Source organism: Notamacropus eugenii, chromosome 2 (genome assembly GCF_028372415.1).
Source record: "Notamacropus eugenii isolate mMacEug1 chromosome 2, mMacEug1.pri_v2, whole genome shotgun sequence".
Lineage (NCBI taxonomy): Eukaryota > Metazoa > Chordata > Mammalia > Diprotodontia > Macropodidae > Notamacropus > Notamacropus eugenii.
Window position 1 is genome coordinate 252,866,117 of NC_092873.1, and position 144,179 is coordinate 253,010,295.

Here is a 144,179-nt window from a genome sequence, read left to right on the forward strand (position 1 = left end):
GCTATTATCACCATTTTTTCAGATGAGGTAGATAGAGGTTAAGTGACATGCCCAGGGTCACATAGTAATAAGGCAGAACTTGATCTCAGTTCTTCCTGATGCTAGGTCTAGTTCTGTTTTAGACATGTTGAGTCTGAGGTGCCTATAGAAGCTCCACTTCAAAATGCCCAATAGGCATTTTGGCATCAGGAAAATTCAAAAAAGAGGGAGATAAAGGAAGCCTGCTGTAGGATTATAGACTCATAAGGCCACAGGTTCAGAGCTGGGAGGATCTCAAAGGCCAACTAGTCCAATCCTTTCCTGAGAGGCTAAGTGACTTGTCTAAGGTCACCAGGGAAGAGTTCCTGAAAGGAGAAGTATTTGAGCTGTATTCTAATCTGGTCATGTTACTAAAGTATTAAGGTAGAAATTGTATGTTTTATTTACTTTTTTGTGATTTAACCTCTAGATTTTTAGGTTTGCTGAAATACCCCCAAGAAGACTGGTTGAAGGTTGGATAATAGAAGAAACATGTGTGTGTGTGTGTGTGGGTGTGTGTGTGTGTATATATATATCTATATATCTATATATAGATATATATATCTTACTTGATTCTCATCACAACCCTGTGAAGGAAGTGGTATATTAACCCCATTATACAGATGAAGAAACTGAGGCTTCAAAACAGCTAGGTGACCCAGTGGATAGAGCCATGGGATTTGGAATGAGGAAGACCTGAATTAAAATTCTTATACACTTAATAACTGTGTAACCCTGGGGCAAGTCATGTAACCTCTGTCTGCCTCAGTTTCCTCAATTGTAAAATAGGGATGATAAGCCCCACCAGGGTTGTTGTGAGGACTAAATGAGCTAACATATGTAGTGTTTTGCAAATCTTCTAGTGTTATATAAATGCTAGCTATTTAGAAAAATTAGAGAAAGCAAATGACTTTCCCAAGGTCATATGGATACCTATATCATATAGATACACTACTGGAAGAGAGATAGATATATAGTATCTCAAGCGTTTTTTTCTTCCCTATAGTCTATAAAGTATTTTGGAGACTAGGTCTGGACGCAGTTCCTCCTTATATCTGCCCCTTCAAATCCTCTTACTTCAAGGTTCAGTTCAGGGATCAACTTCACCATGCTGATCTCCCCATCACAGGGTAATTCCTCTCCCTTTTCAAAGTTCCTGGTGCCCTTTGTTAAGATCTGTCTTTTGCAATTCTATTTCATTCTACCTTGTACCACTCTTGCCCCTTTACTGTATTCCCTTTTTAGACTGTAAGTTCCTTGAGGTTAGGGATTCGGTCATTTTTCCCTTTATCTTTATTTGCCCAGATGCTGACACTGCTTTGTACTGGGTAGGTTTGTTGAATGGACATGACACTAGTGATACAGAGTACCTGTAACACTATAAAAATGAGAGCAGTTGGAAGAATCAAGATCAAATAAGTCTATTCCTTAGGCAGACTTATAGGCAGGGCCGTTTAAAATCAGCATATGATACCAAGAAAAAAGATGGTCAGGCATAACAAAATGCATAAGGAAAAACAAATGATTGACTCAGTTATGCGTAGCAAGGATGGGACAAGCCACAAAACGGAGAGAGATCTGGAAACGGATGTTAAGCATTTTGGATAAGGTTCATTTCTGTATTATGTGGAGGTATTTATTTAAGAGGACAAAGTGGATTCCTTGGTTTGGAAGTTAAAAGGCTTTTTTAGAGCCAAAGAACAAGGGAGGCTAGAGGAGGGAAGGAATTTCCTTGGCTCGTTCCCTTTACTCATAAATCATTACCTCTGCAGAAACACCAACCCAGGTTTCAAACCACGTCGCTCAGTCACCCTCCACCCACTTGGTCTCTCCCTTGCTCCGCCTTTCTGGGCACCCCATCCCTCAGTGCCCCCTGCGCTGTCCGCGCGACCCGGTAGGGGGAGGCAGAGGGACACATAGAAAGAGCATCAACCCCGGCAAAAGCCTCCTCAGTGATGAAGCGCGGTGCTGGGGTGTGAAGGACGCACGGACAGCACAGGCGGGCGCTGCTCACTGCTCCTGGGAGGGTGCAGCTGGGTGGGAGCTGGGAGCTGGGTTGCATTACAGCTAGCACTTTTGGGGACTGCCCGGGGACCTGTCCTTGGGAGTCCTCTTCCTGCCCTCCTGTCTGGGGTCCCACAGAAGCAACGAGTCACTCTGCAAGGGCTGGTAATAACCCCGGGCTCCATGACTCTCACGGGAGGCGCATCCCGGCTCCCGGGGCTCCCGTTGCTCTTCCTGGCCGCGCTAGTCTACTTCGCCTCCGCGGAAGCACCAGGTACAGTTCCCCAGTTCCAGGGGAGCAGGTTGTCCTTTCCTTACTCTTGTCCCCTGACACGTCTTCCTTTCCATTCTTCTTTTCCATCTCTCCTTCTCCCACCGCTGCATGCCACCGTTCTGTCGCTTCGTGGAGGGGCCGGTTCCAGCCCCACTGTGCTTGACAGTGTGTCACTAACCTGTGCGTCCTCACTCACTCCAGCCAGGAAAAGGGGTGGCAGATGGAGAGGGTGGCTGGTCGGTGCATCTTCTCAGGACGGTAGCCGGACATGGCTTGGTCGCCACCAGAGTCCCCCCTGACTCAGGATTCACTTTGACCCGGAATCCTCGGAGATAGTTCCCCAGGGACTGCTGGAAGGGGAGGCGCACTTTGCGCGTGGGATTCGCGCCTTTGCGCGCGGAACCCCAGGAGGACTTGGGTGTCCTATCCTATATTTTAACATTCTCTCTTCTCTGCTTCACCTGTTAGCAAGGATGGCGACAGCTGCGGGAAGAGAAGGGGAAAGGGGAGGCGGAATTTTCTTAGAGAAACTTCGACGGAAAAGCTGGGGGCTCCTACGGGACCATCCTAAATCTGAGTTTGAGAAGGAGCAAAACTTGTTCTCGGGGTAGCCCGTGTCAGGCTTCAGGCACTCTTGCACTGAGCAGCCAACCACTGTGACTTTGCGTGGGAAGTTTCTAATCAGGATAAAGAGTTGTTGTGGAATCCCCCCCCTCAACTCCCCTCCCCACACTCCTTTGTGGGAAATGAGGTGGGAAAGAAAGGGGAAGGGAATTGATGTTGGGGGATGGGGGGAAGGAGGGATTGGGGCAGAAAGGAAAAACTTCTCTCCTGAGGGCTTTTCTGAAAGTAGAGGCTTTAAACAGAGATGGATGCTGTGGGTGCTGAAATGTTGGAAAGGCAGTTAAAAAATGTCAATGCTTCTGTAAGTTTCTGGGAGGGAAAAAAACCCCACATTTCTCAGAGGCTAGAAGTCATGCCTGTCGTGGTTTGTTTCCTTCATCCTAAAGCATTTGGTGGCTTCTGTTCCCACCTCCTTTCTTGCAGGCCTTTTCGCTTTTTGAAAATGTGTGGGTTTTATTTATGTCATCAGTTTGTAGGAGTCCAAAAAACTGAAATATTTGTTGATAGGAGTCACTCTCAGGCAGGAGAAGAAAGCCCATTTTGATCAGGGGTTCTTGTTTGATGATATGTAGTACAAATCCTTTGCTTTCTGATTGTCATTAAAATGCCAAAGTGCTATAATAGAGGGGAAAACCCCTCCAGGGAATGGGAGTGGGGTTGGGTTCTTTGCCTTGTCGACTTTTTTTCTCGATGGCATAATCACAGGAGTGTATAGATCATTAGAGTTGAAAGGTCAACTTAGAATTCATCTCGTAAAAGTTTAAAGCTTTGCTAAATAAGTCTCAAAGTGTAGTATTCAAACACATCCTTTAGAGAGTTTAGGAAATTTTTTTTTAAAAAGATCATGTACTCAAAAAAAATTTTTTTGAATCCTCCCTGAATCTGAACCTGAATAGGAATTCCTACCCACATTAGCTATATATGGGTACCTACACATATGTATATATTCATATATTTAACCACAATAACTTTGAATTAATGAAAGTTTATTGTTCCAGAAAGTTGACTATATTGGACTTTTTGCTAAAATGCCTTTATTACTGCTATACCTTTCAAGCATCTGAGTCAGGTAACAGTATTGGAATTTGGAAGCCATGTCAGGAATTTGGGAACCAGGGTTTGTTTCTAGTAGTCTACTGACTTCCATCATATTTCCTCCTCCTTTTCCTACTCCTTTTCTTTCCATAAATCACAGCAAAGCTGTGGAATGCTAAAGCTGGGATATTTTCTGGCATTCCACTTCACAGTGTTGACATGGGTTTATAATTAAATGATCTCCAGCCAAGAAGTGGACAACATAGGACAAACATACTTTGACTGACAATCAAGCTTAAATTAAATAATGCTACAAAACAGAAAAAAGTCCACAGAAACGTGCAGAGCATGCCATATAACTATGGAAGAAATGACAGGATATGCAATTTATTTCATCTGCTATTGAGGGACAGTTTCCTGTTTATACTCCATTATTAAAAAGTTAAAGTATCATCCTTCACAGGACTTAGATGTTTCATCTATACATCATAAAAGGAAGTGGAGTGGGGATTTGACAAATGGGTGCTTAATTTGATTAGTTTAGATAGTCAAGTGGTATAAGCCAAGCCAAAAAAGAAATTACCCCCCCCACCCCCGCCCCCTGCCACCCCACATTCTCAGGTCTGAATCTGTTGTATCTATGGTCCATTTGATGCTTGCAGATGTAGCTGTAGTTTGACGGCGACAGAGGATCACAATTCTAAAGATGAATTTCAGGGCAAAGTGAAGTTTGTAAATTACTAAAGCCTTGAACAGATTTTTAAAGTCCTTACTTTCTACTAACTTTATCTTCTTTGTTTTGTTAAAATGTTTTTACTAAGTCAAGAGCAAACTTTTTAAAGGTGAGAAATATTATAGATTTAGAGTTGAAAAGGTCATCAGAGTTATCTAAAGTCTTCATTTTATAGTTGAGGAAACTGAGACCCAGAGAGAAGTGATTTGTTCAAAGCCACATAGGTAGTAGAATCTGGATTTAAATCCTAATGTATCCAATGCGGTCTTACTGAACCACAAATTCAGATGACTAGATTCTTTTTCTGCTTTTTCTGTGGTCTTTATAAACAGAAAATCTGATCTTTTCTTCCCAAGGGCAGAATGGGTGGTACTATTCCAGAACAGATGAGAAAGAAGTGGTATTCTGTTATTTGGCAGCTAGATGGCGTAGTGGGTAGAGCACTGCAGACTGAAATCAGCAAGACTTCAAACCCAGTTCAAACTCAGCCTTAGATATTAGCTATATGAGCCTGGACAAATCCCTTAACCCTGTTCACCTCAGTTTCCCCATCTGTCAAATGAGCTGAAGAAGGAATTGGCAAGCCATTCCTTCAGTATCTTTGCCAAGAAAACCCCGAACGGGGTCATGAAGAGTCAGACACTACTAAAATTACTAAACAACAACAACAATTTTGTTTGTTTACTTTGCTGGGTCCCTGTCCTTTTCGTGTTTTATGACATAGAAAGACAGGTCTTGTATATCAGTGTGACAGATGGCTACTTTTTGGATGGAATTCAAAGACGACAAGGAAGGCACTTTTTATTCTAAAATATATTTGGAACTCTATGGCCATACATTGTCTAAAATTCTACCAAGAGATTAATTTCTTTGGAATTAACCAGTCCTTAGCCCAGTTTGTACTGTGCATATGCAGATACCAAGAGGAAACAAGTTAGAGGATAGTCAGCCTTAGAATCAGGAAGACCTGGGTTCCGGTCCTGCCTCTGATACATATTGTCTCTCCAAGTCACTTACCTCTTAATGCCCTATGACAATTCTCTTAAGACTCTAAGTTGAAGAATAGGTACTAACTTGTGTTGGTACCAGAGGTTCCCTATGTCAATGAGATTATATGTTCAAAAAAGAAAGTAAAAAAATGTAGATGCTACTTGGAGGGTGGAACATTTTAAGATGTTATCAGTCATTAAGACCTTACTCTAATTTGTCAATCTAATTGCTTTTTGTAATTAGACATATAAGTTGGGATTACAGCCCTAATGGGAGTGTGGAAATGGGAGTGTGGAGGGAGAAATAATTAAGGAGCATGGGTTTTGGTTAAGGGGCACTGGACTAGGTAAGGACTCTGACAGATGCTTAAGATATGTAGCATAAAGGAACAAGGCCCTTGTTGTACGATAGATTGGAATCCTGGCACTGGGGGGAAGCAGAATAATCAAAGTGGGAGGATATCCAAGACAAACTTTGTATGATCTGAAGTTTTACATAGGGAAGGAAGGCTCTGTGATTGAATCAGCCCAAAGAAACAATGGCAGAGAGTAGAAAGGGCTGCTACAATGTTGTCTCTCACTGAGAAGTTCCATGAACCTTTCTTCTTTCCATCGAACCTTGTAAGAGGTTTCTTATGAAGGGAAACAGAAGAGAGACCATGAAATCATGAGGTCTAGGGCTGAAAGGGATCTAAGAGGTGTTTTAGTTCAATTCTCTCATTGCACAGATGTGGAAACTGAGGCTTAGGGAGAAATGATTTGTTCAAGATTATATAAGTTGTAAGTAGCAAGAAGCAGTATTCAGACTCAGACCTTCTGACTCAAAGTCAGTGTGCTTTCCACCACACTGGGCTCTCATCTCCTTTATTTACTATCTGATGATGTCAAAATTTTGCTGTTGATATGATTATGGTTATATTTTTCATGTGATCAAGTAGGAGACTGTTCTCATTTATTCATGATTCTCAATATTGCTGCTCATATAATTTTCACTACTGAAAATCTACTTCTCTAGAGGTTGTCACTCTCAAGGAACTTGTATTCCTTATATTCCATTTGGAATGACATGTACATATTTATACATAAATATGACTAGGCTTTAAATGCTTAAAACTACATGAAAATCTTTGTAGAATTATATAGGGAAAAGATACAAGTTGGTTAGGGAGGGAGGGCATGAGCAGTTGTGGGGATTACAGGCCAAAGTACAAGAAGGCCCAAGTATCCCCTATACCTACTTTCATATGGGTAAGGCTTTACATAAGAGGGCACCTTACACCACCCCTATGGACAACTTAGACCTTGGTATCCTTTATATAACATCAGCCCCTGCTGTCTTTCAGTCTTGCAGAGGGGATTATCTCCCCTCACCAAGAGCTGTGTACATACTATGCTGATTTAATGATAACTGTGAACCAGATGACATTGTAAAAGGTGTATTCCCTGACTGATAAGAACTGGAGAAATTTAAATCTTGAGACTAAAAATAAAAATTAAAAAAAAAAACAACCTTTCAGCATTTGTTGATAGGGAAGGTAGGACAGTTCTCTCTTCATTCCGTCAACAATTCAGGATTTCTTGGATGGTATTCCTTAGTCATGTCTTACTCTTCATGGCCACATTTGGGGTTTTCTTGGCAAAGATACTGGAGTCATTTGCCATTTCCTTCTCCAGGTCATTTTACAGATGAGGAAACTGAGGTTAACAAGGTTAAGTGACTTGCTTCGTGTCACATAGCTAGTGTCTGAAGCCAGATTTGAATTCAGAAAGATGAGTCTTCCTTACTCCAAGCCTGATGTTCCATCCAGAAGTAGATAGAATCTTGGCTCTGGAGTAAGAAGGAGTTAAGTTCAAACCTGGCCTCAGACACTTACTAGCTGTGTTACCCTGGCAAGCCATTTAACCCTGTCTCCTACTTACTGCCTATCATCTTGGACAGGTCACTGAACCTCTCTGGGACTGTTTCATGAAAGTGTAAAGTGATAGGGTTGTGCAAAATAAATGGGAGAGTGGTGGGTAAAAAATGAAATCACTGAGGAAACAGAGATTAGATCATCTCTGAGCATATGGATTTATTAAGCAATGCATGGCAATTGCCCAACAAACCAGGATCAGACCTCCTCAACTTAGGCCCGGACTCGAAATACAGGGGGAGACAGACTTTTATACGTTAAAAACAATTAAATAAAGTCAATTAATTAAAAGGAAACAACACAACATTAGGTAATCTGATTTCTAATTGGATGAAAGATTAGGGACTTTCCAAGTTGGGAAGTAACAGTTACAATTCCCTGAATTCAGAAGAGGTGTCCCATTCCTTCCAAGTGTCTGTAAACAATCAAAGGAACATGGAAACAATATTTGATTGATCAGTATGGGGCCAGTTTTCAGATAAGACATGGGTTTCTTGAGGTGTATAATTGTGACAAAAATTCTTGCATCAAACTTTAGATCTGATTGAGTTTCTGGTCAGCATAACCTAGATCTTTAGGTAAGAGATTCTAAGCAGCAGGTAGAATGGTCCAGCTTCTCAGCCACACAGGGCAGGGTTCAAATAATGCAGTAAGGTTTTCTCCCAGTTCCCACAATTGAATGAAATTTTCTCACAGGACAGAATTTGGACTAGACCCATAACTGAATAGAAAGGGACCTGAGCTAGCTCCAGAATTGAGTCACGAGATGGAGACAGTGTGGTTCAGTCAATTCCCAAATTAACTACTTGCTCTCTTAATCCCCTCAATTTCCTCAGGAGATTGATCCTTTCTAGTTCTGAATTCATGATCCTATGACCATAATTCATTGGTCACACTGCCACTGCATTGACATCAAACATTATGGAGTACCTGTTCCACAACAAGATGTGGTCTTTACCCTTTAAGGACTTATGAACAAGTTATTGAGGCAGATATAGCACCCACCTCACAGGGTCCTTGTGAGGATCAAATGATATCACATGTGTACAGTGCTTTGTGAACCTTAAAGCCCTACATAAATTCCAAACCCCACCCCCCACCCCCATCATCTAACAATGATGGCCAATCATCTTTTTTCTTTTTCAGCACGTTCCTTCCCTTCCTCCTGGAAGTTTTATTCCAGTAGTCGTTATCATGGATCTGAATTAATTTATGTTGTGCTCCATGGAGAATGGGACCACAGGAAGGATGTCTACTAAAAGCAAAAACAAAAACCGCTTCACACAGCTAAGAGTTTTCAAGAATTGTTCTTAGAATTTTCTTTTTCTCAAGAAATGCTTTTCATTCCATGAGAGAGGGAAGGTTCCCTTTCCTCCTTCCTCCCCCTCCAAGAAACCCAAGTAAAATTGCAGTTCCTAAATCCTTTAGTCATCAGAGGGCGCTCCTGGCATGCCAGTGGCATAGCAATTCACTCATACACATTCTTTTCCTGCATATGAAGGAATCCATACATCATCCCAACAAGAGGAATCAGCAGCAGTAACTGTGGTTTGTTGCTGGGCTGTGCGCAAGTTATTACATATTCATGTCTAATTCCTGTTGACACTTTAATTTGGTTTAGGGTCAAGAATTTTTTTCTATGATTTCTGCTTTGTAGTGCTGACAATTCTGGAGGTCTGGGTGAATTATGTAACAAAGAAAAAAATTAGGGTCAACTTTCATTTACCTAGAAGTAAACTCTCTAATATGCAGCTGCTTCTTTAGCTTCACCCCCCTTCCCTCTTTCATTAGTTGCAGGAAATTTCATCACAGAATAAGTCAAGAAGGAAACATTCTCTTAATTAGCCAATTTGGCCACTCATTAGTAGGTTACAGAGTAGTTTGAAGACCTCTACCCCATCTTCACCCCCACCATATGCAGAAAAGATTTGAAATTTTTTTGGTTCTAAGTGTAGACAGTAAGGCACAGCAGAAGATGATAAATAGGAAAGAAAAGAAAAAGGAAGAGGAAAAATAAAGGGTGTTTGAAGAGAGAGGAAGAAGGAGCTCTGATTCCATGCCAATAGATCTGGTTCTGAGTCCCTACTCAAACCTACAATTCCTGTAGTAACATTAAAAGAGTATAACACTTTTGTTAAACAAATAGATCAAAAGATAAAGTGTATCCCATCATGAAAAGGCAGATAAATGATCTTTCAAATGTCAACCACGTCAGACATAGGATGTTCTTCCAAAACAGATACAGTCACTCAATAAGTATTTATTAATACTTACTGTGTGCCAGGCATTGTGCTACATTCTGGGGATACAAAGAAAGACCTTTCTTCAAGGAGCTCTAAGGAGCTCACATTCTAATGGGGAGACAACATTTGAACAATTATGTACAGACAAGCTGTACATGTGTATACATATATGTACATATATACACACAAAGGGTTATTGTTAAGTCAATATAAATCATTTTTCAGTTGTGTCTAGCTCTCCGTAACCCCAATTGGGGTTTTCTTGGCAGAGTACAATAGTGGTTCTTTTCTAGCCCATTTTATAGGTGATGAACTGAGGCAAGCAGGGTTAAGTGACTCACCCAGGGTCACACAGCTAGTGAGTATCAGGCCATATTTGAGTTCTTGAAGATGAGTCTTCTTGATTCCAAGTCCAGTGCTCTATCCACTGTGCTACCTAGCTGCCCCATGTACACAGGATAAAGAGGAAATAATCATCAGAGGAAAATTTTTAGAATTAAGAGAGGTTAAGAAAGGCTTCCTGTAGAAAGTAGGATTTTAGTTGGAACTTGAAGGAAGCTAGGGAAGCCAGGTGGTGGAGACAAGGAAGGAGAGTATTTCAGGCATGAGTGATGATGGGTGAAAATTCCAGGAGCTGATTAATAAGTACCTTGTTTGAAGAACATCAAGGAGGCGAGTAGTGTTCCTCAGATTCCAAATCTAGATTTCTTCCCACTACACCATGCTGATTATCAGTTCATTATCTGGTTATTTGGGTCATGTAATAGTTAGATATGATAGGATACTATTTAGTCATGGTTCATAATTTACAATAATTTAATATTACTCCCCTTTACTCCCCATTCCAGCTAAATAAGGCTACTAGATGTTCCCCAGATGCTTCATTCCACTTTCTGTCTCTGAACCTGTACCCAGTATCTTCCCTTGCCTCTAATGCATTCCCTTCTCTGCCCCTTACAATCCCTAACTTCAAGATTCATCCTTTATACTACCTCCTACTGCAGGAGTCCTTAACCTAGGGTCCGTGAACTTATATTTTGATCATTTTATTTCAGTATAATTTGTTTCTTTTGTAAGTCAAAGTACTTTATTTTGTTTATTTAAAAACATTATTCTGAGAAAGGGTTCGTAGGCTTCCCCAGACGGCCAAAGGGATCCCGGACACTCTAAAAAGTTAAGAATCTCTGTTTTAAGGTTAGTTTCCTATCTACAAAAGACTTCTTCCTTCCTCACCCTCTAGTTCCAAAGGCTTCTTTTACGGTAAAGCAAATTCTGTGAATCTGTGATTTCTCGTCACACACTAAGATATTGGCCCCATAAACCTGGAGCTGCAACTAACTACTATGTTAGGGGAGGAGAAGAAAAAAACACCACCGTGTTTAGCTAAGGACTGTGATATAAATTATAAAACCCTTTGTTTTCCTCTTAGTTGAGAGGGATACTAAGCTAATTTGGGGTGAAAGGTATACCTTTCTAAGATGACTAACTGCCATTGAAATTTTCTCTGGGAATCCCTATTCCCAAAATGCTGGGCTTCTAGGTTCCATGTTAAAATGCTGGGATATAGTAAGAAAAATGTTTCCTTATTTATTCAAGTTTGAAAACAACTTTCATTTCCTCTAAACACCTGTGACCTTGTCAATAATGCTTTTCCTGAACATTGCACATCTCCCTTTCCACACAGGAAATGGAAAACTGAAGTTCTTCTTTCACATGGAAGTAGTCTGTTAATATAATTATGGATCAGTTTAGCTTCAAAGAATGCTTTGAAGAATAGTTTTATTTCTGTAGTTTGTGAAGACACCTGTGGATCAGATGTGTTGAGGGTGAGAGAGAAAGGGACTTTTAAATAAATATTCTTCTTTCTACCTTTCCTAGTGTATGTAACTGGTCCTATTGCAAAATCCCACACACAGGCTACGTTAGCATTTTGCTGAAGCATCTTGTTACATGATGCCACTTGGCAGGGGGTGGCTCCAAATTCATGCAAGATGGCAAGCAGAGATAGGAGACTCCCTTAAAGCAAAGGATCCAGACAGACCCAAGGTGGAGGGGCATATTGGCAGATAATACTAGTGATTCCATCACTATCTTTGTCTTTATTTCTTCAGAAGGAAGAAGGCCAGAAGGAATTTGTTAATTTTTTAAAGGCACACCCACTGACACAGCAATCATCCCTTTATGAAATAATGTAAGGCATTAGATCACTAAACAATAACCTTTGTTAAAATATTATAATAAAAATGCACTATTGTACGGCAGCACAACTAACAAAACTTGCTGAATAATGATATATGTTGAGATTAATATTAGTGTATAAAAGAGGATAGCAATTCATCAGTCTTTTCCTCTAAGCTTTCATCAGGATATTTTGTCAACAAGTATTTATTAAGTAATGGGCAGGTGGATGGTATAGTAGATAGAGTACTGGGCCTGGAGCCTTCCCGAGTTCAAATCTGGCCTCAGACACTTACTAACTGTGTGACCCTGGGCAAGTCACTTAACCCTGATTGCCTCAATTTCCTCATCTGTCAAATGAGCTGGAGAAGGAAATGACAAACCTCTCCAATATCTTTGCCAAGAAAACCCCAAAAAGGGTCACAAAGAGTTGAACACAACAGAACAACAACAATTTATTAAACAACTACTGTGTACCAGGCATCTTACTAAGCATTGGAAATACAAAGAAAGTCAATAGAACGGTCCTTGCTCTCAGGGATCTCACAGTCTAACTGTCCATTCAATCTTATTTACTTCTCCTTTCACAGATATCTTCTGTTAGTGTACATTCCTTTCTATTGGTTCTGATTTTATACCTTACATTATTTCATAAAGGTGTGTTTGAATTCCTTTGCATTCCTCATGCTTTCTATCTTAATGGCATTACTGTATTCTACTTCAATTAATGTAGCACAATTTAGAGCAAATGAGATAATGTTTGTGAAGGTTTGTTTTTTTTTTTTTAACAACCCTCAAAGTGCTATATATAAATGTGAACTGTCATTCTTCTTAGTTAACTATTCCTTGCAGGATAATTAAGTGATAGTTTTGTCTTTAGGAACCAAAAGACCAATAATGAGAATTTGGTGGCAGTTTTACAGCTCTAAGAGACTTTAAAAGACATCTGAGACTTGCAAAATCAAGCATGAAATAGGAGTCTCCTGGTGCTTACGTTAGTCCTAATGAATAAAAAAGCAGGTTAGATGCTAAATTAATTATTTTTATCATTAATTGTTCTTACCAGTCCAGAAGTGATACTTTAAGGAATTATTCATATGGTAATTTTGACCTAATTATTCCCAAATCATCATAGAACTTTAGTAGTGGATTGTAAGCTTAGTAGGAATCATCTGTGACCTCCTACTCCCAATCTAATGTAATCTTTTGTGTCATGGAGAGGCATAGTTTACATGGATAGAGGGAGATGATAGACCCACTCTCTTTTGCCATGGTCATACTACATCCAAAGTATTGCATTCAATTCTGGGCACTACATTTTATTTATTTATTTATTTTAAATTTTAAAAATTATTTTGTTTTCAGTGTTCTACAATCACTTCCATATATTCTAGATTTTTTCCCCTCCCTCCTCTTCCTTCCCCCTTACCTCCCCACTCCCTCCTTGAGAAGGCATACAATTTTATATAGGTTCAACACATACATTTCTATTAAATACATTTTCACCTTAGTCATGTTGCATAGAGGAATTAAAATGAATGGGAGGAATCATAAAACAAAACATAATACAAAAGAAAATGATCTGCTTCATTCTGCAATCCAATTCCATAGTTCTTTCTCTGGATGTGGAAGGCATTTTGCCTCGAGTCCATTGGGAATTTTTTAAGTCTTTGCATTGCAATGAAGTACTAAGTCTACCAGAAAAATTCCTCACACACTGTGGTTGTTGCTGTGTACAAAGTTCTCCTGGTTCTGCTCCTTTTACTCAGCATCAGTTCATATAAGTCTTTCCAGGTCTCTCTGAAGTCTTCCTGTTCATCATTTCTTAGAGCACAATAGTATTTCATTACATTCATATACCACAGTTTATTCAATTATTCCCCAGTTGATGGGCATCCCTTGATTTCCAGTTTTTGGCCACCACAAAGAGACCTGCTATAAATATTTTTGTACAAGTGGGACCCTTCCCCATTTTTATGATCTCTTGGGGATACAGTCCTAGAAGTGGTATTGCTGGGTCAAAAGGTATGCACATTTTTGTAGCCCTGTGGGCATAGCTCCAAATTGGGCGCTACATTTTAGGAATGTTGTTGATAAGGTGGAGATTACCTAGGTCTTCCAAAGAAAGGCAAACAGGATAGTGAAGGGTCTTGAGTCTGTGTAATATAAGAATAAAGTGAAGAAACAGGAGATGTTTAGCACAGAGAAAAGTAGACTTGGGGTGCACTACAGTTGCCTTCAAAAGTTTGAAGATGGATTAGATTGTTCTGCTTGAAACTAGAGAGCAGAAATGGGGACAATGGCTGGATGTTGTAGAGATGAAAGTGAAATAGACTACCTTGGGAGGTCATAGGTTGTCTTTTATTGGAAATTTTCTTGCAAAACTTAGACAATTGTTGGGTATGTTGTAGAGAAGTTTCTTTTTTCAGATATGGATTGGACTATATGGTCACTGAAATCCTTTTTAACCCTGAAGTTCTCTTATTGCTAGCACTGAAGTATAAACATATGCCTCATTGAATTCCGCATTACTTTTTTTCTGGCCACCAGTGAATATACTACAAAAGTTCAGGCAATCAACATATGAGTGACCCATAGTTTGACCTGCCTGAGATTTTTTATCTAGCTACAATACCTAAATATAGAAAAACATCATATGCGATGTATAGAGGGTTATTCTTAATAACCAATGCACATGTGATGCTTTACAGATATTATCCTACTTGATCCTTTACAAATATTATCTCTTTGATCTTTCACAATCCTGTGAAGTAGGTGCTATTATTATCTGAACTTTTTGGATAAGGAACCTGAGGCTAAGAGTCTAAGTGACTTGTCTAGGGCCCGAAGGCTGCTACTAAGTGTCTGAGATAGGATTTGAACTCAGGGCTTTATGATTCCATGTCCAGCACTCTATTTGCTGGGGTTAGGAAGATCTGCATTTAGTTTTGCCTTTGACACATACAAGCAGTATGACCCTGGATCTGACATTTCTGGTGAGGAAGTCTATTGGCACACCTGCTTGGTTTGGAAAGCCACGGATGCATTCTCTTGACTTAAATTTTGCCACCATAGTAAAGGGGGCTATATTAATAAGTCACATTTTGTTTCTTTATTCATTTAATTACATTCTTCTTTAAGAGGTTATTTTTTCATGTCTGTTCTGCATTGATAAGTGTTTTCCTCTGATATTTTCAAAGAATGGTTTCCCAGTCCATTCTCCATGCTTCTCTGTGTTGCAGTCTGTTTCCCATCATGCTTCATATAGTGTTGGATCTATTCCTGTTGCAAAGTATTTGCTTGACCTCCCTTTCTTCTGGTTACTATTTGTCAAAGAACTTTCCTAGTAAGACAAGTGCTAACTTAGGGAATGGTAATGCTCATTCGGGTGCTCAGCATAGCTAGACAATGACTGTAACATTTCAAGAAAGAATGAATATTTCAAAGAGATTATTGGCTGGTTTGTTAAGTCATTTACAGTAGGCTGGATTTTAAGCCAGACCAACAACAGTAGTGCTTTTAAGAAACTATTTCTCAATTATAGAATGAATGTAAGGAATGTTAAGAAAGTCCCACAAAAAAAAACAGAAAGAAACCCACTTCAGGCTTGCTATCTGATACCACAGAGAAGGAGGCACGATCCTTGCATATTCTTCTTACTTTCCCCTTAAATTGTATTCTTTGGTGGAATTCCTTTAGTTTGATTTTCCCAAATTGTTCTTGAGAGACTAGTTGTTTAGCTTTTTAGTTGAAGAGTGTGGTTTTTGATGCATTACATTTTGTTTTGGCTGATCCTAGTACAAAGTGGCAAACTGTGAGAGACCAAAAAACCTCAGGGATGAGGGACAGAGGGAGGCTGTCCATCCTTGATATGGGCTACTTTTGATCATGGCATGCCTGTTCTTTCTACCTTTAACTTTTCTCCTACCCCCTTACTGGACTATCTCCTTCCCTCCCTCCCTGCTTTGGGTCCATATCTGTAATTTTTCTCAGTGGAGGCTTTGAACTTTCTACCTAATTTGCACCTACCTTTTGTGTCATCAAAATCTTTAAGATGTGCCTGAGTGAGACCTGGATCCCCCCTGGATCCCCCTGGCTTTCCTCTGGCTATGAATATGTAAGTAGCTTAATTGTGTGGTATTAGAATATTAGCTCTTTAAGGCAAGAGACTGGTTTTGTTTTTGTACTTCCAGCACCTAGCATTTAATAAATGTTTGCTGACTTACTGACTGATTGATATAACCCAAGTGAATCTCAAAAGAGGTGAATTTTCTGAGTGATAGCCATAAAGGAAAAGTTTGAAGATGGCATTGAGGAGCAAAGAGTATTTTGATTTCCCTACTGAGACCTGTGAAGTGGGAAGCTGTGAAGGAAAGTGCAACTAATACTGGTAAAGAATGACCAGAGATTCAGTGTCATCATGGGGAGCCACGTCTCAGTGAGCGCCAGAAGCCTTCTAGGGGCAAGAGAAGACGTTTGTTAATTTCAGAGTGGGCATTCTAGAGGACACAATGGCAGGAATGGATAGATCCACTGGAAGAATAGGGTTAGAGTGTATGGGAATGAGAGAGCACAGAGCTAGAGTTAAGCTAGGGGATTTTGTTGGCAGTTAACAGCTCAGTATCACCAAGGTCAAGAGAATAAGAGGGGACAGGAATTGACTAACTGAGTTTGGGAAATAAATGTAGCAGCTCTTGGCACAGCCATGAAGTGTTTGATCTTGTACAGCTGTTGTTGCTGTGTCCCTGGGACATACCTAGCCTCATAGGCAAGCACAAATAGGACTTGATAAGTAAATAGTCTGAAGATCTTTGCTTCAGAAATCAAAATTCCCAACTACTTCATTTTTAACCTGCTCTTTTATTTTTTAAAGAGAGAGGGAGAGGGAGGGAAGGGAAGAGAGAGAAAAATAGAGAGGGAGGAAGAGAGGGAGAGAGAAAGAGAAGAGAGAAAGAGAGAGAGAACATATGGTGAAATAAAGGGGGACTTCTAGGAACCTAGTAAGGCATCAGAAGGTGCTGCTGTGACCTGTGATGGGGTGGGGTGGGTGCAGCTTGATGATTCTAGTGACAAGAAGGTGAAATGATCAAAGAACACTTACTATTTTACTTCTTCTGTGGAGATCTCTGAGTCTCTCCCAAGAGCTGCAATTGACTGGGACCTGAACAAAGAGCTTTAAATCCTTAACCCAATAGACCAGCTGGGGTTTGGGTTGTTATTGTTTAAAATCAATTTTAATCTTTTATTACTTTGTGATGTACTTCCTTAAATCACCAGCTCCTTTGACCTCTCCTTTACACTTAATTATTTCCTAATATGTAGCAATCATTTGAGCCCCTTTACCAGACTATAGATTTCTAGAAAGTGAAAAAGCTATCACTTTTCATGTTCATATCCTCAACAGGTAGTACAATGGTTTATATATAATCAATGCTTAACAAATGTTTAGGTAGCTAGGTGTCATAGTGGATAGAGCACTGGGACTGAAGTCAGGAAGACTTGAATTGTGGTGACCCTGGGCAAGTCACTTAAAACTGTTTGCCTCAGTTCTTCATCTGTAAATGAGCAGGAGAAGGAGATGGCTAATCAGTCCAGTATGTTTGCCAAGAAAACCTCAAATGGGATCACAAAGAGTCAGATATGACCGAAAAACAACTAAACAGCAACAATGATCAAATGTCCAATGTCAAGATTACTGGATGGGTTGAAGAGAAGAATGTTAGGGTTTTTTTTAAAACACCTGTGAAATAGCCTCCTAATTTTTTCCTGAATGTTTCAAATGGTGACTCTAGTTTAATTTGGCACAAGCTATTGAAATGTTACACTATAGTTGGGGATAGAATGTAGAACTTGGCCAATAAAATTACAACTCAAAATATCTCAAGGTTAGAACTTATCAGCAGGTGTCTTAATGGGATGGCTAATTCACCTGGTTAAGGAGGGGATGACATCTAGGAGAGTACAGTCAATAACTAGGATATGAAGATTTAGATTTCACTCATCTACTTAGTGATAGTCTGAGGATCTTTACTTCAGAAATCAAAATTCTCAGATATTTCAGTTTTAGACTGTAAGACACACACACACATACACACACAGACAGAACATGGTGAAATAAACATGATGAGATGATGGAAGGGGAATAGTGCGATATAAAAAGTGTGCCAGTAAATGGATATTTCTTCTCTCCCCATTCCTGTCAGGGGAAAAAAGAAAAAAATCCACCCCAACAAGTCAGAAGTAATCTTGAACATATCCAACATGCTATCCAACATATCCAATATACTATGTACAAATTCGACCAATGGCAAGGTGGCTGAATCAAACATCGTTTCTTAAGCTGTGCTTCAAAGAACCCTGCAATATCCCTTTTTTAAAAAATAAGTTTTATTATTATCTTTTGCTTTTTACCTCTTCATAGTTTTCTCCAGTATCTCTCCTAGAGAACCTTCTCATATAGCAAATAATATTTTTTAAAGTGTTTAATTTTAATGAACCTTATGTTTTAATAAATATTAAGTATAATAATTTTAGAAGGCTACTGCAGAGGTTCTGCCAAAGTTTTATTTAAACTGAAGGGCTCTTATCATTGGAAAAGTTTGAAGACCACTGGACCAGAAAATATGGGTCAAAGTATCTACTAATATTTTGAAAGGTGTGTGTGTGTGCTTTCATCCTTTGTTGCTGAAGAAGACCATGCTATCAGAGAAATGATGACGACTTGCACTTGACTTTGTTTTGAGTGAGGGAGGGCTGTGCAGGTCACCAGCCTCACTTCTCCTCCAGAGCCATCTGAATCCAGTGACCAGATATTCCTCTGAATGACTAGAGATGACCCAGGATGAAGCAATTAGGGTTAAGTGACTTGCCCAAGGTCACACAGCTAGTGAGTGTCAAGTATCTGAGGTGAGATTTGAACTCAGTTCCTCTTGACTCCTGTACTGGTGCCTTATCCACTGCACCACCTAGCTGCCCATCTTGAAAGAGAAGTAGGAAGGAAAGAATTATCATTTCCTTTCTTTCATCCTACAGACCCCTAATCTGTAGTTTAAGATGCGGTTAGAGAAGGTAACTCTCAGATCAGATTAGACATTGCTTCTTTTTTAAAAAAATCCACAGTTAGGAAAGGTTCAGTCCACCTCACAGAATCATGTTAGTTGAAATCTTAGATATTGTCTCTTCTAGTTCAACATTCTCATTTTACAGATGAGGCAACAAACTGAGAGATTAAGTGATTTGTTTATGATCACCCACTTAGGAGGCAGAGCTGGGATCTTAAGCCAGGTCTCCTATCTTTAAGATTATTACTTTTTTTTTTTTAACCACACCACAGGCTACAGAAAAATACTGAACTCCATTGCAATATATATGTATGGAAGGGTAATTGACTCGAACTGGAACCTGGGGAATAAGAAATTAAATCCCATGAAATTTCTCACTTCCAATTTTCTAGAGCCTGAGGAAGAAACATGACTAATGGGATAATATCTATGAATTGGTGGACATTAGGATTGAAGGTCAAAAAATCCCTTGATGCTTTGGTGGATCTCTATAAGTACTCATCCCATTGAAACAGATCCTTCCACATTATCTCATCCTGTCCAATTATTGCCTGTGTTTTCTCATAAATTCTCCATATGTTGTCTACACCACAACAGACTTTGGAGTTCTGCCTTTTGCCCTTTTCATATTTAAGGGGTACAAAAGTATCACTTTGGTTATGTGTCTTTTATGCCTCATTCTTGCTGTATGATTTCATCTTCCTCCTCCTCTTTTTCTATCTTCTTCTCTTCCTGCTCCTCCTCTTTTTCTTCCTCCTCCTTCTCCTCTCAAGATTTTCCTCCTTGTTTGCTTGTCTGCTATTTTCCCCAAGAAGCTAAGTAGAGTTGTTAACTCCATGCCTCTTGTTTGTTCTTGGGGCCTATTCCTGCTAAGGGGTTTGACTCTAAGTACACAATATGCATATGTATTTGTATATGTTGAATAACATATCTCTTTGATACTGAATCCTTGTAAAGGACAAAAACTCAACCCAGACACTAAGCCTGAGCTTGTTCCATCTTCAGGATTGACTAAAGTATATTGTGTTAGACTTTGATTATAATAAATTAACAAGGTTATTTACAGAAAACTCCTTAGTGGGCCAACTTTGTGGGTTACACTCATACAGATAACAAACAAATGCTTTGTAATATTGGTTGGTTCCTTTGCATTTTGAAATTTTAGATTTTTTTTTTTTACTCGTACATGTATCCTCAGTAAAGAGTATGCTCAAGGTGTATTCTCTTGATACTATCATGATGGAACAAATCACTTTCAAAAAAGTTTTCAAGTGATTATAAGCATACCTCAGTAGATATTTCGGATTTGGTTCCAGACCACCACAATAAAGTGAATAACACAATAAAGCAATTTTTTGGTTTTCCAGTGCATATAAGTTATGTTTATACTATTAAGTATGCAATAATATTATGTCTAAAGAACCAACATACATGCCTTAATTAAAAAACTATTGCTAAAAAATGCTAACCATCATCTGAGCCTTCAGTGAGTTGGAATCTTTTTACCGGTGGAGGGCTATACCTCCATGTTGATGGTTGCTAATTGATCAAGGTGGTGGTTGCTGAAGATTGGGGTGGCTGTGGCCATTTCTTTAAATAAGACAACAATGAAATTTGCCCCATCTTGACTCTTCCTTTCACCTGAATACTTAGTGTCCATTGTAGGGTTATTAATTGGCCTAATTTCAATATTGTTGTGTCTCAGTGAACAGGGTGATCCAAGGAGACAGAGAGAGATATATGGGAACCACTGGTGGGTGGAGCAGTCGGAACACACACAACTTTTATTTATTAAGTTTGCCATTTTATATGGGTACCATTTGTGGCACCTCAAAACAATTACAAGAGTAACATCAAATTTCCTTGATCACAGATGACTATAACAGATATTGTCGCTGCTGGTCAGTTGTGTCCAACTCTTCATGACCCCATTTGGGATTTTCTTGGCAAAAATACTGGAGTGCTTTACCATTTCCTTGTTTAACTCATTTTATAGATGAGGAAATGGAGGTAAACTGGGTTAAGTGACTTGCCCAAGGTCTCATAGCTATTAAGTATCTAAAGCCAGATTTGAACTCAGGAAGATGAGTCTTCTGGACTCCAGGCCTAATCATCTATTCACTATGCCACCTAATTGCCTTATAACAGATATAGTAATAATGAAAAAGTTTAAAATATTGAGAGAATTACCAAAATGTGACATAGAGATACAATGTGAGCGCATGCTGTTGGCAAAATGGCGCCTCTTAGAGTTGCTTGACACAGGGGTGCCACAATCCTTCGATCTGTCAAATATACAATATCTGCAAAGTACAGTAAAGCAAAGTGCAATAAAATGAGGTATGCCTATATAGTGCATCACAGGCTACTTGGAACTTAGCTACTTCCTACTTCCTCTTCAGTCTGGTTGGAAGGAAGGTCAAAGGTTGAGGGACTTTTAAGACAGAAGAATTTATTTGGCCTTCTGCTCTCTGGTTAGGAAAGAACAATTCTTTACATTTAGATGATAAAATTACAGATTAATGTGTCTAGCTTCAGCTCTTGGGTTCCTCTTGTATATTCCATTCTATTCTAGCCCTGTTCTCCCATAGATCCCCTTATCCGCCCCCCAAAATATACCAAACTCCTACAAACAAAAATTGTGACATTAAAGATGTGGCCTTTTACTTATTCCACAAAAGCTTCTAAAAATCTCCTGACTCTCAGCCTTAACCTTAGGGGTTAGTTATAGTTATGGGATAGATGCTGGGGAAGAGATTTAGTAAGAATGAGGTACATCAGAGGAAAGCTGCTGCTGGTTTCCTCCTCATTTCTCTCTCTTAGATTTTCCATGGAGTAAGAGGGGCCTACATCTGGATGTCTGGCCCATGGGATGTACAGACACAGTCAACAAATGTTTCCAGGTCTCAAAAAGTTAGACCCACCTTTCTGTTTGGGGTGTGACATATGGAGGAATGCCAGTCAAGATGGTGAGAAATACTTGTCACAGGGGACTGCAGTAGTGAATGATGGTAACAATGACAGCTTAGAAAGGTTATAAATGAACTCTGATGATCTCTATTTAAAGATTAGCAAATTGTTCACATTCAAAGATTTGGATGGTTCCACATGGCTCCTTTGAGCTGGTACACAAAAAATGTGATTCACTATTGTGTTCAGTGACTTTTGAAGATCCATTGTAAGCACATTGGCATTTATTGTGTGAATTGAGCCTTTCAGCCTAAATAAAATGATGCTTTGTGGTTAATGGAGGTCTGGGAAATGTTAGAGGTACTATGGGCAATTTGCAGTGAAGTCAGGTTTCCTGAAGGGCCTGACATAATGGGGCAGTGATAGAGGTGTGCCAACACACACGTGTTAAATCTGAATGCCAAGTTTGGGGAAGGAAGGGTAAATGAGTTAAGGTCATTTCCGAGTAGACAGTAATCACTTGTGGTTCATGCTTCTGAAAATTTTTCTAGTGTGTTTTCATTCCTCTTAATTTCACACCCAGTTTTTCACAAACATAGCTACTAGTGACATTTTCAGATGTGTAATTGTTCTTGTTGTTGGATTGTTTCAGTCATGGTTGACTCTCCATAATCCCTTTTGGAGTTTTCTTGGCAAAGATACTGGAGTGGTTTGTCATTTCTTTCTCCAGATCATTTTAAAGATGAGGAAACTGAGGCAAGCAGGCTTAAGTGACTTGCCCAGGGTCACACAGTTAATAAATGTCTGAGGCCAGATTGGAACTCAGGAAGAGTCTTCCTGATTCTAAGCTCAGTGCACTGTCCGCTGTGCCACACCTAGCTTGTCCCAATGTGTAATTGGAAGTCATTAAAAAAACTTTCCTGAGGAAGCTGACCCATCCTTAAGGATGGTGTCTAAGGCTAGGAATTAGGAGATTTTGGTGTTCTGAGTGTCTCTGTATAGCTTTTGTGGAATTAGGAAAAGGGTCACTTCTTTCCTTTCCTGAAGCAATGTCAGAATTTTTGCTTGTAAGGTGTTTTTTTCATCTGCGAAATGCCATAGAATGAGCAAATAATAGTGAAAGTAATAGTAACAAGATAGCATTGCTATAGCCCTTTAAGATTTACAAGGCTCTTTACATAGGACTTCATGGGATCCTAACAGTCCTGGGAGCTAAGTGCTATTATTACCTTCATTTAATAGGTAAGGAAACTGAGATGGAGAAAGGTGAGGTTAAGTGCCTTAACCCAGGCTCATATGGTTATTGTCTGACGCAGGATTTGAACTCCGAATCCAGCATTATTTCTGTGCAACCTTGCTGCTGAACAATGAACAATTTTAAAGAAGTTAGCATATCATTTTGTTTATCATACTAAAAGTTTATCCATAATGAAACTAAAAAAGTTGGTGTAGCCCTGAAATTGTCTGCATTAAACTCTGTTTTTGTTTTGTTTTGTTTTGTTTTCAGCAGACCAGGCATTGTATTTTCTTATACTCAATACTCATGGGAAATAGTGACTTCCATTGGATTTTACTCTGATGGCTTACCATGGTGTGGAGGTGATCCTAAGTTTTCAGAAACTGTATTGGTGGATTATAAACTCTGGTAGAGTCTACCAAGTTGGGCTTGGCCATGGACAGTTTATTGATGGAGGATTTTGGTGAGCCAATCACCAAAAGCATGACCACTTGGTAAAGTTTATTTTTGGTTTGACCTCCACTCATGAAAACTGTCGACATACTTCTGGAGATCTTAAAGATCACAAAATCCACTGAATGCCATTGAGTATGAGAGAAGTTAAGTGTCTTATCTGAGGTTCCACACAGAATATATAGTAGAGTAGAATTTAAAGCTTAGATGTTTTTGTATATAAATCTGGAGATATCTCCACTATACCATACTACAAATCAAAGTAACACTAAATAATAGTGCTAACCATAGCTAGCCTTTATAGAGTGTCTTAAAATTTTCAAAGCACTGTATATGTTATCTTATTTGATCCTCAAAACAATCCTGTGAGGTAGGTGTTATTAGTATCCCCATTTTACAGATGAGGAAACTGAGACTGAGTGAGGTTAAATGATTTCTCCAGGGTCAGATGGCTTGTAATTCTAGGAGGCAGGATTTTAGGTCTCCCTGACTTCGTCTGGAACTATTCATTATGTCACCTAGCTGCCTCTAGGCAAATGAAATGAAGGAAGGAAATCCTCTTAGGACCATGTTCTAAGTATGCAGTGAAGTTTCTGAAGAGGGCTCAGCCTGTTAAAGATTCAATATTCTTTCATTCAACCGCTATTTTCTTAAGTATCAATGATTTGCAAAGAAGTTGTGTTAGTTTTATTAAGGAGATACCTAGATTAGTGATTTTCAAAGTGTGGTCTGGGGATCCCTCAGGGTTTCAAAGTTACTTTTAGGAGATCTGTGAGATTAAAAGAGGGACAGGGCCTGGAGTCAGACTACTCATCTTCCTGGGTTCAAATCTGATCTCAGATATTTACTAACTGTGTGACCCTGGGCAAGTCACTTAACCTTTGCCTCAGTTTCCTCACCTGTAAAATGAGCCAGAGAAGGAAATGCAAATCACTCCAGTATCTCTGCCAAGAAAACCCCGACATGGGGTCACAAAGATTTGGTCGTGACCGAACAACAAAAATTAGGTTAAAATAATTTTCATAATAATACTAATATGTTTTCCTTTCTGGTGTAGTAAACATCCATATCTATATATATCTATCTAAAACACACATAAACAAAGCTCTTTGGGATCCTCAGTCATTTTAGGGGTGTAAAGCAATCCTGAGATCAAAGAAAACTTGAGACCATTGACCTATATAGAAATGACATGATCTCTGACCTTTGGGAGTTTATAGTATATCAGTGTTGGTTGGGGTGAGCAGGGAAGGGATAGATACATTCAAAAGCTCAGTAATGTTCAATAAATATTTGTTGAAAGAATGAATGTTTGCAGAACATCAAACTTCTGGGTGAAAAATTATCTTATACTTTTGTATATTTTCAGTACTTTAGCTGGCTGCCTGTGTTTGCAGTCCCATAACCTTTGATTTCAGGAATAACTTGCATAGTTGCATGACCAGGGAGCTTGCTGATACCAAGTAAAGATCAAGGTTGTATCTACAAAATGACAAAACATTTAGCAAGATGAACTTTGTGAAAAACATCAGTCAATCATTCTGTGTTTTGGCCTCATTGTGCCAAACATCTGAGTATTTCCAAATTCTTAAAGGTGTGGTATCTTGCAAACAGCTATCAGATGAGTTATTCTCTTTCTTTCTGTGTCTTTAGCATTCATTTTGAATTACATTTAAGGATTTCTTTTTTCTCTTAGTAATAATGGACTTAGAGTTCAGAGGAGCCTTTTCTGACTGGCCTATTGATTTTCTTTGTCGAAAAAGTGTGATTATGCTGGAATCCATGTTTTCTCCATTTCACAGTCTGGGAAGTTTTTGGCCGGTTGTAGTGGAAAGTTAAACTTGCACTTTGAGTGGAGATGAAATAGAAAGTCTTTATATAAACACAGAGACCTTTCTTTGTTGCATTAAAAAATAATCCCTTATACATATAAAGGAGCTATTTGAACTTGGACTTTTTAAAAGAAAAATTTATGGCAAAAGTATCTTACATTCCTTTAGTTATTTTCATAATTGAGAAATTAACAATTGCAAGTAATATATTTGCTGTTGAGTTAGAATGATTGCAGTTAAAACTTCAGATACATAAGAGAGGATTTGAAGGCATGATTTTAAAAAAATGAAGCTTTCTTCTGGTGTCCACCCTACGTGTTTTGTGTAGATGGGCGTGCCTGTGTTGGCAAACTTCTTAAAATCCAGTGAGTTAGAATCTCTAGAGAATTAAGTTTGAACTCTTTGGAAGAACCCCATTACATTTCAGATTTGAGCTGAAAAGCTGGTCAGAGATCTAGAATCACCCTCAATGCCTGGAGCTAAAGGCTGAAAGTGCAGGAATGAGGCATTGTCTAGTGAATCTAATTTAGAAAGGTAATACAGGATAGAGTCAGTCTTTGAATTGCATTTCTTTCTTCAGGGAAGGAAGAGAAAAGACCTGGTTTGGCCTTGGCTGGAGACCCAGCTCTGCAACTCATTAAGCTGTGTGATATTATGAAAATCATTAATGTCTCTGTAGCTCAGTTTCTTCATTTGTAAAACAACTGGATTCTATGAACTCTAAGGTCCCTTCTGTGCATCTAAATTAACATCAAGAAGGATGAGATTCAGAAAAAAAATTACCAGGGACTTGTTTTATACATTTTCAATAGTTTCCAATAATCTCCAGAAGAATATTTAAAAACATTGTTTTCACTGTAATAGAAGCACTCCCTTTTTTTTATCACTTCCTTATAAATAATCTATTTGCTATTTTTTTTATATGACTGTGTTGGGCTATTAGAATTGAATAGTGTGAAGTACAAGAAAGTACTTTGAGATTCATGAAAGTATAAAATTAAAATGGATAATAACCAACTTTTACAATCTATTTTTAAAAAGCTAATCAGATTTTCCATTTGAAGTTGGTATTAGGCAGCAACATGGCAGGTACCAGATTTATAGTCAAGTGATTGTCAAGTTCTGGTTTTGAGACTTGCTGATTCCTGTCTGACTTTGGACAAGTAATAACCTCTCTGAGTCTCAGTTTCCCCCTGATTTATAAAACAGAGATAATAATACTTTCATTACCAACCTCATAGAGTTGCTTTGAGGAAAGAAATTACTTTGCAGACTTTCCGGTCATATAAAAATCAGTTATTACTGTATTTGACAAAATTTATTAATAAGAAATAGATACTGGATCATAGTAAGAAGAGTACTAGATTAGCAGTGAGAAGATCTGTATTCTAATCTTAAACTCTGCCACTAACTAGCTTTTTGTCCCTAGGCAAGTCATCTTACTTTTAAGAGCCTCACTGCCTCATCTGAAAGATGAGGGATCAGTGTATGAGGGGAATGCTATGGATATCATTTTCCTAGATTTTTAGCAAAGCTTTAGAAAAGAAAATATCTTATACTATTTTGTGGAGAAGACAAAGAGATGTGGGCCAAATGATAACACAATTCAGTACATTTGAAATTGATTGGATGGATTGACTCAAAAGTCTCTAAGAAAGAAATGGTTTGAATATTAGGTTCATGAAAATTATTTGTGGCATACCTGTCTAACAGACAGGTTTTGGCATAACCTATCTAAGTATTGGTATTAATATTTTTTTTTGACAATGGGAAAAGATCTGGGCATTTTAGTGGATTACAAGCTTGGTATAAGTTAAAAAATGTCACATTAAACAGGCCAAAAAGTTAATGCCTTCTTAGACTGCATCATACTGTCTAGGAGATGGGTGTGATATTTTCCCCAGTAGACTTCCCTATAACATTGTAGGCAGTTCTAGGCATCAAATTTAAGATAGACATTGACAAACTGGAACAAGGTAAAAGGTCAGTGAGCAGGATATGATACTCTAGAAGGATCACTTGAAAGAAGTAGGATGTTTATGTTGGAGAAAGGAAGATTTAGGGGGGGAATGATAGGGATGTGACTTAAAACATTTGAAAGATACCTTGTGGAAGAGAGTTATTTTGTTTGGGCTCAGAGGTCAAATTAGGAGCAGTGAATATAAGTTGCCAAGTGCCAGATTTTGGTTAATTGTAAAGGGAGAAACGTCTTATTAGGGCTTTCAAAAAATGGAAAGGGTTAATTTAAGAACTTTATGGGCTTGCCACCATATGCAGCCTGCATGATCACAGTAGAAGGGACTCATTTTCAGGTATAGCTTGGCTTAGATCACCTCTAAAGTTGCTTTCAACTCTCTACGGTAAGGAGCCTCTAAGGTTCCTTCAGACTCTCAGGGTCAATGTTGTTGTTGTTTTTTTTTTTTGGTTTGAAGATTCAGTTTAATAAACATTTATTAAACACCTCTGACCTGAAAGTCACCATGCTAGGTACTTAGATTATAAAGGTAAAAAATGGTAGTCCCTGCCCTTGAAGGATTTATAATGTAATGAATGGGAGAGGGGTATTTCAGTCATATCTGACTCTTCGTGACCCCATTGGGATTATCATGGCAAAGATACTGGAGAGTTACCATTGCCATTTCCTTTTCCAGTTCATTTAAGAGATGAGGAAATTGAGGCAAGTAGATTAAGAACTTGCCCAAAGTCACAAAGCTAGTATGAGGCCAGATCTGAGCTCAGGAAGATGAGTCTTCCTGACTCCAGGCTTAGCACTCTATCCAATGTGTCACCTAGCTGTCTCAAGAGGGAATAGTATATATACATAATTGTAATACAGAATAAAAGTGTAGTAATATACACATATGGTATATATTTGAAGCACATAGTAAATACTATATAAATTAGTCATCATCATCATTATCATCACAGAGAGTAGGTAATTGTCCTAGGAGTCAGGAAGACTTGGATTCAGGTCCTGACTCTGATATGTAGCATATGTGTAACCCTGGGTATATCCCTTCACCTCTCTGTTCCCCAGACACCTTTCTGAGCCTATAAAATTGTAGAACAGGTGTTGTCTGCATTAATAGAGGGAGTTCCCTCATCAAGAGTTCTTTACACCAATAAAATCACAGTAAAAACAACAAACAAAAAATGAAGTTAAAATTGGGGTATAAAATAAAAGAGGTTGCTCTTATCATGAGGTAACAGGATGAAGTAGGAATAATTTTCTCTAGGATTTCTTTAGGATTAAGAATTTGCAGAGTTACTCCAGGGTGTCCCAGAATTAGAGACAGTTTAAAAAGTCAAAATGGTACCAGCTGGCACAAGATGAGGTCTAGGTAGCAGAGAAGAAACACACTGGAACATTTATGACAGAAGTAAGATTGTGGGCCCTGGTGAAGGCATAACATACCAGATTTCTGCTTTCATGATAGCCTCAAATTCTTTTCTTTAAAATGACAGTTGTGTATATGTGTTATTGTTGTTCATCTGTGTCTGACTCTTTGTGACCCCATTTGGGGTTTTCTTGGCAAAGATACTGCACTGGTTTGCCATTTCCTTCTCCAGCTCATTTTACAGATAAGGGAACTGAGTCAAACAAGTTTAAGTGATTTGCCCAAGGCTATAGAGCTACTAAGTGTCTGAGACAGGATTTGAACTGAAGTCCTGCTGATTCCACACCTAGTGTTTCCTGCACTGCTCCACTTAGCTGACAAGAGATGATCTTTTTTCTGACCTGGTCCAAAGGATCTGGCTCTGTTTTGATCTTAAGCCTTTTCACAAAGTGTTCCAGGATATGGTTTTGATGATACCTGGTCTAGTTTTGGAACAGAAGACTAATGTCCATTCCAGCACAGGTAATAAAAAAATATACACATATAAATATGTACATGTATGTATATATGTACACACATGTGTGTACACACATATGTATGTGTATGTATGTATATCTGTGTGTATATATTAAATATGTGTCTATATATAGACACATAATTTTAAGGTTTCTATGGTACTTACCTTACTCTAATCGCATGTGAGATAGGATAAGAATTATTCCATTTTGCAGATGAAGAACCTTAGCTTCAGTCAATCAGTGAGTAGTTTCCTAAGGCCACACAGGTAGTTAGTGGAAAAACTAGTGCTCAAACATAGATCTTCTGATTTGGGGACCAGAGTTTCTTCTGCTTTGCCTCTCAAGAGCTGTAGGAGTGTACATATTTACCTTGGAGAATATCCAGATCCATGCTTGGTACTTGAATTAACTTGATCTTTCAAGATTCCTCTATGCCAAATATCTCTTAGGCTGACCAGAGTGGGACTGGCCATTCTGAGTGGAGAAGTCAGCTAGCTACTTTTTTTTTGTATTCTTACTTTTTATTCCCCACTCTATATCAAGAAACATTTTTATTAAGTACCTACTATGTATAGGGCCTGAGTTCAAATCCAACCTCAGACATTTCCTAGCTGTGTGACCCTGGGCAAGTTACTAAACCCTGTTTGCCCCAGTTTCCTCATCTATAAAATGAACTGGAGAAGGAAATGGCAAACCACTCCAGTATCTTTGCCAAGAAAACTCCAAGTAGGGACCACTGAAATGACTGAACAACAAAAATTGTAGAAAGCGTTGTGGAACATCTCCTGACCTCAGGAAGCTTATTTTCTAGGGGAAGGGAGAATTGATGTGTGGATCTATACAGAGAGAATATGTACAAAGTAAATAAAAGGCACCATAGTGGATAGAGCTCTACACCTGGAGTCAGGAGGAATTGAGTTCAAATCTGGTCCCAGACACAAGCTGTGTGATCCTGAGCAAGTCACTTAACCCTGGTTGCCTCTCAACCCTGTAAAAATGAACTGAAGAAGGAAATGGCAAACCACTCCAGTATCTTTGCTAAGAAAACCCCAAATGGAGTCATGAGGAATTGGGCATGACTGAAATGACTAAACACACACACACGTAACTCTGGCAGAAACATTAGAGCTGAGGGGACCAGAAAAGTCCTTGATAGAAACAAGGGATTTTAAGGAGGGAGTGCCTCATGGGCTTGGGAGAGAACCAGTAAAAAGGCATGTAGAGGGAATTGGAGTATTCCATGCTAGTAACAAGTATGGTCTGCCTGAAGAGTGGGCATAGGAAGTATTGGAGTAATGTATAATGTCTGTAAAGGTAGGTTGAGGGAAGATCGTGAAGGATTTTAAAAGCCAACCTGTTTATATTTGATTCTAAAGGCAGTAGGGAGCCACCTGAATTTATTGCACAGGGGAGTGACATGGTCAGACGTACTTTAGGAAAACTCACTTTATCAGCTGTGGGGAGAGACATGAGGCAGGAAGACCTATCAGCAAGCCATTGCAACAGTGCAGGGAAGAACTGATGGGAGCCTGAATTACGTAGTGGACATTTGAATTAATAATATGGAACAGAGCTAAGAAAAAGTCATTAACACAGAACCAGATAGGACCTCAGAGTCTGTGATCCAACATGAGGGAACTGAAGCGGGTCAGAGTACTCTGAGATAAGTGACCCTCCAAGACCAAATATAAAATCCTCTGTTTGACATTTGAAGCCCTTCATAATAGCCTCTCCCCAATCCCTCAAATGTACACATTTTCAGTCTTCTTACACCATCCCATCCACCCTGCGGTCCAGTAGCGTTGGCCTCCTTGACACACCTGTCTTCTGATTTGACTGTCTTATATGCCTGGAATTTTCTCCTTGCTCATCTCTGCCTCCTGGTCTCCCTGGATTCCTTCAAGTCCCAGCTAAAATCCTACCCTTTTCTCAGCCTTCTTAATTAGTGCCTTCCCTTTGTTGATTATTTCCAATTTATTGTGTACATAGCTTTTTGGTACATAGTTGGTTGGATGTTGCTTCCCTCCCATTAGACTGTGAGTTCTTTGAGTACAGGGATTGTCTTTTATCTTTCTCTGTATCCCAAGCACTTAGCATAGTGCCTGGCATACAGTAGATGCTCATAAATGTTTATTGACCAACTGACTATAAGAGGGAGCTCTTGACAAGTTACCTTTATTTTCTTAGCAAGTAAGAGGTAAGGTCCTAAGCCATGAGAGTGGGAGCAAGAGGTGGTGTGGGAGGCTTAGAAAATTCTTTTTCTAAGAAAAAGCTGTTAATAATAGCTTCTAGAGCAGAGGTGGGAAACCTGCAGCCTCGAGGCCACATGTGGCCTTCTAGGTCCTTGGGTTCAGCCTTTTGATGGAGTCCAAGTTTCACAGAACAAATCCTTTTATTGAGGGGGTATGTTTTGTGAAGTTTGGATTCAGTCAAAGGGCTGCAATTGAGGACCTAGAGGGCCACATGTGACCTTGAGGCTGCAGGTTCCCCACCCCTGTATCTGGGCTGAAGAATCAGTTATAGAGGAACAAAAGTATTGCCTTGCTACAGTGGGGGACCATTTTAGATTAGAAAATATAAGTTTGAAATAGATTCAGTCATTATAATTCCATGATGTCCTCCAGTTCTGTTCAGTAACAACAGAGTAGGATTGACGGAGGCAGATAATACTTTGGAGAAATCTAGACTTGGGATTTGGCAAGGCATGATTAGTGATAGGAGAAGTGAGGAAGGGAAGGCATTTGAGAACAGAGAATGGTGCATAAATTGAACTGGTTCACTTTAGGGGAAGTAAAAAAAAATATTAAATTGCTACAGTGAAGAAGTTCCACTTGAAGTTAGTTAACAGAAGTTTTTAGTGGAGTCAATCAGCATGGTTGTCTGGTTACCTGTAGCTCTCTTTGGTAGCATGGGGGTTATGAATCAGGAATAGGAGTGGATGGCAGGAAAGAGGTGAGATGAATTATAAGCTCCTTGAGGACAGGGACTATCTTTTACCTCTTTTTATATCCTTAGTGCTTAGCATAGTGCCTGGCACATAGAGAGGTGCTTAATAAATGTTTATTGATTGATTGACATGAGTATCAGTAGTGCAATGGGGTAAGACATTGAAGAGTAGAGGACAGTGTAGAGTTGTGTAGAGCTGAACTCCTTAACTAGAGGGTCAAGGTTGAGAAAAGAGGAAAGTGAAGTTAGAGATTCCAGATTGGGCAACCTCAAATTAGAACCCAAATTAAAATTTCCTTTTTTTTCCTCCAAAAAAAAGACTATAAAGTGACTCTTCTTTAACCTTTCTGGGTTACATATCAGTAACTAGCAGCTGGCTTCTGTGATAAAATACTGGCCACACCAGGCAAGTGATGATCTCAACGGGACTGAGCACCACCAAGGCTGGTTATTTTCATGCTTAACATTCCTTGTCTTTTTCCAGTGTATCAGCAAAATCATCAAAGGGATATGCTGGCATCCTTTTACACCATACAAGGTCTAGATAATATTGACTGTGGGGAACCACAAGTAACAAAACTGGTGATAAAGTGAAGTAGCTTGAGCCCCAACAGACTGTTTCCAGTTGCCCAGCCCTGTCTGGAGAAACTGAGCATATGTCTCTCTTAAATGGGTGGGGAAAGATCTAGAGAGGAAATTCTTTTTATTTAACCTAAATCCCTTATGCTGCAGCTTAAACCCATTTCCTCATTTTGCTTCCTCCAGAGAAAAAGAACATCTGGTAACCAAACGTTACACAGTAACCTGTCATATACTCTAATTTTATTCAGCTACCTCCCACCCTTTTCTGTATCAAGTTAAATGATTCCAGTTGCATCTCAAGATCCCCTCTTTTGTAATTCTTTTTCCTTTGGAGAGCCAACTATCAGGGTGTAAAAAGGTGCTCCCAGTAGCATTTGCTTAAGATAAGCTAATATTCAACAAGAATTTGTTATTTCAAGTGGGAACTCTATATCTAAGGGAGATCATGGTATTTGCTTTTAATTTGTATCCTCAGCATAATCCCTGTACTAAGAGGTGGATTGCTATCTGTAGCTTAGAAGATAAGTCTTAGAAAGTTGTGTGAGGTCCACAGATATTGGTGACTTGCCCATTCATGCTCAGCTAGTGTCAGAGGAATGATATGTATCCATTCTCCCTTACTCCAAGTCCAGCACTGTCCAGCACATCAAGAAGAATTAATTCTAAAGGAGATGCTGTTGTTATTCAGTTGTCTCTGACTCTTTGTGACCAGCACACCAGGCTCTTCTATCCTCCATTATCTTCCAAAGTCTCTGTCCAAGCTCATGTTTGTTGCTTCCCTGACACCATCTATCTATCTTAACCTCTGCCGTTCCCTTTTCCTTTTGCCTTAAATCTTTCCCAGCATCAGGGACTTTTACAATGAGTCTATCTTCTCATCATGTGGCTAAAGTATTTAAGCCTGGAGCTTCAGTATTTGATCTTCTAGTGAATAGTCTGAATTAATTCTTTAAGCATTGACTGATTTGATCACCTTGCTGTCCAAAGGAACTTTCAAAAATCTTCTCCAGCATCACAATCCAAAGGTGCCTGGCTTTCCTTATAGTTTTACTCTCACAACCATACATTGCTACTGGAAAAAACATAGCTTTGACTATATGATCCTTTATTGGTGAGGTGATATCTCTGCTTTTAAGTATGCTGTCCAGATTAGCCATCTGAAAAAGAAAAACAACTATAATTACATTGGGGCATTCTACCTTAAGCTTCCAGGCTTGTTCAAATCAACAAGAATTTATTAAGCACCATGTGCCAGGAATTTGTTGCCTTCTTTTCTTTGTATTATCTCCCAACAGGACACAATGCCAACCCCCCATCTGTATCAATGACTTTAATGGTGTGATTGTATTTCAAAAAAAAAAAAAAACATAACAGAACACCACCACCAGTAAAGCCATGTAAGTCTTCGAAATAAAGATGAGTAGAGGAAAATGTCATGCTTCTGGCAGTGAAAGCAAATTTTCTGTCAAACCATCTCCTATCAGGCAAATCTACACCTGCCTAAAGTAACCTTAAGTACTCATACTGGGGAGTAGTCAGTTGACAAGAGTTTGCCTCAGGCTAAACAGATTGAGAAGGGAAAAAAGGGACCACAGAGAAGGTTGGCCTTTGCCCAGTTTCTTCCCATTTCCTTTCTGGTTGGGCTGGTTGTTGATGATGTTTGGGACATCAGCTTCAAACATCAATGCTAATAAGATAGTCTAAAAAAAGGTAACTTGATAAATTTGTTTACCTGTTTGGGAAAATGTTATACAAATATGGCCACATGGGCTAACCTAGTTTGAGAAATAAGAAACTTACACTTATTTTGACTTTATGAACAGGCAGATTAGATAGAGGTCTTCATGATATGATATCAGGGGCCCAAGAAAGGCCCTGATGCTCCCAAAATACTTCCACCATCCATGTTGCTTGTGTTTCAGATCTTGTCATTAAAGATTCATCTTGATTGTTTAAGACTTTTTATACAGGTAAAATGCAAATATCTCTAGGAGAGTTGTCTTTGAAACCTCATGGATTATGCTTATCTTTGTGTGAAAGCATCTATAAGGTCTGAATGAGTTCACGGAACACTGAGTAGTTTCTAGTGTGTAGGGAAATGTGTGTGTGTGTGTGTGTGTGTGTGTGTGTGCTCGCGTGCACGAGAGAGAGAGAGAGAGAGAGAGAGAGAGAGAGAGAGAGAGAGAGAGAGTATACATGAAAGGGGAGATAGGTGATGAAAAGAAAGGATATAAGAACCAAAAGTAGACTTTGGTTTCTTCATACTTAGGCTCACGTCAGCTCTGGTCAAATTGACTTAGCTTTCCATTGATATAATAATTGGCAAGGTCACTAATGGCAAATTTCATTAAGAAGGTAATTTATGCTGTATCAAGGACATCCGTTCTGTTGTCTTTGTTTTAGAGAGAAAATAGGATTTATTTCCTTTTGTTTCCCAAGTGCTGTAAGTAAAGGCAATGACTGAGACAAATTGTCAGAACAGTTTGACATTATTTCAGACGAATCAGAACACTGATTACTTTTTAGTATTTACTTATTAGTAATATAAAGACCAAGTTATTTCTGAATTAGGATAAACAGAATCAAAATAAAACAATGAACGCTATTAGGAGGTATATGTAGGACATTCAGGCTTTGGGAATTAGGCAATCTTGAAAGGCCAAACTATTTCTTATTAGGCCCAGACTTGTTTCTTCCTTTTATTTGATCGGTACCAGTAATCCAGATGGCTTTGAATGATGCTAACTGACTCAACTTCTTGCAGGGGGGAGGATTGAGGGAGATTGTCTAAACTTTTGAGGATAGATGCATTCCTGGATACAGACTGCAGTATAACCCTGTTACAGTGAAAGATAAAGCTGGCAGCTATGAAGAGAGAAAAAAAAACAGTGAATTCATGAATTATCCCATTAACAAGGCTAATTATTTGACAAAGGTGGCTTCTGTGTTGCTTTTTACAATTATGTTTGAATTATATACTGCTTACATTTCGTAACAAAGCCAAACTCCATGAGTTTTCCTCTGCAAACTCTTCTGATCAAGGCATGTTGTTTCTCTTTCAAAACAGAATTCAAAAGTAAAGAAAAGGATTATTCATGAATTCCATTCCCCCTACCCCTTTTGCTCAACAACCCATATGCTTATATGTGATTTGATAAGTGTACTGTCCATTGAATGGACGTTATTTATCTAAAGCTTCAAATATCATTAAATCCTTCCATCACTTGGTAGTTTTTTTGATCAGTGGTCTCAAAAAGTGCTTGACTTTTAAAGACAAAGAGCTGACTTTTGAAAAGAATAACCAGAAGTTTTTAGTTTGTAATTATATTTCAGAAAGATTTACTAATTAAATTCAGTCCTCTCATTGAGTGTCAAAAATCACTTACCCTATCATGTTTTCATCCCTTAACATAATGTATGTGCCATCATATATCAATCCCTTTCCCCTTCCTCTTTTGTAAATGTTACTAATTTTAAATTTTTTTATTTAAAACTCTGTTTTATTGAGTGTGAATTTTTGCTTGATGTGAGTGCCTTATGTTTCAGAACATTAAGTGTCAGATCCAGACTGCCAGAAACTTGATGAAGTATTACTATTGAGTGTCGTCTGTTTGCATTGTTATCAATTGCTAGTCATAGACTATTTTGTTAAAATTAACTCAGTTTTAGTAACTCCTTATTAACCGCTGGGAAATGGTTTGGAGGCTCCCTACTTAAGACTAAAGCTATCTTCTGTTGTGCTTATAAATTATCCTTTTGTCTTCTTCAGAGTCAAGAGGGTTGAACCTTGAAATCAGGTATAAAATGAAGAATCAGATCACTTCCCTTGAATTGTTGGCATCTTAGTTTGTTTCTTCATAAAAAAAGAATATTTCCATGTCTTAATCCTGAATTCAGCAGTTTCTTCACTAATTATGATAGAATGACATTATTCTTTGTTTAGATTAAAAAAACTCAACATACTCCTAAACTACAAGCTTTATCACTCAAATCCTGCTATTGCCTTAAAATGTTTGCTTAGTGTCTCTATACATATATATATATTTTTGTTTGTTTGTTTGTTTGAAAAAAGAGAGGATCATCAGTGAAATGGAGAAAGTGTATAGATTTTTTGATTTGTCTTTTATTTTTAAAACTTGTACCTACAGCTGGTCAATATGTTTGTGGGCTTATTGTGTTTGTTTTCCTATTGTGGTTGTGAAGAACTCATAACTAAATGTGACTGTATTTAAAGTCCTTTGACTCCCTTGCTTTTAAAGATATTTTCAACATGGTATAATTTTAAATACAGGATGTCTCAAATGTCTTAGTGCAGCTTTAAGCTTTTAACAGCACTAAGATTTTTGGGACACATCGTAGATGGTCACTGGTTACAGTCATGGCCTCTGAAGGCAATGATTCTTGTAGCCTGATTGATAGTCATTGTGCCAAACTTCCTGTTACTCTAAGTTGATAGTTACGCTGTTTGCATAGTTGATCACCCTCTGAAGCCAAGGAATGTGAGACTGCAGTCCACTAAGAGGGGCCTGAAAGTCACGTGGGAACCACCTAAAGAGGCAACCACTAGACCTGTGGAGTATTACAACATTGCCTATGGGAAGTCACTGAAAAACCTTAGCTACATCAAGGTGAATGGTGATACGCACTCCTTCCTTATTGAGGATGTGGGTAAGTGACACAATGGTCTTGCTATGCCAAAGTCCACTCTTGGTAGTCTGAATGATTCAAACATGATGTACATATAATAACTGTTGATGTAACACATGGTGGCCTACAATCATAGAAGTGGGGACTTCAGACTCTTACAGCCCTCTTACTGGGTCCTCTTGTAAAAGCCATCTTCACATATGTACATTAGCTAATATATAAGGTAAACTTAATAACTAAGCCAAGCTTAAGCATATCTTCAGAATGCTTTATTTCAGACACATAATTGAAATATTATCAATTTTATGATGCAGACACTGAAGAATATCTATTCAGGTGTAGTAAAGATGGCATAATGAGGCATATATGATATGTAAATAATATCTATAAAAATGCAAATTCAGCTTTGTTACTGACCACCCCTCTGTATATTCTCTGCTTCCCTCACTGAAATAATGTGGTTTTATTGAACATAAATTACATATAATTACAGTGTCACTGAAGAATTATTTCATAGGGACATTTCTGAGATATAAGACAATAAAGTGCATATTAAGCCTATAAAAATTTGACAACTGAAGACATTGAATAGCCTGTTTTTGAAATTTTAATTGGAAGATTTAAAAAAACTACTTATAACTGAGAACTGCAAGAAATAACTCTGCAGAATGGCTGAAAATTCATAAAGTTTGTTCACAGTAGTTCACAGTAGGCTATTTTCCTTTCCAACTGTAATTCGTGAGATTTGGCACCCCTTCAATTTTGCCAAAATGCCTGCAGTTTAAGCTCTACAACATTCTAAACATATCTTAGATGAAGCCATAGATTCATAATTTTGAATACAACCTGTGGGAAGGCTTCTTGATTTCCTTGAATTTCTTATTGCCTTGGAAGCCATTTATTCTGAAACTCCACCCATCATTTTCGAGTAAATGCCTTATGTCACTTTAAAAGAAAAAAGCACTAATAGCTGTGAAAGTTAATCAGTCAATCAATCAACATTTATTAAACAAATGACAAATCTCCAGTAGCTTTGCCAAGAAAGCCTCAAATGGGGTCAGACACAACTGAAAAACAACCGAACAGGATGTGCCAGGAATCAAGTTCTTTGTTCTTGTCCTAGGTTTTCTTTTTCTCCCTCTACCCTTTCTTTTGAAGCTCTCCCTCAGTTAAGTTACAATCTTCCTCTAACTCTTAAGCTTTTTCTATTATTCACCTTATTTATCCCATCATCAAGTATTAGGATATTTATTCATGGGGTGATGAAGCAGGAGATCTATAATAATAATGATTCCTTACACACATATCTAAGTATACACACACATATACATCCACATTTATGAAGATTTTCCTTGCAGTTCTTCTAGGTAGTTGATAGAAGTATCATACAGCTGAGGAAACTGAGGCCCAGAGAGGTTAAGACACTTGTCTTGGGCGTCATGACCATGAGATACTAGAACAGAGATTCATCCACAGGCTCCACATCTAGTGTTTAATCTAATCTGCCATTTTGCCTCTTGGCAATGGAAAGATAAAAGGCATTAAACTGTTCTCTTCCTAATTCCAACTAGCAACAAGTACTTGTACTTATTTCAAATATATTATCCTGATGTTCTACCATGAACACACACATCTTCTCCAAGTATCTTATTTAGTATATGACCCCAATTTAATTTAATTCAAAGTTAACTTTGAATTAAATGAAATTTAATCATTGCAGAGCCTGAGTAGCATTTTCCCCCTAAAGTTTCCATTTTGTCTTACCTCTGTGGCCACTTAAGGATACTTTTTCCCCCAGTCCTTTCCCACAGGAAAATGTTGGCATTAATGAGCCCTGGAATTTTGAATTGAAAACACTACTAGACTAATAGTAGGTAAAAAGGGCAAGGCAATCATTCATTTCTTGATCATTCATTTTATTTGGAGTCCTGTGTTTTAAAACATAAAAGCAAATCTCCTTTCTCAGAGTTGTTGTGGTTTGAGATTATTGTGAGAACCCTCACTTTGGCTGATGTTTGGCCATAGTTATCTTTTCTAGGTGTAGAGAAATGGATAAACCTGTCAGTAAAGGAAGACTTCAGTATCTTCTTATATTTCAAACTTGCTCAAACCATGAGACTTCTGTATTCAGAATGGCACTGGACCTTTGGGGATTTTGAGTTTCATGGACAGCTCCCAAAATGCTCTAGAGGAGGAAATGCTTTTAAGCATGTATAAAGAGAGCTCCAAAGCTTTTAAAGCAACAAAAGGTTCTTACCAGGCAACTTTCTGATGAGTCAAGTGTAAGTCAATCAGAAACATGTGGATTAGATTTCCTTTGAAATACAAATAAATTTAAAGAGTGAAGGGAGAAAGTGCTTGACAAAGCACCATTTTGTGTTTTGTCTGAACGAAAAGCGTTTGCAAATTAGTCTGAGAAATTGTGCCAAACCCCAAATGCCACTGGGCTCTACCCTGGCGAGTCAGAAATAATATCAACCCTGGAAACACTAAACATACCAGATGATATCTACTGCATCGGTTGTTGCTATGTCCCTGACTTGTCAACTAAAAGTACTCTCAGGGGAAATGCTCCCCACGTAGAAAGAATAATTATTTTTTTTTTGACAGAGTTAAATCTACTTCTTGAACAAAACAAAACAAAATAAACCCTAAACTTTCATCTTTGCTTCAAGCCTATGATCTATACCTTTTTTAAGAAAAGCACTGATTTATTGAAATGGAAAAATAATGCTACTGGAGCCTTGCTTTTTGAAATTGGAAGTCTGGTGGAGATAGGCTTTTTGTATATTGTACTCTCAAGGGAACCTAAAGTCCTTTGCTAATGCTAGAATATCTTGAGACTCAGCCAAAACTGGACAAATAAGCGGTACCACTTAACCTTTTCCAATAAACTTAAGTCAAATAAGTGGAACCAAGTTTTTCAACATAAGCACTTCCTAAAAATCGCACATTATTTTGTCTCCTTTTTGTTGATATTTTCAAGAGAGAGTGGGCAAACATTGTTAAAGGGAACATTTCCTTTTGTAATAGAGTTCTTAGTTCAGATATTGTGATGAATGTTGCATATATTTCTAATCCTTAGAGATGTATTTCAAGTTTATTTACCTGTAGGAGTTTAATATTTTACTAAAATCTTGTGAAAATTTTCTGTTGGGGTTTCTGTGTTGGAATTTTTGACCCTGGAAATTCAATGGAGAGACTTTTTCCATTTTATAAATTTCTGTTCTTCAATTTTTGAATTCACATGAAGAAACTGCTAATGTTCTCTGTCATCTAGATACAGATTGCTGGCAACGTGTATATATTTTGGCATAAAGTAATTTATTTCTTGAGGGCTTGGAGTCAGGTACACTTTTCTTTTGTTTAGAACAAAGTAAGCCATCTCAACTTAAAATGACAATAAATATACGAGAAAGCTGTGGTTAGGCTCATCATTTAATTCAATTTTTCAAGTTTTATTATAACATTTAAACTAAATGGTTAGTAAATCCAACTGTGTTACTCCTGGAGATGTGAAACAGTGGCTTGATATAAACCATATGTTTCAGAGCCTGGGGTAGTGTACTTTGTGCTGGTTACTTCAGAGAACTACCACGGAGTGAGTCGCCCAGTGTACAGAGCTGAAAGCCCACTTGGTAAGTCTTACCAGAATTGGAGATTATATTGGGTCACTGGATTGGAAGTGGCAATCAGCCTTCCCTGCTTCCTTAGAGACATAGCAAAGACTGAATTTTTTTAGGAGGGTTAAACAAGTCAACAGTAAGCTTAGAGATTGAGAACCAAATTATAGATACTCTTCTTTCCTTTAGAATATTTGAAATAGAGAGCTGGGTTTGTTTGCTTTTTTTTCATTCCTATAACTAATATGTTAAGTGAGTGTATATTAAGTTATGTGAGTATATATTAAAATGGATATATATTAAAATAAACTATATAGCTGAGTTTATAGGGATTGAAGCTATTATCTCATTGGTGTGGGGAGCTTTCAGGCAAGAACATTCCCACTACCAATGCATGTTGATCTCTTCTCTGAACCTTAGAGCCTCAGAGGATGCGTGACCTGCTCAGGGTCACACAGCCAGGATGTGGCAGAGGCAGGGTTTGAATGTAGGTCATATTACTGCCCACTAGGTCTCTCCATTGCTGAGGGCTGTGAAATGTACATATCTCAGTATAGCCGGTTTCCCAGACCCATCCTTTGCAATCCATTTCCCAACAATAAAACTTAAACATACATTAAGGAGGGAGTGAAATGTGGAAAAGCCAAGTTTCCTTTTTTTCTCCCTAATTTTCAAGTTGCATTTTCCTAATTTAGGAGGTGAATGGATCAAGATTGATGGTTTTGCCATTAAGGGTCCAGAACCACTTAATGAGACCGTGACAGGTACTATTTGCTCATTTGGTTCATGTTTCCACTGAAGCACAATCTACTAAGAGGATTGTGCTTCCTGTCACACACATCTTCTTACAAACATTTCATTTAGTTCCCATCGCTAAACTAACACACGTGCAGCACATTTTTTTGATCAATCTGTTTTTGCGCCTGATGTATCAAACTGCAGCAAATGTTGTCAATGTGATTGTTTCATGTTCTTCTGTGTGGAAATGTCTAAGTCTCTATGTTTGTTCCAAAATTCTGGTAACCATTGACATGGTCTACTCAAATATGATGGTTGAGATGGTTCTGTGGACACAACTAGAATGTATTGACTTCTCAGGTCAGTAAGGAGTAAATAAGTAAGTGGCATTCAGAGGTAATGACTTTAAAAGGTAAATCCATTACCTCAAGGCTGCCTTTTTTTTAAAGAGGATATTCTGGAGAATGTCCTTCCATCTCCACTCCATATTTGCTCATTGCTTGTCAATGTCTACTGGTAATGATGTAATTTTTCCCTCCAGGGAGAGAAATGCTGAGATTTCTATTATGTTTCTTGAGTTTATTTTAATGATAGTGTAAGAACTGTATGAAGTACTTGCAGTTTTTTTTTCAGAATGTGGTTGGATAGTATCCTGAAGGGAATCCTGTGGAGGGCTACATTTTAGTTTTGTGTACTGTATTTCTTAATAAACTCAATGTGACATTGTTTGTGAAGAGAAGGTGAGTATGTAAAAACAAAAAAAATCAAATCAATAACATTTTCTTTTTGGCTCAGATCTTACCTTTCGGAGTAGTTTTCAAAGTCTTTTCTGAACAATAAAGCAGAGAGTAGAAAGAAGGAAGTTTTGAAAGGAAACTAGTTTGGGGTCAATGGGAATACATTCTGTTTTAAACATTTTACCTTTTGATAATGGCAGAATATCCAAGGAGAAACATCTTTTAGGCCATTCAGAAGGAGGCCGTAGAGCTAGAAGGGGGGTGAAGCATAGGACACTAGCTACGAGAGTTAGTTACTCATAGGTGATACCTGTAGCAATGGTAGTGAGTTAGTTCACTGAGGGAGAAAGTCTAGAGACAGAAGAGTAGATGACAAAGGTGGAACCTTCAGAAATATGATAGTTACGGAGAAGATGATATTTTGCAAACCTACTATTTGTAATGTGTAAGATGCTGAGAATACAAAGATAAGTTTCTATTAAGTTAAGGAGGTGATAGATCTGAAAGAGGAGCTGGTCCACAAAAAAGGGGTCCATTCCATGAGAACAACTGGAGTGGGTTGTAATGGGGAAGTATGAGGGAAAACAAAAATAGAAAATCTCTCTAGGCTGATAAGTATTTGGAATGAAATACAGAAGTTTTTTTTAAAAAAATTTCTTGATTCTAAATTCGCTTTCCAAAGAAATGGGGGAAATAAAGGAAAATTATGTAGAAAAATAATTTTAGAAGGCAAAGAAGCAAGAGTACTTGTGAGCATGCAGTATAATTCAGGAGAAGAAAGTGTGACAAAGATGGAAGGAGGCACCAAAAGGAGAGAGAAGTGGGAGCAGAAAGAAAAAAGGGAAATGTGACAGAAATGGGATAGAAAAGGGAGTCATTTAGAAACCAAGAAGTGAGGTACAGGGTTAAACTGGGTGGGCCAAAGACTTAATATATGTAAAGAAGTTTGAGACAGTCTAGTTCATTGAAATATTGCATGCTATTATTTAAGAAATTCAAGTCTAGGTCCTAGAGGACCTGAAGAGAATTATTCTCTTAACTAAGAGAATAGAAATAAACTGTACTTAACTTTAGAATTATTAGGTAGTTACAGAAAGTGTTTATTTAAGTACTTACTCTTGTGCCAGGCATTGTGCTAAGCACCAGGGATTTAAATACAAGCAAATAAGAGTCCGCATCCAAGGAGCTTATATTCAAATGGGGGAAGGGTGCTGGCAAAAGGATGGGGCAAGGATGACTCAAAAAGGGTTCTGGAAAAGGGTGAGTCAAGAGTAACCCTGAAGGGGTATGATGAAGAGACTGTAAGAAGAGGTGAAGAGCCCTGGATTCTGGATGGCAAGATAAGGCAAAAGGCTTACTGATCATCAAAGTAGAGAACAAGTTTCAGGTGGGGTGGAGATGGTTGACATCATGGTAAGCAGACTTAGGAAGTTAATAAAAGAGAGACCAAAAAGATGTACGTCTGACCTTGCTTACTTGCTGTTTGAGTTTTACATTTTGCTTTAAGGTTTCAGGTTTACTTTTCTTTTTCTTCTCATATGGCTCTCGGGGGGGAAATTATTTTTAGAAAAGCAGTTTTCTCATTTTTCTAAAACAATTAATTCCTTATGCATTCTTTAGAACAGCTAATGTGATTGCCATTTTGCTGAGTGAGCTTGGGTTACAGAAATTCTGGGAAGCAAGAATGTGACCGTCATGTCGCCTTGACTAGAACATGAGCTCACTGAGAGTAGGGTCTATTTTTTCATCTTTTTTTGTATTCCTCACAGTACTTATCCAAGTGCAACATGGGCCACAAAGTAGAGATACAAATTTGTTGAATGATAATCACTTCTTAGTCTTGCATTCACTTAGTGTGTTTTGTTGTTGAGTTGTATTCAATCAGTCATGCCTGACTCTCTGTGACCTCATTTTTGGTAAAGATACTAGAGTGGTTTGTCATTTCCTTCTCCAGCTCATTTTACAGATGAAAAAACTGGGGTAAATAGGGTTAAGTGACTTGCCTAGGGTCACACAGCTAAGTGTCTGAGGCTGGATTTTGTCCTCCTGATGCCAGGTCTGGTGCTCACTGTGCCACTGAGCTGTCCCAGAAGTGTGGAAGTCCTGGGTTCACTTAGTGTAAACCAATCCTGCTGATGCTTTAGTGGGACAGAGCATATTTGGGAGTACCCAACTATTGAAGATAACATTTTACTTGTCAGTTTTAGAGATTTTTTCCTTTCCTTAAATAAATTGACAAGAAAATGCTAGTTAAAGACATTTGCAATACATAGTATAAGGCAGACCTTAAAAGCAAGTCTAGTGTGTCCAGAATGTACTGACTGGAAGGTAATGCCTCTCTAGCCAATGTATGAACAGGACATTTTGTTTGGGGGATAATTTACTCATAATTGTCATAGTGATCATTTTCACCTAGACCTTTCTTTATGGGACTTGGAAAATATGCTGTGCTAGCATCCTGTGAATTCTGTCCATTTTAAAAAGGCATTTGAATGCCAAATATCTATATTGAGAGATTTATTAGGAATCCTGTCTCATAAATCAGATATTATTGTTGGCAACCGGTACCGTGCCCAATACTCTTGGCTCTAGTTCTTTGAATGTGCCATATTTCTCCTTGTGTTTTGTCTGAAACCAAGAGGAAAAACATTCCCTTACTATTCTAGAAGTGGTAGTGATAGAAAAAGCATTTATTAAGTGTTTCCTCTATGTAGAACACTGGGGATACAAATACAAAAGTATCAGCTAGGTGATAGGGTGGACAGAATGTTAGACTTTGGGTCTGGAAGAGCTGAGTTCAAATCTTCCTTCAGATACTTATAAATAGTATGAGCTATTATTCTAAAAAGGGGAGACAGGGGTGTGGTGTCAAAGGGGAGTGTTTTGATTTGGAAAGTTACAGGAATGGTGACAGGATCCAGGGGGGAATAGTACCCTGTCCTGTAACAATGGCAGTATTGATTAATTTATAATTCCAGAGCTGGATGGAGGGTATTCCTGCACCACTAGGCTGGGTGGAGAGAGGATAGCTCAGGTGAAGAGTGAAGCACTATTGGAACCAGCCTACTTTTAGAGAGGTTCATAGGAAAGGCATTCACCAGTCAGGACAGCACAAGACCAGGGGTTGATGTTTAAAAGCTGAAAATCCTCTAGGGCAATGGGTCAAACTCACATAGAATCAGGGATACCAAACCATACATAAGCATCTCTGTAGGTGCAAGTTGACTTAGAAACCACATTTTAATATCTATGTTTTATTGTATTTTTATTTATTTTGCTAAATATTTCCCAATTACATTGTGTGTTGACCCTACACTTCTGCTCTAGAGCATAATGTTGGGCCCACAAATGTCTTCCTTATCAGTTCTCAAGAACTATGCCATGCAGTTCAGGGGTGGTTTAGGTTATAATTACGTCCAGACTAAAAGTACAGGGAAAGTATCTCCCTGTACATTTTCTAGTGAAAGAGGGTCCTTTCTTTTTGCAAGATTATGTGGTAGAAGGCCTGTAGCCAATGGACCAGTCTTACAGGCATGGACACATGCCAGTAAGGGTCATTTCAGGTATATCAGCTGTGGGAAATGAAGGCAGAACTGATGGTAAAGTTTCACAGGTTTTACTTACTCAAGACTGGGGAAGAGCCTGGGCCTTCCAGAGTTCTGGGGTCATAGGGGAAGGACAATGGTATAGCATTATCATTTCATGGCATACAGTAGGAAAATGAGACACATTGCACCAGAATGTTTGAGAGTTAGTAGAGGAGGAAGGGGAGGGGACCAGAATCTCCAGTCCTGGATTTAGAGCCAAGAGATGTGGTTCTGCCACTGATCAGCTTTATAAATATGGTGGTAAGTCTCTGGTCCTCAGTTTTTCATCAGCAAAATGAGGAGGTAGAATTATATAATCTGCAAGGTTCTTTCCAGATTTAATAATCTGTAAGTCTGTAAATATGCATATACCTCCTTTAGTTGGCTTTTCTTTAAAGAAGCAATGATCACATTCTAGCGTAAAAGGATAAATGTGGTCATGGGTTTATTATGTGGGAGAAACCTGGCCCCTTTTTGAGAAGCGACCATTTATCAAATGTCAAAAACAAGACAAAGCAAAACAAGAAAACCCCAAACTTAATGAGTAGGAATTCGGTCTGTTAAATTAGATAATAAAAAATTATGGAAGCGCCACATTAGAAAATGCCTCCCCAAAGTCATGTTTTCTATAACCTCAAGTAAGACTGCATTCACTTAGCGCCATATTCTGAAAAAAATCTCCCAACGAAGATTCTATATCATTTCTGAGGGGTTCATCACAGTGTCTCACAACACTTAGAATATCTTCATTTTTAATCCAAATTCCTCTAATTCGGCAGTTCTTAGCATTTTTTCATGTCACAGACCCTTTTGACAGTCTGCTCAAACAAATGGACCCCTTCTCATTAAGAATAATGTTTTAAGTGCATAAACTGAAATACATAGGATTACAAATGAAATCAATCATATCTAAATATTGTCATCAAAATATTTTTAAAGGACTCCAACTTCATGGACCCCAGGTTAAGAACCCCTGCTTCAACTTAAGTCTCATTTTCTTAGCAAAGATACTAGAGTGGTTTGCCATTTCCTTCTCTATATCATTTTACAGATTTGAGGAAAATGAGGCAAGCAAGGTTAAGTGACATGCCCAGGGTCACACAACTAGTAAGTGCCTGAGGCTGGCTTCTGTAATCTATAAGATGATTCTTTCTAATTCCAAACCCAGTGCTCTATCCTCTGCACCACCTAGCTGCCCAATACACATACACAGACATATATGAGTCATTTGGACTTGTCATTTCATCTTTGTAGAGCTCTTCCAAGTGTGGAAATTTCCTCCACTGAAGCATATCCACAGTTCCTATGACTTATAGAATTAGGGAGTTTTCTGGGCACATAGAAGGGTTAAATGACTTGTCCAGTGGGCACAGCCTATATGTATCAGAGAGAGGACCTGAACCCAAGTTTTCCCAAATTGAAGACTAACCCCTATCCAATATGACATATTGTGTAATAAACACATACATTATATACCTATATGAATGTCAATATGCATATGTGTGCTCATGTTCCTATGTGTATATATAGGAGCATTTTCATACATATTACATGAAATTGAATTTCTGAATCAGGTAATAAGCCTGTAAACCAATTGATTTAAGTCAAATGATTTCTCTTATTTCTCCAATTTTAATTTCTTTCTATTTAACACTGTAAATTAAGAAAGCAGGAAAATATCTTCCTTTTTATAGCCTAGAATTTGTCTTTGTAATTTACTCTGTCTTACCTAAACAATGCTAGCTAAAATCCATATATGCCTTAATGAATATTTACAGCTTCCTTTATTAAACAGTCACTGTTTATTGCCTTGTTAGGTAATTCTTGAGGATTCCACTGATAGGGATTTACTCTCATAGGTCTTATTTCTTGTTCAACTTGAGTTCAAGATTGGCAAGGAAGACAAATACCAGCATTGTATAATAGTGATGCATTTTCTTGTTTAACTCTTGAAGATTCTCACATCAGCTGAAGAACTTTTGTACTTTGAGGAATTTCTCTTACTTCTTGCCTTCATCTAGATAATTTGGGAACTTCACTGTCTGTCACCGTAATTCCCCTTGCAATTACATGGTTCACCAGGTTCAAAAAAAGGGGAAAAGTTTTATTTATAGTAGGAAGAAAACATAACTCTCCTCAAAATACTATGTCAATGGGTGACCTTTCCTCAGGACATCACATAGCTTCAGTGACTAAATCATAGTTATGATCTGGGCAGGTGTCCAATATGTGTCTCTTCTATTGTGAACTCTCATTACGTGTCCTACTGAAGTTCTTCAAAACCCCCTACAAGTAGTACCTTTGATTGTACCTCATTATAGTGAATGGAGCGCCAACTCTAGAGTCAAGAAGACTCCTCTTCCTGAATTCAAATCTGGCTTCCGACACTTACTAGTTGTGTGACTCTGGGCAAGTCACTTAACCCTGCTTGCCTCAGTTCCCTCATCTGTCAAATGAGCTGGAGAAGGAAATGGCAAACCATTCAAGTATCTTTAACCAGAAAATCCCAAATGGGATCACAGAGAGTTGGACACAATTGAACAGCAACGACAGGACAGACTTCCATCACAATTCTATTACCTTGTTTTGCCTGTAGTTCTTTGCATCAGGTGCCCAATGCCTTTTTCTACAACTCTCAGCAAAAAGTTCATCATCATTCCAGCATTTAGCACAGTACCTGGCACATAGTAGGTGCTTAATAAATATGGATTGATTGATTTCACCTGCTCTCTACAAGTGTGCTCTACATTGCCCACTTCCGAAGCTCTCATCTATCACTGTTCTACAAGTAAAGGCTCCTCCTAGAGAACCATCCCTCAACTGAAGGGATTTCTTCAGAGTGCCACTGTCCTAGCTTGAGACACTTGTTTTCCTTGTATCCAATTCTAATACAGTTCTAAACAAGGGACCTGCACTGCATTTCTCCCTTACACTATGTAGATTCTGACAACTTTTGGCCTAACTCAAGTTTGTCCAATCATCAGAAACACGTGACCCTTCTCACATTCCAAGTGCGGTTCTCTCTTTGATACCAGTGAATTCAATCGTCTGATGTCCTCTCCTCACCTCCAGCACTTGGGTACTGTGCCTACAGCTCATATGAGCCTCTCTCACAAACCTAAGGGCTCTATTGGGCTCTCAAATCCTCTCCCAGCCTCAGCCCACTAAGTAGTCTCTCAGGTTTGTGCATTTGTCTGAGACTCAGGCTAGCATTATTCAAAATCCCCTGGGCTTCTTCTCTTGGTGGTCATGGGATGAGGGTAAGACAAGTCTTTCTCCTCATTTTTGTGACAGGGAAGAGAAATATTTACAATCCTTATTACATCTTGTGTTGGGGTATTTTAGACTTTTTTAAGTGTTTTTCACTAGGTCATATATTACAAAGTTTTTAAAATTCAATTTGAGCATTTGTAACATGAAAGTAGGAGAAAAATACGCTACAAGCATGATGCTTTCATATGGAGAGTTAAAGCACAAAATCCTGCCCTGAGATGAACCATTTCTCTTTCAGATGACCTAGTTTCTAAGGAGGGCAAAAATGCAGCCTGTGAAATGCATTTTATGAATTAGATTTAAAGCATAATCAGTTTAGAAAAACATTCATTTTACAGTGTTCAAAGGTCTTTAGCTTTGCCAAAAGTCATTATTGCTGTAGTGGGAAAGAAAAGACAAGGAGAAATAGGAGAAGCCAGAGGTTCACCAAACCATCACTGTTTTAGCTGGCCCACCTTTCATAGGAAATACCTGTGGAAGGACAAGAAATGGACACTCCCACTAAAATATTTTTGTTCTTTCCACAGGTATTTTATTGAAGTATGTAGCACATTGAGCACTGTCCTCGATGAGTATTCACTTAACAGCTTAATCATTTAAATTTGTGAAGTTTTAAAAGAAAAATGTGGCAGGTATAGGATTGGAAAACTCAGAGCCTGAGTGCCCTACACTTAGCTTTGCTCACAGAAAGGTATATCTTTTACTTAGGTATTTCAAGAAGCCATGCTTTCTATCATTGGAGCCCCCCAGCCCCCATTCACCAACATAGTTCATTACCTCCTTCATGAGTTACTAGATCATCCCGGGGAGGGACTATAACTGAAAAAATAGCATCACTGGATAACCAGTTTTTTAATCTCCTTGTATTATTTCAGTCATATCTGACTCTCTGTGGCCCCATTTGGGGTTTTCTTGGCAAAGACGCTGGAGCGTTTTGCCATTTTCTTCTCCAGATCATTTTACAGAGCAGGAAGCTGAAGCAAACAGGGTTAAGTGACTTACCCAGAGTCACACAGCTAGTAAGTGTCTGGGGCCAGATTTGAACTCAGGTCCTCCTGACTCCATACCTGGTGATCTACCAATGCACCACCTAGCTGCCCTTTCTAGTTTCAGGCCTTTCTGAATTAGTCAGGCTAGTTCCCAGACCCATAATCTAGTCAGTACTAGAACTATGCCTTTGCCCATGGTCACCTCTGAACCACAATGAGGCATCAGTGTAGGAATTTAGCAGAAGAATGTTAAAAAATTATGCTTATTTCACTGGTACCTTTTGTCATTATATCATCATTTCTCAATATATCCCTCTCTTTCCCTTCCTAGAAAACAATCCCTATGAGAACGATTAAAAAAGAGAAAAAGAAAAGGCATTTCAGTTAAACTAATCAACACATCAAACAATTTTGACCCTATATACAGTATTCCATACCTATTAGGTATTAAGACAAATTGGGGAAATGTATGGATCAAGAAATTTATTAACTATGTGGTCTTAAGCCAAGTTACTTCAGCTTACCAGTTTAACTCTATGAAAATACTGCCTAACATAAATGTGATTAGAAATGTGGTTTAGAAAAGTAAACTCTTCTTGGATCCCCCTGTATCTCTTTTTCTGGGCCAAACTTAGTCATTATAATTTCACAGCATTATTTTTTTTTGCTGCTATTCTTTCCATTTACATTTTTTAGTTATTATGTATATTATTTTTTCTGGTTCTGAGGAAGGGCATAGTTGATGTATCCATTAATATTCCTTTTTCGCTATGTATATGTATCTGAAGGACTAGAAGCAGACAATATATTGCAGTGAGGGGAGAGGGGGAAAGAGAGGGGGAGAGAGAGAGATTGGCATCACAAAAGGGATTCCTGTTTAAGTGTGGGTTGGACTCTAGATGACTATATTTATATATATTTATTATATAAATATATATTTATATGATATATATAATATAGACTATATATAAATATATATAATATACATAGTATTATATATATGTGTATATATATATATATATATATATATATATATATATATATATATATATATATATATATATATATATATATATTTATATATACCAGGGACGTGAGCCTGACTTTGCTGCTAACTGACTAGCTCTATGGGCTTGGGCAAGACACAATGTTTACGTCTTAGTTTGTTCACCTATAAAATCAAAGAACTGGACTGGATGACTGCCAAGGTATTTAAATATTTTTTAAAAAGACTATTTCAATATATAAAAAACAAAATAGATTGTATATGAAACATATATTTGTTGTGTTCATTTCTAGAAAATTAAATTTAACATGATCCTATCAAACTTGCTTTGTTTTTCTGTGTCCCCATCTGAATTTCTACTTTCTTCTCTATATTTTTATGCTTTGTTGACACACTTCTTATATTTTTTTTTTATTATCCACCCACAGCTCTCTTCTCCTTTACAATACCTTTTCTTCCTACCCCAACCAAAATAAACATTTTCCCTCATAACAAATATCTATAGTCAGCCAAAGCAAATTCATACATTGGCCATATCTGAGAGTTTCTATCTTGTTCTGAACCTCTTGTAAACCCTCTCTTTGCCAAGAAATGAAAGGAAGCATAAGTTCATCATCAGTCTTTGATGGCAATTGTATTGATCAATATTCTTTAGTTTTTCAGATTCTTTTTCCTTTATAGCTGCAAATTTTTCCTCCTCTTTCTTCTCGCTTTATGTTATTTTCCAACCCCAACATTCTATCTTTATTCTATTCTATTTGAAATTATTATACTTTTCATTATGAATGACACATATGGATCTAAGAAAAGAACAATGTGCCAACAATTATAGAAAATAGATTCAAATATAAACTCTGCTATTAAATTTTGAGTGGCATTGAATTAGACATTTAAATTTTCTGGGTCACAATTTCCTCCTTAATAAAATGTGGGAATTAGTGTAGCTGAATTTTAAGGTCTCTTTCACCTCTAAACCCTGTGATCTCCTTAGGGATGATTTTCAACTATCTATAATGTGGAAAAAATGGTTTTTTCCCTTATCCCTCTATTTCTTATTCTCTGCCTTTCCTGAGAAGGCTAGATCTCTTTATCTGAATATGAATTTCAGAAACTCCTAGTCAATTTCAATAGAACAAGCACTGAAGAATTCTGAAGTCTGTTCCTAATACATAAGTAAGTTGGTAAGAGTTTCTTTGAGAGCTCGTCCGTATTTAATTCAATATCACTGTATTGTAGCAGTAGACTTGGGAATGCTGCTTCTGGACTTTACAGAAAAGCTATATGGAAAAGATTCAGAAATGACTGAATTGCCTGAAAAAAGAAACATTTAGCAGCTTTCTCCTACAGCAGGGTTTAAACCAACATTTTGTGGTATTTCATCACTGCAAGTTTGTTATATTATACACATTTACATATGTATGTATGACTGCAGGTTTTCCTTTTTGTGAATTCCCAGAGGGTAGGCCATTGTGAAAGATTCCTTTTTTTCAGATGCCAAGCTACATGCTTACTTCAGCCAGTAATTAGCATGCCTCTCCCAAGTGGTTGAGAGGCCTAACTGTGGAATGGTGTAAGAAATGAAGGAATTGCCTCTGAACCAGATTATTCATCTCTGCTTGTGTGGCCATCAAATAAAACAGTGTACGGATGACTTTGACTTCATGCCACAATGAGACCTACAGTAGTTTAATAAAACCTGATACCTTTGACTAGGTCATCCATTGTTGGAGGCCAAAGGCTTTTTGTCTGGAGACTGTTTGAGGGTTTTGACATTTGAGAGAAGGGGAAAATCACCAGTGGCACTTCTAAATTGGAACTAGATGGGTTAACATGTCTTCTTATGCAAGGACCAAAAGAATTCAAAAAAGGGCATCTAAGAAAAAAACCTTATTTCTTAGGGTTTTTTTCATCCTTGTTTTCTGGTTTTATTAGATTTTATTTGTGGATTTATGTATGACATATGAGCTTTATATTTAGTTAGCAAGGATAAAAGACACAGGCATTGTCAATGGTTAAAATTGTGTTACTTCCTTATAGCAAGACAGAATATAATGTTACTAGGACTCCAATTACATAGAACACTTTCCACTGTCTACATCTGCCCCCTCTATTGGAGGCAGCTTAGAGGTTTACAGTCTACTGAGTGCTTAATTTGTTTGTTGATTGATTTATGCTACATGAGTTGGGGGTAGAGGTACAGCACAAAAACATAACTTGTGAGATGAAGATGAATGACTGGAAAATCAAGTGGACTTGAAATGTACATTAATAGCCCTGAGAAGCTAAAAAAACACAAGGAAGACCTAAAATGCATTGTATAGATTTAGTCTAGAGAATCTGTGGGAAAACATAGGCAAGAATTGTACGTAGGAGGAGAAGGCGTATAGGGACTACTTTGTGTTAGTGGAGAGAGTATCCTTACTGATGAAATATTTCAGAGTCTCAGTTATGGAAGGGAATTTCTTCTTTGCCTTCCCATAATGCCTCCCTCTATCAGATTACCTTTGTCCTCTCTCCCTCTCCCTCTCATGAATATATATATATGTATTTTATATACCTAGTTATTTATGTGTTGTCTCTCCCCACTTTAGAATGTATATTTTGTGAGACAGATATTGTGAGTTTATTGTTTGTTTTGCATTTCTTGGTGTCTCTAGTATTTAGCATAGTTCTTAGCACATAGTAAGTATTTAATTATGCCTGTTCACTCACTGATCTCAGAAGTCATCTAGAGTCCATCCCATTCTTGAACAGGAATCCCTTTTGTGATATACCTGGCAAGTTGTTATCTGAACCCCACTCAGATCTCCAGTGTTATGGACTTGACCGTTCAACTATTGAACAGCATGAATGGCTAGGAATTGTTTCCTTAAACCAAACTGAAATCTGTCTCTCTGTAACTCCTCCCCACTGCTCTTAGTTTTGTCCTCTGGCACCATACAAAATAATCACATTCTTCCATGTGAAAAGCTTGTAAAACCTCAAAGCAGCTGCATCTTCTTGTCCTCAACACCTGGCACACAGTAGGTGTTGAGGTCAATGTTGGTTGATTGGTAAGCTATTAAGACCTGCTTTATTCTTGCTTTCTGATCCTGACTCTTCACAAAATTTAACTTGGTATTGCAATTAAGAAAGCCACTAGTGTGGTTTCAATGTAGTAATGTGGTTGTCTTGTAAGACTGGGTAGTATAGTGGCTAGAGATCTGGCTTCAGAGTCAGGAAATTCTAGGTTCAAATTCTGCCTCTAATGCATGCTGGCGGTGTGTCATTTGCTTCTCACTGCTCTAGGAAACTCCCTAAGACATTAAAACCATGTTGCAGAAAAGATGGTGACCTATATTAGTCAAGGAAATTTCCTCATTTGGGAACTCCATAGACCAGTGAAATCACATGTCCAATGTCTATTCTTATCAGTGCCCAAGTTTGTAGACAAAATATCTGTAGTTCTTTTAAAGTAGACAAAATATCTGTAGTTCTTTTAAAGTGTTCTCCATATAACGTTTTGTGATTTTTGGTATTCTTCCACAGTTGTGACTCTCGCAGTTGAATACAACATAGTGCATCAGATCATAGAACTAGAGGAGAAAGGGACCTCAGAAGCCAGGAGGTCCAGGTAGCTTAAGTCCATGGTCACACAATAAGTGTAAGAGATAGGATTTGAACTCTGATCTTCCCGACTCCAGAACCAGTATTCTTTCTGTTGTACCACATTGCTTCAGATGTGGTCTATATGGGTCAGACTACGGTAGGACTATTGCCTAACTCATTGTGGATGCAACATTTCTGTTGACATTGGCTTTTTTAGCTACCATGTCACACTGTTGACTCACATTGACCCTGTGGTCCGCTAACCCACCTACTTCTTTTTCACATGAATTGCTTTCTAGCCATATTTCCTAAAGGGTACTTGTGAAATAGGTTTTGTTTAAAGATAAGTGTTAGACATTACACTGATTACATTTTATTTTTATTTTTCCAATCCATTATTCTCACCTACTGAAATTTTTTTGGATCCTAATTTTGTTATCTGGTATACTAGTTACTCATCCCAGTTTCCTGTCATTTGCAATTTTGACAAACATGTCATTAAATAAAGTCATGCACTAAAAATGCTGAATAGAACAGGGCTAAGCACTGAGCCCCTTAGCAAACCACTAGAAACTTCTGTCTCTGTTGACACTGATTTCTTAATCAATACCCTCAGAGTCTGGTTATTTTACCAGTTCTGAAACCACATAATTATACTCTTATTTAGTTCATTTTTTAAATCTATTTGTTCATAAGGATTCAAAGAATTTTTTCCATATTTTTTTGAATTCTTCCACATCTGCCAAATATCTCCAACATTTTCCTGACTTATCAGTTTAAAAAAACATTGTCCAAAAAAATTAGGTAAGTCTGGCATGATTTGTTCTTAAAGAACCCATGTTGACTTGCTTTTTCTAAGTACACAGAAACCATCTGTTTAATAATTCTAGCATTTTTCTATTCTAGGAATTTTCCAGGGATCAATAGTTCAAAGAATCCACTGTCTTTATTTCTGTTTAATTTTTTGTAGCTTATATTGCCTAGTGTATTAAGTGGCACAATAAATATTTGTTGATTGATTGGTTCATCTTTTTTGTAAATAATTCTGGGTTTTGTGGAGGGATATAATAATAAATAACATTTATATAGAGCTTTAAGGTCTGCAAAGCACTCTACATATATTACCTCATTTGAATCTCATAATTGCCTTGGGAGATAGATGCTATTATTTTCCTAATTTTACAGATGAGGAAACTGAGGCAGACAGAGTGATGGAATTTTCCAAGGTCAGATAAGTGTCTGAGGCTGGGTTTGAACTCAGGTCTTCCTAACTCCACTTTCTCTACAGTATCAACTAGCCACCTCCATCCTTTTGTAACAATATAAATATCAAAGCATAAAGTGTGTGTCAGAGTCCCCAAAATCCAAAAGATTTTCTTAAAAGACAACAAAGCAGTCCCTGGAAAAGTAAAGTAGTTACTTTTTTTTGTTGTGTTTAATATCCTCCAAATTCTTCCCATTATTAAGCAAAAAAAAAAATCTCCATCAAAATCCCACTTTCATTTTACATGACACTGTATACCAGGATCATGGATATAGAACTGAGACTATCTAGTGAAGGCCCTCATTTTACATAAGAACAAGTAAACTTCTCTTTGCTCACAACTACATTAGTATTAGAGAGGGAGGGAGAGGGAGAGAGGGAGAGAGGGAGGAAAGGAGAGAGGGAGAGAGGGAGAGAGAGAGAGGGAGAGAGAGAGAGAGAGAGAGAGAGAGAGAGAGAGAGAGAGAGAGAGAGAGAGAGAGAGAGAGAGAGAAAGAGAGAGAGAGAGAGAGAGAGACAGAGAGAGACAGAGAGAGACAGACAGACAGAGAGAGACAGACAGACAGAGAGAGACAGACAGACAGAGAGAGAAAGAGAGAGAGAGACAGACAGACAGACAGACAGAGAGAGAGACAGACAGAGAGGCTTGCTGGCTGTTCTGTGCTGTTACTTCTGCCTCCTATCTCCCAAAAACCTCTAGACAGTAATTTCAATGGAAAGGAATGCCACTTATTGTCAAGGTCAAACTTTGCTTGATTGGAGGTTTTCTTCCTGCCAAAGTCACCCAGGTAAGAATTCAGAAACTCAATTAAATTTGGCAGCTGAATTCTTCTTGGAGACTTTTGAATGCCTAAAACATCTGCTTGTACACAATGCTTATTATTAATATGAAACAAGAACTGTCAATATGGAAATTCATCTGATAATTCACTTGTGCAACTGGCATCTTTGATGAGTTAGAATACTAAGTACTTTCTAAATTTGTTTTCTTTTGGAAATTATATTTTTTTAAAGTATTACTTTTTGGATTTACTATTTTTCAGAGCTAGTTCTTGAAACTCTGGCTGAATACCACTGACTTTTTTATTCCAATGAGGCTATTTTGGTCAGAGGACTAAAACACAAATAAAGCAGCTTGGAAAAGCAGTGGCTACAGCTTTGGACTTGTAGTGAGGATATCCTGAGTTCAAATCCAGCTTCAGCTAGTTATTAGCTGCCTGATTCTGAGCAAGCCATTTAACCTTTTTTTGCCTCAGTTTCCTCATTCATAAAAAAAAAATGGGGATGATAATGGCAATTACAGCCCTACCTCAACCCCAGTTGTTGGAAGGGTAAAATGAGATAATATTTTTAAGGTTCTTTGAAAACCATAAAGCATTTTAAAGATGCTGTTATCCCTATTTATTCTATTTACACCACCTGGTGTTTCATGAAGATGGTATAGTTAACCATCAGACTATGTTATTTTATGAAATATTAATTAATTGCCTTCTGGGACACAGAGAAGGCATTGAGTAAGGTGCACTAAAAGACTGTTATTACTCATCCAAAAACCAGTCTAGTTCAGTGTGGAAAATCTTATGCCCAGAAGGTTGATAAATTGTTTTGGTCAAAGCAAATCTGAAAACTGCCTGTTGAAGTTTAAAGAGATCAGGACCTATGTGGGCAGAGAACATACAGAAGACTAATGAAATCACTAATCTTTTAGGGAATTAGAGTATTAAGTAATTAACATCACAGTGAAAAGATCCTGTAACTGAACAGGTAGTTATGTAACCTTCCTTTGCTAATTTGCATGCCATAGATTCTCTATGTAACCCTCTAGGAATGAGATGACACAGCCACGCTTTGGACAACATTCTCTAAAACACTCCTCTATAGTCTTCTCCATCATTTGTTGGCTGTTTGGATTTTTTAAGGGATGATTTCCATTAGATGATGTATCTGTTGTATTTTGATGGTTCGCTATGACTTATTACGTTGTTTTTATTCTCAAGGCCAAATTTCATGATGTTAACTCAGTTGAAGGTCTTTCCTCAACTTGACTTTTTCTTTTCCTTTTTTTTTTTTTTGGACTTCAGGTTTGTATTTTAATGATGGAGACAACAATGTATGCACATAAGTCTATACAAAGCAGATACAAGTTCACTTTAGAAGGGAAGGCACTAATTGCTGAGGGGATGGGCTAATTCTGAAAAGAAACAAGGGTTTCCAAGGGGCAGTGGTAAGGAGAGAGTGTGTTCCAGGAATGGGGGATTGTCAGTGCAAAGGAGTATCCTGTAAGGAACAGTAAGAAGACCCATTTTGGCTATACTGGAGAGTAATATGATTAATTAAATTACAGATATATACATTATAGAAATAATATACTTATATATTAAATATTAAATAGAATTAAAACTGCATTATGTAATACTAGATTCAGAACATGTGGAAAAAGCCTCTCAACATACCATGAATCTGAAGGAACCAGAATTTAAGGGAATCTTGAAAAAAAATAATTTATTCAGCATTTGATTTTGAGGGGGGAAACCTACTAATTTAGAATAACTTCATCCTAAATTTTTACAGAAAAAGAAATCATTTTGGACATTTCATTCCAATTTAAACCAACACTTCTGTGTAAATTGATTAGATGGGGCTAGACCTGTGATTTCCATGGACTAGAGACTTTCAGGATGAGGAAACTCCCTCTACTAATGCAGGTTGATACCTTTTCTGCAACTTATAGAATTTCTCAGGGTAGTAAAGCTGGTCAAGGTAGGAATCCAAACTCATGTCCTCCTGACCTTGAAACTGGCTTTCCATCCACTATCCAACAATTTTTTTCTCTAAATACTGCTACATTTTCCTAAACTTTCCAAGTTTATTACATCACGCAAAGCTCAAGAGGCTAGAAGAATGTGAGGAGTAGAGGGAGGGATGCCCTTGTAAATACCTGCCTCATAACCTCATTCTTAAAGTAAGGACATGTCCAAAATGGGGTAAATGTTATATGTTTGTGCCATATGCATGTCGCCAATTTGACAGTTTTGTTTAGTGTGAAACCAAAAGAACTCAGGCACTGAGTTATGGCTTCAGGGATGAATCACTCAGAAAATGCAAACAATTTAAGGGATATCTTAAGAAATATTTGTTTAGTTAAAAAAAAAAAAAGGTGATGATTTGTTAAGGGTAACATGGTTAAGGATTTGTGTTGTGTTGCCAAGAAAGTCAGAAGTTTAAGAACGTGGGCAAATATAATTAAAACAGAAACCAAGTAATAAGTCAAGAGAACCTGCTATTTTCTGTGTGTAGGGTTGGATTTCTAATGGACAGTAGTAGTATGTGGTAGGCTTGTACGGTACTTCTGCTTTGACTTTTAACTCTTCTCAAATTACACTGAATTGTCCTTATTTGGCTTAAATTTGGGGAGGGGGAGGGTGCAAAGGATAACAAGATGAAAGAGAACATTTTAGAACATCCATGGTTTCTAGCAGAAATTTTTGTTTACTCCATTCCATTTGGCATTTGTGGTGGGAAAGATAGTGACAGTGTCTTCTTGTCAAATGTATTTCCTTGATGTTTTTGATGAGTTTATCTGCAAACACAGCTCCAAAATTTTGTGACTAAACTTGCAGGGACACCATACCTGTGTGTTATCAAAACCTAAATGCTACATTTTTGTGTTCTGTCTCTTTTTTAAGAAAAGGAAGTGCCAAACAAACCTTTGCGAGTTCGAGTCCGGTCTTCAAATGACAAACTCTCTGTTCAGTGGAAAGCACCACGCGCATCAGGCATGAAGAGTCCACGTAGGTCTCAAGGTTTTCTACTGGGCTACGGAGAAAGTGGCAGGAAGATGAATTATGTTCCTCTCAAAAGGGATGAACGAGCACATGAAATTAAAAAACTAGGTGAGTCTGGTGGTAGTATGACTACACTGCTAAGTGATGATGGTGTGACGGTCTTTATTCTATTATCCAGGAAATAGTTTACTTTGAAAAATAGTCAGTCATGGGAATAAGTTAAGAAACTTTTAAACATTAAAATTATACTGAATAAAGTATGTTTTCTTATCCAATTAATTTTTTCACAGACTGTATTTGTTCACATTTCCCTCTCCAAATATATATTTACCATGTTTTGAGAACAACAACAAAAAAAACCCAAGAAAACAATTTTGACTTTATAAATTCCCTTCAGTTTCACACACATATACATACATGCACACACACACATATTATATATATATGTGTATACATATATACACACATATATACATATAATATTTTCCTTCTTTTAAATAGCAACTATCCTACCATAAGATGCTTTTCTAATAGGAATTAATTTGTCTTTAGCAGGGTGTAGCAGCAAGTACCATGATACATCCAGGATGATCTGCTAGCACAGGCTCTTAGATCTGCTTTTCTAAAAGGAAAGCAACTTTTGAGGAGTCTGCGACCTTCTTTAGTTACATATACCAACAGACACAAGCAGAGAAATAAAGACCAACAGAAAGGGCTTCTAACTGCCTGACCATAAACAATACATATATTACAGATCAACAGATAAATCCAACTGTCTGATCATTACATACATACATACATACATACATACATACATACATACATAGTTACCAGAGAGAGAAGCACCAACATCTGGGTTTTCAAAGGGGGAGGGGAGCTCCTTAGTGGCTACCCAGAGTCGCATCTTGCACATGAACCTTCTTCTAAAGAGTAAACCTCAAAGCAAAACCTCACCTCAGAGTATATATATGCCTTTCAGAGCTGGAGGGCACAAGCCTTGTCACCCAGTTCCACATTAGAAATTAACAAAAGGTGTAAGCCTTTCTACAAAACAAGCCTCCCCTAATCAAGCTTTCCTCAATGGGCTTCACCTGAGGTCTATTATTGGGTGGGTGAAGATCTTTAACTGGCATTACACAGGGCAAGTCTCTATCAGATTTTTGAGAAAGAAAATACTTTCACATTCTTACCATTCATTCATTTTATTGGCCCTTGCCTCTAATCTCTGGCTCCAACACTAGACTGAAAACCTATCTCTCAAAGGTCAAAAGCGACCTACTGCCTGATTCAGTGATCTCTTTCTTCTTATCCTTCTGCTTTGTAGCATTTCAGTCAGTTAATCAATAAACATTTAGTAAACATTTACTATATGCCAGGCACTGTGTCAAATGCTGATGTACTTGACACTATTAATCATCTTTTCTATTTTTGTTTTTCTCTCCTTTGGTTTCAGTGAGTATCTCACTTTCTTGATTTTCTTCCTCCTTCTGGAACCATTCCTTCTCTCTTCTTGTCTGATATTTATTCCTGATCCTTTAAAATTGAATTTCTTTAGGGTTTTGTCCATGGCCCTCCTCTGTTGTCTCTCTAGCCCCTCCCCTATTATCCTCATCTATTTCTGTGGCTTTAGCTATAATATCTGGGCAGATGATTTCCATCCATCCCTGAACTTTAGACTCTCAATTTTGACCATTTACTAGACATGTCCACTTGAATATATTGTTGGCATTTCAGAGTCATTGTGCTCAAAGGTAGAATTTACCATATTTTTACAAATCTGATTCTTCTAATTTTTCTAAGTCTGTTAGGAGTGCCCTCATTCATTTGTCCTCCATGTTGAAACAATGGTGTCATCTATGACCTTTTTCTGCCTCACGTCCTACAAGCAATCATTTGTCTAGTCTTGTCATACCTTCTTCTGTGATATCTATCAATAGGTAACCTTCTGACCATTCCCACTACCTTCACACTAGGATGAGCCCAAACTATTTTCTAGTTAGCCCTTGAGTCCCCCGTCTCTCCATTATTCAATTTGTTTTTCACCTCTTTGCAAGATTACTCTTCCTTATGTTCAAATCTGATCATGATGTGTAGTTGGACTAGCAGTTCACCATGTTATTTCATTCTTACATAGACCTTGGGCACACAATGAAGATGGTTAATGATTTGACCCTAGAATGCATAGAGGGAAGAGAGTTGGAAAGATTATGTTTACAAGTGGGAATACCTTCATAAAGAGGACAGTGCCTGGATCTTCATTTCATTGCCACAGGAAATTCTACAGTAGAGAACTTTTATCAGTGTAGATCTATATTTTCTCTATAACTTGTAACCTCTTTCAAATTATCCTGGATCACTGAGTAGTTAAGTGACAGCCAAAGTGACACAGTTAATATGTCATAGGCAGGACCTGTACCCAGTCTTGCTTTCTTTGTCACTATAGGATGCTTGCTTTCACACAAATAGAAACAGAGCTTGATTCTCCCTTCAAATCCCTCTATTTATGATGGGATAAGGGTTGCAGAAATGTCTTTTTGTTTTCTTGGTAGCCTCTGAGTCGGTGTATGTGGTCTCCTTGCAGTCTATGAACTCCCAGGGGCAGAGCCAGCCCGTGTATAGGGCTGCTTTGACCAAGAGAAAAACTGAAGGTAAGTTTTTGTAAATGCTTTTCCATTAACCTGCAGATCATTACATGTGATGGGTTTGGGGCTTATAAAATGGCTATGTTGTAATAAATAAAAATCAACTTCCAGAGAAACTTGAACATCTTTTAAAAATTAATATTTCTTCCCCCTTTTCATCATATATTGGCTTGGTCTTGATGGTGTATCTCATTTCCAAAATGTAGCTCATTTATATACCTCAAATGGGAAGGGGTCATTAAACAATAAATAAAGTCCAGTGTAACATATTTATTCCAACTACATAGAAACCATCTCTTGGTAACAGCAACTCTGAACAAGATGAGGGATGGATGAATAGATGTGTGAAGAGTGACTGCATGAGATAAGACCAATTCATATTGGTCTTATGCTAGTAATCACCCATTTTGTATATAGAAAATTGTTAACATAGTAAAGTATGCAAAGCAATTAATGACTCATATGGTGGCTCGTGGCCAGTAGATGTATCTGTGTTTGACTATATATACACATCTGTGTTTGCTTGAAATTTTTTTACAAAATTATTGTAAAATGTTTTAAGAAAAGCAAATTACAACTTTGATTTACAGGCAAGCCTAGACTCTCCAGATTTGAAAACTGTGCCACTTATTTTTTATATTGGGAGAGTTTTCTTCTCTCAGCCCTTCCCTTTTACTTACAAATGTTTTGATTTTTAGTTATTCCTGGAGGTAGTTTTTCCTCTTTTTTGGTACAAACCCATTATTTCATCAACATAGAGAACTCATGATGAGGAAACTCTACTAATGTAGGTCAACAATGATTTTGCAATTTATTGGGTTAGAGAACTGCTTGGGGCATTGACATTGTAAGTGAGTTGACTACGGTCACATATCTAGCATGTGTTAGAGGCAGAACTTGAACCTAGGACATCCTGAAATCAATGGCTAGCTCTCTACCCACTATGCCATGCTCTCTAATAAATTATGTGTGCTTTTCTGGGCACATTTTTCAAGAAAAAATAAGCCTTTCACATATTCTTAGAATTATTTTCCCCTTTAACTCAAAAGTATGAAAATTGGCAGCTAAGTGGCACAGTGGATAGAGCACCAGATCTAGAGTCAAGAAGACCTGAATTCAAATCTGGCCTCAGATACTTACTAGCTGTGTGACCCTGGGAAAGTCACTTAACCCTGTTTGTCTCAGTTTTTTCATCTGTAAAATGAAAAAGAAATGGCAAATGAGAAGTGGCAAACCACTCTAATATTTTTTCCAAAAAAACTCAAATGAGGTCACAAAGAGTTGGACATGTCTTGAAATGACTCAGTAACAACAGAATCTCAGTCTCTTGTAGCATCCCACAGTCTAATCTAAGGGTTAAGCAACACCAATAATAACAGCTGACATTTATATTATGCTTTAAAATTTGTGAAATATTTTACATAAAGTATCTAATTTGATCATCACAACAATCCTGTTAGGTTGGTTCTAATATTTCTCCATTCTACAGAAGGCAAAACTGAGGTTTAGAAGGGGTTAAATGACTTGCCCAGGATTGTATGGCTGATAAAGAGCAAAGGTAATATTTAGACGTCAGTCTTCCTGACTCAGTCTAGAGATCTGTCCTTTGTACGGCCCCTGAACTTCTAGTTGTTTGAACCAGAATTAGCATTTCATGCTATACTCATTGATCAATGCCATTATAACCAATTCCTAACTCTGCCCTGCCCTCCCTTAAGTGGTGCTAAGAATATTGTGCTATAAATTGATAAAATACTGAATTTTAAATAGCATCCTTGAGCAGAATGAGGTTCCTTTTATGAGGTATTTATTCTTTATTAAGTGGTCAGGAGAGTAAAATGTCCTAAAATGTCTGGGTTAAATGTTCTATATTGATTGTAATTTTAATTGCTTAAGTCTCACTTAAAATGTAAGAAGGACTCCTTCCTTCCTTCCTTCCTTTATTCCTCTTTCTTCTCCTATTTCCTTTTTTCTCTCTTTCATTCTTTCTTTTTTCTTTCTCATTCTTCCTCTTCCTTTTCTCCTCTTCCTTCCTTTAGTCTTCCTTCCTTCCTTCCTTCCTTCCTTCCTTCCTTCCTTCCTTCCTTCCTTCCTGCCTGCCTGCCTGCCTTCCTTCCTTCCTGCCTTCCTTCCTGCCTTTCTTCCTGCCTTCCTTCCTTCTTTTTGCCTTTCTCCAACCCTAGTCAATAGATTTAATAGCAGTTTCTCAGAAAACACCTAGATTTTGCTGTAACTTCTTTGTTTTGTCATTTCAGAGGAGGATGAGCTAGAAGAGCCTGAAGACATAAGTGTTCGAGTAATGTCGTCTCAGTCCGTCCTTGTTGTCTGGGTAGATCCCGTTTTGGAAAAACAGAAAAGGACAGTTGCATCTAGGTATTCTCACTTATTTTATTGGGTCTTGGTTTTATTCATTAAGAGACACTTAGTGTGATGAAAGAGACTCTACTCAAACCTTCTGATTACTTGCTTTTCAGAGCTGACTCGTCATGTTAAGTAGTGCTCAGTACTGTCCTTATGAAGAGTGCATTCTTATTTATAACTACTGGATTACTGCAGAAATACCATGGAGGGGATTGCATGGAAAATAAATGCAGTAAACTGTGTTATAAAGTTTAAGCCCTACTGGGTTGAAGCTCCCCATGCCCAAGTTTTAGGTATTTTTGTGTTGGCTTGGGGAAGGCAATTTTAAAAATTATTTTTTATTTTTATTTATTTATTTGTACTCCAACTGGTAATAAGTGTACTTTCCCATCTACTACCCTCCCTTAGTGCCTGCCTAGTATTTTTCCCATTGATTTCCAGTTCTTGTGTCAGTGTCTGCTTTTCTATCCCTTACTGCCTCACTGTTTCTGTAGGCAGCAGAACTTTTCTTCTTTCATGATGCTTCTTGATCCTCTAGCTTCAGAGCTCTTTAGAGGAACTCTTCCCCCAAGTACAAGGTCTTGTCTTTCTTGGCCATAAAATCCACAGCATTTCTACTGTGCATTTAAATTGTTTTCCTTGGCCAAATAATATAACTAAGCATTGATTTCCTTCCTATTTGATTTCCTTGCAGAGGCCACACCTACAAAGTCAGTAGATACAGAGAGGGAAGGACAGCAGGTGTTCACCCCCTCACCCCCTTCCCCCTGAGAATTTTGGTGAATAAATGCCAACACTGAACTGTTTCTCATCAACAGGCAATATACCGTGCGCTATCGAGAAAAAGGAGAATCAGCAAGGTGGGATTATAAGCAGGTTTCTGGAAGAAGGACTCTGATTGAGAATTTAATTCCAGACACCATGTATGAATTTGCAGTCCGTATTTCACAGGGTGAAAGAGATGGAAAATGGAGTACCTCAGTCTTTCAAAGAACACCAGAATCTGGTTTGTATATAAAGGGGTCTTTGAATTTTCTAGCAGGGAGATGGCCCTACAGTAGGCTTTATAGAGAATATCGTCCCAAGGCACCCAGGTTATTAGAGTCCAAACATAAGAATACATCAGAAAGGACACTCCTTTTAGAGAGGTTGGTTTTAAATTCTTTGGTAAAGTTTCCATGTGTAAACACAAAATTGTTGATTGACTATTTCCCTGGGCACATGCTTTTCCATGTGCTGAATTTTTATATTAAATTCCTATTCTTTCAACATATGGTGTCCATTAAACACCACTTGCATAAATGTACACAAATCACTCCTGTGTATTATTGTAACTACAGGAGGAAAATAACCTCTCCCAGAAGGAAGTCCCATGCTTGATTCTGAGGATTCATGTTCTAAAGTAGCATATCTTTATGACTACAGATCATAGATTATAGGATCAGATGTGTAAGGGAACATAGAAGTCAGTTTATTCACCCTTCTTATTTTATAGATAAGGAAACTGAAGGCCAGCAAGTATTGATATCATGTCCAAAATTTCTTTCTTGCCAAAGGTACAAATGTTGCCCCACAGCAGACCTTCTCTGGGCTTTTCCAATACTCTTTTTTAAAACTCCAGCTGAAGTGGTCTAGTGGATCAAATACTCAACTTGGACTCAGGACAACCTGGGTTTGACTCCTGCCTCAGACACCTAGTAGATATTTGACCCCATATAAGTCACTTCATCTCTCTGGTCCTCAGTTTCCTTATCTGTAAAATGAGGAGATTGGACATGATGACCTCTAAGTTTCCTTCCAGCTTTGAATTTGTGATCCTGTATCTCAAAAATTAAAGCCAGTCCTTTCTTATTTTCCATTACTCTGCCATAAAATTCTTTGCTCCTACCAAACTGGATCATTGATAACTCCATGAACATGCCAGGCACTGTCCTTCCCAAACCTGGCACTATTGCTCATGCTTTTACCACCACCTAGAATATCCTCTCTCATCTCCAGCAGGAGATGGAACCTTTTACTATCCTCTTCTTCCTTTAAGGACCATCTCAAATGCCTCCTTTACTAGGACTTCCTCTTTCTCCTTGAACTAGATGTAATCTCTCCCTCTTCTGTATTTCTGAGGCATTTTGTTTTTGCTGCCACTATAACATTTATCCTATTCATTATTTAATGCTATTATACATGTACAATATAATTATATGCTATGTAAATATAAGATTTATCATATTCTGCCTTGTACAACAGCTATGGGTATACTTGATTTTCCTCATGCTCCTTGTGAACTCCTTGAGGTCAGAAACTATTTCTGACTTGTCTTTGCATTGATTATAAAGCATAGCACAATGTTTTAAGCACATAGTATACTTTCAAGATGCATTCGGGTGAGGCAGTAGATAAGAGGGCTGGACCTGGAGTCAGAAAGGCCTGAATTCAAATCCAACCTCAGACGCTTACTCACTCTGTGATCATGAGTCTGAACAAAATGAGTTCAGATCCAGATAAGATGCTCACTGTGTGACTCTGGGCAAATTGCCTCAGTTTCCTCAACTGTAAAATGGGGATGACAGTACCTGCCTCCCAGGGTTGTTGTGAGAATAAGACAAGATACTATCTGTAAAGTACTTTGCAAACTTTAAACATAACTTTAACATAAATGCTAGTCATTATTATTCAATATTTGGTGAATCGAATCTCTAAAACTGCTAACCAGATGATGATGACAATTATTATATGAGGCAATTGGCATTAAGTGACTTGCTCCGTGTCACACAGCTAGTAAGTGTCAAGTGTCTGAGGCTGGATTTGAACTCAGGTCCTCTTGACTCCAGGGCTGGTGCTGTATCCACTGTTCTACCTCACTGCCCCTAGATTATCTTTAACTCATATTTTATCTGCTTCATAGATAGTGACAGTAGAAATATAAGTTGCTATGTTACATCAGCATCAGTCATGAACTTGCTTCCTACAAGTGCACTGATAATCACAGTGACATCTCTTTGAATGATGTTTGTCTACCAAGGACTGTCAGCATGTGTCATTTGCCTTTTTAGACTCTACAATGCTCCATGTAGCAACAGCATCAAGATGTATTTAAATAGTCGTTTTTTCGACATAACATTTGCTTTTTTGAGTAATTTGTTCTTTTATAGCCCCTACCGCAGCACCTGAAAACCTGGATGTCCGCCCTGTAAAAGGCAAACCTACTGCTGTAACTGCTTCTTGGGACACACTTCCAGAGACAGAGGGGAGAGTCAAAGGTAGGAGGTTTATTGTACAAAAATCCATAAGGAAGTGGAAGCGATCTATGTCATGTACTTGAAGTGCCAGATGACTGATCAATACTGGCTATTCACATTATGTGAAAAGCAGTGAGGGAGGTAGCATACTTACAGGAGATTTTAGTCGTGAGAGGAAGGACATTTGATGCAATTATTTTCTAGGTAATAAAAATGATTGCACACAAACGTTAGTTTTGTCCATTTCTCCCAGTATCCAGCTTTTTGTATTATCCTTCATGTCTTAAGCTCATGTTTGTGGCCCTGTCCTCTTAACCCATCCGAATAATAACCTGAAGTATAAAGTGTTATGGATGGACCTATTCACTGTACCGCAGAGGAACTGAAGAAGCCAGTGTTAACCACAAATATCCCTAACTAATTAGGGAAGTATGTGAGAATGCCTAGTGAAGATGGATACAAATTCTGTTTGTCTAAGTCCCTTACTGAGGAAATATGGTTTTAAAATATAATTACATTTAAAATATACAAACTGAGTAAACTATTCTCAGCTTGTCAATTCTCAAATATATTTTCTGAGAACACAGTAAACAAAGCTTGCCCTTAATAATATAGATGGTTATATATAAATATATAAAGAGATGCATATATACACATGTAAATACACATGCTATGTATGTATTTGTGTGTGGGCTGCCTGTTGGTTATGTAGAGCAGATGGTCCCTTATTGATACGGATAGAAAAGGTCTCATTTAAGAAGCCATCAATGTTATCCAGATTTTCTCTATTTTGAGATGATTTACTACTTTTGTCTAGTCTTGTCTCTCCTGTTATATGGTTTTTCATTTTTCTCATTCTGGTTCCAGTCTAAAGACTGGAAGGAATTTCTGGTTAGTGGCCAGTTAATTACATAGCCAGAGAGCACAGTCGCCACTGAGTTTCTAAAGCAAAAATTGTAACTAAATAGCTCCTTTCTGTTCACATTTCTCCTTCTTCCCTGGACTGGCATCCTTATAATTATTTTTTCAAGTTTCAAGATCTGAAATCCATAATAACTGTGGCACTTGCTGTGTATAGGAAGTGATAATATAGAATAGTAGATCTGTATGTGATTGTAGTCTTTCCCTGTCCCTCATTCAAGAGCATAATCCAATGTCCATATTTTACCAATGTTGTTTTGAGTAATGGTTTTCTCCATTTCTTAACTTTTGACCACCACAAATGATTATGTTATACAAAGTAGAAATCACTGGTTGCATTGAGAAGAAGATAAGCTTGAATTTTTGGTTGGGACTGAAAAGGATATGTTTTAGGACATAATGTACTACTTAATCATTTCTGTAGCAAAGGCACTTTATTTCATCACTATTGAATATAATCTTTACTTTCAGAGTTTTAACAACAAAATAGCATTCCAGAATTGGCATGATCTTTATAAGATTGTAATATTAGAATGAATATTTAGTGACTTATCCCACCTTTTGAATGTTATCCAAGTAATTTTATCATTGTATACCTTGATTTAAAATATGTAATTGCCACTATACATAAATGCCTTCTCAATCTGGAATTTAGCTAGATTAAATCAGCAACTTGGTAACTAAGGCACTAACACAAAGTAATCATAATTTGATAAACAAAAATATTTAAAGTTGTCACCAGCTAATTAGAATCAATCTCCAGTAGCTAGTTTCTCACTTGATTTTTTTATCACAGAGAATTATAAGGTAATAAGCAATAAGGAAAAGAACTATGTAAATGTTTTTTGGGGAAACACCATTAAGATTTGCCTCCTGGATTCCATATGCTTAACTTACTTAAAATACAAAATCGCTAGCTAATTAACTACATATCCTGTCTGTTAGCCTGAATGAATGCTAGTTCGTCTCTCATGTCTTTGTACTCCAGCTGTTGACTTGACGTGCATTGCTAGTGTTTTAATTTTAGTAATGCACGTTCTAATTCATCCTACCCATACAGTCTGTCTGCTGGACACAGGACTGTTTTCAGTTTCCTCCTTCCAACCGTCTGCCAAATCATTTCAGAATACATTCTTTCATACGCCCCGGCTCTCAAACCATTTGGAGCAAAGTCCCTCACCTATCCTGGAGAGACTACTTCTGCCATAGTGGATGGTCTGCAGCCTGGGGAACGCTATCTTTTCAAAATCCGGGCCGCAAACAGGAGAGGACAGGGTCCTCAGTCTAAAGCCTTCATTGTCGCTATGCCAACAAGTAAGCATCTTGTATTCATTTCTCTCTCTCTCTCTCTCCCTCTCTCTCTCTCTCTCTCTCTCTCTCTCTCTCTCTCTCTCTCTCTCTCTCTCTCTCTCTCCCTCCCTCCCTCCCTCCCTCCCTCCCTCCCTCCCTCCCTCTCTCTCTCTCTCTCTCTCTCTCTCTCTCTCTCTCTCTCTCTCTCTCTCTCCCTCCCTCTCTCACAGTGCCCTTGTCTTTCACATATCATTCTGGCTTTTCATCTTGTGTTAATTTAGATCGTAGTCCCGAATCAAGATGGATTAGATATGTAGATTTCATCACAAGTTTGCACTGAAATTTCTAAAAAGGGGAAAAATAATCTTAAATAGTGATTCCTTTAAAAATAGATTTTTCCTCAGCAGGTTGCATTGAATTCCCCAAGTAACATGACAACATCGTTAATTATAATTTAACTGATGTCATTCTCTAACTTTATATTGAAAATAAAAGAGAAATGAAACATTTAGATGTTAAATATAGACACTTTTGTTTATTTTGCTCCCCTTTGACCAAAATACTGGTTTTAAGTTTATTTTGTATTGTATGCACTTGAACTATGTCTGAACAAAAAATGTGAAGAAAACTGGCAATAAACCAGTTTATCCAATCAATCTTGACAGCTAGTCAAGTTAACTCAGGTCCCAAAATGTGCTGGGGTTTTTTTTTCCTCCTGTATACATAGCTGTGAATTATCTTATTTGGCCACCCACACCTAGATTAACGAGGTAATTGCCAATGCTTTATTTCACTGTGCGCTGTTTAGATCATTCATAGACATACCCAGGTCTGATCTTAAGTTAAATTTTGAAGAAATCCTTTTGCTTCTGAATCTCCCAGCATTCCTTTTGTTGTGTTATCCACAACACCAACTTACTATTAGACTACCAGCGTCCACCCTCTGTTAAAGCTTACTCTTAGGAAAGGCTCCGATATTAGCCTTCTACACCTTCGGCCTTCCAAGGTCTTGCTGCATTCAAAGCCTTCTTTCCAATTGTGAAACAAAGGTTTTGTCCCTTTTGAAAGAATGTTCAGGCATAAGAGACAAGAGGGAAGAGGACATATTTTGGAGAACAGGATATGTGAAGGCCTTTTGGTGACCTTGAAAATACACCGTACAGGTCATGCACTTTACTTCATGTGATTTTGTGTAACAATAATTCCACATCAAAATTATTCTTGTCTCTTAGCATATTTTAAGACCTATTCTAGCTCACTTATTATGACTATGGAGAAGATCTGTGTGATTTTGTCAGTGTGGGAAAAGGGAATTTTGGAAACTCCTTCCACCATGCAACTCAATGACTTTTTAGATAATCTAATGGAACTGCATGGGGCACATGGAGATTAGTTAATTTGTCTATGGTCATATAGCTCATAAATGACAGAGGCAGGATTTAAATCCAGGACTTCTTAATGCCTGGGCCACGTTACTCCATCTCACTTAGGATTCATTGAAAATTATATTTGGATAGCCTACCTTAATAAAACTGATATACAACATTTGAAATTTCAAAGCAGATAATTTGGAGTTGATTACTCACATTACATACCTTTGCTTGACTAAAGGATTCACTGCATGATTCATTTTTGAATATTCCTATTAAATATAAAGGAATAAATTTGTTATTTACTTTTTTTTTCGTCTTCAGGACCACATCTCTTACATAAAGGGAAGTACATCCCTTTTGTTATTTATATATATATATGTATATGTATACATATACATATATATATATATATATATACGTGTATATATGTAATATATTATATAAGTAGCCTTTTGGTTATTGTGACCAGGGAGAAAAAGTTATTTGTTAGTCTGTTACTTATCATGTTTTTTAGTGGTTATATCCTTTCCTTCATGCTGTCACAAATGATCATTTACTGCCTTATAGCTGTGGTTGATTTTCTTTACAACTCTATTGCAGCTGTCACCAGTGATCCAAACACTCATCAGAGAATGAATATGGAAGACAAATTGGATCCTAAAAAGCCTGAGCCTTCACACAAAATCCCTCCCTCTAAACACATTCATTCATCTCTTTCTTCCAAGGAGAGAGATGCAAAAACCCCACTTCCTGATTTAAAGAATAAACTTTTGACTAATAGTGAGGTCCTCAGTAAATCCCAGCAGCCCCCTAAAAAGAGAACAGAGTTAAGCCCTGACCTCCAGTCAACAGAAGTCACTGATGATGACTTAAATTCACATGCAGAGTCACCAACATCACAGTCTAAGATCCAAGATACCAAGAGAAATGTTAGGCCACCATTACCAAGTAGATCCTTTCATTCTGTCTTAGGGCCTGGAAGGACCCCAGTGAGAGCTCGAATTCCCATGTTTCCCCAGAAGACAAACATAGATTCTCATGATTCTTCATCTTCCTCTCAGGATTCACAGTCTGCTTCTACATCTCCATCATCCTCCTCTTTCCATGATGATGAGACCAGACATTTGAGAATGCGTAACTCTCATTATCCTTCTTCCAGAGTCACTTCTGTTAACCCATCTCATGAAAACACTAGTAATGACCCAGTTGATGATAATGATGATGATGACAAAAAAGAACGACATGTTGAAGATCCTCTGCACTCAAAATATCCTTCATCTAGAAAGCCAGTTTCTAAGACTACAGAGCGTTCTCGATCGACTGTACCATCAAATCGACAGTCTGTTACACACCCGGAGAAGAGTCCTATACGTGGTGAAGGAAAGTCACATTTGCCAGCTCATACAAATGCTCCATCAGAGAATTGGGAGGAAAAATCAAGTTTTCTAATCCCAGCAACAAGATCTTCTTCCCATGGGGGAACTCCAAGGGCACTGCCAACCAGATTTGGATCTCATCCTCGTGTGCTGAAAAATGATCAGGAGGCAAGAGCAGTAAACTCTGCCATGCCCTCACAGTCCACGGCTTCTTCTCCAGCCCATCATAGGACCACCCACTCACACCTCCCTTCAATGAAGCAGAGACCAGATGAAAGGAATGGCTCAGATGATGATGGCAATGACAGCTATGATGCAGAAGATCAAAAGAGACAGACAGATTCTACCTCTCCTACCTTTCGCTCCAGGTTGACAGCAGGTCAGCCTATCTCTGGGAACTTAAATTTTCCCAGACGTAGACCATTTTCTTCCACCAGTAGATACCCTAACAGGTTTAGCAGTAGCCAAGGTCCCCAGTCACAGCCTTCTAACTCTCCTCAATCCACAACATCATCTAGCATTCATTCTCACCGTCTTTCTGATCCTAGGGTTGGTTCACACATTGATAGAGATGAGGAAAGGGAAGAAGATGATGAAGAAAGACCACTTCCCTCTACTATTGTAAATGATCATCTACCTTCTTCTTCAAGGCAGCCTTCTTCAGAGAGTTCAGATCACATGAGAAGAACCCCTCAGAGAGTATCAAGTGCTCATCGAAAAGCACCCCTCACAGAAAATGCAAATTCTCAATCATCTTTTTCAGATACACACTCTCAGGGCAATTCACCATCCTTTCCCAATCAACTACATACACAAGATGCTCATCGAAATACGGGAACAGGGGGGGTTCCTGCCAGAGTGAGGCCCTCTACAAGAGCTCAGCACCAATCAGGGTCCAGTGCACCCACAAAGGTAATGAATGTCCAGGATTCCAGGTCTGTAGCAGTTTCTTCAGAAAGGTATCCATCTCCACATCTTTCTACTTCTAAACATCAACTTCATAACCATCAGAGTAAGGAAGCGGAAAATCCATTGTCCAAATCAAAACAATTGCATTCTATACCAGAAAATTCTTATTCCTCATCTCAAGATGTTCATTCCAACTCTCGCCCTTCCTTTAAAACAAGAGCCGGTCAGTCCACCTTTTCTGCCAACTCTAGAGGACAGCTCTCACCTCAAGCCACCCAACACAGCCATCGGGAACCAGAAAGTAGATATGATGATAGCCAGAATTATAGCACAGAACTAGAGGACCAAGATGTCAGGATAAATGTACATTCTACCCATCACAAAAGTGGATTATCTCCTACCTCTTCCCTTTCCAAACAGGAGCAAATAGGAGCTCAGTTTGGAAATGCTGATGAAAAGTCCCAAAGCAGACACACCTCTTCACCTTCTTCCAGAGGCTCAGGTTCATTTTTGCCAGCTGGTAGATCTGGTAACTCCAGAGAAACTTATGCAAAACCCACATTACCCTTTGTTCATTCCCGTGCTCGAGCTCCTAGCAGAACAGTATCCCAAGTGGAGAAAAAAGATAGTCTGCACCAATCCACACCATCAAAGATAGAGCCTCCTTCTAAGATACCTCTGTCATCTTCTCTGAAGTCTCATCAGTCAGTCTCAAATGATGATGATGATGATGATGAAGATGATGATAGGGAATATACAAGAAGAGACAAAGAGAGAGATTCTGTTTCTTCTTCAAAGTGGCCTCCTTCCTCTGGTGGTAAATACCTAAATAGAAATGTTGGTAAGGATAAGGAGAAGTCTGTAAGTTCTCTTTTTCCTCATAGAGTAAGATCTAATGAAGAAGATAACTCTACTCCTTTAAAACGTCCTATTCCTCCACCATTAGGTAATACTCCAAGAACCTCACAAATCCCTAATGCCCCTTCTAAATTTCTTCCACGGTCCCGTGATACCCAGAGTCCCATCAGCAGTACACCCTTGCATACTACCACGCATGCCCCACTTACTTATTCCTCCACCACACCCATGCTTTCACTGCGTCAACGAATGTTAAACTCAAGATTACGCAACCCACCTTCAAGATACCCTGTGAGACCTCCTTACAGACCAGGTAATTTGTTCTTTCAAACGTTTAGTCAACTTTGCTTTCATAAGATGCTTTCAGAAGTGACCTGTGTTGTAGCTCTTGCATGGTCAGAACTATATTCTCAGTCCTGTAGGTTTTGTCCAACCATATTGTCAAATTCTAGCTTCTAAGTCGGACAAAAGATTTTTACTCTTTTACACGGTAAAAAAAAATATATTCAAAGTACTTAGATATACTTGAGCTGCAACACTTTGTGCAAACACACATCTGAACACGAGCTAGTAAAAGCTCAGATGCTTTAGATAGAATTGGGTTAAGTATTTCAAGCTATTGTAGTTCACAAAATATATGCTAAAGACTGGTATAATAACAAGGAGCACTATAGACAAATGTTTTCAGGAAACAACTAGAGCCTTATTTTTCTGTAACTGAGAATAGAATCTGGTCTTCTGAGGACTGGTATTTACATCATCTCAGTGTGATATAGGAGTTTGGGTTCTGCCTTAAGCTTGCATGGGTTTATTTAGGTAGTACCTAGCATAGTAAGGGACCTGAATATAGGAGACATTCAGTACATGGTCATTGAATAAATGAATGGAAGACGTTGTCTTTATCTATTAGTTTAGCTTATCGTCTGAATAAAATGTAACCGCATACATTAATATAGTAATACCACATACATTAATAAATCCAGAGGATTTAAGACAGCCTCAACCATCTAGAAAAGAGTGAGAAGTATGAATTAAATGGAAGGAAAAAATCATTTAAACTGCATATACTTGTTAAGAAACCCATGTACTTTAGCTCAGTAGGAAAGGGGGAAATACTTAGGTCTTCATTCAGTGTACAATTAGGCAGCTGATTAAAAGTAGCAATTGTCAAGTCAATCCAATGCAATTCAACAAACATTTTAAAGTAGTTAGCATATGCAAAGTATTGTCTAGGAAAAGCCACAGGAAAAGGGAGAGACAGAATAGCTTTGGAAGCTAAATATTATGGGAGCCATTTACAATTTTACTGGCTCCTATGTCTTCCCTGTAATTTCTATATACTATACTATATTTACTATAAAAGACTTGACTTCTATAACATAATACAATAATTCCCAATGATAACCTTATCATGAAAAGGTTAGATATGCATATGTTTGCTAAACCCTATTATAGTAAAAAAGAAATATACAATATGTTGATAAAAAAGATTTATTTAAAATACAGCTATGGTATGGGAACTTAGTTATGTGAAAAATTCATTTCTATAGAATAACTGCTTCTCCAATGATGCAGAACAACCAAGCCATTATTGTGCTCTTAATATTCTTAAACATGTTAAAACTTCAACAAGCTTCAGAAGAAAATGTATAAGTCACATAAGACCATTTGCAACCTGATACCTCCAGTAGTGGTTTCCAACCCTGGTTGTCCTTCTGTATGTTGTGAAGTATTTCTTTTAAAACTTTGGTATAAAACAAGCTTTCTTGACCTATTGACTTTATTCAGCTCTGTTATTCTCTTGTACTGCATAGGTAATAATGGCAGACCAAATGTAGATGGGAAAGTACTTCCGGGTAGTAATGGACAACTAAGTGGACAGAGAATTATCAATGGCCCTCAAGGAACAAAGTGGGTAGGGTAAACTTCTTTACAAATACAAGATGTTTTGATGCTATTGAAGGAAAAGAAATGGTAGTTCTGTGGAAAAATAGATACAGTGATCTTCCTTGTTCTTAACTATAGCCAAGGCTAATGAGCACTTTTCATCAGATCTCCTTATGGCTTTCCTAATAATTACTGTGGCTAGAACCAATGGTGTGTATTGTTAATTGCTTGATGTTTAAACCAGGATTGCTTTCACTGGTTTAGGACTATGAGAAGTTACACTTTTCAAAAAAAAGAACACTTCATTAAAAAAAAAAAAACAAGCAACCTTCAGTTATAGATCCAATAGGAGAGGCAATTTAGTGTAGTAGATAGGAAACTAACTTCAAAGCCAAGAAGACTTGGGTTCAAGTCCCACCTAGTTGTGTGACCCATATATCTATCATATAACCTTTCCACGCTTTAAGCAACTCTCTAAGATTATCAGCTGTAGAGAAGGTGCAGACTTGTTTTGGTAGAAGAAACATATTTCCCCCAGGAATTTCCTATACCAATGAAATCACAGATCTAGTCTTTATTCCCTAATTTTGTGCATACTGTCTGCAATGCAAATATGAAAAATGTTATAGTCTCTTTTCTTGAGTAGCTTACATTGTAATGGAGGTAGTGATGAGATATGACTAGTTTATGAATTAGTATGATACAAGATAGAATGTGGCAATATCAAAGGAGAGCCAAACAAAATTCCATGAGAAATTCTCTTCCATTGAAGAGAATTCTCTTTTATCTGTAGTGATGGAATACTTCTTGGAAGAGGAATCATGTTCAACAGAGGAAGATGAAAGGGAAGAATTCATTCCTTCCAAGGCAGGGGGGTTGGGGGGGATTCTGTATCCAAAAAATGATTAAAGGTATGGGAATAGGACTGGAAATAATAAGAAGAGCTGATAGGGAAGAAACTAGTTTGGCCAGAAGGTAAGGTATGTGAAGGAGAGCAGTAAGAGAAGCAAGATTATTGAAGGCACTGAATGTCAAGTCCCGGTGCTTTATTATCTCTCAAAAACTCAAAGGATCAGGAATTAGGAAGAGTACATGATAACACCAAAATGCCCAGCTTTCAAAAAATAAGGATCTTTAGAAGTGTTTCAGGTATAGGCAATATGAAAGTACATCTGGTACTTTTCTAAGATAAGAACTCTTCAAAACTCATGGAAATGGAATAGATTAAATATGCCCCCAAATGAAGTATTGCATGTATGGGTGTGCACACACACACACATACACACAATTTTTATTTGGAAGCAGTGAATATAAGTAAATCTTAATTTAACTATCAATATAGCAACAAACACAATATCTTTATAACTATTATAGATTCTCCATCATTACTTGTTTATTAATGAATTGATAAGCCAAGCATAATTCTATTCATTGTAGAGAATGTCAGTCTTGTTTGTACAAAGAGTGAGCGATTTTTTCATGTATAGGGTATTAAATTGTGGGAATCTGTGCATACATGTTATAGGGCATTAAGTGACCCATTGCTTATGTTCCTTTTATTATGACCAGTGTTATTTTAGTATTAACAACACTTTTGAAAGCACTGGAATCTAGCACTCAGTTAAAATTGGCTACCTTTAATATTGATGGCAGAGAGGAGGAAGGCATATCCTAGCTTAACAAAGAAGTTTTTCTTTTCATGAGTATATCAAAGAATGAAATTCTCATTGCCTTGACTTTTAGATTTATAAAAGAAATGTGATTATCAGTATAAGGACTATTTTCACAATCTATCCTGGGCATCCCTCCACTAACATCCTTTCCCACCGCATAGATTCTAGATTCTCAGAGGTTATTTTGCCAGATCCCATAATGTACAAAAAGACTTTGATTATGGACCAGTGTGGGACCAAATATCTTTTATATGAGAACCAACTTAGCTTAGTTTGGAAAGACTACTTGCCAGTTTGCTCACCAGGTGAATGGGTTAGCCATAGAAATTCTTTAAAATCGTTTAAAATTAAGCTATAAAAGGAGCTGACTGACATCTGTATCAGTGGAGTCAGCACCTGTACTGATAGAATTAGAGATATCTGAAGTATAAAAGAATCCTGAAGGCTTAATATTTATGAAAATGTTTACAAAAGAAAAATTAGGCTTAATGATAAATTATTAGCATTGTCATGAGGGGACTTTTTGTTCCTTATATTAAATTAAAATATTAGGTTATAAAATGCTTACAGTAGTTCAGGGAATGGAAATATATGGGAAATATATGGGTAAGATTATTTTTAGTCTTCATTGAAAATAGTTTCAGAATTGTAAAGACAAGTATGCAAATATGCAATTAAAATGCAAGCTATGACGGGGAACATCTTTCCCTTCAATTTAAAGTTAAAAATGCAGAATATAAAAGATGAATATGTTTCCCCTAATTTTTTAAAATCATGAACACTAGAGACAGGAAGATTCTTGCTTGTTCACATTTGATCTTCCTTTCATGAGAGCCTCCTATGTAAATCTCTTGGACCAATGAATAAAAATCGAAGCAGAACCAACACTTTCTTTTTCCTTTCATTTTGTTGGCTAATAGACTGTGGATCTTGACCGGGGGTTGGTATTAAATTCAGAAGGAAGGCATCTCCAGGACTCTCATGGAAATCCTCTTCGGGTTAAACTAGGAGGTGATGGTCGGACAATTGTGGGTAAGTGAAACTGGACTTTTTGAAAGACCTACTTAAAAAATCTCCATTGAGAATATGATTCAATAAGAGACTATCATGGCTGAGAGCAGAGATAAAAGCTAAGAAGTGTCATATCTCTGTTCCATCTTCATCTTTTTTTTTTTTTTGGATGGGGAAAGCAAGGCAATGGGGTTAAGTGACTTGCCCAAGGTCACACAGCTAGCAAGTGTCAAGTGTTTGAGGCTGACTTTAAACTTAGATCCTCCTAACACCAGGGCCTGTGATCTGTTATTCATTTTATAACATAACTGCCTCTCTCCATACAGATACAGATAGTTAGATATGAAATTTCTCCACAGAACCCTTGGGGTAGACCACTCTCTAATGAGAGCTTAAACTCAGAAGCTACCAAAAGTGGCTTATGTTTCTGATAGTCTAGAAATAATCCTCCTAAATCATTTTGCTTTTATGGTTGTAGATTTTTTTTAGGCTCAGCCTAACCTATAAAAGATCATGACTAAATCTGCAATTTATACCCGTAGCCATGGCGTGATGTCTTTTGTTGTTGTTTCTAGATATGGGAGGGACTCCAGTGGTGAGCCCTGATGGACTCCCCTTATTTGGTCAGGGACGGCATGGCAAGCCTTTGGCTAGTCCCCAGGATAAGCCTGTATTAAGCCTTGGAGGGAAGCCATTGATGGGTTTGGAGGTTATCAAAACAACCAAAACACCCACAACTACATCAACAACTCGTCCCACTACAACTAAGGCAACTACAACTACCACCACCACCACCACCACCACAACCACCACCACTCCTGCAACCACGACCACCACCACCTCTGTGCCAACAACTCCTGAGCCAACTATTCCAGTCCCAACCTGTCCTCCAGGCACCCTTGAACAGCATGATGATTATGGTAACTTACTAATGGGAGCAGATGGCATGCCTAAATGCTACCCCGAGGAAGGTAAGCTTCTTTTATATTACTCTAATTCTCTGTATTGGGATACTTGCATTTCAGATGAGCTCTGTCATGTAAAAAGTACTGTATATTTATTTCTCTTTGTACTTATCAGAACAGATTGCAAACTCTAGAGAGTACAGGGAATGGTTTCGCACTAAGTTGACATTTGTATTAAGCCATGTGAATGAAAAAACTGAAATCTGAAATGTGCAGAGATGTTCAGTTAAATCAGGGGTTCTTAACCTTTTGCGTGTCATGGACCCCCTGCCCCTGGCACTCTAGTAAAACCTATGGACCCCTTCTTAGAATATTTTTAAATGTATAAAATAAAATACATGGGATTATGATGAAAAATAATCCTACTGAAATAAAATTATCAAAATATTTTTTAAACAAGTTCATAGACCACAGGTTAAGAACTCCTGCCTAAATATTGCCATTTTTCTCATGAGTGTGAGAACTACCAGGTTTGGAACATTCCCTGTACTCATGTGCCACCTGTTAACCCCTTGTTTCTGTTACTCCTTTGCCTATTCTACTAGGAGAATGGAAGTCAAACATTTTCCATCACAGGGAAGCTGTGGTATAGCATTTCTTGGGTAGATTGCACTGCCCAAAGAAGAAGCCATCCTGGCTTTAAGTTATGAAAATAAAGAACACGTTCAGTTTCCCAGCTTCCTATTGAAATGAAATATGGTGTCTTTGCTATGCATTTGAATTTAAGCAGAACAGCTTGAAATTTTTTAATGATCAGTCTGTCAAAGTGTTTGCCCAGCAGCCATGACCAGGGATGGGCATAAAAAAAAAATGTAACCAGAATGAGAACTGTAGAAGCCAGATATGCCTGTGGGAAAGCTCCAAATCAAAGAGAATATTTGACATCTGAGAACTTCTCCTAAGGAATCATGAGAAAACAAAATAAAATTATAGAAGTCTTCTGGGAAAAGAGGATCATTCCAAAGAAAATGTGCCTTTCATATGCATGGTGAGTATAAAGCAAAGTTTATTTTTGAATTCTTTACACAAAACATTTTGTTCAGTCACTCATATTTATGTCGTTATTCTCCATGCTCACATTTAGTGCTATGATTTAAAAAACCAAAGTAACATTAGCAATAATTATTGTTTGACAATAAATGTTTTCTAAGGGGATAGCTAGGTGGTGCAATGGATAGAGTGCTAGGTGTGGAGTTAGGAAGACCTGAGTTCAAATTTGGCCTCAGACTCTTATTAGCTGTATGATCGCTTAGCCCTGTTTGTTTCAGTTTCCTCATTGATAAAATGAGCTAGAGAAGGAAAGGGCAAACCACTCCAGTATTTTTACCAAAATAACCCCAAATGGGATCATGAAGAGTCAGACACAACTGAAAAAATGACTGCACAACAAATGCTATATTAGGGAGGTTTTGACTTTTGTTTGATTTTTTTGCAGGAGAAAGAGAGTTGGATTTGGAGTTAGAGAACCTGGGTTCAAATTCTAGCTCTGCTACTTATTCCCTGCGTGACCTTGTTCTCATTCCTCCTCATCTGTAAAATCAAAGGGTGGAATTAAGATGAGCTTTGAGGTCCCTCTCAGCTCTGAATCTTTGATCCTATCTGTGAAGGACATTTCAGTTTGATCTTCTCATACACAAGTAGTGGTAGAATAGACAGAGAGTTGGCCTTAAGGTCCTGACATTCACTAGCTGTGTGACCTTGGGCAAATCACTTAACCCTTGCAGTTCTACTACTGTATGGCTGGTAGAAGAAGTGAGGCTCCTTACACATCAGTGAGATCACAGGACCAATTGTTGTCCTTATCCCTTTTTACTTACTTAGTGGTTTTCTGAGTAATTAACTTTAAGTGGAATGTTTGTAATGAAAGTGGATACCATGAATCAGAGTCACAGAATCAAAGAAACTGAGTAAAAAGGGATTTCAGAAGCTAATTGCTACCATTCCTATGTGAATGAATAGGAATTCTTGGCTTTATACCAGATAGGAAGCTATTGAGTTTCCGCTTGAAATTCTCTGGGGAGGTAGAATCCTTCCAGGAAGCACTCTAATTATGGGGAAGCTTTTTTCTTATACTGAACCTAAATCTGCCTTTAATTTCTTTTTAAAATTTAAAAAAATTATTTAGTATTTTCTCCCAGTTACATGTAAAAACAATTTTTAACATTCGCTTTTAAAATTTTGAGTTCCAGTTTCTCTCCCTTTTCCCCAATCCACTTCCCTCATTGAGAAAGCAAGAAATTCTATATAGGTTATACATGTGTAGTCATGCAAAACATTTCTATATTATTCATGTTGTGAAAGAAAACATAGGCCAAAAAAACCTCATGAAAAATAAAGAAAGTTTGAAAAGCATACTTTAATCTGTATTCATACACTATCAGTTCTTTCTCTGGGGATGGATAAGCATTTTTCGTCATAAGTCCTTCAGAGTTGTCTTGGATCATTGTGTTGCTGAGAACAGCTAAGTCATTCACAGCTAATAATCATCTTACAATATTACTGTTACTTTGTACACAGTACATTTCACTTTGTATCAGTCCATGTAAGTCTTTCCAGGTGTTTCTGAGAGCATCCTGCTCATCATTTCTTATAGCACAATAGTGTTTGATTACAATGACATACCACAATTTATTTAGCCATTCCCCAATTGATGGGCATCCCCTCAATTTCCAAATCTTTGCCACCAGAAAAGAGCTGCTATAAATATTTTTGTACATATAGGTTGTTTTCCTTTTTTTAAATTTCTTTTTGGATACAGACCTAATAGAGGTTTTGCTAGGTCAAAGGGCATGCATAGTTTCATTGCCCTTTGTACATAGTTCCAAAATGATCTAAAGAATGGTTGAATCAGTTCACAACTCCACCAGCAGTGCATTAATGTCTCATTTTCCCCACATCTCCTCCAATATTTGTCATTTTCCTTATCTGTCCTATTAGTCAATCTAAAAGGTATGAGGTAGTACCTCAGAATTGTTTTAATTTGCATTTCTCTAATCAGTAGTGATTTAGGGCATTTTTCATACAATTATAGATAGCTTTGATTACTTCATCTGAAAACTGTCACCCCATGTACCTAATCATTTGCCAAATCTTGTCATTTCAACATCTCCCATTTGTGTGAGTCTCTCCTCACTCACACAACCACTACCCCAGACCAGACTTTCATCCCCCACTCATCTGGAATATTGCAATAACCTTTGAACAAGCCTCTATATCTTAACCCTCTCCTCCATAGCTATAAGAATAATTTTACTTAAGTGTGTATGTGACCATTTCACCCCCTTTCCTCAGTTAACCCCCTGTTACCTGTAAGATCAGGAATAGACTCCTTTGTTTGCCTTTTAAAAGTTCTTCACACCCTAGCCCCTTCCTGCTATGCTAATCTTCATACTTTCCTCGATCTACTCTTGACTCAGCCATACTGGCCTCTATGCTGTTCCTCAGACATAATCCTCTCCATCTCTGTAACTCTATGCTGGCTATGCCTCCTGCCTGGACACCCTTCCTCCTCACTTTCACCTCTTGGAATTTCTGGCTTCCTTGAAGCCCCAACCCAAATGTGACCTTTTGAGAGACACCTTTGCCAGTTCCCTCCGTGGCTCTGGAGCATCATAACAACACTGTGGGACAGGTGCTATTATTATTTCAATTTTGCATATTGGGAACCTAAGACTGAGAGAGGTTAGATTCATTCTCCCAGGGTCACAGAGCTAATGGCGGCAGAATTTGAATTCAGATTTTCCTGTATCCAAGTCCAAGAGCAATGACAATAATATTTATCATCACTGAAAAATCATCACGAAATAATAATAATAGTGACATTTGCCAAGTGCTTTCAAGTTTACAAAGTGTTTTTTTCTGACGCTATCACATTTGAGTTTCCTCCCCTCCCACTTCATAGGGTTCCCACAGATCACAGAGTCTGGCAGGGTTTAGATAGACTTTGGTGCATGTGGGGGCAGCCGAGCTAAGATCAAAGAAATTCTTACCAGAAGTTTGACCCCCAGATGATAAATATTTCTGGCAAAAGCAAATCACAAAGTAGTTTATTAAGGCATAAAGGGGTTACAATATGGATTGGGAGGGAGGGAATGATCACACTGAAGAGAGCTTGGCTCTTTGTGGGGAGGGGGAATCTACATCTATATTCATAGCCATACACACACATGCATGTGCACACAAGCACTCACACGTAACTTGTTTTATGCACATATGTGCACGTCTATAAAAATGCATGATTCATGCATATATGTAAGCACAGCTATACATATATACATGTATATACACATAAATGTATATTATGTGTATATGCCTAAACATTTATATTGTATACATAACACATTCACATAAAATATATTACAAACTTATTTTTGTATTTTTATTTGGTTGTTCTGTATCTTCAGTTTTCTTATTTTTTATTCATCTTGACTTTTCCATTAAATAATCGCCTTGTGATTAAGATGGTTTCTGTTCATTTAGAAATTCATTTTCAATAAACAAATATTAATTTACTTTACATCACACCCCTCTGCCTTGGAAAAAAATAAAAAACAAGATTCTTATAAAAAATATGCAGTTAAGTAAAACAAATTCCCAATTGACCTTATAAAAACATCTGTCTCATTCTGTACCTTGAGTCCCTCCCTCACCTCCCTTGTCAGGAAGTAGGTAGGAAGCATTTTTCATCATTGGTCCTTTAGAATCATGGTTGGTCACTGCATCAGTTGGAGTTCTGAAGTCTTTCAGATTTGTCTTTATAATTGTTCCCTGGTTCTGCTCACTTCGCACGTCATTATTTCACTCAGGTCTCTGAAACAGTCTCTTATTATTTTTCATGGCATACTAATATTCTGTTACATTCATTTGTCAAATTTTGTTCAGCCATTGCCCAAATGATTAATAGCACCTTAATTTTCAGTTCCTTGCTACTATAAAAAGAGCTGCTATAAATATATATTTTATACACGAGTTCTTTTTTTTTTTGTCTTTGATCTCCTTGAGGTTTAAGCCTGGCAGTAGCCTGGCAATGATCCTATCATTGGATCAAGGGTAGGGGTTCAGTCAATATGGTTGATTATTTTGGTCACTCTGTCAGTTAAAAAGTAATAAAATACATTTTTCCTTCATTTTCAGGATCCTTCTCTTCAGTATGTTTGATTGTGATGTATTTGGTTGGAGATGTTATGCCCAGAGCTTTGGAAATCTAAAGCACCTGTTCTTGAAACCTTCCTGGCCCTTAATTATCCTACCAGCAAAGTAGCTAAAGGAGGATTTTACTTGATCTGAGCCAGCTGTTTCTCTCCTGTTTGAAAAGACCTTGATGTCATCATAATGGAAATTCTCTCTAACAATAAGATTACAATGCTTCTATATTTCAGTAATACCTTTCATGAATTGCTGTGATCAAAAATAAATTCATGCCTCGATGGCCACCAATCTTCTAGTGATGAACTTATGCACCGAAGCTTGTTTTCTGTTGAGATAGCCTGAGAAAACTTGGAGTCCCCTTGACATCATGATCTTGGAAAAGGACTTTAGTGAATCTCAAGTATTTTTGATTCACTGGACTTCTGTCTTCCATTCAAACCTAAGTTGAAAATAATATTTTTCATGAAGTAAGTCTAGTTCAAGAGAATAAACCCCCATTATAGGAGATTAATAATTGATAACTGGCTTTTAATATCATGAAGTTAAAGACTTTGTCATTGATGATGGATGTATCTATCTTCTAAACTTTAACTTTTGAATTCTTCAAAATGTAATCGTGTGGACGTTTGACCATTCTGCTTAGAAATTTATGCCATTATTTTCTGAATATCAGATCAGGATATTGTCTCTGCTAGTGATTCTTTTCTCATAGGATCAAGATGGCACTGTTCCAGAAAAGTCATTCCAGACTCCATTAATTTTGAAGGAAAGGCTTTTCATTATTCTGCAGGGTGATTTCCGAATGACCCATTGAGTTTAAAGATTACACATCCTGTGATGATCAGTCACTGTTTGAAAACCAAAATAAAAGGATTCTGTTGGTCAAATGAACACATCTGAATATGTTATCACTCAGAGGAATCATATTTGACACCAGGAAACCACAAAGGGAATTATATGGACTTTTAACCTTCCCTCCTGTTTACTTTAGGATGTAAAAATGACTACATTTTACTTATTTGATATGACTGAGGATATTAAGTCAATGGAAGAAATCTGGCCACATGCTAAGGAAAAGCAGTATTTCTGCACCTAAAAATTCAATATATGAAAAGAAGAAAAGACCAGCTATATAAAAACCACCTAAACTCATGGTATAGTGGACCTTAAAGCTATCAGATTTGAACCATCTTGGGAACGTGCTCTCTTGGCCTGAAGAAAAATTGTGTGTGGTAGTTTACATCCTGTCCAGGGGGTGAATGATTCAGGCTTCTTGCTTCTCAACATTAGCGGAACTCATCAAGAGGCTCAGAGGATCATGTCTTACCTCAACAGCAGTATTGGCACTCTCATGGGGACTGCCAAATAGTGGTCAAATATTTCCACAGAGTAAACATCCAGCTGTTCCACATTTTAACAAGATATTCTTTATGTATAGTCAGGGTTTATTTGGGCATCAACATTACCTTAGTTCTATCCAGGCTTTGAAAAAAATCAGGTTAACATCATTAGGTGTGAAAAATTTTGGCAATTCATCCTCATTGATGTTCTAAAAATGAAAACAGTAAGAATTGTTTGTGCCATTTTCATTTTCTTTCTAGAACTAATGCATTATAATACACCAGCCCTCTATCCACACTGCCTTCAGGTCACTTGCATACACCAGTAACTTAGGAGAATGCAGTAATACATTCCTTATCCTAAAACCTGGATGTCTTTTGTTTTTCCTTTGCATACTTGGTTCTGTGTGAGTCCCACTACTCTCACAGAAAGAAAGAAAGAAAACAGAAAACATCTATATATTTGTTGGCTCACTTACTATTTTATTCTAATAAGGCAGTGGTAGAATTTGTAGCAGAAATCAAGGGTGTCTGGTGTCTAAACAACTTTCCTTAAGTCAGTATTCTTATGTCTGTGATTCCTGGCTCTGTAACTGATTTGCTTGGGGCGGGGAGGGGGTCAGCTTAATTGTTCTGTACCTCAGTTTTTCTTTTCATAAAAATAGGAAAATGATGCTGGCTGATATCCTGAAGGACAAACGACTAATTATTAATGACTGAAAGAAATACACTGGCAAAGTTGAACCACTTAACTGCAATGGACTATTCATTAACAAGGAGAGAGTTGAAAAATTCTCCAAGAATTTTGTGGAAGTAAAAATAGTTTGTTCAAGGTTTGCTAAGGCAATGGCTTTTCTTCTTTTAAAGGCTGTGCCTATCCTTTCAAATGAAGCAGTGAACTTTTATAATCACTCATTTCACATCTATATTTTATTTGCTAATTATCTTGGTTCTCCAGTTTTCTTTATAGAGGTATGCTGAGCCCAAAGGTAATCTTGGTCATTCAGATCTGTAGGGGTCACAATCTTAATTCAAGAAAAGTAATCAGTCATGGATTCATGTGTAGGATGTGGCACTTTTGCTGCTTATAGTCAGTTCAAGATTGATAAGAGCTGACCCTTTAAATATACTTATGCCAAAATGATGTTATGATAATAGACTCATTTAAACCCCAAACTATCTTTAGGAAAGATCTGTGACTTTTGGCAAAGTATGTCTGACCCTCATTAACAGCTTTAGAATTTTGCATATATAACCAAAAACTTTTTTTGGAGGGGGGCGTCCTGGAGAGAAGTGGGAAGATAAAAGAATGGGGGAACTATGAGGAACAAGGAGGAGTTTGGAAATGAATGTACTTATTGATGTGGGCAATGATTAAAGGGATGGGAAGGTCAGAGAATCCAATCCTCCTACCCAGAAAGGAAGCATTCCTAGGGCCATGGAGCCATCCATGTTGGAGGTGGGGGAGGAAAAGTAGGACAGAGAAGCACACATTTTGGGTGGCTTTGCCATAAAGCTTCCTCTTTCATCCACTGATGCCCCTTTCTTCCCACTCAGATCCCCCAAATGTACAGTTTTATGCCCTAATAATTGGAAAACAGGAGGAATTTTTGTCAGCTACCACAGAGTGGTGGGGCAGGGGGAGAGCTTGGGAACAACTCTGACAATTCTTGAAAGACTCTGTGGGGGGCCAAGTATGGTTTAGCTATGTTGGAGAATCAGAAGGGAAGGAAGGGGAAGGTTTTCCTTCCCCTTGAGCCCAGGTAGTTTTATTTGCCTCCTTCTTGGTATAAAAGATAGAGAACTTGAGAACCAGTACTTGTGATGCTGCTCTCTATTCTGGTGTAGAGTCTGAATTTAGTAGTGAGAATTTAGTCCCTTTGTCATGATTGTGAATGAATTCTTGTGTATCAAGATATAATTCTGTAGGGAGAGAGGGACTAAATAGAAGGAATAAATGTGAGCATTTGGCTACTCTTTTCCTTTGCTTCCAACAGATAATTTCTCTGGGTTGGAGACAGACACAGCAATACCCACGGAAGAAGCTTATGTTGTGTATGATGAAGGTAATAACAGATTGAAGATTTTACAAAAATGAAGTTAATTCCCATCGAAGGACTTTCTGAAATTAGGAAGCAGAGATAACATTTCACTTTCCATTTGTGATTTCATTCATATCCTTCGTCTTCTCTCCCCTCATTTATAGAAATGCTTCATGTGGTTACCTTTTTTGGATTATGCAATCTTTTTTCCATTGATCTTCCTTTCTCTCCTTATCATTTTTCATAAAGCCTTTTGTATTATAGATGTAATTGATCTTCAGCTACAGGATCATATTATTAGCACAGGGCAATTTCCATCTTTACAGGATAGGGGAGTTGTATTTATTAGAAGTAGACTTAAAAATTTAAACAGTGCACATAATAAACTTGTAAGCCTAGAAAGATGTGTGTCCATTGGCCTTTACCAATGGCCAAAAAGAGTGTCTTCCTCAAGGAAGCCTTTACAGCTTCCTTTGCCCCTCAGGTATCTGTTAACTTTTATATCAGCTTGACTCAAAACATGAAATGCTTTAGGAGTGCCATCCTTTTTTAATTTTTAACCTAGTTGTAATCAAGTTTTATATAGTGGCTCCAATCCCAGCTGTTTTAGAATAAACTTGACTAATAAAAATACACATACACATTATTTCAAACACGTTTGAAAGCAAAGAAAAATGTTTTAGCAGCAATGAAAACATTAAGTACCTTTTTAACTGTCTTCATGCAGCTGAGATAATTAAGCATGATGCCATCTTTAAATACCAACAAATTAAGACTCCCTCTCTCCTTTTAAAGAACTGCACAAACCACATGAAGAATGCAATCATATGTTCCATCATATTCCTTCATGGACTGCAGAAGGGAGACATATTTAGTGAAATGAACTAGAGGAGCATTGGAATAAGGGGCTCAAAGATTTCAGTTCCAGTTTTGGCTAGTTAGCTGTGTGACCTTAGGCAAGTCACACAACTTCTCTGGGTCTCAATTTCCTCATCTGTAATATTAGATGATCTTCAAAGCTCCATCCTACTTTTACACTCTGCTTCTCTAAAATCTTAGCACCTCCTTCTCTGTTTCTATGTAATAGAGACAGATGGGTTTGCTTCTTTTGTTGGCCATTGTTAGGGGTGGGGGATGGAAAGAAATGAACTAGAGGGAACAAGACACTATTTTATAAAAAGGTTGAACAAATTACATCTGAATAAATAGTAAGAATGACTGCTTTTATTCACTTCATATTCTATATACCTTTTGGATGAAAAGAAATTGTTTTGAAGTAGAATATTTTTAAAATAAAAACAGTGCCAGTTTACCAGACTACAAATATGGAATTCTTTTCAGGCAAATGCCCTATTACAAAACCATTGTATCATTTTTCAGATTATGAATTTGAAACCACATTGCCTCCAACCACTACCAAGTCCTCAACTACTCCTACTACTACAACAGCTGTACCAAAGGTCATCTCACCAGAGGGGTCAATCAGTTCTTTTCCAGGGGAAGAATTTGATCTGGCTGGAAAGAAACGATTTGTTGGTAAATTTGCTTTCTTTAATAGAATACATATGGTCAAATGGGGTTTTTTTTTTTTGAAGCTACACTGTTTAGTTCCTTAAGTCCCAATCATAACCCTGATTTCTCAGCTACAGCTGTGCAATTTGATGGGAGTTTTCCCCAGATAAACATTTCGCAGCTGTAATAAGTGACTCATTTCAGCTCAGGTGCCCATGAAGTCTCTCTCTAGAAGTGAGAGGAGAAGAGAATGAAGTTTAGAAATGTCTGGCTTTTTAAATCAAACTTAATTTCCCCCCTTAAGATAGCATATCTAAAATAGCAACTCTAAGAGTTCTTATATAATAAACTTTAATATGAAAACATTTCAAAAAATGACATTTTTTCCACTGAAGGTTGTCTAAATATTATTTTAGAAATGTTCTAAAAGATTTAGTAGTTTAACATTTGTAGTAATAGCATTTATATAGTGTTTAAGATTTGCAAAGCACTTCACGTGATAGCGTATTTGATCCTCATAACAACCATGTGAGGTAAGTTCTGTTATTATCTTTATTTTACAGGGAACAAATCTGGGGCAGCTAGGTGGTACGGTGGGGAGAGTACTGGGTCAGGAGGCATGAAAACACCTCCCTGAGCTCAAGTTGAGCCTCAGGCACTCACTAGCTGTGTGACATTGGGCAAGTCATTTGACCTTGTTTGCCTCAGTTTCCTCATCTGTAAAATGACCTGGAGAAAAAAAATGAAAAACCACTCCAGTATCTTGCCAGGAAAACACTAAATGGGGTCATGAAAAGTCAACCATGACTGAAATGACTGACTAACAACAAGTTTTCATGTTGGCAGATATCTGAGGCAGGATGTGAACTCAGGTCTTTGTGATTCCAAAAATCTGACATTCTATCCACGAACCACCTAACTATGTCCTCTACTGCATTTACTGCTATTTGCTGGATGGAGTCACTAGTAGTTATTGAGAATAGCAGTGCAAAATCTTAGAGTTTATAAATTCATAGGATTATAAGTTTAAAACTCGAAGTGACCCCAGCAGTACTGTGAGGAGATTGTCACCTGCCCAAAGTCATGTGACTTTGATAAACATCACCAAATTGAAGTCTAATGACTTCAGAGTCATAGCTCTTCCCATTATATCATGATATTCCTTGTTATTTCTCGACCTCTTTAGAGACTCAAAAATTGGAACCTCCCTCTCTTTGGGGAGGAAAAAACAACAGCGTGCAAAATGGAAAATTTAGACTTCCTATTGTAATGTGATTTGTTGCTGCTATCAGTCATCTTGGCTTAAATCTCCCTTAATAAACTAGTTCCTAACTACTTTACATTACTAAGGAGAGAGAGTGAAGTGCTCAGTTAAAATCATGCTTTTCTGTTTCCAAAACCAATGTTCTGTGGTGAACTGAGGACAGCTCTGGCCATCCAAGACTCTGTTACTGCAGATCAAAACCACACTTCCTTGAATAGCAAGAATCTTAATTTGACTTAACGTTCCTGAGGCAAAATTGTAATATTTTTCTCATGATTGTTCCAGCCCCACCAGATATACTGAAAAAAAGAGTAACTTCCTTTTCTCCCTAAACTTTCATAACAAAAATTGAAATCCACCATGCATTATTATCTGACTCACTGAAGTCCATAAGTACTAAAAGATTCTTTTGCCTGGATGTTTTCAGGGTAGAATGTTCCTGATTGGATTTATTATCGTTGGATTTATGAATTGTGTTTGTTTCAAAAACTGGACAATAGAAAATAATTAAAAATGGAGTCAGGGAAAGTACAAAGCTATTCAATAGAGCAAACTTTGCACTGAAGGAATCTAGTTCCAAAGAGATGAAAGAAATTAATTAGCAATTAATGTATTTGTAAATTCATAGAATGATAGATCTAGAGCTGAAAAGGACCTCAGAGGCCACCTAATCCAATCCCATTGTTTGACAGATGAGGAAACTGAAACTCAGGGAGACTTGCCCAAAGTTATATAGGTAGTAAAGGACAGAGGTGAGATTTTTAACCGGTCATCGGATTAAAAAATGGAGTGTTCTTTCCCTTACACAATGCTGTCCTCCAAGGCATTTTTAGGAATGAACTTGGCAGGGAAGACAATGGATAGACACATGACTGTGTTGTTTGACTCATTTCTTTTTCAAATTCAGGATAGAATTGACCATGTGAAAAAATATTTTGGTTTAGTCCTGCATTTGTTTTTAAATATTGAAATAGCTATGTCTGCCCAAGTGATTAAGCAAAACATTACTTAATTACTTTAGAAATCTTTGAGAAAGACCTGTCAGGTTTGGTAGAAGTCAATAGGTCTTTTGTGGTAATGATAAACTATCATGAAGGTTTTAGATAAATTGATCCATGACTGATCCATAACAGATTATTAAGCACAATTAGAAATATGTAATCCATCCTTAACTTTTGAATTTAATGACTTGGAATAAGAGGCTTCAGGAAGGGAACATTCTGTTCTGGCCAGACTCTTCAAGGGTCTTCCTCTCCCAGATTGATATTTTTTGTGATGGCAAATTAGTCCGTCTTTGTTCTCAATTCTTACCCAGCCCTTTGTCATTGAATGGGCATTGCCTCAGACAGACTGAGAAGACATTAATTTAGAAAGGTCAACGTCATCCACTACATCCTGGGCCATTTTCTTGCAACTGGACTTTCGATCACTCTGGAGGAAAGAGTGAGGCTGATGACTTAGTGCAACTCTAACCGCATTCAAATCCAATCCATGTGTAAATCAAGACATCACCCCATGGTGACGTTGGTCCTCTTTGAAAACAAAGGACAGGCTGTAAGGAACATTGATCAGAGAAAGTATGACAGTGCCTAAGTGGATTTTTGTTTTGTTTCTTGATGACCACACTAGAGATTTCATTCATACTGAGAACTTTAGTGAGAAGTTTCTTTTATCAGTGTGTAGACTCCTTCTCTTCACCTCATAATCTTAGAGTTGCTTGGGCACTAAAAGCTTAAATCACTTCCTCAGAGCCCACAGCCAGTAGATATCAGAGGCAGGATCTGCACCCAGATGTTGTTTCTAAGGCCAGCTCTTGATCTACTTTTCCATACTACCTTCCCTCTGTTTATGACAAAGGCTTTCAGTCATTGGATTGTGTATCTTTTTTTTTATTCCAGCTCCTTATGTGACTTATCTAAATAAAGATCCACTGGCTCCATGTTCTTTGACGGATGCTCTGGACCACTTCCAAGTGGAAAGTTTGGATGAAATCATTCCCAGTGACCTAACAAAGAATGACTTACCTCCTCAGCATGCTCCCCGAAACATCACAGTGGTGGCTGTGGAAGGATGCCACTCCTTTGTTATTGTTGACTGGGACAAATCCTCTCAGGGTGATGTGGTTACAGGTGAGTTGAATGAAACTTGCTTGGTGTTTCTGTACTCAGGAATAGATTCTGGATGAATGCATGAAGGCAGGAAGGGAGAAGGCTTGTATAATAACAGAATACTAGAAAGGTCACAGTCTAATACCTAAGTCATTTGAGGACGAATATGGAGCTTTTTTTTTTAGTTTCCCCTATTACAATTGTTTGTTATGAACAAATGCTTCAGGACCCCAAATTTCTTGGCTGCTCTACAGGTTTCTCTCTTTGGTTCATGAAATCTCAACCAAAATTCAATCTGAATATAAACTGGCTCATAAAACCTCTTGCCAGGACTTAATTTAAAATTATTAGTGATTTTGGCCTATGATGCTCTTTCTTTACTTTATCTGTATGTAGCTTAGGTATTAGGACTATATTTATCTCATAAAAGAGACATCATGAATTCTTTAAGAAAAGGATTGCTACTTGGGCATTTCTTCTTCTGGAGAGTTCCTTACTGGACAATTTGTTCCTTCTAATGTGTGGGTATGTGATGGGGAAAGAAAGACAAGTGAAGTCTAAAATTTTACATTTTCCTTTGTGTTAGTGCTATTGATAAAACCTTTCAAATTTTAAAATTTAAAATTTGCTGTTTATTTCTAATTTTAGCTCTCAAAAAAGAAAATAAAATTTCCAGAAGGCTCCAGGATAATAATTCCATTACGGGGTTTTATACCCTTGAATATCATTTGTGATCCTTGAAAAAAGGCCAGACTTTCTAAGGACTGCTGAGTCAGGTTAAAGAGGCTAAATCCCACAGGGATATATGGCCTAGAGAAGACTTGGCAGAGTGGGAAGGACATGGTGGCTATCTTCAAGTATTTGAAGATATGGAATAGGGACTGGAATTGTTTTACTTGGCCCTAGATGGTGGAACTTAGAGCGATGAGTGAAAGTTGCAGAAAGACAGATTTAGCATCTTTGCAAGGAACATAATAGTTATCCAACAGGGTGGTGGACTCCACTGAGATGTGATGGGTTCTGCCTCACTATATGGTCTTCCAATGAAGGCTGTATGACCACTTATTGGGGGACATTGTAGGAAGAATTCTTAATAAGGCACGTGATTTACTAATTGACCTATCTTTTAGTTCTTAGGTTCTGTGATTCTCTGGTGATAGAAAAAACATGATACATGAAACTTGATTTTTAACCCTGGTATAGTCACTAACTGTGTGATTTCAAGCATGCCCTTTTAATTCTGTGGCCCACAGGTACCTCATATCTAAAATGAACACAGGTCACAGAATCCTGAGATTATATAACTTTAATTTGTAAAGGACCTCCAAAATCATTTAGTCCAATGCATTACATTTTATAAGTGAAGGAACTGAGGTTCACAGAGGTTAATTGACTGATGATGTTCATACAGTTAATAATTAGTGTAGACAGTTATCAACAGCAGGTCTTCTGACTCTAAGCCAATGAATGGGGTTTTTCTCTCCATTATAACATGATGTCTCTCAATCATTGCCAAAGATAGAGGCATGAGGTTTGAGAAAGGCCCAAGACTGACAGGGATTTCTCTTGGAGTTTGTTAGCAAGTAAGGCAGAGTGAGTCAATGATTAAAAAAAAGAACATGTCAAGTCCTGAAGATGGCTATCAGAATCATAGCATGTTAGAGCTGGAAAGAACCTTTAGAGGCAATTTAGGTCATTCTGCAAATGAGAAAATCTAGGTCCGGGAAGTGCCTAAGGGCACATAGCTAGAACTTGAACATCATAATGTATACTCTTCATACCTTTTTAGAGGCTCTTAGTTGGGCAAGTCATCTGTACTATGGGGTTTCCTTAGAGAAAACAAGTGTAACCCTAAGTCAAATGATATCTTTATGTATCCAAAGGTGTAGATGGAATCCTGTAGTCAGGAAGATCTGGATTTAAATCCTGATTCTTATATTTTCTATCTGGATAACTCACTTAGAGACTGTTTCCTTATAGTAAAATGGGGCTAATAATGCCTGTGGTACCTCTCTCAGAAGAGGTTCTTATGAGGCTTGATGAAAGTAATACATGTGCAGTACTCTATAAACTTTAAAACACCAAATAAATGTCAATTATTATTATGGGTTATTCCTATTCCTTTGGTGGATTGGGTTTTTCATTTCCATCTATTTGTAGTATAGTCACTTATCAAAAACAGGAGATTCCAATACAAAGCAGTGATATGGGACTTAGTTTGAATTCTTAAATGTTTGCTGGCACCTATCTGCTTTGAAGTCTCCAGTTTTTGTTTTTTTACTTCCAAATAAATTCATGGATTTCTATATGCTTGGGCACTAGACAGTTCACTCTGGACTGACTATGGGCTAGAAAGCTGCAGGTTGGGAAATAGGGAATGGCACTGTGGCACCTACCAAACCATCTAAAACCATCGCTAGTGTTTTGGCCGTTGACATTTAAGATTATGGATCTAAAGGGGGAAGAGACCTCATAAGTGACATCTGGGCTGGATCAGAGAAGAGTATATATCAGAAAAGAGCATGGCTCTGGGTTCAAGTCCCAGCTGTGTGACCTCAGGGGATTTACATGAGCTGATATAGAGTGAAGCACACAGAGCAAAATATGCAATAACTACAACAATGACCCACCATATGCAAAAAATCAAGTTAATATTACATTAGATTCAACATGCCTTGAAAGAAGAGAGATGAGGAGACACCCTACCCACTCTTCTGCAGAGGTGGGAGGTTCCCAGGTGTTATATATTGAACATGCTTTGGAAGTTTTTCAATGTATCAGCCAGTTGTGCTGGTTTATTTTCCTCTTTGAAAAATATTCTTTGTTATATGGAATGGTTCTTTGGGATGATCTAGGGGAAGGATACTGGGAAGAACTATGTTAGAAGCAAGACATCAATCAAAACTTATGAAAAATAACATATAGATAGTAACGATTTGAACACAAGTCATTCATTGACTCCAGGCACTCTCCACTATACCATATAGGCCTCTGATGTTTCTTTGTCACAAAAATTTCATTTTTGTAGAAAGCCACCATCTTGAAACCAAAACAAAACAAAACTCCTGCCTGGCCTTACCGACCACTTCATGGCTGGACATAGGATCTTGGCTTCACTTAGTAAAGACCCAGATTATGATTAACATCATTGTGATTGATTGAGTTTTTATTGTTTTCTCTTCCTAGGTTACTTGGTTTATAGCGCATCTTATGAAGACTTCATCAGGAACAAGTGGTCCACCCAGAGTTCAGGGGTTACTCATTTACCTATTGAGAACCTCAAACCAAATACAAGGTATGACAATGCTGGCCACACAATACAAAAAGAGTAAGGTAATGCTGCTTGCTTTGTCAATTATCTATCACACTAATGTCACAAGCATTAGATAAAGAATCTTTTAAGTTTAGGCGCAAAATATCATACATTTAAATAGAAACTGAAGCTAATGTTGCTATTTTATTTATATTTTCAAACTTAGTTTTCCAATTGTGAGCTAACTAGTTACTATCAATTGAGTTCAGTGGATTAAAAAGAAAGAATGGGCTGTGTTTAGAATACCCATGAAATTAAGGTGGTATTGAGCAGCCATAAAAATCAACTCAGGGAAGTAGCAAGAGGCTGAGAGAGGTGGTGTCAGTTAGTTAGCAGTTAGTTAGTCACTTAGTCAATTAAGTTAGCAATTTGCTAGTCAATTAACTAGTCAGTTAAGTTAGCAGCATAGTAGTGAGTTGGGAAGTGATGAGCTTCTCTTGGGTTGTGGTTCAGTCTTTTTAGTCATGTCCTACTCTTTATGACCCCATTTGGGGTTTTCTTGGCAAAGATACTGGAGTGCTTTGCTGTTAGCTCATTTTACAGATGAGAAAACTGAGGCAAATGGGGTTAAGTGACTTACTCAGGGTCTTATAGTTAGTAAGTGTCTGAGGCCAGATTTGGACATGGAAAGATGAGTCTTTCTGACTTCAGATCCAGGGCTTTATCGCCTGTGCCATCTAGTTGCTTGTCCTGGTCAGGGCAGCTTGTTCTATGATATTGAAATCAGATAGGGCAGCAGATGCAAAGTGGAGTGAATTCTCCATTACTACCCACTGGTTGTTGTCTTTATTGTATGTTCTTTTCTCTTCCTCTATCTCTACTTTTCTGTTTCTCTCTCTCTCTCTCTCTCTCTCTCTCTCTCTCTCTCTCTCTCTCTCTCTCTCTCTGTCTCTGTCTCTCTCTCTGTTTCTGTCTGTCTCTCTCTGTCTCTGTCTCTTTCTCTCTCTCCCTCTATCTATCTCTCATCTCTCCTCTCAATCCTCCCACCACCAATGTCAGTCCATTGAGCATGTTACTCCACCAGAATTGTGGTTGTTCTTGGGCCTTGTTCCCTTCTACCAGTATATAACCTTACATTCAGGTCCACTTGCCATCTATCTTAGTTTTAGTTGGCTAGGATATAGTGAATAGAGAATCTTTCCTTGATAAAGGTGAACTAATAGTCCCTTAGTTATACATGGAGGCTATGAACCATCACACCAGCAAACCAAATCCAGAATGACAAATCTTTTAAATCCTATTTCTAAGTCTGAGATCTGAGTACTTTGTTGCATCTGACTTTGAGTTGGAAATTCCCAAGATCCTCTGTGGCTTTACACACAAATGAATTTGAGTCAGATCAAAAGGTAAGCAAAGCTCATTAGTTTGACCTACTTGGCCCTCATTCCAACCTTTATTATTTAGAGATGCCAAAACAGTAAAATTCATTTCCTTGGTGCAATATTTTGGGCAACAAAACACCTTACTATCTCCCTAATTATTTTTAGTAACACCTCCTTTTGACCCAAAATGGTGTCACATATTTTGTTCCAAATTGGTTTTGGCTTTTCCCAAAAATCAAATAAACCCTCATGAGATGATTTTTTACCATTTAGGGTATTAAGAGGAATTGCTATAGATTCATACTGGAAGATAAAACATTAATATCTCTGTTGCTGGGGAGAGGCAAAGAGTAAGCATGTGGCTGAGAACTTTATGAAATATTAGTTTTATTTTATTTTTTTGATAGAAGAAAATATGGTGCATGGTCTTTAAAATAGGAATAATACTTTTGCATCATTCCACATGGCTTTTCATCTCAGCATCTTAAATTTATGTTGCCATGTTAGGTGAAATCAGAAATGAAATATATAGTTGCTTAACTTGTATCTGGAATATATGAGCTTTGTGGTAGGCTAGAAACATGAGGTGCAAGGGGAAGGTTTATCTTGAGTTGTAACTGGGTTTCGGTGGCAAAACAATATAAAAAAAGAAGTTGGAGTGGTTTATTTTAAAATATTAGTCATCTCTTTTCACATATCCTTAGTTACACAGCATCAATCCCCTTCCACCAGGGCTAAGTGATTGTTATTAAAATGGCTTTAGCCCTGGGTTTTAAAGTCATTTCTTTAAAACTCCACATCCAATATCTGCTTTGTAAAGAAACTATTCAAGCTAAGATATCTTTAGCATCCTCCGTGTATATTTATGTGGGTTTCTTATTTTTTAAAAGTTAAAAAAATACTGTTAACATGGACTGTTATCTTTTGTGTATGCCAAATCTACAGCTCAAACTGACTGCATATTTTTGCCTTAAATAACTCCATAACCATTGAAGAAAAGTATGCATAATTTGGAAAATGCAAGCTGCTTGGATGATCCGAACCTAGGAAACCCATGTGTTCTTAATTGTGCACGTGTATGTTTCTCCTTAAGTGAATAAAAGACCTTTCTTAAATAAGATGTGAATGACTTTATTGAAGGTTTCGAAAGGACAACAATTCACTGTCAAACAGGCTTCTCTTTTCTCTCCGTTTAACCATAGCAAAAATTAAGAAATCTCTGTAGTGAACGAGTAGGGATAGACACAGTGGTCCTCAGCTATACAGAATTATAACTTGGTCCCAGAACTATTTATATTGTCTAAATACATGTGATCTGACTTTCTTTTCATTTACCAGTTTCAAGTTTGGTCTTTGGTTTGTCCAGAGTTAATTAGGAGAACTAGGTGGCATTGTGGATAGAGTGCTGACCTGGAGTCAGGAAAACTAATCTTCCTAAGTACAAATGTGACCTCAGATGCTTACTAGCTCTGTGACCCTGGGCAAGTCACCATTTGCCTCAGTTTCCTCATCTGTAAAATGAGCTGGAGAAGGAAATGGCAATTCATTCCAGCATCTTTGCCAAGAAAGCCCCAAATGGGGTCACGAAGAGTCACACACAATTGAAATGAGAGAACAATAACAAGGAGTTAAAGGATAGGCTTAGATTCAGTAGCTTTCCAAACTAACCAAAAGGAGAGTATATTCCAGTTTGGTGATGATACCAAACATGACTGAAATTTCTATGTTGTTTTACAAGATGGCAATTTATTTAGAAAGTGAAAAAAGCCACCCCCATGTCATTCTGAAATATGGTGGGGCCTCCACAATTTTCTGTGAATGTCAGAAATAAGGTTGCCCTATGAGCTTTTCAGACTGGTAAAGACTTACTACTGTCAGGGATTTTTAATACCTTTCTGCCCTCAAGGCCCAGCTCCCTCCCAGCTTCTCACAAATGGCCTGTTTGTTAGTGAGGATTTAGGGTCTGGAATGCCAGCAGAGTGAAAAAGTAGAAATGGAAAGACAGAGATAAAGTAGATTATTATTGCTATGTGATGTTCTAACCTGAGAGGCAGCATGGAGGCTGATCATGGGATCAAGAAAATCCGAATTTAATTCTTTACTCTGACATGTGTTACATGTGACCATGGGCAAGTCAGTTAACCAATCTTTGAATGCCCTGGGCAACTCTTTTAGACTTTAAGGTATGCATGAGTTGTTGGTTCTCATGTGTAGAGGGTTTCCAAAGTGCACTTTCCCAACACCATATTACAGCTCTAGACAAAAAAACCCAACAAAACAAAAATCTGAGTATTTTTAAGAACGTTATATCCTACTACATGAACGAGTAGACTTCCAGTCCTCTTAGCTGACTAGCCTCTTCCCCTATGAGGTGACTCAAAAAATGTACTTATTAACTTGCTCTAAGATCCAAGTCAGAATGTGATCCCAAAGCTTTGCTAATTTCTCCAGGCCTTTTCCATATCTCCCTTCCTGGGATTACTTGTTTTCCTTTCAGGTTCCAGAAATTTAGGCCATCCACTCTCAGACTTTCAAGCCAGCCATTCTCCCGGTGACCTCCAAACATTGCTGTAATGTTAGTTTCACTCAGGAAGCCAACTTTTGTGAATTTCCCACCCTTAGTTCTGCCTACAAATGGGTCATATGAGTTGAATTATTTCTGAGTTGAAACTCTTCTTTTCATATCAGTTTTAATAGCAGAAATTAAGATATGATTCAAATGATACATAATAGTTTTTATGAAAAGAAATTTAAGTGGCTTACAATGATGATAGCATGAATTCTTAAAATTAAATTTGTTTTCATCAATAGCTAGGCTAATTTATGAAGCAACTATAACATTTCTTAAAAATCATATCTATATACATGTACATATACATATACACATATAGGTGTGTGTATATATATTCATGCATGTGTGTATATATACATATATAAAAACACAAAGAAACTCTTGACATGTTAAGGAAGATTTGCAGAGAAGCGACCAATTTGCAAATTCAATTCAATTCACTAACATTTTTTCTGACATCTATTGTATGCCAGAAAATGTGCTGGGCACATTTAATTTTAGCAGGGTAAAAGAGCCCACCCAAGTGTTATCTGTCTCTGAGAAGGAGATAAAATTAATAAGTATTGCTTGCTTTGGTCCTAGAGAGGTACAACTTCTGCAGTGGTATTTCCTTGAAAATTGGCCACGATGTGTGTAACTCTCACAGAAATAAAAAGGAAAGTTTGTGGGTTGGAGGAAGGTAGATTTACCTCCCCTAGTATTTCTGCTAAGCAGAATTAAGCCTGAATTGACAGAAATTATTCTTTCTTAGACTCTAATTGAAGACTTGGCCAGCTATGAGAACATTAAATGAGAAAGTAAATGTAAATCAGATTAAACTTAGATTTTGTATGCCTGTTACATTTCTGCAACTGAATTAGCCCTTTCCCTTAGTCCTTTGGAGGAAGTCAAGAAGCCCATGGGAGCATTTCTGCTCCCCCTTCATCCACCTCCAACAATGGAGACATTCCTGAAAAGTGTTTTAATTCAGGACAAGTTTGCAAGACAAGTATCTTTCTGCCTCTGACACACAAATCACTCCTGAAGAAAGAAGCTTATTTGATCAATAGCATAGACTTGTTGAATCTTAGCACTAAGGAAATTTAGAGATAATCTCACCCAACCCTTCTATATTAAAGATGATTAAAGTCTAGAAAGAAGTGATGCACAATTACTTAATGGCCAAGTTGGGACAGACACAGTTTACTGGGCTTCCAGGCTATTGTCAGTCTTCCACCCAATGTCCCCCAACTATACTGTCTTCATTTTCTTCTTGACATGATCAGAGAAATTAATTATTCTTTCTCCCTCAGTAAAATATTTCAGTGTCAAGGCAACCTTTTCATACCCAATCTAAACCTCCCATTACAGTATTTTGACTATTTCCTCTATTTCTTCCCATGGCTAAAGCAAACTTCTACTGATCTTTATCCATTAAGTGGCTGCTCACATATTTGCATATATTACTAAGTTGCCCTGGAACCTTATCCTCTTCCTGCTTATCTAAGTTGGAACTAAGGGATAGACAAGAGAGACAGTTGCCTAGGGCACTGTACATGTGAGGATACAACTGGGAACATTAGTTTACAATTACACCTATTTTTAATACTAGAAAATTCCACTCTCTGTGGCACATGAGTATTTATTTTTCAAGTATGAAATTCTGTGGCAACATCGCAGGAACTTCATAAATGTTTATTGGATTGAAATAGGATACAATTTTCAAATGGTGAGGTTCAGAGCAGGGAAAGGGAAAGACAAATGATTTGTTCCAACCCTGGTGCGCATCCATCATAGGCTTTCATCACAGGCCTTCTTTTTCCACATCTTTAATCATTTTGTATCTGTCCTCTAACCTTCTCCAAGTTCTTCACATCTCTCTTTAGTTGTGGAACTCAACCGCTATTGAGTGCAAGTCAAAATTTGCTCATGGAAGGGTTGTAGTTAAGAATTTTGACTTGAGAAAGCCAACTCAACCCAGAAAATATATATCTTAAGTAACTCATGGAACATCTGACTCTGGAAATAATGTACTCTCTCCAAATAATCATAGAATCATAGAATTTTAGAGCTGGAAGTGACCTTAATATACTTATCTGTTTTTCTTCCTTCATTGCCTTCATTCGTTGACAATAATGGCATTTGTCACATTTATGTTACAAACACGTGTGTTGGAATATGTGTTAGCGGTATTATTTTTCAAAATTGTTTACAAACAGCTTTGAAAGAATCACAACATCAGTAGTATTTATTATTGGCAAGTAATGGCTATCTTTAATATAAATACATATGCAATATGTATTTATATTATAATATATATTTATCTGTATATGTAATGTATTTGGTATGTTTAGATTATAAATACTGCTCATGAAATAAAGTAAAATAAATTTCTTTCAATTTTAGATATTATTTTAAAGTGCAAGCAAAAAATCCCTATGGTTATGGACCTATTAGTCCTTCAGTCTCTTTTGTTACAGAATCAGGTATGTATTATCATATATTTTGAATTTTTCTTTCTTTTTTAAAAAATAATTTTTATTCATGTAATTTTTTAAATCACCTGCATTTCCCAAGGTAGCCTTCTATCCTCTTACCTTTTCTCCTTTTTTCTCTTCTCAGATAGCCATGCTTTATTTTTTAAAAAAGAAGGGGAGATTCATTTTTTAAAAATCTAACATTATTTTCAATGTTCTACTATCGTCCTCTACTTCTGCAAAGAAATGGCTTCTCATATCTCTTATTTAGAATCAAGTTCGATCATTTCACAGTATTCAGTTTCAATTATTTTGTTGTTATTCTTTCCATTTACATTTTTGTGGTCATTGTGTGTGTTATTTTCCTGGTCTTACTTATTTCACTTTGCGTGAGTTACTATAAACCTTTCTATGTTTCTTTGTATTTGTCATATTCATCATCATCATTTTTTCTTACAGCATAGTCATATTCCATTACATTCATTGTACCATAGCTTGATTAACTCCACACCCCCATCAATGGGTAGGATCAAATATATAATCAAATAGGCAAAATCAGTATTTTTCTACGTTAAAAAAAGAATTCCTCATAAGTTCAGTTAAGTGAGAAATCAAACAGCTATAAAGGTCCTAGCCTTAGCAAAACCACATCTGACTTTTCGCTTTTGAAAAAGTTTTTTTCATTGTACTAATGGTATTAATGTCAAGAAAAGTTTCCATATCGGTTGCCTGAGAAACAAAAAGGTTAAATTCCATAGTGGACAAATCTATTTTTCAGCAGCATGGGAATAAATTTGAAAGTATTTATGAAAGATTTAGCTACAAAGTTTAAAAATTTGTTTCTAATTCTGAACAGCTGAACAATATAAAAGTAATTTGGTTTGAGGCACCCAATACACAATGGTTTACTCAAAAGTAAATTTTATCTTCTTTACAAAAACAAAACAAAAATATAACAACTCACCAGAATTGTCCTGGATTTACTTAACATTAATAGTGCAATTAAGATATTATTTAAGCTGAAAATGTACAAAATGAGCTAATTTCTTCCAACTGGCTCATGTTACTTGGGGCAACATCCTTAATCTTTGTAGATATTGACATAGACAATAGCCATGTGCTAGTCATCCCTGTCAAAAGCACAATACTGGATAGAGCATGGCTGGCTCTAGCCCAGTAAATCAATTCTTACATTGTTTTCTTAACAAATGTTCTTCATTCTGCAATAAGATGGATTTCTAAGGCAGCTGTGGTACTCTACCACATGTGGCTGTGTGACACGCACAAGTAAAAGAATGCCAGACAACTAAATCTCCAGCAGAAATAGTACCTTCATCAGGGTGTTTTGTGTAGTTAGCTCACAACCTAATTGTAGACTCATCACAAAAGATTTGTCACTGGAAGATCATTGCTTAAAGCCAGTGAAATAAAAGTGAACTAAATCAAAACTTAAACAGGTGAAATAACTCAGGGAAGAACTTTGGCCTCAGAAATTTTTTCACATGCTTCATTTTAACAATTTTTAGTGAAATTATTTCCATTTGTAAATGGGGAAGATGAGAAGATGTTATTCATCAGAATTTTCAGAAAGTTGGCAAATTATCTGAGGATTAAATCTCTTGATATAAGGTGGAGATTTGCACTTTATTAGGTTAACTGATCTAAGGTCACCTCAAAAAACAGGCAATTCAAAATTAACAATCTAGTAAATGAAAGCCTAAAAATCTACATTGGCATTTGGGTAGTGGTACAAAGGTTAAGTTTAGGGCCCTAAAGTAAGACTTCTTTAAAAAACAGCTTCCCAAGATCACCATGATCCTTCAAGTCACTCCATCAGCTTCTGTGACAGTAGTTATACCCTAACCCCAGTCTCACAGGTCTGAATTATCTAGTTCTACTATATCCAGATCAAATTAATCCTTTTCTATCATCATATGCAATAACAAAAATTTTAGAAAATAAAAAAGTTTCTCTATTACTAACAAGGTTATGAATTTTAAAAAGACCACTACTCTCAGATACATGATTTGAATATAAATATTGTGGAAAACCTTTGAGATCTACGAAATCATCTGCATTTTCCTTGTCTGCTTCTCTCTGGAGTTTATATTCTGTGGCTTGGTTAGTCCAACCAGACTCCATGTAATGTAATGTAGCTTGAAGGACAGCAGATACATTCTGTCATGTGGACAGTAAGTAGATGAAGTAAGACAATTCAATAAATTCTATTTTTTTTTTTTTTTGCTTTCTTACAGATAATCCATTGCTTGTTGTAAGACCTCCAGGTAAGTTGTAATCCATGACAGTTGTCCCAGAGATATGCCTTTGATTAAATTGAATTTGGAAATTCTTAGATAATTTTTTATATCACTCAAACATGTGATTAATAAGATAATGTTAAATTTCCATCTAACATGTTCTAGATGATCCAATAGTTAAATTCTACCCCCCCCCCCTTTTTAACTAGAGAAGAAAAATGATACAGGAATTTCCAGTAGTGGTAGCTGCCACCATGACTCAGATCCTCATTGGAAATCAACAAAAGGTGTGGGCCTTCCTACAAAACAAGCCTCTCCTAATCAAGCAACTCTCATTAACATTACACAAAGGAACAGCAAAGAACAATGGGAGGCAAATTTCAGCTTGATGTAAGGAAATGCTTCCTTCCAGATGTTCAAAAGTAGAAAGCCTTAGGAAGTCTTAGGTTTCTCTGCAAGTCTTTAAGCAGAGGCTTAATGATCACTGTCAGGTATGATGTAGAGAGGATTCTTGTTCAGGTAGACTAGATGACCTCTAGGGGTCCCTTCCAATTAGGCATTTTGCAAAGGATTTCATAATAGGAGAGTAAGGACAACATCACAATTTTACCCAAGTCCCAAAGCTCTGCCTCCATCAAAATCATGCTCCAAAGGCTCTGGCAGAGAACAAAAGCTTTTTGGTAGACAGCCATCCAAACTAGAAAGGTTCCAAGTGTAATCACTAATGTACTGTGTATTGGTCCTTCTAGGACCAGTCTGAATAAGTGCAAAGAGAATAATTACCATAAGGCTGGTCATGGGTTTATTTGGTTACTCCAAGTCATAAAAACCACTTACTAAGTCATGGAAGAGTTGGGATCTCTGCTGGCAGAACAACACCAATAAAATAACAGATCTTTTGAAGGAAGTATTTAATTGAATCCATATGGGTCTTGTTTTAAATGAAGAGCCTCATTTTCTTTTTCTTTTTTTAATTTTTTTAATTTTTTAATGTTTAACAATCACTGCCATACAATTGTGATTTTATCCCCCCAACCTACCCCCCACTACCCCCCTCCCTCCCCACGACTGCATACAATTCTGTATAGATTCTACATATACTTTCCTATTGAGTATATTTTCACTATAGTCATGCTATGTAGTCAGACTAAGATAAATGAAAGAAATCGTATAACAAATCAGAACATGATACACAAACACATACACATACACAAACATGATCTGCTACATTATGTGAGTGACTTCCATATTTCTCTCTCTGGGTGTGGAAGGCATTTTGCCTTGAGAACCACCATTGGGATTTTTTTTTTTTTTGTAAGAAGTTCTTGTGTTATTACAAAAATCTAAGTCTACCAGAAAAAACTCTCACACACTGTGGTCGTTGCTGTGCATAAAGTTCTCCTGGTTCTGCTCCTTTCGCTCAGCATCAGGTCATATAAGTCCTTCCAGGCCTCTCTGAAGTCTTCTTGTTCATCATTTCTTATGGCACAATAGTACTCCATTACATTCATATACCATAATTTATTCAGCCATTCCCCAATTGATGGACATCCCCTTGACTTCCAGTTTTTGGCAACTACATAGAGTGCTGCTATAAATATTTTTGTACATGTGGGACCCTTTCCCATTTTTATGATCTCTTGGGGATATAGTCCTAGTAGCGATATTGCTGGGTCAAAGGGTATGCACATTTTTGTAGCCCTTTGGGCATAGTTCCAAATTGCTCTCCAGAATGGTTGGATGCGCTCGCAGCTCCACCAACAGTGAATTAGTGTTCCAACTCTCCCACATCCTCTCCAGCATTTATCATTTTCTTGTTCTGTCATGTTTGCCAATCTTATAGGTGTGATGTGGTACCTCAGAGTTGTTTTGATTTGCATCTCTCTAACCAATAGTGATTTAGAGCATTTTTTCATATGATTATAGATAAGAGCCTCATTTTCTTATTAACTTATGTCCTGGTCAATGCACAATGAAAGGAGGAAGGCATGATAGAGAGAAAAGAATGTTAAATTTGGAATCAGGTTGGAATCCTAGCTCTGTCAAGTACTACCTATGTGCCCTTGAGCAAGTCATTTTATTTGGTTGGGTCTCATTTTCTTCATTTTTAAAATGAAAGGTTTAGAGTCGATGACTTCCGAGGTTGCTTCCAGCTCTAAATCTATGACTCAATGTTGCCTAAATGGGCAAAATAAATTTCAGTCACAAATTCATAGCTACCAGTGAACAAAAGTATAAGGGATTTTTTTAAATTCAGGGAATAATTTATAACTGTAACTTACGGTTACAAAAAAGACAACAGACTATAATTTCACAAAGAATTATAAACATTTTGCACTGTTGTCCATCTTAATTTTAAGGCTAATCATTCTTTTAATGACAAATAATTTAATAGATACACAATCAGAGGGAACCACTTCAAGACAATGTAAAAGGGGAGTGGATTTTTCTTCTTGGTAAAAGAAAACAAAGGAGAAGAGTCATTTAAAATGTCTTGTAGGCCACCTATGCTATGAAATACTAAAACCGAGTCAGAATACCTTTTATCACCTTTTGTGTTATCAAGGTGGAGAGCCCATCTGGATTCCATTTACTTTCAAACGTGATCCTAGCTACACAGACTGCCATGGGAGACAATACGTGAAGAGAACTTGGTACCGAAAATTTGTGGGAGTTGTTCTTTGTAATTCACTGAGGTACAAGATTTACCTCAGTGATAACCTGAAAGGTAAGGTGTCTAGGAAGGGTTTGCTATTGGCTGACACCTAATGAAATCATGTGGATTAAAAGATGTGCTAACTCAACATTATCAATGTTATCTTGACTATACCCTGGCCCTGATTTAAATAGAGCAGTAAAGCATACGCTGCTTGTTAGGAATGTATCATACTGGGAGAATCCCCTTCCTCTTTCCACCTAAGTGGCACAATAGAAAGAACAATTGATGTAGGATTGGAAGATAAGAGTTTAGATCCAAACTCACTAACTTTACTACTAATAAATTTCAAGAACTTTGGAGATGTGCAAAAGCCTATTTTCTCAAGTTAATAAGACCTTATATTTATGACCTACTTTATACTTCAGAAAATGCTTTCATAGTAGACTTGCTGTCTGCCACCACTACCCCCTGCTTTTAATTTCTATTATCTTTGTTGTGTGATAGTAAGTACTCTAGGATTTGGAGCAAGAAAAACCCGAGTTCAAATATTTGCTCTGAACTTGGTAAAAGCTTTCCACTTAACCTCTCTGGTCTCAGTTTGTTTATTTGTAAAATGAGAGGAATGGACTCATTGGCCTTTAAGGCCTCCCCTCCCCCAGTTTTGATTGTCGATCATCCTTTTCATAACCTACAAATTCTCATAATGAAGCAATGGGGCCATGTTTTTATGTAATCTTTTCAGATACCTTCTACAGCATTGGAGATAGTTGGGGGAGAGGTGAGGACCATTGCCAGTTTGTAGATTCACACCTGGATGGAAGAACAGGTCCTCAGTCATATGTCGAAGCCCTGCCTACTGTTCAAGGTAAGATGAATTATATTCACATTTGTGTTCCCCAATTAGCACATAAGTGACTTTTTGCCTACAAACAAAGCAACACTGGGGCTGGAAGAAAGGAGTAGAAGGAGGGCCTAAGTATGGGGGTGGAGTTCTTTATGACTTGTGTTCTTAGAGTTGTCGATTCAAGTATGTGCAGTGCTGTACCATTTCAGGAATCTTGTTTGGTTAAATAAAGGGCATCTCAACCCATTGTCTAAAATCAAATCAGTGCCAAATTAAGGGCTTGCTGGATGTGCAACATTGCTACATTTTATGCAGTACGTACACATAAAATGTGGTCTCTGCCCTTAAAGACCTTTTAATCTCTCCAGAAAAACACAAAAAAACACATGAAAAGTAAAATCTCAATCAGAGAGTTAAATGACAGTTCAACACAATAATGGAAAAGATGTTACCTGCCATGATACAACTTGTGCAGATACTGACTGCTACGTAAATTGAAAGGAAGGACAGCACTGATGCTGCGGTTGTCAGAGGAGATGGGTTTTGAGATGCGTCTCTAAAGGGTGGGTGTTATGTGGATAGGCAGAAAAAGGGAGGGAAGACAATGCTTTTAGAAAGGCAGGAACATAAGCAGATGGGTGGTCACATTGTGTTACATCTCGTTAAGAATTGGAGGACTGTATAAGGCAAACTAGAGGTTTTAAACTATACTATTTCATTCATGGGAGAAGGGAAAAGAAACTCATTAAATACATGGGAATTCTGACTCATTTGTTGTATTGAGGAGGGGGTCCTGGACATAATGATCATTGGGGTAATTACTGAATATATACTTATCAGTATCCTTCTGAAAGAAGACTTCTCATTTCTTTTTTTGCCCTCAAATACTGATGTTGCATTCTTCTTTCATTTTCCTGCTTTCTCTCCTTTCATCTTATCTTTTTCCCTTTCTTAACCATCCCAGGTTATTATCGCCAATATCGTCAGGAGCCTGTGGAATTTGGCCGAATTGGTTTTGGAACACCTTACTATTATGTGGGATGGTATGAGTGTGGTGTCTCCATTCCAGGAAAATGGTAACCCTGTCACCACTGCAAGTCTAGCCCACACCTCTCAGACCTGTCTAATTACTTTTACCAGGAGACTATGAGGTCTTGGGAAGAAAATAAAGACAGCAGTAGAGAACCTCCTAAGTCCAGGTGCTCAGAAGACCTGAAGCCAAAATTCTATGCACTTCTCACACTTAAATCTGGGAATCTGCTTCATTACTTGACCTGAGACTGAAAACAGGATTTGCGTTTGATATTCAAATTCCACTTTGCTTTTCTGTTGTGTGTGTGTATGTGTGTGTGTATATGTTTTTAAAAAGTCAACACACCCCCAAAGAAATAATAAATAAGCAACTGAAATGGATTGCACTTTTCCTCAATGAGACTTTCAAACTTTACTAAGCACAAAATTTGGACATTTCATGTATCTCAAACGAATGACCTAAGCATGCTGTGCTTGCTTAATAGAATGCTAAATAATTTTCCATTATTATTAATGGAATCTTCTATAACTGGCAGAATTTTAAGCTTCAGAGTTTTATTTTATTTTCGTTTTTTTCCTATTCAGCAATGCTGAGCTACTAAAAACACCCACCCAAGGCAGCAGAGTCTACATAAGCCATGCTCTGTGAGCTTGCTCCACTGCTGACTAACGCACCAAATCACATTGTAAATTCACAAGATATATATGTGTATGTGTATGTATGTGTATATATATATGCATATATATGTGTATATATATGTCTGCAAGAATATTACTTAGAATTGCTTGTTTTTTCGTGTCTTCTAGATAAGTGTTTCTGAATTTTTGTGCGAAAGGTGCTGTTTATTAACAGGGTTTTTTTAAAATGTTTCATGGAAAATCTACTATGCATAATATAACAACTGTGGAAAGGACTGTTCCTTTTGCAAATACTGTTAACCATCACTAAGTCATCTGCATGAGTACCATATCCATTAGTGTTTCAAAGGGTCATCTTGATTTCTGGTCCCAAACTAAATGTCTCAGTCCAGTTTTGTTTTCTTATTTTTTTCACTTTGGTCACTTAGTTTGATGTTTAATTCTTGAACCTGAGGCTTTTTGTTTCTCTGTGCTACAGCATGAGTTCTTTTTAAAGATACACTAATAATTTTTAACATAAAAACCCCCATATACTTGTGAATGTGCTCATTTCAGCAGCATCTCTCATGTAGATCATGGTCAGACGGAAGCACTATCCTGGAATCCCCAAGTTCCACCTTTACATACCACAATAGTCTAAATATAATTTACACTTGCTCCTTTCCACATCTGGCTTATATAAAAGCTGAGTGTAACCTCTGATTAGTTATTTTCAATATACACCTATATATTTTCTCCTCAAAGAGATTTCACTTTAGGGGTGGAGCTCTATTTGGGGGTAGGCAATTTGGAACCAATAAGATGAACAGATAGCATAATAAACCCTGGTGCCTAAGTAAAACAATCACTGTTTTCATCATTAATGATGTGAGTTACAGGGTCTCTGTAGATGAATATAATGAGATGAAACCTGGCACAACTAGAAGGTTTTAATCTTGAAAGTAAAACTTGCTGGGGGAATTGGGGAACTCTGCAGCATCTGTGTAACAAAACTTAATAATGACAGTGAGACCCTGAAGAGTAAGGATAATAAAAAATGACTCACTTTTACACAAGGCCTCAAGGTTTACAAAATTCATTGTTTGGGTATGGTCTACTGTGAGTGGTCCATTTTTAATTGAATGACAAGGATTAAACTTTTATGTCTTATATTTTCCTGAAATACTATTTTTCTATTTCAACATGAAACAACAGTAAATAAGATATGTCTGGGAAAATAAGGGAGTACTACTGTCTTAAAAAGGATGGGCTGATACGATGTTCATATGACATTAACAATATAATTTACAAACTCAGTGGAAAGACTGTTAAAGTTGCTTTTGGATCCTTATAAACATATGGGAAGGGAGTGATTTAAAAACTAAAAGTAACTACAATGATATCTAAAAGGAACATTTCATTTAAAGAGACGAATATTTAAATACCTTCAAGTAGTTTACTTTACAATGCCAAAACAAATTATAGGATATTTAGGAAACAATAAATTTTTCATAACAAGCCTATAACATGCTTCCTTTTGGGGGAAAAGAAACTATCCAGTTTGTTGGTATCCAATAATCTGATATGACCATACTTGTGTGGGAGTGTTATCTTGCTAGAATCTCTTGAATTAGAGGAGGACTGAAGTATAGCTTTCTTGACACTATGTCCTGAGATTCAAATTACTCATTGGGATTTATACATGACAAGATGAGTTCTAGACTGACCTGAAGTTCTTGCATTGGGTTGGGGCTTCCTTTGGTGAGGAGGGAGGAGGAGCTTGTAGGGGAAATGTTCTCAGCACAAATTCAGAAATGAGGTGTAAATTCATCTCCTTGAATACTACAAGGACCTCAGATCCATAGACTTGGATCTGGAGGTAAACTATCCATTTGCTCTTACCATTCATTCATTCAACAAACACAAAGCACCTAATATATGTATGTATGTGTATATGTATGTATGTATGTATATATATATATGTGTGTATATATATATGGAGAGAGAGAGAGAGAGAGAGAGAGAGAGAGAGAGAGAGAGAGAGAGAGAGAGAGTTCTATGCTGGTGGCTGAGGATACAAAAGTAGATATTATACAAATCCTGCTCTCAAAATATTTATTAATGGGAAGAAAAATAAGTAAAAATCACTGTGTCACAAGGTAGAATGAGATAAAGCGCCAAGGAGATGTCTGGGGAAAGTGCTATGAGATGTCTGAGAAGGAAAAGGGAGAACAAACTTTTATGAAGTACCAGTTCTAAGGCTTTATAGTTATTCACACTGTGCCAGGCACCATGCTGTGTTTTAAAAGTTCTATCTCATTTGATTCTCACAACAACCCTGGGAGGGAGATATTATTAATATCCTCATTTTACAGTTGAGGAACCTGAGGCTGACAGAAGTTAAGCCCAAGGTCCCACAGTAAGAGTGTCTGAGATCATTTTTGAATCAGGTCTTCCTGACTCCAGACCTGGTATTCTATCCACTGCTTCTTCTGGCTCCCATGAGATGACCACATGGGGGTGAGTGGGTAAAAAGAGTTGTCAAAGAAGATTTAATGAAAAAGGTTTTAGGTTTTAGGTTTAGGCATGGTTTCAATACACGAAGGTAAGTGGGGGTGGGATGGGTAGAGGAGGGAGACTATCAGACAAAGCGTGTGGGAATGGTATGAAAAAAGGCTTGGAGATGGGGGTAGGCAACAGAGACTGCTTTGGGGGTCTTTTTATGCTCTTTTACCCGCATACCATTTTCTTCAGATTTGAAGTAATTTGTGTCTTGAGGAAGAAAAAATGAACAGTTGATAGATACTTAGTTTCCTGTCTTGGGTAGAATTTAAGAAAACATTTGTATAAAAGCTTTAAACTGTTGATAATCTGAGACCAAACTGAATCCAAATATACATAGACCATTTGACCAACCTTATCTTTCAAAGGAATAAAAATAATTATTCCATTACTACTGTATTATCTGAGACCTGATCAGTTTCAGGCCAAGGTGAGTCCTACAGTTGGAAAAAAATTCTTTCCTGCAAAAGAATTGGGCAAAATACTAACCTGAACCAGTGCTGACCACCTTCTTATTCTGTATGTCTTTCTTCTCCTACCTTTCTTGCCATTCTTCCCAGTCTCCTTTTCCTGATCATCATCTACCACTTATGGGTGCACCACTTTCTTAGACCCTCTTCTTTTACTTCACTTTTTCTCTTGGTGATTTCATCATTTCCTCCTGGATTTAACTATTATCTATATGCAGGTAACTTCTAGGTCTAGAAATCCAGTCCTAATTTATCTGCTGGATTTCATATTAGACGTTATTGGTGAGATATGTCATAAACATCTTATTTAGTCTGTGATCGAATATTTACTAAGCACTCATTTTGTGCTAGATTCTGTTCTAAGCACTTGTTTATCCTTAGTTTTTGTAAACACATTTTCATATTAGCCATGTTGTATAGCAGAATTAAAATGAATGGGAGAAACATGAGAAAAATCAAACCAAACTGAAACATAACACAAGAAAAAATAGTCTGCTTCGTTCTGCATTCTGATTCCATAGTTCTTTCTCTGAATGTGGATGGCGTTTTGCATGAAGGGTTCTATGGGAATGTTTTAGGTCCTTGCATTACTGTGAAGGGATAAGTCTATCAGGAACAGTCCTCACAACCTGTGGCTGTTACTGTGTATAATGTTCTCCTGGTTCTTCTTTCATTCAGCATCAGTTCATATATGTCTTTTCAGGTTTTTCTGAAGTGATCCTGTTCATCATTTCTTTTTTTTAATGTTTATTCATTTATTTTTAGTTTTCAACATTCATTTCCACAAAATTTTGAGTACCAAATTTTCTCTCCACCCCTCGCCTCTCCCCACCCCAAAACGCAGTACATTCTGATTACCCTTTCCCCCAATTTGACCTCCCTTCTATCAGACCCTTCCTTTCCCTTCCCTTATCCCCATCTTCTCTCTTTTCTTGTAGGGCAAGATAGATTTCTACACCCCATTACCTGTATTTTTTGCATGCAAAAACAATTCTCAACATTCATGCCTAAAACTTTGAATTCCTCCCTCCCCACCCATTCCCACTGAGAAGGCAAGCAATTCCATATAGGCTGTATATGTGTAGTTTTGCAAAAGACTTCCATAATAGTCATGCTGTGTAAGATTAACTATATTTCCCTCCATTCTATCCTACCCCCCATTTCTTCTATTCTCTCTTTTGACCTTGTCCCTCCCCAAGAGTGTTGACTTCTAATTGCTCCCTCCTCCCATTGCCCTCCCTTCCATCATCCCCCCACCCTACTTATCCACTTCTCCCCCACTTTCCTGTATTGTAAGATAGGTTTTAATACCAAAATGAGTGTGCATTTTATTCCTTCCTTGAGTCAAACATGATGAGAGTAAGCTTCATGTTTTCTCTCTCACCTCCCCCCTATTTCCCTCCACTGAAAAGTCTTTTACTTACCTCTTTTATGAGAGATAATTTGCCCCATTCCATTTCTCCCTTTCTCCTCCCAATATATTCCTCTCTCACCCCTTAATTTCATTTTTTTTAGGCATAATTCCATCCTATTCACCTCACCCTTTCTGTGTGTGTGTGTGTGTGTGTGTGTGTGTATGTAATCCCACCAACTACCCAGATACTGAAAAAAAGTTTCAAGAGTTACAAATATTGTCTTTCCATGTAGGAATGTAAATGGTTCAATTTTAGTAAGTCCCTTATGATTCCTCTTTGCTGTTTACCTTTTCATGCTTCTCTTGGTTCTTGTGTTTGAAAATCAAATGTTCTTTTCAGCTCTGGTCTTTTCATCAAGAATGCTTAAAAGTTCTCTATTTCATTGAAAGACCATTCTTTCCCCTGAAGTATTATACTCAGTTTTGCTGGGTAGGTGATTCTTGGATTTAGTCCTAGTTCCTTTGACTTCTGGAATATCATATTCCATGCCCTTTGATCCCTTAATGTAGAAGCTACTAGATCTTGTGTTATCCTGATTGTATTTCCACAATACTCAAATACTTTCTAGCTGCTTGCAATATTTTCTCCTTGGGAACTCTGGAATTTCACTACAATATTCCTAAGAGTTTCTCTTTTTGGATCTCTTTCAGGAAGTGATCAGTGGATTCTTTCAATATTTATTTTGCCCCTGGTTCTAGAATATCAGGGGAGTTTTCCTTGATAATTTCATGAAAGATGATGTCTTTTTTTTGATCATGACTTTCAGGTAGTCCCATAATTTTTAAATTGTCTCTCCTGGATCTATTTTCCAGATCAGTTGTTTTTCCAATGAGGTATTTCACATTATCTTCCATTTTTTTCATTCTTTTGGTTTTGTTTTGTGATTTCTTGGTTTCTCATAAAGTCATTAGCCTCCATCTGTTTCATTCTAATTTTTAAAGAATTCTTTTCTTCAGTGAGCTTTTCAACCTCCTTTTCCATTTGGCTAATTCTGCTTTTTAAAGCATTCTTCTTCTCTTTGGCTTTTTTGACCTCTTTTGCCAATTGAGTCAGCCTATTTTTAAAGGTGTTATTTTTTTCGGCATTTTTTGGGGTCTCCTTTAGCAAACTGATGACACGCTTTTCATGATTTTCTTGCATCACTCTCATTCCTCTTCCCCATTTATCCTCCACCTCTCTTACTTAATTTTCAAAATCATTTTTGAACTCTTCCATGGCCTGAGATCATTGCATATTTATTGTGGAGGTTTTGGATGCAGAAGCCTTGACTTTTAGATCTTCCTCTGATGGTATGTATTGTTCTTCCTCATCCAAAAGGATGGAAGAAAATACCTGTTCACCAGGAAAGAAGCCTTCTATAGTCTCATTTTTTTCCCTTTTTTGGGCATTTTCCCAGCCAGTTACTTCATTTTTGAGTCCTTTGTCAAGAGGAGGGTATACTCTCAGGACCTATAAGTTCTCAGTTCCTCCAAAGTGGCACAATGAAGGAAGAGGAGTTTACTCCTCTCCTGGTCTGTGCTCCAGTCTGGGAGCAATCACAAGCACTCTTTTCTGCCCCATGTTTGTGAGTAGAAGTCCTTCTCCAGAGCCTCTACCAGCTCCACCAGATCAGCCAGAGCTCCTCCCCATCACAGGACTGCCACTCAGGGCTGAGATCCAAATCAACTGTGCAATTCCCCCAGGGGCTTTAGGCTGAGGGCTCCTAAAATGGATGCTGTGCCACAGCAACTGCTGCTTCCCTGGGGCCGCTGGGGCCAGATCACATCCCCTTCTCACCCAGGTGAAAGAGCTTTCTCACTGACCTTTGAAACTGCCTTTGGCATTTGTGAGTTGAGGGATCTGGGAACTGCAGCTGCTGCAAGGGATTCCGTGTGCCTTGAGGTCTGCTCTGGTCCTATCCTTGCTACAAGGGGCCAAGGCTGTGCTGTGTTTCTTAGGCTGCACTCTGCTTGGTGCCCAGTGTAATAGACCTTTCCTATTAACCTTCTAGGCTGCCTTGGGCTGGAAATCTCTTTCACTCTATCATTTTACAGCTTCTGCTGCTCTAGAATTTGTTTAGAGTCATTTTTCACAGGTATTTTATGGGCTATGGGTGGGGGGATCTTCTACAGGTCTGTCCTTCTACTCCACCATCTTCATTCCTTGTCTTTAGTTTTCAAAGAGAATCAATGACATCACATGTTGATGCCTTGACTTATGTGTGAATTAGATCTAAGTGAGGCAGAGTTATGTAAAGTTGTCAGTCTCTCTTTCTTCCAGATTTCATCTAAATCTAGTGGCAAGACAAAAGTCAGGAAGGTTGGCAATAGCCTGGAATGCATTGAATGACCTTGATGTCTTCAATTCTTAATCAAGCTCCAAGTGCTCCACAGTGCCTGCTTAAGCTGCCTTCCTGGCTGTTGGAACAAACTGTTCTTATCAGCCCATTCTGTTGGGGGAAGTCTTCATATGCTTGGGGTAGATACCCTCAAAACTCACTGAGTCTGTGGTCTGTTGGTTACCCTTAGCTTGGTTTAGCCTGTTTGCCAAGATGGTTTATTGGGGTGTAGTCACTGTGCATGCTAGAGCTTCTTGGGGCCACAAGCAGACATCAAAGATTGATGAGGAGCCCTGAAAGGGTTTTGGCAAGTTCTCATACCAGAAGCACTAGATCTTGACTTCTCTGTACAGCCCTCAAAGCACTAGAGAGACAAAGAAAGGCAAAAACATGATCCCCACCCTCACTGGAGCTCAACATGTAGAAAATAGGTCAGATGACCACATATTAGATACACTACAGAGTTGATTCATGCACAGGTTGGACTAGATTGCTGCTAGAACACATTCCAGCTCTCATATTCTATGGTTTATTATGGTTTATTTTCTGTTTGGATAGAGTTAGTGAGAAACCATAGCAATTTTTCATTCCCTCCCCTTTGCCTCTTTTCTTTTCTCTTCCTGCCACCTCTCTCCATTCTCCCTATACTGAACTGTTTTACCCATAAACTATGAATGCCTTGGATTAACATGTCTGGTCTTAGGGAATGGTCAAAAAAAGAAAACTGTCAAATTATTATACTTCTGTGAAAATCCCTTTCTATCAACTCTGTGGCACTTAATTTTGGTCTTTTTGATGAGTTTTTGAGGTATTAGGAAATCTCTTTTTGGCTAAGTCTCTTGCATGCATGGTTTTGTCATAGCATGTTACAGTATTTAGAAAAGTTAATATCTTTCATTTATCTTTTGGATAAAGACACAATTTTAGCTCTTACCCAGATAGATTTGTAATCTAACCCTTTTTGGCCATTGTCTTACATTAACTGTATGTCACAGTCATGACCCTCAGTTGGAGTAGGAAGATAAAGGATCTGGAGACCAATCAAGTCAGAATGAGCTCAGTGACTTAGACATAGGGGAAAAGGTAAAATAATTGGGACACTAATTCACTGTTGGAGGAACTGTGAACCAATCCAACCATTTTGGAGAGCAACCTGCAATTATGCCCAAATAGCTATTAAATTATATTTAAACTATTAAACTATATGCCCTTTGATCCAGCAATACCACTACTAGGTCTATTTCCCAAGATGATTAGAGAAAAAAGAAAAAATATATGTTCTAAAATATTTATAGCAGCTCTCTTTATAGTGGCAAAGAACTGGAAATTGAGGGGGATGCCCATCAATTGGGGAATGACTGAACAAGTTGCAGTAAATGAAAATGTCCAACATTTCCAGTACATTCTCCACGTTTTAGATGGTTCAAACCATTCCCTAGAAATTTTATCTATTTTACAGTTGAAGAAAAATAATTTGCCAAGAAATAAACTGACCTCTAGGCATATAGCGTGTCAAGAGTAGGGCAATAATTCTCAGTTCTGCAGACAATTCTTAGTTAAACAGTAGCAGAATCCAAAGAACACCAACTGAGAGTGAAGGTATGTTTTTTTAAAATCTCAATTGCATGATTGAAACAAAACCAAAAAATTAATAGTGCGATGAATGAAGTTAAATATATTAAGTTTTATGGGTTGGCTAAATAAAAACTTTAAAAAGAAAGTAGAAATGGATGCAGGTTAATTTAGCCCCAAAGACATATGCTTAACCTATATTGAGAAATACTCAAATCAACTTGAGGGACAAAAAGGCTCTGGAAAACTTCCCAATTCATACTACATTGTGATATCTTTACTATTTGAAGTCTATCCAATAAAAGGTATTATTTTTTCCTCTTTCTTATACTCTTGGATTCTCATAGAGCAGTCAAAACTTTTTCACACTGAGGAAGCAAATGGATTTTATTTCCCCTCAGATTAAAGGAGGTTTATGATCAATGTTATTTCAAATGTCAAAAAATAAAGGCTGGATTCATTCATTTATGCCAATATATTTTTCCAAGAACAAAAGAGGCCTTCCTTTCATTTCCAGAATTCTATTCCTAGAACTAGCCTCAATGCATCCTGGATGTTATTTCTTCGGTATTCTAGATCAAACATGGGAATACTAATTAGCAATACGTTGCCTTTCAAAAGCTGGCTGATTGACAGCATGTGAATCAGAAAGAGAAGGAAGATCTTTAAAAACACTGGAGAGGCAAATGTTCAAGGAAATCTAAAGAATATGGGTGGTGATTTTGGAGATTCAAGAATCAGACTATGATTAGAGGGTGGAAAGAACTGACGTGACATGGCTCTTCCCAAGAACTGTTGACTTATAACAGCAGGGTAGCATCTGGAATAACAGCTAACACTTATGTGGGACTTTAAGGTTTGCAGTTTTATTATCCCCATTTTAATATGAGGAAAGTAAGGCTTAAAGAGGGTAAGTGATTTTGTATATGTTAACTCATTTAATCCTCACAACAACTCTGAGAGATAGGTATTACCATTATCCTCCATTTTATAGATGAGGAAACTGTAGTTGTATTAGTGAGTTGCCCAGGTCACATAACTAGTAAGTGTATAAAGCAAGAATCAAACTCAGGTCTTCCTGACTCCAGGTTTAGCACTCTGCCCTGCACCACCTAGGCAGGGGTGGGGAATCTCCAGCATCAAGGCCACATGTGGCAGTCTAGGTCCTCAAGTGTGGTCCTTTGACTGAATCCAAGCTTCCCAGAACGAATCCCCTTGATAAAAGGATTTGTTCTGTAAAATTTGGACTCAGTCAAAAGGCCTCCTTGAGGATCTAGAAGGCCACATGTGGCTTTGAGGCCACAAGTGCCCCACCCCTGATGTAGCCTCTGGGCTTGCTCTTACTGCATCAGGACACACATGGTTTAATGTATTCATGAAGAGTTAATTCCTAATTTTGTGGTGGTTAAGTTGAAGGGGAACCATGTAATCCCAAGCCAAATCAGCTGGGAAGGAAGATGCCAAATTTCATTACTGCTCAAAATTGTTTGGAGATTAAGTTTAGTTTAAGATAAGTTTTAGTAAAGATTAAAAAAAAAACTTCCTAAGTTATAACTGTGACTCTAAATGCCTTCTTGTGGCTATAGGATAGAGCATATGTCAGGACATGTTTTTTGTGTTTTTGTTTTTGTTAGGAGGTATTTAGTGTTTCTTTCCCATCCTGGCCTAAATTCCAACAAGCCAAGATCATTTCTTCAAACATCTTAATGTTTCTTTTCTGAGATCTCCAAAGAATTCCTAAATGCATTTATAGAAAAAAAGAAAACTTGAGAGGAAAGAACATTCAAAATACTTTATGGTCTGGAAAGAAGGTAACAAGGACAGAGGGATAGAGAATGCCAGCTATGGTGACCATGTCTCAATAATGCCTTAGCCATTTGACTTTCCCAGTCTTGTTCTAAACTCACATCTTAGCATCTTAGCACATTGCGATTATCAAGAGTAATCAGTGTTCTTCTCCCCCTACCAGCTAAATATCTATGGGTAATACAGGGTATCTTAATTTCTCAAGAGAGGGACAGCAAATTTCCAGAGGTCCAACTTCATTTGAAGCAAATGTATAGTACCAATGTTGGTACCTTAGGCATAAAAAGATGCGGAGGTTTCTGTTTATTTGTTTGTTTTCTGGTCTAGACATAGGACTTCATCAGTGCAGGAGGCTACCCCAATAGGAATTCTCTCTATAAATGCAAATCTGGAAGTACTTTACAATTTAAAAGTTTAGAGAGTTGCTTGTGGCATGAAGTTTCAGTGATTCACCCACAGTCATGATAGCCAGTATGTGTCAAAGGCCAGACTTGGACTAAGGCTGTCCTGATTCTTAGGCCAGCTCTCTATCCACAATACCACACTGCCTCTCATAAAAAGGAGTATTGGTTAAGAAATAGGTAGGATCAGCAGACTTGTAAAAACTAGTAACGAGTCAGAGAAAAGTATAAATGCCACACTTTGCAAAGGGGAATCTGAGACCAAGGAACATCAGGCATCATGTGTAACTCATGAGGAAAGAATTCTACATGACCACATCAGCGAGAAATCATTCCAATTTTCTTCAATGTCTTCAGAAAGAATTCAACATGCAACATATGAAGAGTGGACAAAGATGTACTCTTTTTTGAGTGTAAGGAGATTTTCTTAGACTCACTAGGGAATGCTTTTTGAAAGAGAGGACCACTTCAGTCTCTTCTTGGCCTCCCTATATGCTATAGGTAGAAGGTATTGAATCAAAGATATGTTCCATAAAAGTTAAAGGTCTAGACTTACAAGGGACTTTAGAGACTGCCTAGCTGAACATGCACCCTTTAAAAAAGAGAAAACTGGGGCCCAGCATTCTATGTCATAACAAGTAGTAAGTGGCAGTCAGGATTTAAAGCCAGGCACTCTTTCCACCACACCATATATTCTCTCTCTCTGTTAGGATAGGCTGCTGGATCTGCAAAGACCTGAGTTCAAATCTGGCCTCACAAATTAGCTGTGTATTTTTGAATAAGTCATTTAACCTGTCTCTGTCTCAGTTTCCTTATCTGTAAAATGGAGATAATAGCATGTACTTTTTAAGATTATTGTGAGGATTAAATGAGATATTTATAAAGCACAGAAAACTTTAAAATGTTATATGAATGGTAGTAGCTATTGTTAAATTAAGAGAATTCAGTTCAATTGAATGTGCACAAGCATTTATTAACCCACTACTAGATATGAAGCCTAGTGCTAGAAACTGAGACAAGCTTATTGGTAAGAGCCTTCCTCTGATTCAGAAACACTTGGCTTCGTGTCCTGACTCTGATACTGGGTATATGGTCCTGAGCAAATCCCTTAGCCTCTCAGCCTTGGTTTCCTCTTCTGGAAAATGATAGTAAAACCTACTTTATAAAGTTGTTGTGATAATAAAATTTTATACATATATATGTGTGTGTGTGTGTGTGTGTGTGTGTGTGTGTGTGTATTTGTATGTATGTATTACTTATTAGTGACTGGAAATTATGGACATAGCACTCCTCCCAAAAATATACCTGCCCACTATTCTAGGAAAACAAAGGCAAAGACGAAAATCTTTCCCCTCTAGGAGATCACATTCTGTTGTAGAGAAAGAACATGTTTATAGAAGAGTAACTGCAAAATAAATGTACAGTTATCTTCATGGGCTAGAGAACTACTTCTTGCACTGATCAAAGGAGTGTCTAGTTGAAGGAGTAAGGAAAGATCTCTTGAGGAGGTTGGATAAGCTTCTCCATTGGAGACAATCCATTTCTGAAAATTTTAAGTTTAATTTTTTGTGTTCATTTACTGTTTGTCTCCATTTCTCTCAATCTTAGCCACTCTCTTCTAGCTCCTTCCATGCCTAATTGGTTGGCAAAGAATGAGAAGGAATGACATTTGATCTCAGTACAAATCCCTACATACACAAGAATGAATAGAATAACAAGATCTCAACAGTTTGACAAAGCACCCTGAGGGAGATGTAGACAGGAGGCAACAAGAACCAACAGAGCTAAGCCACCACTATGACCAGAGCTTCTCTTTAGACTCTTCAGAAAATGACACAGGGTGCCATGCCCAAGAAGTCTAGAAAGAGTGGTTTACCCTAGGCACTGGCCCTGCCTCCAGCCTGGTCTGATTCTTCATTTTGTGGGGACCAATTCCTTTGGAGACATGGCCTGGCAGCTCTCTCTGAAGGTGCTGCAGCTCCTGCCTTCTCCATAGCCATAACTAATGAAAACCCAGGAAAGAAAGTCTTTATGATCAAATTCCTTGGTGCTGTCAAATGGTTTGATGTCAGAAATAGATATGCTCTGGGCAACAGAAATGATGCTTTGAAGCTGCTGTTTCTTTCTTTCTTTCTTTCTTTCTTTCTTTCTTTCTTTCTTTCTTTCTTTCTTTCTTTCTTTCTTTTTTAACATTAGAAGCACAGGACTTGGGATTCAAAGGATCTGGGTATGAAATCCAGCTCTGCCATTTGCTGACCATGTGACCTTGGGTCACTTTCCTTCTCTCGTCTATAAAATAGGGGGTTGGACTTAATGATTGGTGAGATCTCTTTTGGCTCTATACCTATGAAGGGGCCATATATCACCTCTTTGTTCTGCTTTTCACTGGAAGGGCAAAGTATAGCTTAAGGGAATTTCTCACATTTTTTTGGTTCATTGTCTGATCCAGATAATCTGGGTACTTTTTATCTATCACCATCCAATATGTTATCACCAACTTCCCTTGCATGCACATGGGTCAAAAACCTTGCGAATGAAAAGGACCATAGATTTAGAGCCACAAGATATCTTGAAGGTCATCTAGTCTAGCCCTCTCATATTGTAAGTGAGGAAACAGACCCAGGGGATTTAATAATGTGTCTAAAAAGTAAAACCCAGGTTTTCTCTCTCTAAATCTACCACTTTTTCCATGTGCCAAGTTATTCACAAATAGAATCTATATTGGAACCCAGACAGATAACACCCAGGGAAAAATAAGTGAGCAATCCTTCCCAAATAGAGGAGTAAACAATCAATCCTTCCCCAGAGACCTATGTAGCATCAGCCATTTATAAACATGTTCTCACCTCTAGCTATCCAGGGTGACTTTTCAGTACATGTCCCCTATGGAGGCTCCCATCGCTCCCTACCACATTAGATCCCCCTACACAATTTATCTTTCCATATGTATAATATAGCATATTGTTCTGCCTGCAGTTGCAGATAGATGACATGCATGATTCCCTTTCCAAAGGAAGTATCCCTCTCTCAAGACTACAGGACCTATGTCGTGACTGGGTGAATTATAGTTCAAAATTGGGCTCCAGACTAACATGGCTCCATTTCCCTTGTATATGATTCCCAAGACTTTGGATCTCACCTATGAGTTTGCCCATAGGTCAGGAATATACTTGTGCCCTTAGTTGTTAGTCTTTCTCCCGGCCACATGGAAAGGGTCCTTCCACTCTCAAACCCCACCCGATATTCTTGATAAAAGACCAGACAGGGGAAGACAAGCACAACTCTGGACAGCTTCTACCATACAGAATAACAGATTTAAGGCATGATTCTGAATCTTCCTGAATCTATGTTTACACATTTGGCAACTGAACAATTATGGGATTTTACTAACTGTGAACTTTTGGTCAAACCAAACAACCGCAAGTGATCTGCCTGTCTTTTAGGCACAGGCCCAGAAGGAAGGGTTGCTTTGATTGCAAAAGTACATCATCCTGTTGCCATGTCAGCTGATCTTCCCACTGATTAATAACAATAACTCATCATTTTTAGCACCTTATGGTTTGCAAAGCATTTTTCATCACAACAATAAGTTTTCATGGCTTCCAACAACTTCAAAAGCAATGCAGTTTTGAGTTTAAGAAGAGGCTGAGGTGGGATAGGAGTGAGGGTGGGGCTGATACTATGTTGCTTTGTGGCTAAACCCACCCACCCCCACTATAGACCCCAAGATGATGATTCAGTAGCTTCTTCTTCCCATGGGATTCCCTCATGGAATATTGTAGCCTTTCTCTTCCAGCTTGAGAAAGCCTTGGGAAAGTCTGTCTTTGTTTTAAATGCATATTTTATAAATGGTATTAATCAGAGGCATCTTCTAGTTAGTATATTCTTATTGGGAATGCAGTTGGGAGGAAACAATTGAGGGGGAAATGTTTTCAGAGAAAAAAGAGAGGCAGATCAAATATTGAGATGTTTTGTCTAACTACTGTCTCTGGTTAGGGGTTCAGAAATTAAAAAAAAAAAGGAAGGATATGGACAGAATTACAGATTATTTGATGGTATTTCCCATCACGGACAAGAAGCATCTAGTCAGTAGTGGGGAAAGGGTATGTGGCAAATAAGAGTGGTTAGACGGAACTGCTCATGATATTACCACCCCATAACCATGTGTGTACACCCTTTGACCCAGTGATATCACATTTACATAGGTATATGCCCTGAGACTGAATACAGAGAAAAAGAATTCACATGAACAAATATACTGATAGCAATGCTTTAGTACCTTTTATTGTAGCAAATAATGAAAAACAAAATGGGTACCCAAAGTAATGCAGTATTATTGTGCCACTTAAGGAAGTAAAAAATGATGAATTCAGAGAAATCTAGGAAGACTAACATGAGCCAAAACAGAGTTCTGGGCAGAATAAGAAGAGTAGATCCTTGTTAGTTCCAATTTCATGGTTAAGGAAACTGGAAAGGACAGTAAAAATTTGTTGCTATGCTAGGCTGGTTATCTTTTTAGTGGATAACTGCTTTCATTTCTCTTTTTTTTAAGTATTGAAAAATCAGACAGTGGGCTCTGATTGGTGAGCTTTCATTTTTGTTATCTAGCCCAAGAAGGGTATCTGTCTTGAAACCCCACTTCCTTCATGCTTTCTAGTATGGCTCACTCTCCCCAACCTGTGCTAATTCTGTTATTAGGTCTAGGGGTTTTCCCAGGCCCAGAGCTTACTATAACATTTCCCAGGTATCTCCAAACCATATCACTTTTACTCTGCTACATTCCCCTTGCAGCTCTTGCAACACTTGATATCTTGTGTTCCCATATTAAAATAGAAACTCCTTGAGGGTGATTGTCTTGTTTGCCTATATTTGTATCCTGGCACTTCACACAGTTCCAGGCATATATTACAAACTTTTAAAATGCCCTTCCCTTCCCTTCCCTTCCCTTCCCTTCCCTTCCCTTCCCTCCCTACCTTTTCCCTTCATCTCTTTCTTCCTTAGCACATATTGTCACCTATCTACTGCCTTTCATTATATGTGACTGTATTCCATTTCACTAAAATGGTTTTGAAATGTTTACTTTCTTTTTGGAGAGAGGTTGGGAAATATTACCATGTTATCCAAAAATTGGATTTTTCCTTTTCTGATTACTATTGTTTCTTTTTTTTAATGCCCGTGCAAAGCCCATCTGTGACAAGTTTCTCTGAATCCCATTTGCAGCATTTCTGAGTGGTCTTTTGGGGGAGGAAATGTTTATTTGGTGACTCTGGCTGCTTTCTGTTTTCTCATGCTGAATGGGAAATTCTGTTTATCCACTGGGAATGCTACAGTTAATGGGAAACAAATGATGGTCAGACATGTTTTAAACTTACTGCAAAGATTTTCTTGGTCAGAGTTCACAGTCTTATCTTTAGATATGGAATTTGGATCTTCCTTCTCTTTTTGGAATTTGAAATTAGTTTTATTCTAGTAATATGATTCAAGTTCAAGACATCTATCACTCTTGCCTCCACAGATATAATTTAAAAAGACATTTAGATTCAAAAGAGATCCAATGAAGGGAAAAGAAATTTCCTTTCCATATTTGGTACTTTTAGTGATTTATATGAAAGTATTTATAAATGTGAAATAAAAACATTTGGTGGAGAGAAATAGAAAAAAGAAATGGACTCATGAGTCAGGAGGAACCTGAGTGACTAGTTGTGTGACCGTGGACAAATGACAGACTGTCTCAAAGCTTCAACTTCCTTAACTATAATATGGGAATGATTAATTCTTGTAATATACACCTCATATTGTTTTTGGGAAAATCAATGAGATAGCATCTATAAAGTATATTCAGTATAAGGTGTGTATATATATATATATATATATATACACACACACACATACATATATATATATATATACATATATACAGAGAGAGAGAGAGAGAGAGAGAGAGAGAGAGAGCATAAGGACATTGCTGTTTTTTATCATTCATTTTCAAAGAGGACCAATGACATCATAGGGTGATGACTTGACTTGCTTGTGAATTAGATTTCAATGAGGCAGAGTTGCACAAAGTCATTGGCCTCTCTCTCCCTCCCAGAATCATCAAAGTTTAATAGCAAGACAAAAGTCAAGAGGATTGGGATTAGAACAGATGACCAATTTTTTAATTGTGTTAAGATTTTATAAAACAATTATTATTTGTATGGTGTTTTTCAGAAATTGATTTAAAGTCTAAATTTTATCCATAAAAATCCTACCCTGATACTTCTTCACATTCTAGAGAGGATGCTGGGTTATCAAAAGCTATGTCAGTGAACAGCAAAAACTGGTACCTTCTAGGAATCTAGGAAAGGCTTTAATTACGAGTCCAGACATAGCAGCTTGATTTGTGACTGGAGGACTATTCTCATTAAGTATGGTTAGGGATAATTACTGGGTAATGAATTCTTTGGCCATGATGGTAGCTTCTTGGTACAATGGATAGAGCACCAGATCTGGATTCCTGAAGACCTTATTAGCTGTGTGACCCTAGGTAGTTCACTTAACCTCTGTCTGCCTCAGTTTTCTCATACGTAACATGAGGATAATAATAGTACCTGCAGCCCAAGGTTGTTGTAAGGATAAAATTCCATATTTTTAAAGTGCTTTACAATCTTTAAGATACTGTGTAAATTCTAGTCATCCTCATCATTGCCATTGTTGTTATTATTTTTATGATTGCCCCCAAAGTAGATAAAAACACAAAATGTTTCTCACCATGGCTCCCTTCTAAATCCACATTGATGGTAGTGGAATGGCAAAAGAGGAGGTAGAAAGTACTAAGAATAATTGAACTGTTCATCAACTGAATTTCAGTTCAATCATTTTTCAGTTGTGTTCAACTCTTTGTGACCCCATTGGTTTTTTGGCAAAGATACTGTAGCTGTTCACCATTTCCTTCTCCATCTCATTTTGCAGATGAAGAAACTGAGGAAAACAGGGTAAATGACTTGCCCATAGTCACACAGCTAATGTCTGAGGCCAGATTTGAATTCTGGAAGGTGAGTCTTTGACTTCAGGCCCAACACTCTATCCAGTGTGCTACCTACCTTCCCTTAGTGGGTTGAAACACCCCTAGAAAAATTGAACCTCATTAATATTGAAGGCTTTAGAATCCCATTGGACTAGAAGATCCATATGGGTTACACTCTGTACCAGGAGAGGTTGTATCTGTATTGCCAGGTAACAGATGCCAACTAGATGGTAAGTTTCATGAAAGCAAAGGGTAATATCTTATTTCAACCTGAAAATCTCTGCTTTGAGTAAAATAGATGGTTAACAAATATTTGTTGAATTGACATGAAGATATTTGTCTGTATACCTGCATCTAGGTCTACATATGAGAGTTAGCATGGTACAGTGGATAGATGGGTTTGGTATCAGGAATGCCCATGTTCTAATCCCATTTCTGACACCAGTTGTTTAACTTTGGGAAAATCCCTTAATCATACCACACCTCAATGTCCTCATCTGTAATTTTGTTGTTCAGTCTTGTCCCTCTCTTTGTAACCCCATTTTGGGGTTTTCTTGGCAAAGATACCACAGTGGTCTTCCATTTCCTTCTCCAGGTCATTTTACAGATGAGGCGAGCAGGGTTAGGTGACTCATCACAAAGCTAGTAAATGTCAGACTGGATTTGAACTCATGAAGATGATTCTTCCTGGTTCCAAGCTTAGTGCTCTGTCTACTGCATCACCTAGCTGCCCTGTCATCTGTAAAGGAGGGTAGTGCTACATAGAAGACTTTCCTTAGAGGGTTCTTATGCTGTCCAAATAAGGTAACATAAGTAAAGCACTTTGCAAATATTGAAGTGCTGCATGACTAATTATTATTAGTACAAATAGCTGGCAACTTAAATTTGTGTGTGCAAATAGTGAAGAGAAAGCTGTCATCCTTGCATGCATGTCTTGTTCTGTAAGGATGCCCCTTCAGTCCTTTACAAAATTGGCTTCTTAGACATCTTGAGCTGCTTTTCATATACTTTCAACTTGTTTGAAATCCCAAAGGTTTTTGTTTTTTGTATTTTTGTGAAGACTTTTTCCTTAGGACTGAATGCCATAGTATAATGAAGGAAATTTGATCTATAATGATGATTCATTTAGTTATTTCATTAAAATTTAATTTAGTCAGACTCTATATCTACCTAACTCCCAGCCCTCCTCATCTTGAGGAAGAAATTATCAATTTTAAACCATGTAATAATCCAAAGTTTAACTCCAGTCTGAAATTCCAGATCTTTTCATTTCAGAAGGTTCTGACTCGCCCATGGAGGTAGTCCTTGGCTTAAAGAAATTTTCACTTGCCATCTCCATGATGTTATTCTGCCCATATCAGGAGACAGCATAGAGTAGTATGGAAAGAACATTAGAATGGAGATCAGAAGGTTTAGGTCCACAAACCAGAGTCTCTGCTTAAAAACTATCATTTAATTTCTTAGACAAGGGTTAATCATTATCTCTTTTATGTCATGGACCCCTTTGACAGTCTAGTGAAGCCTATGGACCCCTTCTCAGAATAATCATCTTAAATGCATAAAATAAATACATGTGTATTACTAAGGACACCACCTATATTGAAATATAGCATACCAAAATATATTTTTTTAAAAAACCATTCAGACCCCAGATTAAGAAACCTTATCATAGAGTCTTAGTTTTCTCATTCATAAAATGGGAATAATGACACTTGCCAACCAAAACTTGAAGGACTGTTATAAGGATCAGGTGATATAATGAATGTAAAATTACCTTCCTGCCTATAAGCATTAGACAAATTTAAAGTATATATAACTCCTGAAAGTACATATAGCCCGTGATATACAGATTTATGTTTGTTTGCCAGACAATTTTTTAGGACTAGATGCCAACTCTGAATGCACAGAAAATCCAGCAATCTGCTCACTAAGACCTACACTTGCTACAGGTAAATTTATAATGAGAAAAAAGCATCATTTTAAAAACCCATCTCTGTATCAGTTTATTAAAAAGACATTAATAAGTAAGCACCTTTAAGTCTCCTTGAAAAGTTCTTAAAAGAACTCTCAGATTCCCTTCTAGAATCCATCTGGTGCACGTATACAAAAATCAGGAAGATGCAGAGAAGATTTGAACAGCCCCTGAGCAAGTATGACATGCAAATTTGTGAAGTATTCCATATTTTTGAGGGGGGGAAGAAGAGGGAAGAGGAGGAGAAAGAGAAGGAGAAGGAAGAAGAGAAGGAGAAAGAAAAGAAGAAAGAGGAGGAGGAGGAGAAGGAGAAGAGGAGGAGCCATTCTGAAACTCATGATACCATTGAAAGTGTTCTTAGTTTCCTGTAATGAAAACCAGGCTGAAATTACAAACAAGATACACAATATACAGTAAGCATCATATAGTACCATATTAATAAGCTGTTAAGGATTTCTAACAGCAGTGCCCTATTAAACATTATCCTTTCGAATTTTTTGTAACATCCAGCACTTGGGTATAACACTAAGAGTTATTTAAATATGGTGCCTGTAGCCTTTTATAAAACCAAGTTGACCATCATGCCCTTAGTAAGAAACGTATTTCACTATTATGTGATATTTCTTTGGGGAAAGACTCAATTCAATTCAATTCGATAGACATTTCCTTAGTATCTGTGTGATAAGTCCTGTTCCAGGGATGCCTTTTCTAGGAAAACATTTCAGCGTTCTAATGGATTTGTGATCTTATTAATAGACATATTTCCTCCAACAACACATAATCACAACCCATCCATTCCTGAGTGTCTTGAGTGACTTTAAGTCATGTACTCCCAGGTATTTGCCAAGGAGGTTCTACTCAAAGTGATGAGGGTTTTGCATTCTCTTTAAGTTGTGTGGGTAAATAACCCTCTATAAATGAGAGAACTGCCTGTACCCTGTCTTTCATCTGCATTGCAGTCATAGCACTATAAACACATGTAGGGGACCAAATGATAGGCCATACTTACGTTCTTAGACAGTTTTTAAGCATTCATACTTACAAATGTCTACTTAGTGATTTGCAAAAGAACATATGGAACTGAGTTCCTGCATATAAGCATATAAATCTTTGTATAAACTGAATACTAAGAACATTAGAAAGATATTTAAATGAGAGGATTTTGAAGAATTCAGTCTGTTTTCTATTATAGTTACTTCATGTGTACCATAATCAAAGCCTGAAATTGAACAGGAAAGCAAGATGTTTTTTATATTGAAAAGAGGATACAAAACATTTTGGTCAGTAATTATAAAAAGTTACTCGATTGAATTTAGTTCTGCCTACCTTTCTTGTCTACCAACTTAAGCCCAAGACTTTGGTCATTCATAACACTTCATTGTATCACACAGCCCTTTAGAAGGTATTGTCAGTAAAGCTTTACAGAATGTTTCAGCAACACTTAAACCGCTTCAGTATACATTGTATAAGAGGTATAAATTACAGGTAGTGTTGGGAACCTGCCAAAGTATTCTTGGGAAAGACATAGAGAAAATGAGAGTGAGGTAAAGTCATAGGTAAGAACTGGTAGATGTGCCTGCTGAACCAATGTTAGTATCAGTGATAGTTGAAAAAAAGATCATGAAGAACTGCATTTTTATTGATGCTTAGATAAAGGCATAGACACCAAAATTTGATAGGTAAAAAAATGAGCATGAGAAGCTAAAATGTTTGATGATTGAATTAGGATCCAAAAACAGCTTTCAATGGGTAGGAAGATTAGGCCAGATCACAAGATGAATACGAAAAAAGTGTAAAATCTTAGCCTTGGGATCAAAAAACTCATCATGACTACTATATGGGATAGGCATGATTTTACAGCAGTTCATCTGAAAAATAAATGAGGATACTAGTAGACTGAAAGTTCACAATGAACATAGTTTATTATGGTGGCCAACAAAAGCTAATATGATCTATAAATTGCTTTGCAAACTTGAAGGTACTATTGTAAGTATAGAGGAAGAGGAAGAAAAGAAAGAAGAGGAAGAAGAAAACAAAAGAAGAAATGAGAAGACTGACAATAGGTTCATGCCATTCTATTTATAGAATACAAATACTGCATGTAGACTATGAAAGAATTAATATCCAAGATTGCAATCAAAATGCCATCCTTGGGTCTCATCCACTTGAATTAACAACACTATTATATGTCAATAAAATTCTATAAATGGCGATTGTCATGTGGATTTGCTTATACTAATGGTAGTTTGTGATAATTATACAGAAATATAAGATGAAGAAAAGAAGGAGGAGGAAGAGAAAGATGATGATGATGACAATAATGAGGATAACTAATTTATCATCTGTGTCATGGAGTTGGGCAGTGGCACAACAGCAAACCCAATGAATGCCAGCCACAGTAACAGAAATCAGGATCATTGTGTAATCTGAGACCCCAGTGGTAGTGGTGAAGGCCTACCCTAAAATATTGCTCTCTCATGACACCACTGATTGGGTTAGAATCGTAGGTAATGTGAGGTAGCTTCTCCTGTGAATCCAAAAATTAAATAGAGTAGTATAACATTGCAGGCTAATTCAACTTAGATCAGTGTGACATGAAAACCAGAGAAAGAGTCATACCTCTTCATATTCTTGTATTACAAGAAGGTTAATTCAGAAATGCAAATATCTCATCTGCTAGAAATCTTTCAATACAGAAGGCACTGATTCTGAAGCAGACAAGCTCAAAATGAACTGAAGACATACTCTTTTATTATGCAACAGAACTTTATCATAACAAAAATGTAAACAAATCTTACTGATTTTAGGCAAAGTCTTTTTTTCATTTTTGTCAATGATATTTTGTTTCAAAATACATAACAACATAACACATATCAGTACAGGGCTTTCCAAAGAAATAACAGTTTCTTAGACCAAATTAGACGAAACTGCTTGCTCCTATTTGGCTTGCCTCTTAAAGGATAGTGCTAATTATTTTTTTACTACTTTTGGAACAACCAGACAGTGGAACAAACACACTGGAGCTCTGGCTGACAGTAGTAGATCGTTTATGACTCTAGGACTAGAATACCTCTAGGGGCTAGGCTATTTTAACCTTCTGTTGCTTGGCACCCAGGGTTCACTTCTCCTTTGTACAAAAGGTCTCTTCTGGTAACTGGAGGAAGACTGCTTTCTTGGGTCACCCAAATGGTTGTCTGTTTTTGACTCTGAGACAGCTCATGGTGACTCTATAACCACTAACTACTTCCTTTTCCCAGAATCTAGATGCTGTGCTTCCAACTTATGCCAATACTTCCCATTGAGTCTTTGGGGGTTCAAAAAGGAAATCACTCTCATTTTATTGTCTTCCTGTCTCTCATCTTCCTCTACCTTCCTTCTTATACGTTACTCCCCTCCCCACCTTCCCAACCCTAGCCATGTATTTTTTGGGCCAGTAACATTGACCTCCTTTGCTGATCCTCACTCAAGATACTCCATCTCCCAATTCCAGGCATTTTCATTGGCTCATACCTGCTTGGAATTCTCTCCTTCTTCATCTCTGCCTCCAAGATTTCCTGCCTTCCTTCAAGTCTCAGCTAAAGCGCCACAAAAAAAACCTTTTCCCCAATTGCCTTAATGCCATTTATCATCTCCAATTTGTCCTGTATATAACTTGCTTGTACAAAGTTGTTTATATTATCTTTCCCACTAGGTTGGGAACTCCTTGAGAGCAGGACCTGTCTTTTGCCTTTCATTGTATCCCCCAGTACTTAGCACAGGACCTGGCACATAATAAGCTTTTAATAAATGTTTATTGGCTGACTGACTCCATGACATCTAGGTTTGCTGTGCAAATTATGTGAGGTTGCTTCTCAAAAACCTTCCAAAAGAAAGGCAAGAGAGTCAGATCCAAAAGTTTCCAAAAGCTGATCTCAGTATAGTACAGACTCATAGGGAGAGGGAAAACCCCTTAGTGCCATGGTGAAGTATATAGCATGATGAGTTTGTGTTGCAGTTACATGACCTGGATTTCATCAACACGAAGAGTTCTGCAAGAGGAACTTCCTCTGTTAATGAAGATTAGTACCTGTTCGGTAATTTATAGTCTTAGAGAGTTGGTTAAAGACTAAGTGACCTACCCTGGCTCATATTGTTTGGGGTTACTCACCCAGAGTGAGAGGTAGAATGGCAAAATATACAGAGAGCTAGTCTCGGTGTCAGGAAGGACCAGGTTCAAGTCCTGCACACAGTAGGAACTCAAGAATTTGTCAAATTGAATTCAAATTCACTTGCCTATAAATTTAAAGGTTTCATTTTTTAAATTCCTTCCAAATATTACATTCATTTTCACAGTTAAAGTTAAATACATGGTTAAATCTTCCAGATGTTCTTGTTTTTAGATGACATTGTAGAGATTGCATCAAGCCTACTGAACACGCTGTAGAGCCTACTGAAAGACATCTGTAATCACACAAAGGAGTTTGGGCTCTCCATCAACACAGGAAATACCAAATGGATGAAAGATGTCTATTGCTCAGATTTCAATGGACACCCTCTTACACCTGTCCAAGAGAAAGTATATCTGAGACAGATAATACAGATGGGCATTGAACTGGCTCCAGTGTTGAAAAGGAGGAGAGTGAGCTGGACTTCTTTTGGGAAACTGCAAAGCACTTCTAATTACCCTAAGTTTCTGTAACAGCAAAGACCCATGTTTTCAATATAAAGTTTTTTCCAGTGTTGCTCCATGGCAGCAAATCTGGAATATCCATGTCTCTAAAGAAATAAAGATGCACATCACACAATGGAAAGGTGCATGGTGTCTATGAGCAGGCTGTTAACATATAACCACTGAGAAACTCCAAAGAATAGGAGCAAAAACTTCATCAAGGAAATACAACAGAATAAGGTAAGGTCAGGGGTATACTAGAGAAAGCTATACTGGCTCATGAGAGTCATTAAATTTTTAGTGTGAACATTTATGTGCTGGAAATCAATAAAAGGTGGTAGTCTTGCCTCTGGGATTGATACTTTACATCATTCCTTGCTTCTGAAAAGACACCTGATTAAAAACAGTTGGCAGTCATCTAACAATAAATAGAAGCATGAACTCAGAGCTAAATGGATCCTTAGAGATCTTCTTGTCCTCTTCATTTTTCCAGTGAAGAAACTTAATGACAAAAGTCACATAGGTATTAAGTGGAAACAGTGAGATTTTACTGTCTAAGCCCAAATATAGAACTCCAAAACTAAGGCTGGTAGAGAAGGCAAGAAAGATGAATTGCATCCTTTACAATTTTGCCTTGGCCTGGCCCTACTAAGAGGAGTTAGTGTAGTTCCCATGAATTGACTGCTGATTCAAGAATAACCTAATGGAACTAAAGTTTCTTTCTTTATTATGCATTTATATTCCCATGGCTTTGATTCCTTCCTGTGATCTAATGCATTCTTGTCTCTTACAATCCTTTTTCATAGTCCTTTTCAAGTTCTGGAATTCTATTTTCCCACCATCCACATTCCATTTTTTATGATCACTGATATCCTAGCAGCCAAAGATAACAAGCCAGCAATATATATCTCTTCTGGTTCCAAGACATCAAAATCTCATGCCCTTCTAAAAGAATTTAGTGGAAATAATGGATCAGTTTTTAAACCAGTCTATCAAAAAGTTGAATTCTTTAAACAATGAGATCTTGATTATATTTTGATTGTAGAAGTTCAGTTGCATACTTCCTAGAAATATTTCTTGGCCTTGACATATGTGAGCAAATGCCACCCTTCCTCTCAGATTTTATTTTAAAAAATGTTTGATTTGGTGACTTTATATTGTCCATTGCTTGTTGGAGATGGATACTCCTCTTGAAGGCAGCAAGGAGCTGTCCAGCTGAAGATAACTTAGAAGCCAGAAGGCAGAACCAACCTCCTAGGCTCAAGAAGGGATTCACACATGCACTTGTAAGACATCAGGTGATACAAAGTATCTTGGATGTTTTATGAAACATAAATCCTCTGAACTTTCCATATGTCCCAGACCACATCCCTTTACCCATCCTTCAAATGCTATTATTATTTGATGCTCATACTTCTGACCCATCCCTTGCTTCCAACTCCTCTGCTTTGTATCTCCTCTGCTTATAACAGTACCTAACATATAAGAGGTACTTAATAAATGCTTGCTGACTGACAGCTTAGTAACCTAACCCATGGTAGCATAATCTACCTTTGCTCTATGTGGCCAATGAGACACTTCTGGCCACTCCCTCAATGGGAAGTCCTCATGACCTGTCCCTTCTATGTTTCTTGCCTCCCCCCAGTCTGCATCATGTGGGACCTCAAACCTCAATCCATTGTGAGTCTTGTCCAGTAAGGAAAGATTATATCATAGGTATATTAGATTTTAATAAATTCAACTTAATCCAATCTCATTCAACAAATATTGATTAAGCAGCTACTTTACACAGAACACTCTGTAACATCTGTAACAAAGCCAGAAGCAGGCTCCTTAGCCTCAAGTTAGTGTCTAGTTGATGAGAAAAGACCTGCATAAACAAAAATATTAGAGCACAAAAGCATTAGAATAATACTAGAGTAGAATGACAGTGTTATCAGAAAGAAGGATACTGGAAATGGATATCTGGCTAAGAGGATGGTACTAGAGAAAGAGTCTTGGATTTCTGGATGAGAACTTCAGATGCAAGAATGGGGAGCTTTTGGTCACTAGTGTAACGTACCTAACAAGGGAACTGAGAAGAACAAATTGTCTGAAAACTTGAGGATCTGTTCAAGGGAGCTCAAATCTAAGAAGAAATGGAAAGGAAGAAAATCTACACAGCCCCTAAGAGTGATACTATGGAACTAAGCTGTTACATCACAGAAGGAAGAATACCATTGGAGAAGTCTAATAATGGACAGGAGACAGTATTCAATAAGAGGGACAGTAAAATACAGATGACTTCAGATGTCTATACATCAATTTAAATAAGGTGAACTAGAAACCTTAATGCAGAAATGTAAACGACCTTACCACCGAGACATGGACATGGCTCTTAATAAAAATATATTACCAGAAGCAACCACAATCCCATATGGGAAAACAAAAGCATAAAAGTCAATGTGCCAGGCCCTCGGGTCATAGAAGCAAAATTCAAAACAGTTACTGCTGTCAAAGAATTTACATTCTACCAGTGGAATACAACATGTCCAAAGATAAGCAAGTACAAGATATTTTGAGGAGGAAGCACTAACAAGTAGGGCAAATGAGGTGGTATCGAGAAGAGTACCTAAGCTAAACCTTGAAGAAAGCTAAAGATTCTTTTTTTCCTTCTTTTTTAAATATATAATTGATTTGTTTTCAGTTGTTACCATTGACTTCCACAAGAATTTGAATTCAAAATTTTCTCCCCATCTCTCTCTATCCCCACCCCAAGACAGCATGCACCCCATTCACCCCTTTCTCCAGTCTGTCCTCTCTTGTATTACCCACCCTTCATTCATTCCCCTTCCGCTCTATTTTCCTGTAGGGCAAAATAGATTCCTATACTCCATTGTCTGTATGGCTTAATTTCCAGTTGCATGCTAAAACAATTTTTAACATTCATGCTTAAAGCTTTGGGTTCCATATTCTTTCCCTCCCTCCGCAACCACCCTCATTGAGAAAACAAGCAAATCAATATAGGTCATACATGTGTAACAGTGCAAAGCACTTCCATAATATTCATGTTGTAAAAGAGCAACCACATTTCCATCCTGCCCTTCATTTATTCCATTCTCTCCCTTGACCTGTCCTCCCACAATAGGGTTTGTTTCTGATTATCCTTTTCCCAAATTTGCTGTCCCTTCTATTATCTTCCCTCTCATGTCCCCTCCCTTCCTGCAGGGAAAAATAGATTTCCATATTCAATTGAGTGTGTGTTATTCCCTCCTTAAGCCAAATCCCATGAGAGTAAGGCTTAATTATTTCCTTTCATCTCCCTCTCTTCCCCTCTTTTGTAGAAGCTCTTTCTTCCCTCTTGCATGTGAGATGATTTGCTTCATTCTACCTCTCCCTTTCTCTTACTCCTAGCACATTCCATTCAACAGTAAATTTTATTTTTTTTAGGTAAGGTCCCTTCATATTCAGCTCACCCTGTGTCCTCTGTCTACATGTGTGTATATATATATATATATATATATATATACACACACACATATATATACATATATATGTATATATATACATACAAATACACACATGTACATATACATACACACATCTACACATAACATTCCTGCACATATATAATATACACATACATACATACCCATACACACACACATACATACATATATGTATATATTTTCCTTCTAATTACCCTAATACTGAAAAAAGTCTCATGAATTACAAATAAAATCTTTCCATGCAAGAATGCAAACAGTCCAATTTTAATGAATTCCTTAAGCCTTCTCTTTCCTGTTTACTTTTTCATATTTCTCTTGATTCTTGTATTTGAAAGTCAAATTTTCTATTCAGCTCTGGTCTTTTCAACAAGAATGCTTAGAAGTCCTCTATTTCATTGAAAATCCATTTTTCCCTTGAAGTATTATACACTAATTCTAGCTCTTTTGACCTCTGGAGTATCATATTCCAATCCCTTTGATTCCTTAGTGTAGAAGTTGCTAAATCCTGTATTATCCTGATTGCATTTCCACAGTACATGAATTGCTTCTTTCTGGCTACTTGTAATATTTTCTCCTTGACCTGGAAACTCTGGAATTTGGCTACAATATTCCTAGTAATTTTCATTTGAAGATCTCTTTCAGGAGGTGATTGCTGAATTCTTTCTGTTTCTATTCAACTCTCTGGTTCTAGAATATCAGGCAGTTTTTCTTCATAATTTCTTGGAAGATGATGCCTAGGCTCTTTTTTTGATCATGGTTTTCAGGTAGACCAATAATTTTAAAATTATCTCTCCTGAATCTATTTTTCAGGTCAGTTGTTTTCCCAATGAGATATTTCACATGGTCTTCTATTTTTTCATTTTTTTGGTTTTGTTTTATAATTTCTTGGTTTCTCATAAAATCATTAGCTTCCATCTCCTCCATTCTAATTTGTAAAGAACAATTTTCATCAGTGAGCTTTTGAGCCTCCTTTTCCATTTGAATAGTTCTGCTTTTTAAAACATTCTTCTCATTGGCTTTTTGGATCTCTTTTCCCATTTGGGTTATTCTATTTTTAAAGGTGTTATTTTCTTCAACATTTTTGGGTCTCCTTTAGCAAGTTGTTGACTCACTTTTCATGATTTTCTTGCATCACTCTCATTCCTCTTCCCCATTTCTCCTCCACTTCTCTTACTTGATTTTCAAAATTCTTTTTGAGATCTTCCACAAGACCATTGCATATTTTTTTGGAGGTTTTGGATATAGAAGCCTTGACTTTGATGTCTTCCTCTGATGGTGTGCTTTGTTCTTCCTCATCCAAAAGAATGGAAGAAAATACGTTTTCACCAAGAAGGTAACCTTCTATAGTCTTATTTCTTTCCCTTTTTTGCATTTTCCCAGCCAGTTACTTGACTTTTGAGTCCTTTGTCAAGTAGAGGGTGTACTCTAGGAATGTGTAAGTTCTCAGTTCCTCCAAGGCAGCACAATCAAGGGAGAGGAGTTTACTCCTCTCCAGTGCTGCACTCTGGTCTGGAAGCAATCACAAGCTTTTCTGCCCAGGATCTGCAAGTAGGATTCCCTGTCTAGAGCCTCCACCAGCTCCATCATGTCAGTGTTCCTCCTCACTCCAGGTCTGCCACTCAGGACTGAGACCCAGATCAGCTGCTTGATTCCCCCAGGGTCTTTAGGCCAAGGGCTCCAAAAGTGAACACTACTGCTGCAGCGGCAGCTGCCCTGGGACCAGGGCTGGGGCCAGCCTGCACACCCTTCTCATCCAGGTGAAAGAGCTTTTTCACTGACCTTTGAAGCTATCTTTGGCATTTGTGGGTTAAGAAATCTGGGAACTGCAGCTGCTGCCTATGATTCTGCACCCTGAAGCCTGCTCCAGTCTTGCCCTTGCCATGCTGTGCTGCACAGCCAAGGCTAGGTTTTGCTCCACTCTGAAGTTGGTGTGATAGACCTTTCCTGTTAGCCTTCCAGGCTGTCTTGGGCTGGAAATCTTTTTCACTCTGTCATTTTGTGGCTTCTGCTACTCTAGAATCTGTTTAGAGTAATTTTTTACAGGTATTTTATGGGCTATGGGGGAGAGCTGCAGCAAGTCCATCTTTCTACACAGCCATCTTGGCTCTGCTCCAGTACTTCTCCAAACTAAAAATTCTGAGAGTGGAAATAAGAAAAAGGTGCATTCCAGGTACTGGGAATAACTTATAAAAAGAGAGGGGAGATGGGATTTTAAGATAAAGAAAATTCTAGTTTGCCTGGAATATAAAGTATATGAAAGGAATTAATATAAAATAAGTCTGGAAAGATAGGTGGGACTCAGAGTATAGAAGCTTTTAAAGATACTAAGAAGTTTGTAGTCCATGCCAGAGGCAATAGAGAACTAAAGATTTCTGAGCCAGAGAGTGACATGATGAAATTGGTATTTTAGGAATATTAAAGTGTCAACTTTTGTAGAAGCAATATTGAATTGGAGTGGAAAGAAATGAGAAATAGGAAGAGTAATTAAGAGGCTGTTACACTGGTCTAGGCAAGAGGTAATAAGAACTTGAACTAAGGTATCAACTGTGAATAAAAAGAAGCAGATGGAGGGAAGAAATGTAGAGGTAGAGTCAACAAAGCTTTGAAACTGATTGGATTTTAGGAGATAAGAGAAAGAACCTTGGAGGATGAGAGGCTGACTGGTAGTGTTGTAGTGCCCTCAACAAATGGAAAAGGTTGAAAGAAGAGTGGATTTATGGAAGAACATGGGAGTTCTGTTTTGAACACATTAATTTTGTTCATCCAATTATTACTGTTCAATTATTTAGATGACTCCTAAAAATAATTCCCTACTGTGGTCTAAGTATTGTGCCAGTTACTGTGGAAAATACAAAGATTATACATAGAACAGTCTCTGCCCTCATGAAGTCTAGTAATAGGATATTACAAATACACAAACAACTGCAGTACAACATAAAACATAAACACACAAGGGGAATTACAAAGAGGTATATAACATATGGTGAAGGAAAGATAATTTTCCCCACAGTATTAAGAAAAGTTCCATATAAAGGACAGAATTTGAATTAGATCATGAAAGATGGATTTCAACAGACAGTTATATTTCAACAGATAGATCAGAACATTCTAGGCATAACCTGATGTGAGCAAAAATGCACAGAGACTGGGTGCCATTATTTCTCTCTGTCTCTTTCTTTCTCTGTCTCTGTCTCTTTCCATATATACACATACATACACATATGTATTCAAGTATATGCATATATGTATGTACACACAGGACAGTAAGTAGCTCAGTTTGGCTGGAGTGTGGTATATAGAGAGAAGAGTAATTGAAATATGAATGGAGGGCTTGATTGTTTCTACGTGGTAGAAGGATTTAGCTGGCAGGCTAATGAGTTAGGGGTGACAGAGAATGCATGAAAGGGATGGATAACAGTTGCAATTGCTGTGACTGGAGGAGTTTGTAAGGATACACTGACAGAGAGTCAAATTTGAAGCTAGGGCCCTGTCCTGCAACACCATTTGAGTATGCCAGGAGACCCAAGGTGGGGGCGCCAATGAGGAATCATAAGTATAGACTTTGAGCTAGGTCTTGAAACATGGAGGAGTCAGAGATGAATGGAAATAGAATCCTAGGGGAGCTTGTAATGATCAGTACGTGGTAATTCTTTCTTGTTGGTTCTTAACATGTTATCTATTCTTTTAGCCAATTCTTTTAGAAATGCCTAGTGACAATAGTGAGTTCTCTCATCTTTAATTTGTGGAAGGGGATGCCCTTCAAACACCATGGAATCTCATCAATTCCCTTATAAAAAGCTGTTTGGGACTGATAATTCCCATCCTTTAAACAATCAGGAAGCAAATCAACGGCTGAAGAGAAAAAAAGGCTGGCTTCCTATACATTTCCAAATTCTCTCTTTCTTATGAAAGTGTTTTAATTGTCTTAACAGTCACCAAATGACTGCCCACTATTTACATTTTCTACTTTCCAAACCCTTTGAGAATGTTAAATAGATACAGTCACAACTATCTTTATCATGGATTGGGGAGGCAGTGTGATATAGTGGAAAGATGACCAGCTCCAAAATTCAAAGGCCTGGGTTCAAATTCTGCCCATGATAATTATTATTTGTGCTACCCTGAGTAAACTATGTAAGCTCCTGAGTCTTACTCATCTTCAAAATAAGGGAATTAAACTACATGGCCTTAAAGGCCCAGTTCTAGGTTTATTATTGTTATATACATCCTTCATACAGTATTCTTGAAACCAAAGGATTATGTATACACTAGGTGGGTATTAAATGCTTATTGAAAGAATACAGGAAGATCTTTGCTGAATTTAGGAACTTAATTTTCTTTTATCTTCTGGAGGACATAGTTGATCATGTCAAGGTTCTCTGGTTAGAATACATGACTACTTCTTCTACTTCATGGGGGCATGGATTTATATTAAGGTTCTAATAGATTTTTGCCATTGAGAAAATTCATGATATAGTGGTGAGTACAAGAGAACTACGGTTTGCTCAGTTGAAAAAAGTTCCAAAGATGCATTGTTTTTCTTAACTACTTACTGTCCATTCCAAGCAGTGGTTTCTGAAGTAGTACAAAAGTGCCTTTGGAAAACTTACTAGACAGTTTGGAATCTAGACTGGGTATCAGGACATGGGATTGATCTCTCTGTGGCCTTGGACAAGTCTCTTTGCCTCTCTGAGTCTCAGTTTCGTCATCCGAAAAAAACGAAAGCATTAGACTCAATAACTTTAGAAATCATCTATAGCTTATAAAAAAAAAAACAAAAAAACAAAAAAAAAAACCTTACACGCTCTGTGTGGGTAGTTAACAAAAACCGAGCTAACAAAAACATAGGTCCATGGCCAGAGATGGGTTAGCTGATAAATCTAACAGAGAAACTCTGGAAATCATTTATTCTGGAAAAGAAGAGTGAGACATGGATGGCACTTGTTTCCCCTCCCTTCTCACGAGATCCTCTGTCCTTGGGGCCTGCTTATAGCAGCTTGATTGTTTTCACATTCCCTTACTCACAACTACCACTAGACATAGTATGAGATCACCTCTGTGTACACAAACCAAGAGGGGATGAATAAGCTGCTAATGGACTTGGAGACCACATTTAAACTTGGGTCTGTTTTTAGAGTTTTGACATTTTCTTCTTGTCACCAGTTCAATAGAGCATTAAAAGTTTTTCCAAGCACTGCATTTATCATAACCGCCATGAAACAGACACAGTCAGACCTTCCCTCCCTGCGTGGAGGTATCACCCTCCATGGGAGAGGCCGAATCATTTAGTAGCAGTGATTGTGAGTGAAAGAGAGAAAGGCACATCATGGTGGTAGCAATTAGGGGCCCCAGAGGGAGAAGAACATTACACTTTGGAGATAGGCAGAAAAGTAATCTTGGAATTTGC

The 144,179-nt window shown here is 37.7% G+C and overlaps 1 protein-coding gene and 1 non-coding gene across 5 annotated transcripts; both read left to right on the forward strand.

Annotated features, from left to right (window-relative positions):
- Nucleotides 1-1,969: 1,969 nt before the first annotated feature.
- FNDC1 (fibronectin type III domain containing 1) lies at nt 1,970-110,878 on the forward strand. Of its 4 annotated transcripts, XM_072643828.1 has the most exons (23): nt 1,970-2,296; nt 37,362-37,556; nt 41,087-41,173; nt 41,854-41,922; nt 60,027-60,233; nt 62,675-62,773; nt 65,023-65,140; nt 65,947-66,134; nt 68,278-68,385; nt 70,411-70,599; nt 72,549-75,404; nt 76,906-77,006; nt 79,572-79,683; nt 80,238-80,633; nt 89,113-89,181; nt 90,538-90,693; nt 93,832-94,062; nt 97,228-97,336; nt 103,634-103,713; nt 105,960-105,989; nt 108,529-108,690; nt 109,364-109,486; nt 110,430-110,878. In XM_072643828.1, the coding sequence occupies exons 1-23, from the start codon at nt 2,206-2,208 to the stop codon at nt 110,543-110,545; spliced, it is 5,892 nt and encodes a 1,963-aa protein (XP_072499929.1). In that variant the 5' UTR covers nt 1,970-2,205; the 3' UTR covers nt 110,546-110,878. The 4 variants fall into 4 exon arrangements, with proteins under 4 accessions (XP_072499929.1, XP_072499930.1, XP_072499931.1 ...); XM_072643829.1 differs by lacking the exon at nt 62,675-62,773; XM_072643830.1 differs by lacking the exons at nt 37,362-37,556; nt 41,087-41,173; nt 41,854-41,922.
- Nucleotides 110,879-130,748: 19,870 nt separating this feature from the next.
- LOC140530559 (U6 spliceosomal RNA) lies at nt 130,749-130,851 on the forward strand. Its single transcript, XR_011975995.1, has one exon. It is a non-coding gene; the product is annotated as a U6 spliceosomal RNA (small nuclear RNA).
- Nucleotides 130,852-144,179: the final 13,328 nt, after the last annotated feature.

What these genes read in the sequence shown, in the direction of transcription:
- FNDC1 (XM_072643828.1), top strand. Translation starts at nt 2,206, where the DNA reads ATGACTCTCACGGGAGGCGCATCCCGGCTCCCGGGGCTCCCGTTGCTC. An exon ending in TCAAAGAACACCAGAATCTG is followed by an intron (nt 66,135 to 68,277) that starts GTTTGTATATAA and finishes GTTCTTTTATAG; the next exon opens with CCCCTACCGCAGCACCTGAA. An exon ending in AACCTCAAACCAAATACAAG is followed by an intron (nt 97,337 to 103,633) that starts GTATGACAATGC and finishes TTTCAATTTTAG; the next exon opens with ATATTATTTTAAAGTGCAAG.